Genomic DNA, 144,179 nt, shown 5'->3' on the forward strand with positions numbered 1-144,179 from the left:
CTCCTTATGTGGCTCGGCATCAAATTTTGTTTGCTAATTGCTCCTGTGAAGTGGCCTTGGGATGTTTTATTACGTTAAAGGCACTATATATATGCAAATTGTTGTTGTAATAAAGTAAATTACATGTAACATACGGCAGAGAAATAGGCCATTCGGCCCAACCAGTCTGTGCTGCCGTTTATGCTTACTGTTATGCCGTTGATCCTTACCAACAGATCCATCACAGACCCAATCCACGTCCGGACCGGGGTCAAGCAGGGCTGCATCATCGCCCCAATCCTCTTCTCAATCTTTCTCGCCGCCATGCTCCACCTCACTGTCGACAAGCTCCCCGCTGGAGTGGAACTAAACTACAGAACCAGTGGGAACCTGTTCAACCATCGTCGTCTCCAGGCCAGGTCCAAGACCACCCCAACCTCTGTCGTCGAGCTACAGTACGCGGACAACGCCTGCGTCTGCGCACACACAGAGGCTAAACTCCAGGACATAGTCGACGTATTTACTGAGGCATATGAAAGCATGGGCCTTACGCTAAACATAAGTAAGACAAAGGTCCTCCACCAGCCTGTCCTCACCGCACAACACTGTCCCCCAGTCATCAAAATCCACGGCGCTGCCCTGGACAACGTGGTCCACTTCCCTTATCTCGGGAGCCTCCTATCAACAAGAACAGGCATTGACGACGAGATCCAACACTGCCTCCAGTGCGCCAGTGCAGCCTTCGGCCGCCTGAGGAAAAGAGTGTTTGAAGACCAGGCCCTCAAAACTGTCACCAAGCTCATGGCCTACAGGGTAGTAGTGATACCCATATGTATGGCTCAGAAACATGGCCCATGTACGGTAGACACCTCAAGTCGCTGGAGATATACCACCAACGATGTCTCCACAAGATCCTACAAATCCCCTTGGAGGACAGACACACCAACGTTAGCGTCCTCAACCAGGCCAACATCCGCAGCATTGAAGCACTGACCACACTTGATCAGCTCCGCTGGGCAGGCCACATAGTTCGCATGTCAGACACGGGACTCCCAAAGCAAATGCTCTACTTGGAACTCCTTCATGGCAAACGAGCCAAAGGTGGGCAGCGGAAACGTTACAAGGACACCCTCAAAGCCTCCCTGATAAAGTGCAACATCCCCACTGACACCTGGGAGTCCCTGGCCAAAGACCATCCTAAGTGGAGGAAGTGCATCCGGGAGGGCGCTGAGCACCTCGAGTCTCGCCGTCGAGAGCATGCACAAATCAAGCGCAGACAGCGGAAAGCGCGTGCGGCAAACCAGTCCCACCCACCCCTTCCCTCAACGACTATCTGTCCCACCTGTGACAGGGACTGTGGTTCTCGTATTGGATTGTTCAGCCACCTAAGAACTCATGCTAAGAGTGGAAGCAAGTCTTCCTCGATTCTGAGGGACTGCCTATGATGATGATGATTATGCTCCACTCGAGCCTCCTCCCGTCTTTCCTCATCTAAATCTATCCACATAACCCTCTATTCCCTTCTCCCTCCTATGCTTGTCTAGCCTCCCCTTAAATACATCGATACTATTCGCTTCAACCACTCCCTGTGGTAGTGAGTTCCACATTCTTACCACTCTCTGGGTAAAGAAGTTTCTTCTGAATTCCCTATTGGATTTCTTGGTGATGATCTTATATTGATGGCCTCTAGTTATGCTCTTCCTCACAAGTGGAAACATTCTTACTGTATCCACTCTATCAAAACCTTTCATCATTTTATAGACCTCTATTCGGTCACCCCTCAGCCTTCTTTTTTCAAGAGAAAAGAGATCCAGTCTGTTCATCCTTTCCTGATATGTAAACCCTCGCATTTCTGGAATCATCCTTGTAAATCGTCTCTGCACCCTCTCCAGTGCCTCTATATCCTTTTTATAATATGGCGACCAGAACTGTTTGCAGTACTCCAAGTTTGGTCTAACCAAGGTTCGATACAGGTTTAGCATAAGTTCACTCGTTTTCAATTCTATGGAGTCAAAATTCGGTTGCTAACGCCTGCTGATAACGCCAGTGTTGGGTGTTAACTGGGAGTTGGGCAGTTGAGACCTGACGCAAAATTCTGTGGTCATTTCTTAAGAACGTTACACCCTGCCGGCTAACGCCATGGAACTCATGACATCAGTATGTGTGAAACGCCTCCTTGGCGCGCCTGTCGTGATATTTAGTTTGTAGGGCTGACGTATCGGCAGGTGATGGTTAAACAGCGGAACTCGGGCGGAATGGGCCAGAGAACAAGGTAAGTTTTATTCTTTATTTATTTCTTCATATTTCCATTAGTTCTAACAATGGGGAAGTTTGTTTGTGTGTGTGGGTCAGAGAAGTTTGAGTTTTTTTTCTTCCCGTTTCCCAGCTAGCACAGTGGCCGCCTCCCGTCAGGAAATTCAGTCCCCGCCCCCCAGGATTAGCGCTGCTCTCTCATCTTTGGCCGTAAAAACTGAACTTGGCCGTTGGAGCCTGCACCTAACGCCTGGCGGTAAAATCAGCACTCGGGCGGTGACACCGCCTCAGAAATGGCAGCACCGAATCTCGACCCCCATACCTCTAGAAATAAACCCTAGTGCTCGGTTTGCTTTTCAGCCGTAGTGAGGGAGGGCATGTTGGAAGCTTTACCCGTGTTTCAGTGGATGTGTGTGGTTGAAATACCTTGGTGATCCGCACTAGCGAGCTCCTTCTTCCCTGCACTTCGGCAACTTTGAGAAGATTGAGCCGTCTGCTGAAGTGGTTGCCACGTAAGTCACACACTCGATGTAATTAGAGCCTGTTTCCTGCAATACATCACTGCCAGGCAATTAGCCTTATAAGCACACTGAGCGGAGGTGTGGTCTCGGTGGCTGGGGTTCCAGCACATCTGGAGGGACAGGTGCAAGGCACAAACGTCTGGCCAAAGGCAGCGTGCATCATTACCTCCAACCGCAATAACACTGGCTTTGTGCATCTGCAGCAAAATAGTTCCGCTTAGAACATCATTATGGACATTTCATTAGTTATTTTAAATATCTTATCAGGCGGCAATGTCACCATCTCGTTTCCAGCTAAAATCAGCCTGCATCATCGCACCGTTTAAAGATATCTCAGTGTGCTGTACATCAGTGCTGCGCGGCACAGTGTGAATTGGCCAACCCGATGCTCTCTTTTCTTTTCCTCTTTAATTTTCTATTCTTCCCTCCCCTCCTCGCCACTCGTTTCCATTGCCCTCCCCTCTCTTCCCCTCTCCTCCCTTCCCTTCTCCTCCCCTTCCCTTCCCCTCCCCTCCGTCTCCACTCTCTTTCCTTACCCTCACCCCCCCTGTCTTCCACCACTCACCTCCCCGCATCTCTCCTCCCCTACCCTCCCCTCCCCTCCATTCCACTCCCCTCCCACTCTCCTCTCCCTTTTTCTCTCATCTATGCCGCTCCCCACTTCTCCCCCTCCTCTCCACTCTCCTCCTGTCCACTCCCCCTCCCTCCCTTCTCTCGCCTCCCTTCTCTTCCTCTCCCCTCCCCTCCTGTCAGCTCCATTCCCCTCTCCTCCACTCCCATTCCCTCCCTTTCCCTCCCCTCCACTCCCCTCTCTTGTCCCCGCCCCTCCTCATTCTTCCCCTCCCCTGCCCACCCCTTTCATCTCTTTCCTTCCCCTCCCTTCTCCTCCCCTCCCCTTCCATCTCTTCGCCTCCCCTCTTCTCCCTTCTCCTCCCTCCCCTCCCTCCCCTGTCATTCCCTCCCCACCCCCTCCCTCCTCATCCCTTCCCTTCCTCAAAAGGGATTTGGATAAAAACTGCAGGGATACGGGGAAAGAGCGTGGGGAGTGGGACCGACTGCATTCCTCTTCGAATGAGCTGGCACAGGCTCGATGGGCTGAACGGCCTCCTTCTGTGCTGTTCTATTCAGTGAATCTGTGAGCGATTAACGTTTTTATTCAGAACCCAGAAGCTGAGTTCTGATTGAAGGTTGCTACTGGAATACATTAAGCTCATTTCAGATAAGGTAATGGGACCTAATCTTTGTATCTCTACCTGTCTGTGTTGGATGCGCGCAGGTTATAAAAATAGAAGGGAAAAAGACCCGCTTTTCTAATAGCTGCTCCGTGCCCCGAGATCGCTAATGCATTAGTGACTCGATCCACAGCGCAAAAATTAAACACTTGCTAAAAGCTCACGCGGTAGTAACTAACAACACAAGAGCCTGAAGCAGAGAAACCACAGTTCTGTAGAAGGATCATTGACCTGAATCGCTAACCCTACCTTCCTATGCTGACGCTACCTAAACTACTAAATGCTCAGTCGTTCTAGCATTTTTTACTTTTTGTTCCTGATTTCCCGCATCCGTGGTGTTCTTCTTGTAGTGGTAGCCTGAAGTTATAAGGCTGGTAACACAAGGCAAATCAACAATAATACAAGGCAAAGACTGCTTAGTGTGTTGGTGAGAGATCCTTCATTCATCGCCAATGTACCAAGTTTATATATAGCATATATATAATATATAGTGACTGATGGTCTAGCAGGCCGGTGCCATTGGAGGGAACAGCGTGCGGTGGCCCGGCCCTGCAATCGAAGCGGTCCCGGCCTGCAAGACCATCAGCAGGCCGGGGCCATTACAGGGAGCAGTGTACGGCGGCATACCACTGCAGGGAGCAGTGCGTGCTGCTGCAGGAGGGCGACGGGCTGCGAAGCCAGGTCGCTGATTGCAGTGCGGGCAGGTACAGCAGGAGGGGCGAAAGAGCGGCAAGAGTCCCAGCTCTAGGCCTGGAAGGCCCGGCTACGGACTGCTGCGCCTCATCATCGGCGGAAGCTGTCTCTGATGGCTCAGGTGCGGACCACGTAAGGTGCATGGTTGGAGAGTCAGTGGTAGGAGCTGGAATGCTGTCATCCTGAGGAAGGACAGCACTTTCCATTTCCTGGGAGCCACTGACACTCTGACGGGGCTGGGCCTCAGCATCAGGAGCACGATGTGCCTCCACAATTTGCTGGCCAGCTTCGGCACCATCTCTTCCCCGTTGGACAGTGGGGAAGACAGAGAGGATGGTGGCAGTCATCGACTGCACGGCATCACCAAGCTGGAGCATAGCTTGTGCCTGCGATGCGATCGATGCTGCGACGTGATCAATGGCACGCGCCACGCACTCTGGAACCCCACTGTCGCTGCCTGCCTCTGTGGGTGGGCAGGGATCACCTTGCTGGAGTCCTGAGGTGCACGGGCAATGTGTGAGGCGGCCTCCGAAACACTCACAGCAAGCTTGTCGATGCTCTCGGGATCCTACCCAATGCACCCATGAGCTCGCGATGCACTGCCGCGTTCTCCTTGGACATTGCCACCAAGTCCAAGTCCACGTCTGCCTGTTCTTCAGTGAGACCGCTGTGCCGACTCACCCTCCGGGGAGCTGGCTTCCGAACTTCTCCTCCCGCTCGGTGTTGCTGTAGGTCACTGGGGCCAGGAGCCTCAGAGTCCTAATGCTGACAGATTAGGAAAAGGGGAGGTGCAACGAGACCTGGGTGTCATGGTACATCAGTCATTGAAGGTTGGCATGCAGGTACAGCAGGAGGTTAAGAAAGCAAATGGCATGTTGGCCTTCATAGCGAGGGGATTTGAGTACAGGGGCAGGGAGGTGTTGCTACAGTTGTACAGGGCCTTGGTGAGGCCACACCTGGAGTATTGTGTACAGTTTTGTCTCCTAACTTGAGGAAGGACATTCTTGCTATTGAGGGAGTGCAGCGAAGGTTCACCAGACTGATTCCCGGGATGGCGGGACTGACATATCAAGAAAGACTGGATCAACTGGGCTTGAGAGGGGATCTCATAGAAATGTTTAAACTTCTGACGGGTTTCGACAGGTTAGATGCAGGAAGAATGTTCCCAATGTTGGGGAAGTCCAGAACCAGGGGTCAGAGTCTAAGGATAAGGGGAAAGCCATTTAGGACCGAGATGAGGAGAAACTTCTTCACCCAGAGAGTGGTGAACCTGTGGAATTCTCTACCACAGAAAGTTGTTGAGGCCAATTCACTAAATATATTCAAAAAGGAGTTAGATATAGTCCTTACTACTATGGGGATCAAGGGGTATGGCGAGAAAGCAGGAATGGGGTACTGAAGTTGCATGTTCAGCCATGAACTCATTGAATGGCGGTGCAGTCTCAAAGGGCCAAATGGCCTACTCCTGCACCTATTTTCTATGTTTCAATGTTTCTATGTTGTGTCAGCAGACAGTGCGACAGCCGGGCTGTGAGCTCCAGGCAACACACTTTCATCGCCTCCCTCATCGTCTCCCTATGGCCAGATGTAGATGGCTCCCGAGAAGTCTGGCATGCTTGTGGCTAGTCATCTGCAAGCAGAAAAAACAGGCGTGTGGTTAGTAGCAGGTGAGTGGTCAGGTTGACAGCAGGAAGGTGACGTTGGTTGTGTACATGTAAAGGGGCTAGGCCACTTCATATCAGCTGTCAATGAAGTCACATCAGTTGCATGCTCCATTTACATTCCCTCATTACCCGAAGGGGGCTCGGAATTGCCCCCGGCCACTGTCCGAACTGGGATGTCCATGAGGGCCGAAGACGCGCTGTTCCACATCAGTGAGCTCCAACAACTCCGGTTGTCCGCCTCCAGCATGGCAGGCCTACATAAATGTGAAAGGTACTCACCTTGACGACCCTCGTGAGGTTGTTGAACTTCTTGCGGCGTTGTGTGCCAGTTTTGGCCACCGTGTCTGCTGCCGACACCTCCTGTGCGATCTCCTGCCACATTCTCATCGAAATGACGGGCAAGGGCCTCCCTCTCCCAACCGGACTGAGGCCTGAGCAGCCGCTGCAGGGAATCGTCTGGCATGCTGCCTGCCCTCTTGCTGCGCCATCTCTCCTGCTGTGTCTGAAGTGGGCCGGCTCATCTGCGCACGCGCGCAGGAAACCGCCGCGCCCGGGAAAATTCAAACGCGTCTGCGCAGGCGCAAAATGGCGACCACTTTTAACGCCGCGATTTTCGGCTGGGGCGTACAAACTTCCTTGTGTAGCGCCTGATTAGCCCGGTAATGGAACCTCATTTTTTGGTGAAATTTGCAGACGGGGGCGCAAACCTTTCCCAGGAGGTATCAGGACCGCCCCGCCGCCATTACCGCCCCGAAATCTCAAAAGCCGAAAGTCCAGCCCTTTGTCTGGTAACAGCCCCCAAAAGACCAGAATTATTTAGTTCAATTTCCGAACTTGCCATGTGAACTCACGAGCTTCGGCTCACGAGTCCAGTAGGCTACCCTACTCAGTTCTACGAGCTTTTTTTTGTGTGCAGGCACCAGAAAAAAATAAAATCAGAAAATGATGCAGCACAGAAGGAGGCCATTCGGCCCATCGTGCCTGTGCCGGCTCTTTGAAAGAGCTATCCCATTAGTCCCACTCCCCTGCTTTCCCCAAAGCCTTGAAATTGTTTCCCCTTCAAGTATTTACTCAATTCCCTTTTGAAAGTTATTATTGAATCTGCTTCCACCGCCCTTTCAGGCAGTGTATTCCAGATCATAACATCGTTGCGTAAGAAAATGCTTCCTCATGTCACATCTGGTTCTTTTGCCAATCACCTTAAATTTGTGTCCTCTGGTTACCGAGCCTTCTGCCACTGGAAATGGTTTCTCCTTCTTTACTCCATCAAAAAGATTTTGAACACCCCTATCAAATCTCCCCTTAACCTTCTCTGCTCGCAGGAGCACAAACCCAGCTTCTCCAGTCTCTCCACATAACGGAAGGCCCTCATCCCTGGGACCATTCTAGTAAATCTCTTCTGCACCCTCTCCAAGGCCACGACGTAGTTTCTAAAGTGTGGCTCATAGAATGGTTGCAGCACGGAAGGAGGCCATTCAGCCCGTCGAGCCCACGCAAACTCTCAACTGGTCCCACTCCCCTGCCCTTTCCCCGTAGCCCTGCAAATTCTTTTCCTTCAGATACTTATCCAATTCATGGGAGACCTGATTGAGCTGTATAAATAATGATGAGGGGCCTGGATAGAGTGGATAGGAATGACCTGTTTCCCTTGGCGGAGGGGTCAACAACCAGGGGGCATAGATTTAAAGTAATTGGGGGGAAGGTTTAGAGGAGCTATGAGGGGAAATTTCCTCGCTCAGTGGGTGCTGGGGGTCTGGAACTCACTGCCTGAAAGGATGGTAGAGGCAGAAACCCTCACCACATTTTAAAAATATTTCACATAAGAACATAAGAAATAGGAGCAGGAGTAGGCCATACGGCCCCTCGAGCCTGCTCCGCCATTTAATACGATCATGGCTGATCTGATCATGCACTCAGATCCACTTCCCTGCCCGCTCCCCATAACCCCTTATTCCCTTTATCATTTAAGACTTGGATGAGCACTTAAAGTGCGTAACCTACAGGGCTACGGACCAAAAGCTGGAAAGTGGGATTAGGCTGGATAGCTCTTGGTCGGTCGGCACGGACACGATGGGCCGAAATGGCCTCCTTCTGTGCTGTAAATTTCTATGATTCTATGAACTCCCTTTTGAAAGATAAAATTGAGTCTGCCTCCACCCCCCTTTCAGGCCGTGCATTCCAGATCCTCACCACTCGCTGAGTAAAAAGGTTTTTTCTTACATCGCCTTCGGTTCTTTTGCTAATCATCTTAAATCTGTGTCCTCTGTTCTGCCAGCCTCTCGACTGTTCTGCCAGTGGGAACAGTTTCTCTCGATCTACTCTGTACAGACCCCTCATGATTTTGAACATCTCCATCAAATCTCCTCTCAACCTTCTCTGCTCCAAGGAGAACAAGCCCAGCTGCTCCAGTCTATCCACGTCACTGAAGTCCCTCATCCATGGAACTATTCTCGTAAATATTTTCTGCAGCTTCTATAAGGCCTTCACAGTGCGGTGCCCAGAATTGGACCCAATACTCCAGTTGAGACTGAACCCATGTTTTATACAGCTTCATCATCATTTCCACACTTTTGTACTCTGTATAGGGCAAGATTTTCCATTATTTTTGCATGCATAATGCCCACTTAACATCCATTTAAACGCTGAAATGAGGTGTAACGCCCTGATATCTCCCATTTAGCCACAAAATGGAAACTGACCCCCATTTTTCGGACACTTATCGGTGAGCATTACTTTCGGCATGTACGTAACGCCGGGAAAAAAATAATACCGCCCGCCCACTTTTTTGGGCGGAATCATCAGAATGGGCGAAACCAACGCCCATAATATAGCTCAGCGTTACTTTCGGCACATAATTAACGCGGAGATTCAGTAATACCGACCGCCCACTTTTTTTTGTCGTAAAGATCACATTTGCCAAAACTAGCGCCCAGTATATCGCCCAGGGTCACTTTCAGCTCCTCGCACACATCTCACCCACAATATCGCTCGCCGAAAACACCACTCTGAAAAAGTTGAACTGCTCTGAACTAATCACAGCGGTGTGGATGCCATTTTGCAAATTGCACGTCGCTTCATTGAAAAGGCTGCTTTAACTTTCGGGGGAGTTTGGATTGACTCTGGAGTTCTTCTCAGGTGAAGTGACCATCTCAACAGACATCTTTTCATACTGTGGACGATTGGGTTTTACTGCAGATATCTTTTAGTGTGGAAATTTATTGCTTGTGAACAATCTGCATTATACTTTTATTGGAATGGGGCCAGCCATTTTTCAGCCTGTATCAATTATTACACAGATGCTGCAGAGTGCAAATGGCACAATGTCGAAGACGTGCCAGACTGAGGAGGAGGTCCATACACTCCCTGCACTTACAGGGATAAGCGGTCTTACCTCAACTTATCTGAGAACCCCTGCCTTCGGAGACTGCGCTTCCACAAAGTGGTTATCAATGAAATATGCCAGCTCATCAGGGCAGATCTGCAGCCTGCCAGCACCTTCAGGACATCACTTTCCGTCGAGGTCAAGGTTGCCGCGGCACTGTCGTTCTACGCATCTGGTTCCCTTCAGACCTCAGCAGTCGACATTTCCCCTCTGTCTCAGCATGCCACACATTGCTGCATTAGACAGGCCACCGAGGCCCTGTACACCCGTAGGATGGACTTTATCAGCTTCCCTATGACCATGGAGGCTCAGACTGACAGGCTGGAGCATTCTACCGCATTGCTAAGTTCCCCAAGGTGCAGGGAGCAATACAGTGCACTCACATAGCCATGAGGACACCTTCTCAGGACCCGGAGCTTTTTCGCAACAGAAAAGGATTTCACTCCCTGAAGGTCCAACTAGTTCTCGACCATAACCAGGTAATTATGGCAGTGAGTGCCAAATGTCCGGGCAGCTTCGATGAGGCTAACATCCTGTGTGAGAGCGCTGTCTCTGACATGTTTAACAGACAGCCACAAGGGCAATGCTGGATGCTTGGTGACAAACGATATGGCCTAGCCACCTGGTTGATAACCCCCTGTGTGACACCCACACCGAGGCCGAGAAGCGATACAATGAAAGCCATAGAGTCACACGCAGTGGTCCAGAAAACCATCAGTGTGCTTAAGCAGCGCTTTAGATGCTTGGAGCACTCAGGAGAGGAGCTACAATACAACCCTGATCAGGTAGCTCAATTTGTGGTCGTGTGCTCCATGCTGCACAACCTGGCTATCAGGAGGGGATAAGAATTGCCAGGAGGGACTGATGGTCCACCTCAGGAGAGAGAGGAAGAGGAGGACAAGGGGCTGGACACTGACCTCGGGCCAGACAATCAGGCTGACTATGTAACCATGTCCACTCCCACCTCCAGACTGCAGGAAAGGGCCCGTGGTGGCTACATAGCTGCAAGACTCTTACGTCAGCAGCTCATAAATGAGCGATTTGCCTGAAAGAACATTGCTGTTATTGACAAAGCTGACACACTGCTGTGTGTGTGCAGCTCAGACATCAATGGTGGGCATCAGCTTGGTGCCAGTTAAAGTTTAAGTTGATTCAAGTTAAGTGTAATTATACCCTTTCATGTTAAGGAATCACCAGTGTGTAATGGTCCAGCTATCTGAGACAATGCGCAACAAGGTTATGTTGAATAAAAAACATTTAATACAACCATTGGTCTGAAATCATAAGTATCACGGGCAAAAACACTCCTTCCCCACCCACACCCCACATTTTCGAACATTGACATCAATCAAATTGTCAAGATGTCCATCAACACAGAACACAAATGCAAACCAACAGGATGGCCCCCTCCCCCCATACCTTACAACAAATTGCATACACCGAGATGGAGTTATAACAAAGCCACCACCTGCGGACATACACCCCACTTTCCTTACCCCACCTCCCCTTCTTCTCCCCACCTCTACCCATTCCCCTCCTCGCTCCATGCTGCATGGCCGAGGAGCTCCTCAGGCGCTGCCTCATTATTTATAGGACAATTTTAGAAATCATCTATCATATATGATTGTTCAGATATGAGTGGGTGTGGCATCTATTGACTTTACATCATGCAATGGTGTATGCTTTACTCACGTGGCATCACTGCAGGGTCCGCAGCTACCTGCGTGGCCGCCCGGGGGTGGCTTCCCACGAGTGTGAGCACCCGCTCTTCAATGTCAGTGAGGTCGCTGGTGACTAGTGGCTCTCCATCCATTCACCTCTGCTCGGACATATTCCTCGATAGCTTCTTCCATAAAAGGTAACAGGACGACATGACATGAGATCATTGCGTGATATCATTGCTAGGTACTGTCACAGAGACCTATACAACACATAACGACAGATGTAATCATGATTATTATGATGGCTATCATTCTTTATCGAAAGACGTGCACCGTGACCGCAGGCTTTGACTACAACATTCCCGGTAAAAGTGAAAGACCTCACATCTGCTGATAGTCACTCATGACTCTTACAAATCAAATTATATAAATACATAAGTACATGTAAATAAATGTAATACTTACTCTTGCGGCTCCCACAAGTGCGTTCCATCGTTTGCGGCATTGGTTGCCCTCACGCATCTCGTTGGTCGCCGACAAGACCACCTCTGCTATCTCGGCCCATATCTTCTGGTAGGCCTTTGGGGTGGGCTTCCCACGCCCTCCCTGTATCAAATCACCCCAGCGTGACTCGACCTCCTGAAGGAGGGAGGCATTAGCCTCGTCCGAGAACCTCCTCGCTCCAATGTGCTCCTCTCCCACCTCACTGCGGCGTGCTGTGCTGCCTCCTCCTCTTCCTCCATTATAAGCTCCAAGTTTGGGCAAATATCTGGCTGGTAACAGCTAAGTTTTTTGGCACAATTTGCTATAAAGCTCGAAACTCTCCATCTTTCCTCCCAAAGCAGCCGCACCACACCCACACATGCCTTCACTCCCTCTCAGCTCCCTCTCTCTCTGTCTCCTCTTATGCGCATGTAATGATGACCCTTAACCTCCTGAATCGCGGGAATCGACCGTTGTCATGCTGTTGCTAAAGATGGAGACACTTTACGGCAGAAGGTCAGAAAGATTTAACGCTAACGCCCATTTCAGATCGCTCGCGGTAACGCCCAATTTTTAAAATGGAGACTAGGGGCTTTGAAAATGGGCGACAAGCCAACGATCTGAAAACCCATTTTACCACCCACGCCGGAAATAACGCCCATTTTTGGGCGATCTGCACAAAAGTGTAAAATCTAGCCCATAGCCTCTATTTATAAAGCTTTTTTAACTGCTTTCTCAACCTGCCCTGCCATCTTCAATGATTTGTGCATACATACCCGCTGTGAGGAGCTCACAATTGGACACGACACTCCAGCTGAGGCCAAAACAGCACAGAAGGATCTTTGGTACTTCAAATAATCCAAAATATTAAATCGCATTTGTCAACTGCATTTTCAAATTAATAATAATTATCCTTTGGCATTTGAGTTAACAATCGGATTTCCCAATCAAACAACAATTAAATTAGGTAAACATCCTGCTGTGACCATGATCTCTTATTAACTGAAAATCGAATGATTAAATTAATCCAAGTGGATTATTTGTGCTCTTTGAATAAGTCTGATGTATCATTCGTTTTCCTTTAGTTAATCAAATGATAGATAAAATACTTGGGAACTTGAAATAATTGTTTTATAGTGCATGGAAGGATATTTTTAAAGGGCAAGAGTGCCTGAGCGATAACTCGATGGGCTTAAACGTCAAGGATATTTTTCCTTTCTGCCTTAGGCAAGACATTAATCTTCATTTTCAAACCCTCCCTCCCTACCCCTCCACTTTGATGGCTCATCATATGGGGACTTAAAGTAAGATCTCACACCTTATTCGTCACGGAACAGTACAACAGCATTTCGATGTCCATAATCCGGCTTCTGTCTGACTGATAACAGATGGATAGCACTCGCGCCTCTGAGTCAGAACGCTGTGCGTTCAAATCCCACTCCAGGGACTCGAGCACAAAATCTAGGTTAACATTCAAAATACATCACTGGCACAATATGCCAAAGTGCTTCCTTCTGTGCTGAGAATTCTATGATGCTAAGCTTCTCAATGACTGGAGAGACACCATAATGTCAGCTGTGGCTCAGTTGTTGACTCTCTTGCCTCTGAGTCAGAAGGTTGTGGGTTCAAGTCCCACTCCTCAGACTTGAGCACATAAATCTAGGTTGACACTGCCAGTGCAGTGCTGAGGGAGTGAGTGCTGCACTGTTGGAGGTGCTGTCTTTCAGATGAAACATTAAACTGAGACCCTGTCTGCCCTTCTCAGGTGGATGTGAAATATCTCACAGTCACTATTTCGAAGATGAGCAGGGGACTTCTCCCCAATGTCTTAACACAGATAAATGTGAGGTATTACATTTTGGTAGGAAGAATAGGGAGGTCACTTATTACTTGGAGGGTGAGTGTCTAGGTGGGGTAGAGGAACAGAGGGATCTCAGAGTACAAATACATAAATCACTAAAAGTTGTGACACAGGTTAACAAGGCCATAAAAACAGCACACCAAGCACAAGGGTTTATTTCTAGAGGTATAGAATCAAAAAGTAGGGAAGTTATGCTAAACCAGGTTAAATCACACTTAGAGTACCCTCCCGTATGGCTCAGAGACATGGACCATGTACAGTAGGCACCTCAAGTTACTGGAGATATACCACCAACGATGTCTCCGCAAGATCCTACAAATCCCCTGGGAGGACAGACGTACCAACATTAGCGTCCTCGACCAGGCACTGAAGCACTGACCACACTTGATCAGCTCCGCTGGGCAGACCACATTGTTCGCATGTCAGACACGAGCCTCCCAAAGCAAGCGCTCTAATCGGAATTCCTTCATGGCAAATGAGCCAAAGGTGGGCAGAGGAAACGTTACAAGGACACCATCATTCCAGATCACAACAACTCGCTGCGTAAAATAATGATTCCTCATGTCGCCTCTGGTTCTTTTGCCAAACACCGTAAATTTGTGTCCTCTGGTTACCGACCCTGCTGCCACTGGAAAGGTTTCTCCTTATTTACTCCATCAAAACGATTTTGAACACCTCCATCAAATCTCCCCGTAACCTTCTCTGCTCGAAGGAGAACAACCCCAGCTTCTCCAGTCTATCCACATAACCGAAGACCTTCATCTGGAAGGAGCTGGGTGTCCTTGTACACGAATCACTGAAAGTTAACATGTAGGTATGGCGAGCAATCAAGGAAGCAAATGGTATGTTGGCCTTTATTACAAGAGGATTTGAGTATGAGTAAAGATGTCTTACAGTAGTTGTATAGAATCCAGGTGAGAGTACTGTGTACAGTTTTGGTTTTCTTACCTAAGGAAGGATATACTTGCCATAGAGGGAGTGCAAAAAAGGTTCACCAGACTGATTCCTGGGATGGGGGGGATTGTCCTATGAGGAGAGACTAAGTAGACTACGCCTATATCAGTGCTCAGGGATCAGTGCTGGGACCCCAACTATTTACAAGCTGTATTAATGATTGGAGGAAGGGACCGAGTGTAACGTAGCCAAGTTTGCTGACGATACAAAGATGGGAGGAAAAGCAATGTGTGAGGAGGACACAAAAAATCTGCAAACGGACATAGACAGGCTAAGTGAGTGGGCAAAAATTTGGCAGATGGAGTATAATGTCGGAAAGTGTGAGGTCATGCACTTTGGCAGAAAAATCAAAGAGCAAGTTATTATTTAAATGAAGATTGCAAAATGCTGCAGTACAGCGGGACCTGGGGGTACTTGTGCATGAAACACAAAAGGATAGTATGCAGGTACAGCAAGTGATCAGGAAGGCCAATGGTATATTGGCATTTATTGCAAAGGAGATGGAGTATAAAAGCAGGGAAGTCTTTCTCCAGCTGTACATGGTATTGGTAAGGCCACACCTGGAATACTGCGTGCAGTTTTGGTTTCCATATTTACGAAAGGATATACTTGCAGAGAAGGTTCACTAGGTTGATTCCGGGGATGAGGGGGTTGACTTATGAGAAAAGGTTGAGTAAGTTGGGCCTCTACTCATTGGAATTCAGAAGAATGAGAGGTGATCTTATCGAAACGTATAAGATTATGAGGCGCTTGATAGGGTGGATGCAGAGAGAACGTTTCCACTGATAGGGGAGACTAGAATAAGAGGGCATAATCTTAGAATAAGGGGCCACCCAGTTAAAACTGAGATGAGGAGAAATTTCTTCTCTAAGGGTTGTGGATCTGTGGAATTCGCTGCCTTAGATAGCTGTGAAAGCTGGGACAGTAAATAAATTTAAGACAGAAATAGACAGTTTCTTAAATGATAAGGGAATAAGGAGTTATGGGGAGCGGGCAGGGAAGTGGACCTGAATCCATGATCAGATCAGCCATGATCTTATTGAATGGCGGAGCAGGCTCGAGGGGCCGTATGGCCTACTCCTGCTCTTATTTCTTATGTTCTTATGTTCTTATATTCTCTAGAGTTTAGAAGAATGAGATGTGATCTCATTGAAACATACAAAATTCTTACAGGGCTTGACAGAGTAGATGCAGGGAGGATGTTTCCCCTGGCTGGGGAGTTTAGAACCAAGGGTCACAGTCTCAGAATAAGAGGTTGGCCATTTAGGACTGAGATAAGGATATATTTCTTCACCCAGAGAATTGTGAATCTTTGGAATTTTCTACCCAGAGTGCTGTGGTAGCTCAGTCGTTGAGTATATTCAAGACAGAGATCGATAGATTTTTGGATATTAAGGGAATCAAGGGATATGGGGATAATGCAGGCAAGTGTTGAGTTAGAAGATCACCCATGATCTCATTGAATGGTGGAACAGGCTCGAGGGGCCTACTCCTGCTCCTATTTCTTATGTCCTTATGTTCTTATCCCTGGTACCATTCTAGTAAATCTCTTCTGCACCCTCTCGAAGGCCTTGAGATACTTCCTAAAATGTGGTGCCCAGAATTGTACACAATACTCCAGCTAGGGCTGAACCAGTACAGAAGGGAGCACTTCCTTTGATGTCAAATCTCCCCTCAACCTTCTCTGCTCTATGGAGAATTATAGACAAATTAACAGGAATAAGGAGTAAAATTTTATACCTGACCGCTATAGCCTCTTGGCAGCACTGACGTATTCCTCAACGAACTGGGACACTGACTTCTGCTTCTTTGCAAAGGTATGGATACACAATTATTAAAAGTCCCACATTCTAATTATTACAGGTCATTTGGGCTGGATTTTTGGCTTTTCTATTTTCGGGGCGATAATGGCGGCGGGGCGGGTAATTTAGCGGCCGGGAATAGTTTGCACCTCAGTCGGTAAGTTTTTGCATCTGGGCCCTGTGTTAGGGGGAGCAGTGCTAAGGGAGGTGTTGTACACCCCTCATGGCGCAAGGAAGGGAAACTCCCCGACTAAAGAGCCGGGCCGGAAATGTTCTGAGAGACGCCTTGGAGAGGGGGGGGCGGTTTCAAAACCACAAAAAACATTCCCAAAACATTGCCCATGTCACCGCAACAAAACACACAAAAAATTAAAACTCGCGCTTACTTTTGCTGTACGTTATCTTCCTCTCCGCCGCCGGGATCGTGGGACAGCTCCGGTTTCCCAGGCGGTCGTTGTGGGCACGCTTTGAGGCGGACGGGTCAGGCAAGACTCAAAGCCTGCACCCGTTGTCACAACCAGGGGTGTCGCACACCCGGGCTCGGCTCTTCCCGGAGGTGCTGCTGAGCGCCACCGTTAAACCTGACCGCAGGATCGCGACGGCGTGTTGGGGACCTCGCCGCCATCTTTTATGCTGCTCCGGTACGAAAGCCAGGGATCAAAGGACCAGAAAGTCAGGAAGGCCGATTGATGATGTTTCCCATTTTTTTTTCTAATTGGCTGGGCATCTTGATTGCTAACTATTTTCTACTAATTACGCAGCGAAAAATACTGCAAGAAAATTAAGGGGCATCATTAGAGACTTATTAGCCTCTTTAATCAAAGTTGATTTTAATATATCTTGAGGCAACAGCAACTCTGGCTTGTACCAAGTACTAAAACACGTTGGAACTGCCCAATCATTTCAGAGCTTATATCTAACTCCTTGACAATTATTTTCCTGCTCAGTAACTTGGTAAGACTGATTGAATGTTGAATCAAATATCTCGTACCATTAAGAGTAGATTTGAAGTGTAATATGGTGGAACCTTCATTATCTTCTGTCACGGATGGGACAATGGAAATAGACTGCTGAAGGAACGGCACCAATGGACGGTGAAAGAACTTGTATTTATATAGCGCCTTTCATGAATGTCCCAGAGCGCTTTTCAGCCAATGACGTACTTTTGAAGCAGATAATTTGCGCACAATAAGCTCCCACAAACAGCACTGTGATAATGACCAGATAATCTGTTTTTAGTGATGTTGGGTTGAGGGTTAAATATTCAGTGTAACTATTTGTACGTGCGCCTGTCAAGCCCCACCCCCTGTCAAGCTCCGCCCCCCCCCCCCCCCCCCCGCACCACTGCCCCGGCTCGAATCATTCCCTCCACGGGGTGCCGAGAAGCAGGACCTGAGGTCCCGATTCTCTTCGCCCACTCAGGCCCCGGCCCCGACTCTCTCCACCTCCCCCCCCATCACCCCCCGCCCAACTCTCTCTCACCCCCGACTCTCCCCCGCTCCGACCACAACCCCGCTTGGGGGGCTGAGAGTGGGAGGCCTGGGGCCGAGAGCAGCCGTGGGTGGCTGAGAGCGGCGGCGAGCAGAAAAACGGTAGGGGCCGAGAGAGAGAGACTAGTGGGGAGAGACACAGGTGGGGGGGGGGGGGGAAGAGACACAGGTGGGGGGGAGAGACACAGGTCGGGGGGGGGGGGGAAGAGACACAGGTGGGGGGAGAGACACAGGTCGGGGGGAGAGACACAGGTGGGGGGAGAGAGTCACAGGTGGGGGGGGAGAGTCACAGGTCGGGGGGAGAGACACAGGTCGGGGGGAGAGACACAGGTGGGGGTGGGGGGAAGAGACACAGGCCGGGGGGAGAGACACAGGTCGGGGGGAGAGACACAGGTGGGGGGGGGGGAAGAGACACAGGTCGGGGGGAGAGACACAGGTCGGGGGGGGGGGGAAGAGACACAGGTCGGGGGGAGAGACACAGGTGGGGGTGGGGGGAAGAGACACAGGTCGGGGGGAGAGACAAAGGTCGGGGGAGAGACACAGGTGGGAGGGAGAGACACAGGTGGGGGTGGGGGGAAGAGACACAGGTCGGGGGGAGAGACACAGGTCGGGGGGAGAGACACAGGTGGGGGTGGGGGGAAGAGACACAGGTCGGGGGGAGAGACACAGGTCGGGGAGAGACACAGGTCGGGGGAGAGACACAGGTGGGAAGGAGAGAGGTCGGGGAGAGACACAGGTCGGGGGGGGAGAGAGACACAGGTCGGGGGAGAGACACAGGTGGGGGTGGGGGGAAGAGACACAGGTCGGGGGGAGAGACACAGGTCGGGAAGAGACACAGGTGGGGGTGGGGGGAAGAGAGACACAGGTCATGGAGAGACACAGGTCGGGAAGAGACACAGGTGGGGGTGGGGGGAAGAGAGACACAGGTCATGGAGAGACACAGGTCGGGAAGAGACACAGGTGGGGGTGGGGGGAAGAGAGACACAGGTCGGGGAGAGAGACAGGTCGGGGAGAGACACAGGTGGGAGGGAGAGAGACACAGGTCGGGGGGAGAGACACAGGTCGGGGGGAGAGAGACAGGTGGGGGGTTAGAGAGTCACAGGTCGGGGGGAGAGACACAGGTGGGGGGGAGAGACACAGGTCGGGGGGAGAGACACAGGTCGGGGGGAGAGACACAGGTCGGGGGAGAGAGACACAGGTCGGGGGGAGAGACACAGGTTGGGGGGAGAGACACAGGTCGGGGAGAGAGACACAGGTCGGGGGGAGAGTCACAGGTCGGGGGGAGAGACACAGGTCGGGGGTAGAGACACAGGTCGGGGGGAGAGACACAGGTCAGGGGGAGAGAGACACAGGTCGGGGGGAGAGACACAGGTCGGGGGGAGAGACACAGGTGGGAGGGAGAGAGACACAGGTCGGGGGGAGAGTCACAGGTCGGGGGAGAGACACAGGTGGGAGGGAGAGAGACACAGGTCGGGGGGAGAGACACAGGTTGGGGGGAGAGAGACAGGTGGGGGGGGGAGAGAGTCACAGGTCGGGGGGAGAGACACAGGTCGGGGGTAGAGAGACAGGTGGGGGGGGGGAGAGAGTCACAGGTCGGGGGGAGAGACACAGGTGGGGGGGGGGAGAGACACAGGTCGGGGGGAGAGACACAGGTCGGGGAAGAGACACAGGTCGGGGGAGAGAGACACAGGTCGGGGGGAGAGACACAGGTCGGGGAGAGAGACACAGGTCGGGGGGAGAGACACAGGTCGGGGAAGAGACACAGGTCGGGGGAGAGAGACACAGGTCGGGGGAAGAGACACAGGTCGGGGGGGAGAGACACAGGTCGGGGGTAGAGAGACAGGTGGGGGGGGGAGAGAGTCACAGGTCGGGGGGAGAGACACAGGTGGGGGGGGGGAGAGACACAGGTCGGGGGGAGAGACACAGGTCGGGGAAGAGACACAGGTCGGGGGAGAGAGACACAGGTCGGGGGGAGAGACACAGGTCGGGGAGAGAGACACAGGTCGGGGGGAGAGTCACAGTTCGGGGGGAGAGACACAGGTCGGGGGGAGAGACACAGGTCGGGGGGAGAGACACAGGTCGGGGGGAGAATCACAGGTCGGGGGTAGAGACACAGGTCGGGGGGAGAGACACAGGTCAGGGGGAGAGAGACACAGGTCGGGGGGAGAGACACAGGTCGGGGGGAGAGACACAGGTCGGGGGGAGAGACACAGGTCGGGGGAAAGTCACAGGTTGGGGGGAGAGACACAGGTGGGAGGGAGAGAGACACAGGTCGGGGGGAGACACACAGGTCGGGGGAGAGACACAGGTGGGAGGGAGAGAGACACAGGTCGGGGGGAGAGACACAGGTCGGGGGAGAGTCACAGGTCGGGAGGAGAGACACAGGTCGGTGGGAGAGACACAGGTCGGGGGGAGAGACACAGGTCAGGGGGAGAGAGACACAGGTCGGGGGGAGAGACACAGGTCGGGGGGAGAGACACAGGTCAGGGGAAAGAGACACAGGTCGGGGGAAAGACACAGGTCGGGGGGAGAGAGACACAGGTCGGGGGGAGAGACACAGGTCGGGGGGAGAGACACAGGTCGGGGGGAGAGACACAGGTCGGGGGAGAGTCACAGGTCGGGAGGAGAGACACAGGTCGGTGGGAGAGACACAGGTCGGGGGGAGAGACACAGGTCGGGGGGAGAGACACAGGTCGGGGGAGAGTCACAGGTTGGGGGGAGAGTCACAGGTCGGGGGGAGAGACAGAGGTCGGGGGGGAGAGACACAGGTCGGGGGGAGAGACACAGGTCGGGGGAGAGTCACAGGTCGGGGGAGAGACACAGGTCGGGGGGAGAGTCACAGGTCGGGGGGAGAGACACAGGTCGGGGGGAGAGATACAGGTCGGGGGAGAGTCACAGGTCGGGGGGAGAGACACAGGTCGGGGGAGAGTCACAGGTCGGGTGGAGAGACACAGGTCGGGGGGAGAGAGACACAGGTCGGGGGGAGAGACACAGGTCGGGGGGAGAGATACAGGTCGGGGGGAGAGACACAGGTCGGGGGGAGAGACACAGATCGGGGGGAGAGTCACAGGTCGGGGGGAGAGACACAGGTCGGGGGGAGAGACACAGGTCGGGGGGAGAGACATGTCATGTATTCAACCAGCATTGTAACCCATGTATAATCTGACCTAAGTTGTACACTGTGAGAACAATGACCACTAGGTGGGAGACACTCCTAACCTGGACCTTCAGGTACAAAAGGGGAAGCTCTACCCACCTTCATCACTTAAGTGCGAAGGAATAAAGGACAGGTCACAGACTGACCTTCTCTCAAGCATGGGCCTCATGTGCATTTGTACTGTATAGTAAGGACGTATCAATGGCGATGAGAAACTGGGATTTAAACCACGCGAGCATGGCCACGAGCAGAACAGACGAGAGGTACTGTGTTAAGGAATGGTTGGGACAGAGATTCAACATTGTTAAAGCAGCACACAGTTCTCCAGGCAGACAAGGGCAATCGGGCATGCCCCAACATGTAGTCAAACCCAGAGGGGGAGCTTGACAGAGACAATGGCAAGCTGAACGGCAATTCACGCCATTGCAAGAGACAATGCGGCCAGTAATGGCGCATTCAAGGACAGTCACAGGGGCAGTCAGGGACGATCGACTGGCAAGGGACCTTTTGTTTCCAACAACAGCTCATGTTGGAGGCGTGGAGGCACACACTCAGCCGGAGTTTGCAGAGATGAGCAAAATACCTGCAGAAATTGCAGAAATGAACGCTGGGGGAAATCGCTGGAAGCTGAAGTTCAGCGAGTTCATGTGGAGCACGTATACAGTTCATACACCAGGACTCCACCGATAATGTTGAAAGTGCTCCTCAATGGCATCCCAGTATCAATGGAGCTAGACACGGGGGCCAGCCAGTCCCTGATGGGTATCAAACATTTCGAAAAGTTGTGGGCGTCCAAGGCCAGGAGGCCAAAATTATCGCCGATTGACGCACAACTACGGACTTACACAAAGCAGATCATTCCGGTGCTAGGCAGCACCACAGTAGTCGTGACCCACAAAGATTCGGAGAACAGGTTGCCACTCTGGGTTGTCCTGGGGGACGGTCCCGCACTACTGGGGAGGAGTTGGCTTGCTGTCATGAACTGGAAATGGGACGATGTCAATGCAATTTCCTCTGTGGAGCGAGTATCATGCTCACAGATTCTGGACAAATTTGACTCATTATTTCAACCCGGCATCGGCACTTTCATGGGGACCAAGGTAGTGATTCTTGTGGTGTACTGGCCCGGATGCCAGGCCAGTACACCACAAGGCCAGAGCGGTGCCGTGCGTGATGCAGGAAAAGATAGAAGGTGAATTGGATCGCCTGCTGAGGGAAGGCATCATCTCGCCAGTCGAATTCAGTGACTGGGCGAGCCCGATTGTGCTGGTGCTCAAGGCGGATGGGTCGGTCAGGATATGTGGCGATTACAAGGCCACCATCAATCGGGTGTCACTCCAAGACCAGTACCCGCTACCGAGAGCAGAGGACCTCTTTGCGACGCGATCCGGTGGCAAACCTTTTTCAAAATTGGACCTGACCTCAGCTTACATGACCCAGGAGCTGGCGAGTGAGTCGAAGAAGCTGACCACCATCACGACACACAAGGGGTTGTTTGAGTATAACAGAAGTCCATTCGGGATTCGCTCGGCCGCCGCGATCTTCCAACGAAATATGGAAAGCCTCCTCAAGTCGATTCCAGGGACGGTGGTTTTACAGGATGACATCCTCATTACGGGTTACAATACTGAAGAACACCTCCACAACCTGCAGGAGGTACTACGCAGACTGGACCGGGTAGGGCTGCGACTGAAAAAGGCGAAGTGCGTCTTCATAGCTCCAGAGGTAGAATTCCTGGGGATGAGGGTAGCAGCAGACGGGATCAGCCCTACTGCGTCCAAGACGGAAGCGATCCAGAGAGCAGCCAGACCCCGTAACACAACGGAGCTGCGTTCGTTCCTGGGGCTCCTGAACTATTTTGGTAACTTTCTTCTCAAATTGAGCACGCTGTTAGAGCCGCTACACGTGCTCCTACGCATAGTTCCGCGAATGGGTCTGGGGAGACAACCAGGAAAAGGCTTTTAATAGAGCACGCAATTTGTTATGTTCCAACACTCTGTTAACACTATACGACCCATGTAAGAAACTTGTGTTAACGTGCGATGCGTCGTTCTATGGGGTCGGGTGTGTGTTGCAGCATGTCAATGTCAAGGGTCAGTTACAGCCGATAGCTTATGCCTCCAGGAGTCTGTCCCAGGCAGAACGGGGTTACGGGATGGTAGAAAAGGAAGCGCTAGAATGTGTATATGCTGTAAAGAAAATGCACCAGTACCTGTTTGGCAGGAAATTTGAGCTGGAGACAGATCATAAACCCCTAACGTCCCTTTTGCCCGACAACAAGGCCATAAGTGCAAACGCATCGGCCCGCATACAGAGGTGGGCACTCACGTTAGCCACCTATGACTATACAATTTGGCACAGACCGGGCACCGAAAACTGCGCCGAAGCACTCAGCAGGTTCCCACTAGCCACCACTGAGGGGGCTACCGAGCATGCTGCTGAGATGGTCATGGCTGTTGAAGCTTTCGGAAGCGAAGGCACACCCGTGACAGCCCGTCAGATTAAAGTCTGGACAAATAGAGACCCGCTATTGTCTCTAGTCAAGAAATGTGTCCTGAATGGGGACTGGGCAGCCACGTATAGGGCATGCCCTGAGAAATTTAAACCATTTCACAGGCGCAGGGATGAACTCTCGATTCAGGCCGATTGCCTACTGTGGGGAAACCGAGTAATCATGGCCCAGATGGGCAGAGAGGTGTTCATCAGAGAACTCCACAATGAGCACCCGGGCATTGTCATGATGAAGGCAATTGCCAGGTCACACGTTTGGTGGCCAGGGATAGACGCAGACCTGGAACTTTGTGTTCGCAGGTGCAACACGTGTGCCCAGCTGGGCCATGCGCCCAGGGAAGCCCCCCTTAGCCCCTGGCCATGGCCCGCCAAGCCTTGGTCATGCATCCATGTGGACTACGCAGGTCCTTTCATGGGGAAAATGTTTTTGGTTGTAGTAGATGCCTACTCCAAATGGATCGAGTGTGACATTTTAAATTCAAGCACATCCTCTGCCACGGTAGAAAGTCTACGGGCAATGTTCGCCGCCCACGGTCTACCGGACGTCTTGGTCAGCGACAATGGCCCGTGCTTCACAAGCACGGAATTCCAGGACTTCATGGCAGGCAATGGAATTAACCATGTCAGAACGACACCGTTCAAGCCGGCCTCAAATGGCCAGGCAGATCGAGCAGTGCGGATAATCAAACAGGGGATGCTCAGAATCCAAGGGGGTTGCCTACAAAGACGCTTATCACGCCTCCTGTTGGCCTATGGATCCCAACTGCACTCGCTCACAGAGGTTCCACCCGCAGAGCTGCTAATGAAAAGGACGCTCAAAACCAGGTTATTCCTTATACACCCCACCATGAAAGAAATTGTCGAGAGCAGGCGCCAGCCACAATGTGACTACCATGACAGGAATGCGAGGGCGCGATGTATTGATGTAAATTATCCTGTTTTTGTCCTCAACTATGCTGCAGGGCCCAAATGGCACTGTATGCCAAAGAGGGAAATAGGATTCTGGTAGTTAAACTTACCAATGGACAAATCTGCCGCAAACACGTGGATCAAACAAAAAGGAGGTTCAGCAACCCCATAGAAGAAGCAGAGGAAGAACACGATGTAGAGTTCACTCCACCACAGGTGACCGAACACAGGAACCAAGTGGAGGAGAGCCCAGACACTGTGGGCAGTCCGGACAGGCCTGAGGCACCGCAAACAGCAGACACTCAGGCCAGCGCCCAACAACCGGAGCCCCAACTCAGTCGCTCTACAAGAGAGCGTAAACCACCAGAGAGACTCAACTTGTGATCCCAATAAGACTTTGGGGGGGAGATAATATCATGTATTCAACCAGCATTGTAACCCATGTATAATCTGACCTAAGTTGTACACTGTGAGAACAATGACCACTAGGTGGGAGACACTCCTAACCTGGACCTTCAGGTACAAAAGGGTAAGCTCCACCCACCTTCATCACTTGGAGTGCTAAGGAATAAATTTATGCATTTATACTGTGTAGTAAGGACGTATCAAGACACAGGTCGGGGGGAGAGAGACACAGGTCGGGGGGAGAGACACAGGTGGGGGGGGGGAGACACAGGTGGGGGGGAGAGACACAGGTCGGGGGGAGAGACACAGGTCGGGGGGAGAGACACAGGTCGGGAGGAGAGACACAGGTCAGGGGGAGAGACACAGGTGGGGGGGAGAGACACAGGTCAGGGGGAGAGACACAGGTTGGGGGGAGAGACACAGGTGGGGAGAGAGACACAGGTGGGGGGGGAGAGACACAGGTCGGGGGGAGAGACACAGGTGGGGGGGAGAGACACAGGTCGGGGGAGAGACACAGGTCAGGGGGAGAGACACAGGTCGGGAGGAGAGACACAGGTCGGTGGGAGAGACACAGGTCGGGAGGAGAGACACAGGTCGGGGGAGAGACACAGGTCGGGGGGAGAGACACAGGTGTGGGGGGGAGAGACACAGGTCGGGGAAGAGACACAGGTCGGGGGAGAGACACAGGTCGGGGGGAGAGACACAGGTGTGGGGGGGAGAGACACAGGTCGGGGAAGAGACACAGGTCGGGGGGAGCGACACAGGTCGGGGGGAGAGACACAGGTGGGGGGGAGAGACACAGGTGGGGGGGAGAGACACGGGTGGGGGTGGAGAGACACGGGTGGGGGGGAGAGACACGGGTGGGTGGGGGAGAGATTCGGGTGGGAGAGGAGAGACACAGGTGGGGGGGGAGAGACACGGGTGGGTGGGGGAGAGATTCGGGTGGGAGGGGAGAGAAACGGGTGGGGGAGAGATTCGGGTAGGAGGGGAGAGACACGGGTGGGAGGGGAGAGACACGGGTGGGGGAGAGATTCGGGTGGGAGGGGAGAGAAACGGGTGGGGGGGGAGAGACACGGGTGGGTGGGGGAGAGATTCGGGTGGGGGGGGAGAGACACAGGTGGGAGGGAGAGACATGGGTTTGGGGGAGAGACACGGGTGGGAGGGGAGAGACATGGGTAGGGGGGGAGAGACACGGGTGGGGCGGGAGAGACACGGGTGGGGGGGAGAAACAAGGATTGGGGGGGCAGAGAGACGGGTGGGGGGGTGAGGCATGATTGGGGGGGAGAGACACGGGTGGGGGTGGATAGACACGTGTGGGGGGGAGAGACACGGGTGGGGGGGAGAGACACGGGTAGTGGGGAGAGACACGGGTGAGGAGTAGAGACACAGGTGCGGGGTTTGGAGACACAGGTGGGGGGGGCGGAGAGAGACATGGGTCGGGGGGGGCGGGATCGGAGTGGAGAACTCAGGGAATATGGATCACGTTCTTCCAACCCCTACAAGGGACATCGTTGGAGTGGATGATATCCAGAAGTCACGACACTGTCACTATTCACTTCATACCCAATGAACCCATTAACAATCCGTACACAATGCCCCATCTATGGTGGGGGAAGGGGGAAGTATGCACTTGCGCTGGGGTAAGGCACTTTGGCTGGGGGAGGCATGCACTTGGACTGGGTTAAGACACTTTGGCTGGGAGAGGGATGCACTTGGACTGGGGTAAGGCACTTTGGCTGGGGGAGGGATGTACTTGGACTGGGTTAAGGCACTTTGGCTGGGAGAGGGATGCACTTGGACTGGGGTAAGGCACTTTGGCTGGGGGAGGGATGTACTTGGACTGGGTTAAGGCACTTTGGCTGGGAGAGGGATGCACTTGGACTGGGGTAAGGCACTTTGGCTGGGGGAGGGATGTACTTGGACTGGGTTAAGGCACTTTGGCTGGGAGAGGGATGCACTTGGACTGGGGTAAGGCACTTTGGCTGGGGGAGGGATGCACTTGCGCTGGGGTAAGGCACTTTGGCTGGGGGAGGGATGTACTTGGACTGGGGTAAGGCACTTTGGCTGGGGGAGGGATGTACTTGGACTGGGTTAAGGCACTTTGGCTGGGAGAGGGATGCACTTGGACTGGGGTAAGGCACTTTGGCTGGGGGAGGGATGCACTTGCGCTGGGGTAAGGCACTTTGGCTGGGGGAGGCATGCACTTGGACTGGGTTAAGGCACTTTGGCTGGGGGAGGCATGCACTTGGACTGGGGTCAGGCACTTTGGCTGGGGGAGGGATGTACTTGGACTAGAGTAAGGCACTTTGGCTGGCCCTTGCTGTCTTCTGGGGAGCTCTGTCCTCTGTCGCTTCAGGAAGTCAAAGTCAAAGATTGAGTTACAATTTGCAAAGTCAGTGAGACCTTGGACTGGGCGGTTCCAGTTACACATTACTGTGAAACTTCAGTGTGTGGCTTATCCTCCAAAGGGACAAATCATACACAAAGGGTGGAGCATAGGCCATTTTTTCAGTACAAATAAGCACATCCATAAATATTAGCTAGGACACCGGGAGAACTCCTCTGCTCCTCTTTACAATAGGATCTTTTACATCCATCTGAGACTTTATTTTAACATCTCATCTGAAAGCCGGCTCCTCCGACCATGCAGCACTCCCTCAGTAGTGCACCAGAAGTACTATGAACCCACAACTTTCTGACTCAGAGGCGAGACTTCTACCCACTGAGCCACAGCTGGCACTAAGGGCGAAGGGAAATAGGCCAGATTCGGAGTGACAGATAGTTTTGTGAGGGGGAGAGTATGGTTATGGGGCTGGAGGAGGTTACAGAGATAATGAGGGGGAAATCATGGAGGCATTTAAACACAAGGATGCAACAGTATGTGTTATATATGCATGTTTGTTTGTTGTGTGATGTCTGTAACACTGAATATACCCTGACACTGTACACACCTTACCTGTACACCAGAGGGTGCTGCTGCTGGAGACCTAAGGGTTACCTGCACACTGCAGGTAACCCAGTATAAAAGGAAGCTCACAGCTTGTTGTCCTCACTCGACGAGCTGCAAATAAAGGACTACAGTCTACACAGTTCAAGTATCATACCCTGCCTCGTGGAGTCATTGCCAAAGGTGCCTACATATACTACAACTGGCGACGAGGATACGAGGTCACGAACTACACGCTCAGCATGTCGAATCTCAGCAACTTCCAGCAATTTACCGATGGGGAAGATCGGGATGCTTTTGTAGAAAGACTGGAACATTTCTTCATAGCCAACGACCTGGACGGGGACACACCGGCTACACGACCGAAGAAACGCAGGGCCATCCTGCTTAGCAGTTGTGGGCCCATCATCCATTGTCTCGCCAGGGACTTGCTAGTCCCAGCGAAGACAACCACCAAGAGCTATGAGGAACTTGTAACACTTATACAGGAGCAACTAAAACCAAAAGAAAGCATCCTCACAGCCAGGCACCGGTTCTACAGTTACCGGCGACCCGAAGGCCAAGAAATTACGAAGTATAATGCACATTTAAGAAGACTAGCTGCACCGTGTGATTTTGGAGACCACCTAAATGAAGCACTAAGGGACATATTTGTCATCGGAATCGGACACAAGGACCTCCTGCACAAATTGCTCTCGGCCGACATCACGGTCACCCTGCAGAAAGCAATTCAAGTGAGCCAGGCCTACATGGTTTCGGCCGGCGACTCCAGGCGAATACTGACCCAGGACTCTTAAACCGGCGAGTGCAGTGCACCGTATGGACACTTGTAAAGGCAGAAATGCTGCCCTGAGTCCAGCAACCCTGAGTCTGCCACATGGGGAAAACCGGATGGCCCTGTGCTGACGCTGTGGAGGAAACCACAGGCCCACCAGTGCCGCTGCAAAGACTACACATGCAAAGGCTGCAAAGAGAAAAGGCATCTTCAAAGAATGTGCAGAAAAAGCTGCACTCACTGCGTCTTTGATGAGTTGGCTGATCACCCGGGCTCTGATGCAGATGAAGGTGAAGCTGCTCAAACCCTGGAAGAAGAGTATGGAATTTATACCTGCTCCACTGAAAGTTCTCCGTGGACGATGGAAGTTGACATCGACAGGGTCCCAGTTTCTATGGAGACCGACATAGGGGCGAGCCAGTCTGTGATGAGCCAAACGACCTTTGAAAAACTTGGGATAAATCCCGCCTATCGACCAAAACTGCATCCTGTCCAAGCGAAGCTGCTCACCTACACCAAAGGTAAAATCCCGGTCGTTGGCAGCGTGGAAGTCCAGGTCTCCCGGGGTGGCTTGTTGAACAAACTCCCCCTGTGGATCGTAGCCGGCGACGGTCCCACGCTGCTGGGAAGGAATTGGATGAACCTGGTCGAAGTGGCGACGGCCTCCGGGCTCCGGCAATCAACATCAAACGTGGATCCACCGCTGCCTCCAGAGATCCCACCGTCCAGCTCGACTGCGCGGTGACGACTCCACAACACCGCGGCGAAATCTCCAGGACCGAAAACTCACCTTCTGGGCCGGGGCAGGACTCCAAGAGGTGAACATCGTCAAAAGAAGTGGATTCCCGACGCCCATGGCCGAACCTGAGGAAGAAAAGACCACCACAGCCTACCTGGAGGAGAGCCAGAAGATGGCGGCCGCACCACGAGGAGAAGAACCTGCAAACAAAATGGCCCTCGGTCAGACCACGAGGGGCAGCGTTCCGTTGGAGGAGCGACACGTGCCATTGCACGGCCAATCGGATTGGAAGGCTCCCTTAAAGGAGACCGGTAATCAAAAAAATTTAAAGGGACAGTTTCAACTAAATGAGGACAAGGACTTTAAAGCTAAAGATGCATGTACGATAATGTAGCCATGAATTGTGATGCTGGTGTAACTAATGTGACTAATGAGATGAATGCTTGTTTAAGTAAGATTAAGAACAAGCTTGTTATGTTTGATGATTATGACAGAGAGTTTGAAATGCCTAATGTAACCATGTCTGGTGAGATCATGACACCCAAAAGTGATGCAAACACTGTAATTTATAATGTAGGCTCGACTATGTGTGATCAGAGCCAAGGTGTCATGTATACAGGTCGGACACTGCTAAAGGACACTGGGTTCTACAGGGACCATGCAAATGCCAGAGGAATCCCCCTGTGGGAGACCCCCAGGTCCAGCTGGCTACCAGACCATGTAGCCTGGACCTTTGGAACTAGTGTGATGCCCCAAGAAGGACACACACACACACACACCCAGTGGGAGCAGACCCACTACAGGGACAGTGGTCAATGGGCAGCACAGCCACCACCACTGGCAACCTGCCCCAGACCAGCCCTACACTCCCTGGCCACCAGGGCCAATACCAGGAGTGAGAGGCCAATACCCTCCAGCTTCCCTGGCAAACCCTGGGATGACCTGACCCTCATCCCAATTGGAGGACAAGGAGCCCACACAGTCCTGTAGCCCTGTCCACCACCCCACAACTACCCACATCACAGAGTATGCATCCTACCCATTGCTGTAGTGGCTACCCCCCTGAGGGATTCCCACATGATCTATGTGTGTGGGGGCGGGGGGGGGGGAACGTATGAGGCCAGCCTCAAGTACAGGGATCACACCTGGTAACCACACAACCCTCACTACACCTGGCACTCACACAACCCTCACCACAACCTCCCATAGCCCACTACTGATCACCTCCCCAGGTCATGACAATAAAGATCTTAAAAATGCTCAGGGGTGGGAGTGTTGTTATATACACATACTTGTTTGTTGTGTAATGTCCCCTTACACTGTACACACCTTACCCGTACACCAGAGGGTGCTGCTGCTGGAGACCTAAGAGTTACCTGCACACTGCAGGTAACCCAGTATAAAAGGAAGCTTACAGCTTGGTGTCCTCACTCGAGGAGTGGCAAATAAAGGACTACAGTTTACACAGTTCAAGTATCATACACTGCCTCATGGAGTCATTGCCAAAGGTGCCTACATACACTACAGTATGGATGAGACTTTCAGCAGCAGATGGGCTGAGACACGAGGGGACAATGATATGGAGGGGGAAGTAGGCAATCTTTATGACGGAGAGGATTATGGGGCCGTAAGCTCAACCAGGGGTCAAATAGGTTAGCAAGGTTGCGAACAGGCGGTTCAGCCTCTGACCAAGGCATGGGGAGGGGGATGGAATGAGTGGCAAGGGAATGGAGTCTGTGGCATAGCCAAGATAATGGACTGAATTTTCGGCTTTGATCGGGGCGGTAATGGCAGCGGGGCGGTAAAGATTGCGCCTCAGCCATCAAAATTGGGCAGCTAGGCCCTGAGTCAGGGGGCACAGCGCTAAGGAACGTGTTAGATAAGAACATAAGAAATAGGAGCTGGAGTAGGCCATACGCCCCTCGAGCCTGCTCCGCCATTCAATAAGATCATGGCTGATCTGATCATGGACTCAGCTCCACTTCCCCGCCTGCTCCCCGTAACTCCTTATCCACTTATCGTTTAAGAAACTGTCTATTTTTATCTTAAATTTATTCAATGTCCCAGCTTCCACAGCTCTCTGAGGCAGCGAATTCCACAGATTTCCAACCCTCTGAGAGAAGAAATTTCTCCTCATCTCTGTTTTAAATGGGCGGCCCCTTATTCTAAGATCATGCCCTCTAGTTCGATTCTCCCTCATCAGTGGAAACATCCTCTCTGCATCCACCCTGTCAAGCTTCCTCATAATCTTATACGTTTCGATAAGATCACCTCTCATTCTTCTGAATTCCAATGAGTAGAGGCCCAACCTACTCAACCTTTCCTCATAAGTCAACCCCCTCATCCCCGGAATCAACCTAGTGAACCTTCTCTGAACTGCCTCCAAAGCAAGTATATCCTTTCGTAAATATGGAAACCAAAACTGCACGCCGTATTCCAGGTGTGGCCTCACCAATACCCTGTATTGCTGTAGCAAGAATTCTCTGCTTTCATACTCCATCCCCTTTGAAATAAAGGCAAAGATTGGCCTTCCTGATCACTTGCTGTACCTGCATACTAACCTTTTGTGTTTCATGCACAAGTACCCCCAGGTCCCGCTGTACTGCAACACTTTGCACTCTTTCTCCATTTAAATAATAACTTGCTCTTTGATTTTTTCTGCCAAAGTGACCTCACACTTTCCGACATTATACTCCATCTGCCAAATTTTTGCCCATTCACTTAGCCTGTTTATGTCCTTTTGCAGATTTTTTGTGTCCTTTTTGTACACCTCTCTTAGGGCGTTAGCATGGGAAACTCCTAAGCTAAAGAGTCAGGCCGGGAGCGCTCCAAGAGACGCCTGGGGGAGAAAAACAACACCCGAAAGAAACCCCACAAAAACATTCCCAAAACATTGCCCGCGCCACTACAACATAAATCGCAAAAAAAAATTCAAAGATAAAACAATCGCACTTACCTTAGGGCAGCATTACTTACCTCTCTGCAGTCGTTACCGGTTCCCCACCTGATTTCCCAGGCGGCCACAACGGGGCTTGCTGCGGGGCGTACGGGTCGGGCAGGAGTCACAAAGCACGCCCGTGTCACTACCAGGAGCGTTGTACACCGTGCCCAGCTCTTCCGAGCGGTGCTGCTCCGCGCTGCCGCTAAACCGGATCCGAGAATCGCTGCGGGGCGCTGGAGGCTGACCGCCCCCCCAGAACACCTCACTGCCGCCATTTTTCCGCCACTCTGGGGCGAAAGACAGAGCGCAAAGGATCGGAAAATCCTCCTCCAACGGCTTTAGTCTTCCCAATATTCAGTCGGAGGAAACTGCTGCTCATCCAACACAGAGGCAGTGGAGGGACGGAGGACGGTGGCCAAGAGGTATCGCTGAGTGATCAGTGTGCACGTGGGAGATGGACCCATGTCTTCGGATGATATCCCAAAGGGCACCACGTAGCTGAAGATGAGGAGGGAAGCCAAGGATACATCCTTGGAGGAGTCCCGAGGTAACGATGCAGAGGGTGAGAAGAAGAGCTATTGCTTGACATGCTCCAGCTGTAGTTGGAGAGGCAAGAGTGTCATCTGACTGAGTTGGCCAATGGAGGAGAGGTGTTGGAGGAAGGTGGTGTGGTCAATCGTGTCAAAGGCATTAGAGAAGTCGAGAACGATGAGGAGGGATAGCGCTCCATAGTCACAGTCACAGAGGGGCTGTGTCAGCACCGTGTTAAGGGCAGAACCTGATCGAAGAGACCCTTACATGGAGCTGCGGGCAAGAGGTTGACGGATTTGGGAGGCGACAATGCCCTTTAAGGACTTTGGTGAGGAAAGGGAGGCTGGAGATGGGGGCGATAGTTTGAAAGGGCAGAGAGGGTTAAGGGTGGTGTTGTTTTCCAGGATAGGGCTGATTTGAATGGGAGGAGGCAGACAATAGCCAAACGGAGAGAACTGTTTACCAATGTCAGCAAGTGCGATAGAGCCGTTCTTCCTGAAACATCTGCGTCCATGCAATCTATCAACAGGGTAATAAAACATGAATTACAGAGCAGATTTTGCAGAATTGCTTTAATCACTGCTCGCCGACAATGCGTGCTCCATTTATCACGGACTGATGGTTTTTGGCTGCTAAACCGGCTTTCCGATCCCAGCCAACAAACTTTCTCTTTAACTCCTGCTAGGTTCCTCTTCCAACCCGCTCCTGGCCGGCCTCCCACCTCCCACCCTCTATAAACATGAGCTAATCCAAAACTCTGATGGCTGTGTCCTAACTCGCACCAAGTTCCGCTCACCCATCACCCCTTGTGCTCGCTAACCTACATTGGCTCCCGGTCTGGCAACACCCCGATTTTAAAATTCTCATCCTTATTTTCAAATCTCTCCATGGCCTTGCCCCCTCCCCTCATCTCTGTAACCTCCTCCACCCCTTCAACCCTCCGAGATATCGGCGCCCCTCCAATTCTGGCCTCTTGCGCATCCCCTATTGTCATCGTTCCACCTTTGGTGGCCGTACCTTCGGTTGCCAAGTTCCTAAGCTCTGGAATTCCCTCCCTAAACCTCTTCACCTCGCTACTTTTCTTTCACCTTCTTTAAGACGCTCCTTAAAAACTATCTCTCTGACCAAGCTTTTGGTCTCCTGTCCGAGTATCTCCTTATATGAATCGCCATCCAATTTTGTTTGATAATGCTCCTGTGAAACACCTTGGGATGTTTTACTATGTTAAAGGTGCAATATAAATGCAATCTAGTCTGACACTTCAGCCTAGATTTTGTGCTCAAGTCTCAGGAGAGGGACTTGAAACTATAATCTTCTGACTCAGTGACACCCACTGAGCACTGGCTGTCACCTCACATGTACAATGTTCATTTAACAAGAGTCAAGTATGTCTGAATTAAATATCATGTGAAGTCAAGAAAGAAATACTTACATTTATATAGCACCTTTCACGACCACTGGACGTCTCAAAGCGCTTTACAGTCAATGAAGTACTTTTTGAAGTGTAGTCACTGTTGTAATGTGGGAAACACGGCAGCCAATCTGCACACAGCAAGCTCCCACAAACTGCAATGTGATAATGACCAGATAATCTGTTCTTGTTATATTGATTGAGGGATAAATATTGGACAGGACACCGGGGAGAACTCCCCTGCTCTTCTTCCAAATAGTATCATGGGATCTTTTACGTCCACTTGAGAGAGCTGACGGGGCCTCAGTTTAACGTCTCATCCAAAAGACGGCACCTCCGACAGTGCAGCACTGCACTGGAGTGCCGGCTGGATTTTTGTGCTCAAGTCTCTGGAGTGGGACTTGATCCCACAACTTTCTGACTCAGAGGCAAGTGTGCCACCCACTGAGCCACAGCTGACACTTTTTGAAGTGTATTCACTGCTGTAATCTTAGAATAAGGGGCCGCCCATTTAAAACTAAGATGAGGAGGAATTTCTTCTCTCAGAGGGTTGTAAATCTGTGGTATTCGCTGCCTCAGAGAGCTGTGGAAACCGGGACTTTGAATAAATTTAAGACAGAGATAGACAGCTTCTTAACCGATAAGGGAATAAGGGGTTACGGGGAGCGGGCAGGAAAGTGGACCTGAGTCTATGATCGGATCAGCCATATTAAATGGCGGAGCAGGCTCGAGGGGCCGTATTAAATGGCGGAGCAGGCTCAAGGGGCCGTATGGCCTACTCCTGCTCCTATTTCTTATGTTCTTATGTTCTTATATTCTTACGTAATGTGGGAAAGGCGGCAGCCCATTTGCGCACAGCAAGCTCCCATGAAAATAACCACCGCGATGAAGGGAGGAACAATCCATCACTTATTGCATGACGAGTATTGTTTTCTTTAAATGTTGCATTTTAGGGGAAGCTAGATAAACACATGAAGGGAAAGGAATAGAAAGGTGTGCTGATAGGGTCAGATGAAGGCGGTTGGGAGGAGGCTCGTGTGGAGCATAAACACCGGTTTTGACCAGTTGGGTCGAATTGCCTGTTTCTGTGCTGTGCTCTTTATCCAATTCTTCAATGGAATTGATCGGCAAATCAAGGGATATAGGGATCGGGCGGGAAAGTGGAGTTGAGGTCGAAGATCAGTCATGATCTTATTGAATGGCGGAGCAGGCTCGAGGGGCCGAATGGCCTACTCCTGCTCCTAATTCTTATGTTCTTATGTAATGCTTTGAACATGCCTTTTGTGGAAGTAACAAAGATGGAAAACCAAGATGGATTGGGAGTATGTTCCAAATATCTCACACTTGACTAACTGAAATGAATTTACACTTGCTAATATCTTTTTTGTAGTTTATGGAAAAGAAACATGACCTGGATTTGTGTATGTAGTTCTATGCAAATGATGGCCATTGCAAAGAAAGAAAGAAAGCCTTGCATTTATATAGCGCCTTAGGATGTCCCGGAGTGCTTCACAGCTTCAAGTACTTTTGGAGTGTAGTCACTGTTGTAATGTCGGAAACGCAGCAGCCAATTTGTGCACAGCAAGCTCCCACAAACAGCAATGTGATAATGACCAGATAATCTGTTTTTGCAATGTTGATTGAGGGATAAATATTGGCCAGGTCACCGGGGATAACTCCCCCACTCATCTTGGAAATAATGCCATGGGATCTTTCACATCCTCCTGAGAGAGCAGACAGGGGCTCAGTTTAACATCTCATCTGAAAGACGGCAGCTCTAACAGTGCAGCACTCCCTCATTACTGCACTGGGAGTGTCAGTCTAGAATTATGTGTTTAAGTCTCAGAGTGGGACTTGAACCCACAACCTTCTGACTCAGAGGCAAGAGTGTTACCCACTGAGTTATGGCTAATCTGACAAATGGGCCAAGGGTGAGACCAAGCTCTGACAAAGCATACAACAGATGTGTGTTGGCAATGAATTGTGAGGTGATTATACATCATGGCCCTCAACTATCTTCTGACATGAATATCTTCATTCTGAACAACAGACTGTGAAAAATATTCACATTGATGCCTGCGGCAGGGAAGATGAACCTTTGCTGGAGAATTAGCATTTCTGGTATTGTTCCAGTGATGGTACTTATTTCTCATGTGGTGACAGAAACGTTGGTCCATGAAACGTACTGTAAATCTCAGTCCCTCCAAGGATGCACTACTTTACAGTTCTGCTGATTGCATAATCACGGCTTTTCGAATACTAACGAAAAATTATCCTTTGTCTGATATCACAATGTAATGCATCATTTTCCAAATTTTTTATTGAGTAATTGCATTTTCAAAGCAAGTAAAGCATTAGTTATACCATGGGGCATGGGAAATCCATTATTGAATGGAAATTAAATCTTATGAGGATATTAATATCCAACCGATTGTCATGTGGGGACTAAAGAATACATGGGTTTTAAGGAACAAAGCTGCCCCTTTTACATAACTCACCCGCCCATCATCTCATGAAATCCCTCAAACCCACCTCTCTCCAAAAAAAACCCCTGCTGTGTGTTAGCGTATTTCCAGCTTGGAACATGTGCTCAAGCCTCTGGATTCAGCTTTCAGCCCATAACCTTGTGACGCAGAGGCGAGAGTGCTGCCCACTGAGCCAAGGCTGACACCTGTGTATTAACGGCTACGTAGAAAGTGTTACGTTTAGAATAACTCCACAAGACTGTACACCTTAAGCTCAAACTGTTGTGACCTTGCTCTCTTTAATGTAACTCCAGAGTGAGGAGACAGCATGGTAGACTGCCTTTTATACTTGTTTGCCCAGGGTGTGCAGGTGACCCCTGGGTCTCCCACAGGTGCGCCCCCTGGTGGCAAGTCTTACACATTGGTAATATTTACATACATAACAGAAAGTGCTTCTGGAGAGTAGTCGCAGATTGAAGTTGGCTTGAGGGAAGCTGGTGCTGCCTTGAATCATCAACTGAAGTGAATGTTGGTCACTAGACATAAAGTGGCCGATGGCTGTTTAAATACTGAGCTTCACACAATGGCTGGGCACTGAAGGGCACTTTGATTCAACACAGTGGGGTAAGCTGGCCGATACAGAAGAACTGATGTCTTCATAGATTTCTGCACAATAACTATTCGCTCCCTTTCATGATGAGCGCATGTTGAGCATGCACAGCCCAATTTGGTTCCTTGCTCCCTTGCCAATGATCTAACACTATCCACATTGAGTTGCAGCTGAAAGAGGAACGGTAGCATAGTGGTAATATTATGATCCAGGAGACGTGAGTTCAAATCGCATCACGGTAGCTCTGGAATTCCAGTTTAGTTAATTGAATCAAAAGCGAGTGCCAGTAATGGTGACCATGAAACTATCGTATTGTCATAAAACCCCATCTGGTTTGCTAATGTCCATTAGGGAAGGAAATCTGCCGTCCTTACCCAGTCTGGCCTATATATGACTCCAGACCCACAGCAACATAAGAAATAGGAGCAGGAGCAAGCCACCCCTCGAGCCTGCTCCGCCATTTAATAAGATCATGGCTGATCTGAATGTGGCTGACCCTTCACTGTCCTCTGAAATGGCTTCGCAAGCTACTCAGTTGTAAAAAAACGCTACGAAATACAATAAGAGGAATAAAACCAGACGGATCGACCTCGGCACCAGCTACGGACACGACAATGGCACACCCAGTCCAGTTGACCCTACAAAGCCCTTCTCACCATTATCTGGGGACTTGTGCCAAAATTGGGAGAGCTGTCCCACAGACTAATCAAGCAACAAGCTGACATAGTCATACTCACAGAATCATACCTTTCAGCCAATGTCCCAGACTCCTCAATCACCATCACTGGATATGTCTTCTCCCACCGGCAGGACAGACGCACCCGAGGTGGAGGCACAGTGGTATACGGGAGGAAGGGAGTGGCCCTGGGAGTCCTCAACATTAACTCTGGACCCCATGAAGTCTCATGGCTTCAGGTCAATCATGGGCAAGGAAACCTCCTGTTGATTATCATAGAATCATAGAAGTTTACAGCATGGAAGGAGGCCATTTCAGCCCAACGTGTCTGCGCCGGCTGACAAAGAGCTATCCAGCCTAATCCCACTTTCCAGCTCTAGGTCCATAGCCCTGTAGGTTACGGCACTTCAACCCTGTAGGTTACAGCCCATCCCTAATTGCCCTTGAGAAGGTGGTGGTGAGCCACCTTCTTGAACCGCTGCAGTCCATGTGGTGAATGAAGGTTCTCCCACTGTGCTGTCAGGGAGATTGTTCCAGGATTTTGATCCAGCAGCGATGAAGGAACGGTGATATATTTCCAAGTCAGGATGGTCTGTGACTTGGAGGGGAATGTGGAGGTGGTGGTGTTCCCATGCGCCTGCTGCCCTTGTCCTTCTAGGGGGTAGAGGTCGTGGGTTTGGGAGGTGCTGCCGAAGAAGCCTTGGCGAGTTGCTGCAGTGCATCTTGTAGATGGTGCACACTGCAGCCACAGTGCACCGGTGGTGGAGGGAGAGAATGTTTAAGGTGGTGGATGGGGTGCCGATCTGTAAAGCACTTTAGGACCTCCTGAAGTTGCGAAAGGCGCTGTATGAATACAAGGTCTTTCTTACTTTCCCTCATATATCGCATTAAGTATATATACCTACGCTGGGAGGAAGGCAATTCATTTAATGGCTCTTTTGTGGTACTTTAAAAGTAACACGGCCAATTAATCCTTCAGATGCTCCAGCCCTTTAGTCCTGTGTTATCTCACACTTAATGCAATTTCGCACAGATCCAAAGGTTGAAACTGTACAGCTTCAGATTTAGTGTTGCACTTCCATCCCACTAATAACCCAGGGAAAAAAAAAACAATCTTTGAGCATTTCATTAAGGATATTATTTGCTGCATAATATTGATAATGCTATTTTGTGTCGGTTAGATTGAGGTAATTATGGTTCGTTACCTGTAATTGGAAATTTGTTTTGTCCGACTAACTTACTCATTCTTTTATGAAGAAGGTTATTGGAGAAGTTGGCGGGCTGTCATTGGTGTAGAAATCTAAATGGTCTACCTTTAACATTTGAAAAAAAATGAATCAGACCACCAATATTTCAAAGGAGTTATTCATCATCTAATTACTCAGTAAGTCATTGAGCCACAAAAAGCAAAATGTTCTCGATTTGCTCTGCAGCCTGTGATGAATTAACGGATCTCTTTGTCGAGGAGTTTGCTACAATTGTCCTCAGTTCCTAGAATAGAAGAATCATAGAAATTTACAACATGGAAGGATGCTAAGAGGCTGCGGGGTGACTTGGACAGGTTAGGTGACTGGGCAAATGCATAGCAGATACAGTATAATGTAGATAAATGTGAGGTTATCCACTTTGGTGGCAAAAACAGGGAGGTAGAATATTATCTGAATGGTGACAAATTAGGAAAAGGGGAGGTGCAACGAGACCTGGGTGTCATGGTACAACATTCATTGAAAGTTGGCATGCAGGTACAGCAGGTGGTGAAGAAGGCAAGTGGCATGTTGGCCTTCATAGCGAGAGGATTTGAGTATAGGAGCAGGGAGGTCTTACTGCAGTTGTACAAGGCCTTGGTGAGGCCACACCTTGAATATTGTGTTCAGTTTTGGTCTCCTAATCTGAGGAAGGATGTTCTTGCTATTGAGGAAGTGCAGCGGAGGTTCACCAGACTGATTCCCGGGATGGCAGGACTGACATATGAGGAGAGATTGGATTGACTAGGCTTATATTCACTGGAATTTAGAAGAATGAGAGGGGATCTCATGGAAACATATAAAATTCTGACAGAATTGAACAGGTTAGATGCAGGAAGAATGTTCCCGATGTTGGGGAAGTCCAGAACCAGGAGTCACAGTCTAAGGATAAGGGGTAAGCCATTTACATAGAAACATAGAAAATAGGTGCAGGAGTCGGCCATTCGAGCCTGCACCGCCATTCAATGAGTTCATGGCTGAACATGCAACCTCAGTACCCCATTCCTACTTTCTCGCCATACCCCTTGATCCCCCTAGTAGTAAGGACTATATCTAACTCCTTTCTGAATATATTTAGTGAATTGGCCTCAACAACTTTCTGTGGTAGAGAATTCCACAGGTTCACCACTTTCTGGGTGAAGAAGTTTCTCCTCATCTCAGTCCTAAATGGCTTACCTTTTATCCTTAGACTGTGACCCCTGGTTCTGGACTTCCCCAACATTGGGAACATTCTTCCTGCATCTAACCTGTCTAAACCCGTCAGAATGTTAAACGTTTCTATGAGATCCCCTCTCATTCTTCTGAACTCCAGTGAATACAAGCCCAGTTGATCCAGTCTTTCTTGATATGTCAGCCCCGCCATCCCGGAAATCAGTCTGGTGAACCTTCGCTGCACTCCCTCAGTAGCAAGAATGTCCTTCCTCAAGTTAGGAGACCAAAACTGTACACAATATTCCAGGTGTAGCCTCACCAAGGTCCTGTACAACTGTAGCAACACCTCCCTGCCCCTGTACTCAAATCCCCTCGCTATGAAGGCCAACATGCCATTTGCTTTCTTAACCGCCTGCTGTACCTGCATGCCAACCTTCAATGACTGATGTACCATGACACCCAGGTCTCGTTGCACCTCCCCTTTTCCTAATCTGTCACCATTCAGATAATAGTCTGTCTCTCTGTTTTTACCACCAAAGTGGATAACCTCACATTTATCCACATTATACTTCATCTGCCATGCATTTGCCCACTCACCTAACCTATCCAAGTCACACTGCAGCCTCATAGCATCCTCCTCGCAGCTCACACTGCCACCCAACTTAGTGTCATCCGCAAATTTGGAGATATTACATTTAATCCCCTCGTCCAAATCATTAATGTACAATGTAAACAGCTGGGGCCCCAGCACAGAACCTTGTGGTACCCCACTAGTCACTGCCTGCCATTCTGAAAAGTACCCATTTACTCCTACTCTTTGCTTCCTGTCTGACAACCAGTTCTCAATCCATGTCAGCACACAACCCCCAATCCCATGTGCTTTAACTTTGCACATTAATCTCTTGTGTGGGACCTTGTCGAAAGCCTTCTGAAAGTCCAAATATACCACATCAACTGGTTCTCCCTTGTCCACTCTACTGGAAACATCCTCAAAAAATTCCAGAAGATTTGTCAAGCATGATTTCCCTTTCACAAATCCATGCTGACTTGGACCTATCATGTCACCTCTTTCCAAATGCGCTGCTATGACATCCTTAATAATTAATTTAGGACCGAGATGAGGAGAAACTTCTTCACTCAGAGAATTGTGAAACTGTGGAATTCTCTACCACAGAAAGTTGTTGAGGCCAGTTCGTTAGATATATTCAAAAGGGAGTTAGATGTGGCCCTTATGGCTAAAGGGATCAAGGGGTATGGAGAGAAAGCAGGAATGGGGTACTGAAGTTGCATGATCAGCCATGATCATATTGAATGCTGGTGCAGGCTCGAAGGGCCGAATGGCCTACTCCTGCTCCTATTTCTTATGTTCTTATATTCTTACGTAATGTGGGAAAGGCGGCAGCCAATTTGCGCACAGCAAGCTCCCATGAAAATAACTGCCCCGATGAAGGGAGGAACAATCCATCACTTATTGCATGACGAGTATTGTTTTCTTTAAATGTTGCATTTTAGGGGAAGCTAGATAAACACATGAAGGGAAAGGAATAGAAAGGTGTGCTGATAGGGTCAGATGAAGGCGGTTGGGAGGAGGCTCGTGTGGAGCATAAACACCGGTTTTGACCAGTTGGGTCGAATTGCCTGTTTCTGTGCTGTGCTCTTTATCCAATTCTTCAATGGAATCGATCGGCAAATCAAGGGATATGGGGATCGGGCGGGAAAGTGGAGTTGAGGTCGAAGATCAGTCATGATCTTATTGAATGGCGGAGCAGGCTCGAGGGGCCGAATGGCCTACTCCTGCTCCTAATTCTTATGTTCTTATGTAATGCTTTGAACATGCCTTTTGTGGAAGTAACAAAGATGGAAAACCAAGACGGATTGGGAGTATGTTCCAAATATCTCACACTTGACTAACTGAAATGAATTTACACTTGCTAATATCTTTTTTGTAGTTTATGGAAAAGAAACATGACCTGGATTTGTGTATGTAGTTCTATGCAAATGATGGCCATTGCAAAGAAAGAAAGAAAGCCTTGCATTTATATAGCGCCTTAGGATGTCCCGGAGTGCTTCACAGCTTCAAGTACTTTTGGAGTGTAGTCACTGTTGTAATGTCGGAAACGCAGCAGCCAATTTGTGCACAGCAAGCTCCCACAAACAGCAATGTGATAATGACCAGATAATCTGTTTTTGCAATGTTGATTGAGGGATAAATATTGGCCAGGTCACCGAGGATAACTCCCCCACTCATCTTGGAAATAATGCCATGGGATCTTTCACATCCTCCTGAGAGAGCAGACAGGGGCTCAGTTTAACATCTCATCTGAAAGACGGCAGCTCTAACAGTGCAGCACTCCCTCATTACTGCACTGGGAGTGTCAGTCTAGAATTATGTGTTTAAGTCTCAGAGTGGGATTTGAACCCACAACCTTCTGACTCAGAGGCAAGAGTGTTACCCACTGAGTTATGGCTAATCTGACAAATGGGCCAAGGGTGAGACCAAGCTCTGACAAAGCATACAACAGATGTGTGTTGGCAATGAATTGTGAGGTGATTATACATCATGGCCCTCAACTATCTTCTGACATGAATATCTTCATTCTGAACAACAGACTGTGAAAAATATTCACATTGATGCCTGCGGCAGGGAAGATGAACCTTTGCTGGAGAATTAGCATTTCTGGTATTGTTCCAGTGATGGTACTTATTTCTCATGTGGTGACAGAAACGTTGGTCCATGAAACGTACTGTAAATCTCAGTCCCTCCAAGGATGCACTACTTTACAGTTCTGCTGATTGCATAATCACGGCTTTTCGAATACTAACGAAAAATTATCCTTTATCTGATATCACAATGTAATGCATCATTTTCCAAATTTTTTACTGAGTAATTGCATTTTCAAAGCAAGTAAGCATTAGTTATACCATGGGGCATGGGGAATCCATTATTGAATGGAAATTAAATCGAATGGCCTACTCCTGCACATATTTCTGTTTCTGTTTTGGCCCATCGTGTCCTCGCTGGCCGATGAAGAGCTATCCAGCCTCGGTCCGTAGCCCTGTAGGTTACGGCTCTTCAAGTGTATGTCCAAGTACTTTATAAATATGGTGAGGGTTTCTACCTCTACCACCCTTTCAGGCAGTGAGTTCAAGACCCCCACCACCCTCTGTGTGAAGATATTTCCCCTCAAATTTCCTCTAAACCTTCCACCAATTATTTTAAATTTATGCCCCCTGGTTATTGACCCCTCTGCTAAGGGAAATAGGTTCATCCTATAAACTCTATCTAGGCCTCTCATAATTTTATACATCTCAATAAGGTCTCTGCCTCAGCCTCCTCTGTTCCAAAGTAAACAAACCCAGCCTATCCAATCTTTCCTCAGAGCTAAAATTCTCCAGTCCAGGCAACATCACCGTAAATCTCCTCCGCAACCTCTCTGGTGCAATCACATCTTTCCTCTGGGTTAAGGGAGGGAAAGGGACCAGGCTTCCTGATCGTACCCTTGCTGTAATGTTTATGTTTGTGGATGTTGGGTTGATCACGGGGTCAGTCTGTGTTGTAATGTCTCCTCATGTTTGAGCAGCCTGCTGGCACTCGCAGTCAAGGCTCAACCATGTGAATAATCATATTTCCCTCACGCCTCAGCAATCAAAACAGGACAGAGTGCTCCACATGCTAACTAACCAAAATTATGCACAGTTGTACAAGGTCTTTTGAGGTCACATCAAGCTTACATGAATTGAATTATTGAATTGAGTGGCATCATCGAATGATACAGCACAGAAGGAGGCCATTCGGCCCATTGAACAAGTGCTGGCTCTCTGAAAGAGCGTTCCAAGTAGTCCGGCACCTCTGCTCTTTCCCCACAGCCCTGAAAATTTTACCTTTTTAAGTATTATCCAATTCCCTCTTCTGAACGTTACTATTGAATTTGCTTCCATCATTCATTCAGGCAGAGCATTGCAGATCATAATAACTCGTTACATAAAAGCAATGTTTCCTCATCTTTCTGCTGGCGTTTTGGCAATTACCTGTGTCCTCTGCATACCGACCCTCCTGCAAGTGAAAATAATTTCTCTCAATTTACTCCATCAAAACCCCTCATAATTTATGTCATGTTTCCCTTTTATTTCTGTACTTCCTGATTTGTATAGTGGCAAGTGACTCACCTCCTGACTCCCCAAAGCCTTTCCACCATCTACAAGGCACAAGTCAGGAGTGTGATGGAATACTCTCCACTTGCCTGGATGAGTGCAGCTCCAACAACACTCAAGAAGCTCGACACCATCCAGAACAAAGCAACGCGTTTGATTGGCCCCCCCCATCCACCGCCTTCAACAGTCACTCCCTCCACCACCGGCGCACCGTGGCTGCAGTGTGCACCAGCTACAAGATACACTGCAGCAACTCGCGAAGGCTTCTTCAGCAGCACCTCCCAAACCCGCGACCTCTACCACCTACAAGGACAAAGGCAGCAGCTGCATGGGAACACCATCACCTCCACGTTCCCCTCCAAGTCGCACACCACCCTGACTCGGAAATATATCGCCGTTCCTTCATCGTCGCTGGGTCAAAATCTTGAAATTCCCCACCAACGATCCCTCTAAATTTTTTTGTGTTTGTGTGTGCACGGCGGCCCACAAATCAACGTAACAATGTGGTCATTATCGCGTCGCTGTCTGTGGGAGCTTGCTGTGCGCAAGTTGTCTGCTGCGCCTCCCACATTGCAACGGCGACTATACTCCAAAAGTACTTCTTTGGCTGTGAAGCGCTTTGAGATTGCCCGGTGGTCGTGAACGGCGCTATATAAATGCAAGTCCTTTCTTTCTTTCTCGTGCGGGACAAGAGCTCCTGTTATATCTGCCTCACCGACGGTGTGAACTTACTTCCAACAGGGTTTAGTTGGGCTGGAGCTGCTTGTGATCTGTCATGCCCTCAAAGTGAAGAAAACCATGCACCCACCCACGGAGGCCGGACGGCCAATCTCACAGTAATCGGTAACGAGGCTAATACCACCAGACAGTCCCCTTGAGCTACGCTGACACTCAAACAGTAAATTCAGTTTAATGTGTTTGCGCTCTGATCGTATTTGCTGCTCAGTAGTGACTCAGTCTTTGGGCCATGGAGTCATAGAATCACAGAATGATGGAGCACAGAGTAAAGTGAATCCAACCAGATGGGGAAAAGAAACCAAGTGGTTTCTTATCGTGTCCATGATGTGTGAGGAAACAGCTTTCAACATGTGTCTTTTCTTTGACAATTTCCACCATTTTCAAGAGGCCCATCGTGCCTGTGCCGGTTAAGAACGTAAGAAATAGGAGCAGGCGTAGGCCATTTGGCTCCTCGGGACTTCCCCGCCATTCAATAAGATCATGGCTAATCAGCGACCTCAACTCTACTTTCCCGCCCAATCTCCATATCCCTTGATTCCCCTAGATTCCGAAAATCTATCTATCTCAGCCTTAAATATATTCAGAGACTCAGCAGCCACGGCCCTCTGGGGCAGAGAAAGGTTCTTTGAAAGAAAGACTTATATTTCTAAAGGACCTTTCACGACCTCACGATGTCCCAAAGCGCTTTACAACCAATGGCGTAATACAGTTTCAGCCAGTGGCTCAGTGGGTAGCAATGAGTCAGGAAGGTTGTGGGTTCAAGTCCCACTCCAGGGACTTGAGCATATCAATCTAGGCTGACACTCCACTCCAGTGCAGTGCTGAGGGAGTGCTGCACTGTCGGACGTGCCGTTCATCAGATGAGGCGTTAAACTGAGGTCCCCTCTGCTCTCTCAGGTAGACGTGAAAGATCCCGCGGCACTGTTTCGAAGAAGAGCAGGGGAGCTGTCCCTGGTGTCCTGGGGCCAATATTTATCCCTCAATCAGCAACACTAAAACAGATTATCTGGTCATTATCACATTGCTGTTTGTGGGAGCTTGCTGTGCACAAATTGGCTGCCGTGTTTCCCACATTACAACAGTGACTACACTCCAAAAGTACTTCATTGACTGTAAAGCGCTTTGAGACGTCCGGTGGTCGTGAAAGGCGCTATATAAATGCAAGTCTTTCTTTTTTTTTTGAATTGTAGTCACTGTTGTAAGGCAGGAAAATTGTAAGAAAACGCAACTGTGCTGGAACAATGGAATATTTGAAAAGGGAGGGACGGCATTTTGTCATGGTCCTCTCCACTGTGAGTGAAAGTTCTTCATATAATATAAACAGCTGCAATGGGTTAAGATTATCTATCGTCGCTGCCCTCTTGTGTGTGTGTGTGTGTATGGTGTGGGGGGTGGGGAGTGTGTGTGTGTGTGTGGGGTGGGGGGTGGGGAGTGTGTGTGTGTGTGTGTGGTGTGGGGAGTGGGGAGTGTGTGTGTGTGTGTGTGGTGTGTGTGTGTGTGTGATTGATGTGGGGGGTGGTGAGTGTGTGTGTGTGTGTGGTGTGTGTGTGTGTGTGTGTGTGGTGTGGGGGGTGGGGAGTGTGTGTGTGTGTGTGTGTGGGGTGGGGGGTGGGGAGTGTGTGTGTGTGTGTGTGTGTGTGGGGTGGGGGGTGGGGAGTGTGTGTGTGTGTGTGTGTGGTGTGGGGAGTGGGGAGCGTGTGGTGTGTGTGTGTGTGTGTGGTGTGGGGGGTGGGGAGTGTGTGTGTGTGGTGTGGGGGGTGGGGAGTGTGTGTGTGTGTGTGTGTGTGTGGTGTGTGTGTGTGTGTGTGGTGTGGGGGGTGGGGAGTGTGTGTGTGTGTGTGGTGTGTGTGTGTGTGTGTGTGTGTGTGTGGTGTGGGGAGTGTGTGTGTGTGTGTGTGTGTGGTGTGGGGAGTGGGGAGTGTGTGTGTGTGTGTGGTGGGGAATGTGTGTGTGTGTGTGTGTGTGGTGTGGAGGGTGGGGAGTGTGTGTGTGTGTGTGTGTGTGTGGTGTGGGGAGTGGGGGGTGGGGAGTGTGTGTGTGTGTGTGTGGTGTGGGGAGTGGGGGGTGGGGAGTGTGTGTGTGTGTGTGTGTGTGGTGTGGGGGGTGGGGAGTGTGTGTGCGTGTGTGTGTGTGTGGTGTGGGGAGTGGGGGGTGGGGAGTGTGTGTGTGTGTGGTGTGGGGAGTGGGGGGTGGGGAGTGTGTGTGTGTGTGTGTGTGTGTGTGTGTGTGGTGTGGGGAGTGGGGGATGGGGAGTGTGTGTGTGTGTGTGGTGGGGGGTGGGGAGTGTGTGTGTGTGTGTGTGTGTGTGGTGTGGGGAGTGGGGAGTGTGTGTGTGTGTGTGTGTGTGGGGTGGGGGGTGGGGAGTGTGTGTGTGTGTGGTGTGGGGGGTGGGGAGTGTGTGTGTGGTGTGTGTGTGTGTGGGGAGTGGGGGGTGGGGAGTGTGTGTGTGTGTGTGGGGTGGGGGGTGTGTGTGTGTGTGGGGTGGGGGGTGGGGAGTGTGTGTGTGTGTGTGTGTGTGTGGGGTGGGGGGTGGGGAGTGTGTGGTGTGGGGGGTGGGGAGGTGTGTGTGTGTGTGTGGGTGTGGGGGGTGGGGAGTGTGTGTGTGTGTGGTGTGGGGGGTGGGGAGTGTGTGGGTGTGGGGGGTGGGGAGTGTGTGGTGTGTGTGGTGTGGGGTGGGGGTGGGAGTGTGTGTGTGTGTGTGTGGTGTGGGGAGTGGGGGGTGGGGAGTGTGTGTGTGTGTGTGATGTGGGGAGTGGGGGGTGGGGAGTGTGTGTGTGTGTGGTGTGGGGGGTGGGGATTGTGTGGTCGTGGGGTGGGGAGTGTGTGTGTGTGTGGGTGTGGGGGGTGGGGAGTGTGTGTGTGTGTGTGTGTGTGTGTGGGGAGTGGGGGGTGGGGAGTGTGTGTGTGTGTGTGTGGTGTGGGGAGTGGGGGGTGGGGAGAGTGTGGGTGGGGGGTGTGTGTGTGTGAGTGTGTGTGTGAGTGTGTGGAGGGGTGGGGAGTAGAGTGTGTGTGGTGGGGGTGGGGAGTGTGTGTGTGTGGTGGAGGGTGGGGAGTGTGTGTGTGTGTGTGTGGTGGGGGGTGGGGAGTGTGTGTGTGTGGTGTGGGGGGTGGGGAGTGTGTGTGTGTATGTGTGTGTGTGGTGGGGGGTGGGGAGTGTGTGTGTGTGTGTGGTGTGGGGGGTGGGGAGTGTGTGTGTGTGTGTGTGGTGGGGGGTGGGGAGTGTGTGTGTGTGTGTGTGGTGTGGGGGGTGGGGAGTGTGTGTGTGTGTGTGGTGTGGGGGGTGGGGAGTGTGTGTGTGTGTGTGTGTGTGTGGTGTGGGGGGTGGGGGGTGTGTGTGTGTGGTGGGGGGGTGGGGAGTGTGTGTGTGTGGTGGAGGGTGGGGAGTGTGTGTGTGTGGTGGAGGGTGGGGAGTGTGTGTGTGTGGTGGGGGGTGGGGAGTGTGTGTGTGTGGTGGGGGGTGGGGAGTGTGTGTGTGTGGTGGAGGGTGGGGAGTGTGTGTGTGTATGTGTGGTGGGGGGTGGGGAGTGTGTGTGTGTGTGCTGTGGGGGGTGGGGAGTGTGTGTGTGTATGTGTGCGTGTGGTGTGGGGGGTGGGGGGTGTGTGTGTGTGTGTGTGTGTGTGTGTGTGGTGGGGGGTGGGGAGTGTGTGTGTGTGTGTGGTGTGGGGGGTGGGGGGTGTGTGCAGGGACTGAAGGGACTGGGCTGTTTTGCTGTGATGTTGCCCGCTGTCAGTCAGTTAGCTCACTGCCACCATCGGAGGCTCACGGGCGAAGAAGGGAGTCTCCCCGGAGGTGCCTGCCAGGGAGGCTGACTCTCTTGGGGGCCGATTGTGATCAACTTACCGCCCACTGCCGCCGGCATTCCTCGGCTCGAGCCGCCCAGTGCCACTTTCATCGTGGCCTGGAGCGGGCGGGAGAGGAGGGCCGCCGGGAAACGCCCGCCGACCTCAGCGGACGGCCGATGCGCGTAAGTAGACTCCCAAGATGCCAGATTGGTGCGGGCGGGAGTTGGTGGCAGGACAACGGTGGACCGCTACGTGGCGACTGCTCTGTCCTCAATGGTAAGCGTCAAGATCCTGTAAAAAAGATAAGTGGAATGTTTTTAAATTATTTCTTTACAGGTTCTTACCTGGATGGGGTCCCCTGAAGGTCCTCGGATGTTTTTTTTTTGTCGGAGATGACTTTTACTTTTAGTTCTTCGACTCTCCGTGGGCCCGACTCCATCCTCGGCGGCACTAGGCCGACAATGAGACCTCCCGCCCAGATTGGCGGCATACGTCGTTGATTTTCCGCCCGCCGACCTTCGAGGGACCTCGGCGATGAAAGCCCCTCCCAAATTACCGTCCGGTACCTCGGCGGCCATCGGCGGCACTTGGGCGGGCAGAGGTCTTGACCAAATCCGGCCCCTTCACCTGAACAAGGAGCGAGCTTCCTCGTCCGGCAAAGAGGAAGGTGATACTTGGCCAATAACAAAAACACCACATGTTGACAGCGGTTTCCTCACACAAGCCCCCATCACGGACACGGTGAGACACAGCTGGCATCATTGCAACAGTGACTACACTCCAAAAATACTTAATTGACTGTAAAGCGCGTTGAGACATCTGGCGGCTGTGGAAGGCGCTATATAAATGCAAGTCTTTCTTTTTTTCCCCGATTTGCTTCTCTTTTGTAGTGTATGTAGGCACCTTTAGTAATGACTCCACAAGGCAGGGTATGATACTTAAACTGTGCAGACCTGCAGTCCTTTATTTGCAGCTCCTGAGTGACGACACTGGGTTACCTGCCGTATGCAGGCAACCCCTAGGTCTCCAGCGGCAGCGCCCTCTGGTGTGCCGGTAAGGTGTGTGCAGTATAAGGGTACATTCAATGTGGCATAACAGTATTACAGACATCACACAGTAAACAGGCATGCACACACAACATCTTTAATTCCTCACCTCTCCTGAGGCTCCCCTGCCCTCACCTGACATTCATTGGAGAACGATGAGGAGTGGGAGTCGCGGACGATCTTATGGCTCTCCCTGACCCAGAAGAAAACAACCATTTGATTCGACCATGGAATCATACAACAACAACAACAACTTTTAGTTATATTGGCCCCAAGTTTCCACACGCGGCAAAAAAAGGTGCCCCTTCCGAGCTGGGCGCCCGTTTTTCGCGCCGAAAACGGCGCCTGAAAAAAACCGCGCTATTCTCGAGCGCTTTGCAGCTCGATGTCTGCTTGGCGCGGCGCCCAGGGGGGCGGAGCCTACCACTCGCGCCGATTTTGTAAGTAGGAGGGGGCGGGTACAATTTAAATGAGTTTTTTTCGTGCCTGCAACCCTGCGCATGCGCGTTGGAGCGTTGGCGCACGCGCAGTCTGAAGGAAACATTGGCACTCGGCCATTTTAAAAAGTGCTGCAGAATAAGTGAAAATTTGTTTATTGAACCCTTGCAAAGGCTTGTATTTTAATTTTCTTGATATTTCTGTGTGTGAGGGTGAGGGAGTGCATTCTGTAATTAAAGATAGACTGTGATAAACGGGACACATGCACTTGTTTGAGACTATTCAAATTCTTTGTAGCTGTTCAATTTTTAAAATTTTTTAATAAAACCACATTGCCCTTCCATGATCAGCACCGAGGCTTCTTGCAGCTTTCTCCCCCTGCCGTCCGTCGGGAACGGCTGCCTCAAGTAGTGAGGCTTCCTGCAGCTTTCTCCCTCCCTCCCACCCTCCCTGCCGTCCGTCGGTCCCGACGGCAAACCGCTGCCTGAAAGGCCTGAAGCACTTTCACACAGGTAGGAACATGGTTTATTTAATCTTTTCTTTGCTTATAAATTTTTATTCAGGTTAGATTTATTTGTATAATATTTGTATAAGTATAACTAAGGATTTATTGTAGAATTTAATGACTTCCCTTCCCCCCCCCCTCCCCCCCGCACCTCGTTCCCGACGCCTAATTTGTAACCTGCGCCTGATTTTTTTAATGTGTAGACAAGGTTTTTTCAAGCCTACAAAAATCTTCACTTGCCCCATTCTAAGTTAGTTTGGAGTACGTTTTCACTGTGGAAACTTTCAAATCAGGCGTCAGTGGCCGGACACGCCCCCTTTTGGAAAAAAACATTCTGTTCAAAAGTGAAACTGTTCTACCTGACTAGAACTGCAGAAAACTTAAATGTGGAGAATTGCGATTTCTAAGATACTCCGTTCTCCACCAGTTGCTCCTAAAAATCAGGAGCAAATCATGTGGAAACTTGGGGCCATAGTGCCTTTAATGTAGTAAAATGTCCCAAGGCAGTTCACAGCAGTGTTATAAGACAAAAACAAATACATTTGACACAGAGCCACATAAGAAGAAATTGGGGCAGAGCTTGGTCATAGCGGTAGGTTTTAAGGAGCGTCTTAAAGGAGGAAAGAGAGGTAGCGGACCTCAGAGGTTTAGGTAGGGAGTTCCAGAGTATAGAAGGAGGCCATTCAGCTCATCGTGCCTGTACCAGCTCTTTAAAAGAGCTATCCAATGAATCACACCCTCCTGCTCTTTCATCCATTGCCCTGTATTTTTTTTCTTTTCAAATACTTACCCAATTCCCTTTTATGAAAGTTACTATTGAATCTGCTGCCACCGCCTTGTCCCGATCACCGTAACTCGATGCGTAAAACAATGCTGCTCTGGGGCTTTGACCAATTATCTTAAATCTGTCTCCAACAAGTAATAAAGATATGTTATGTATCTTGTTGCATGATTAGGGAACATTGCAGGGTCAATTGGTGTTTCTTTTGCTTGACCTGATTACATAGGCTGGTCGAAATAAATAGGTTGAACGTTTGTGAGGGAAACTGGAAGACCTGAGATTTGTTTCAACTCATTAATATTTCTTTGTGCAAAAGCAAATTAAATGAACTTTAGTTACAGTTTGTATAAAAAACACACTTACTGCAGCTGGTATATGCCAACAGTTAATTAACTGGACCATAATTCTGTGATAAGCCAGTTTGTGTCTCTGTTTGTTAAACTTTACAACAGTGACTACACTTCAAAAGTACTAAAAACAGAGAAAGACTCGCATTTCTATGGTGCCTTTCACAATTTCAGGATATTCCAAAGCGCTTTACAGTCAATGAAGTACTTTTGAAATGTAGTCACTGTTGTAAAGTTGGGAAACGCGGCAGCCAATTTGTGCACGGCAAATTCCCACGAACAGCAGTATGATAATGACCAGATAATTATTTTAAATTCATAAATAATGGCCATGGGATCTTTTACCTGAGAGGGCGGACAGGGGCATCAGTTTAATATCTCATCCGAAAGACAGCAGCATCTTGACAGTGCAGCACGCCCTCATGAGTTTAAATCCTTGGAGTGGGACTTAAACCCACAACCATCTGAGTCAGAGGCGAGAGTGCTACCCAGAGCTAAAACCACAATATGTGTTGCCGGTTCTAACTTAGAATATATCATCCTGTCTCTGGATAATGCACCCATTTGGTTCTCCGACTGAAGATTTCACACTTGTATTTATATAGCGTCTCAACACATCCCCAAACACAGCGACTGCTATTAACGCAGGAATTATTATAACAAGTGTAACCAAAGTGGATCTAAACAGGGCTTTCACAAACGAATATTGTTGAGTTGAATCATCCATTCCGCGTCACCAACAGGCAGCAATCCGGAGAGTGACCAGTTCATCGGATTTTCATGGTGTTGGTTGAGGGAGGAATGTTGGCTAGGGCCCCCCCCGACAAGGCGGTGGATTCTGGGTCAATTGAAGCTTTCAAGACTAAGATTGATAGATTTTTCTTGGGCAAGGACATCAAGGGATATGGAGCAAAGGCGGATAAATGGAGTTGAGGTAGAGATCCGCCGTGATCTAACTGAATAGCAGGACAGGCTTGAAGGGCTGAATGGCCTCCTCCTGTCCATATATCAGTGGTGATGATACCGTTGGGTTTAGACAATAGTGCTGTCACATAAGAACATAAAAAACATAGGAAATAGGAGCAGGAGTAGACCATTCGTCCCTTCGATCCTGCACCGCCATTCAATAAGATTATGGCTGATCTTCTACCTCACCTCCACCTTTGCGCCCTATCTCCATGGGCGAGACTTTCCATCAGTTTTGCCTCACTGACGCCCACTTACTGCCAATTTAACCGCTGAGATGAAGTATAATGCCCATTTATCGCCTATTTTCCTTAAAAATGGAAACTAACGTCCAATTATCGGCCACTTATTGCCAGCGTTAGTTACGGCATCAAGTTAACGCCGAGATTTTGATAAAACGCCCGCCCATATTTTATAAAAATTTATGACATCATCAAGCGTGCACTGCCCAGAAGACTGTTTAGAATGGAAACTAACACCCAGAAACCACCCAGAATATCGGCGAGCGTTACTTTCGGTACATCGCCCAAAAGATCGCTCGCCCCAAAAAAAATCGCTGAAAAAAGCTGCACTCACCTGACCTGGACGCTATGTTGTAATTTGGAGGACTTGTCATATAAAAGGCTCCTTCAAGTTCTGGGGAGTTTTGATTTCATCTGTGAGTTATTTTAAGGTGACTTTAAAATCTGAAGAACCATTTAATCATATTATGGTCGATTTGATATTTTTTATCAGTTTTAGGAGGACAATTTATTAATTTTGAAGAATACATATAATATTAATAATAATGGGACCTGTAATTTCTCAGCCTGTATTGATGACTACTCACATGCTGCAGACTAGAAATGGGAGAAGGTATATTAAAGAGCATTATGTTCCCAATCAAAGAGGTGGCAGACTGAGGAGGAGGAGGAGAACTTACACCCGACGCACTTACATGGAGAAGCAGTCTTACCTGAACTTGTCCGAGAACACATTCCTTAGGAGACTGTACTTCCGAAAGGAGGTCATCAGTGAGATATGCCAGCTCGTTCGGGGAGATTTGCAGCCTAACAGCACCATCAGGACGGTTGAGGTCAAGGTTACTGCGGCACTTTCCTTCTCTGCATCGGGCTCCTATCAGGCCTCAGCTGGCGACATTTGCGCTATCTCTCAGCATGCCACACATTGCTGCATTCGACAGGTGACTGAAGCTATTTACCTTCGAAGGATGGACTTTATAAGCTTTCCTATGACCAGGGAGGCACAGCCTGAGAGGGCTTTGGGTTTCTCGTGAATAGCAAACTTCCCCACGGTGCAGGGAGCAATCGACCATACGCAGATCACCATGCGGGCACCTTTACAGGATGCTGAGGTTTTTCACAACTGAAAGGGATTCCACTCACTGAATGTGCAACTTATTGTCGACCAGCAGCAAATAATCATGGCAGTAAATACAAAATTTCCAGGCAGCATCCATGATGCGCACATCTTGCGTGAGAGCACTGTATCTGATCTGTTTAAGAGTCAGCCACAAGGTCACGGTTGGATGCTGGGAGATAAAGGATATGGCCTTACCAGCTGGCTGAGGACTCCCAGACAGAAGCCGAGAAGCGATACAACGAAAGCCACATAGCCACACGCAATATTGTCAAAAAGACAATTGGAGTGCTTAAGCAGTGCTTCAGATGCCTGGACCTCATCAGCTTCATCATAGTAACATCAGAGTGCCTGGGTCACTCAGGAGGCGAATTACAATACCACTCTGAGCTGGTCGCTCAATTCATTGTGGTGTGCTGCGTGCTATATAACTTGGCTACCAGGAGGGGAGAAGAATTGCCAGATGGAACTGCCGGTGCACTTCAGGAGAGAGGAGAGGCGGAAGAGGAAGACGAGGAGGTGGACGATGACCTCGGGGAGGACAATCAGGCTGGTGTTGAAACCATGCCCCCACCCTCCCTCGAGACCACAGGAAAGGGCACGTGATGGTTACGCAGCTGCAAGATTGTTGTGTCCGCAGCTCATAAATGAACGATTTGTGTTACGTTGGTAACGGTTACAGTTACAGTTGATTTACGTTACGTCTAATGTTCAGCTTTCATGGCCTGGCCTCGCCAGTGTTTAACGTTACAACTATCTGAAGGCAATGCACAACACTGTTAACTTAAATAAAACATTTTTAACGTTACTAAAGAAATTCTTTTTATTAACAAAAACAACACAACACAACAGTACCCCCTCCCTTACCCCAAATTTGAAACATTTATACATAACAGTAAATTTTATAAACAACAACGATTTTAATAAACACGCATGCACCCCCCCATCCCCCAACCCAACCGAACAGTGAAAAATTCAACACCAACAACAGCAACAAACAATTTAAACAATTCAAACAACCACCCTAATAACCAACACACCCACCCACCCAACAGGCAACACATTTTTTTAAATTAACAATAGTAGAATAACACTCCCTCCCTCCATCCCTCCATCCCTACCTGCGGCTATGCCCCTCCTTTCCTTCCCCCACCCCCCCCGGGTCTGTACCCCACCTCTTCCCCTCCACCTACTAACTCCAAGTTGCTTTGGTGGGGGGGGGGGTGGCGGGGGTCCGGGGGGCGGGGGTGGGGGCTACGGCAGATCCATTGATTGGGCCGTTGATGGAGAGGACATTTCCAAGGAAACATCCTCCGAGCCAGAAGCAAGAGCTTTCCTCCTGACTCGCATGTGTCTCTAGCAAGGGGTTTGAGACACCTTGGAGTGCAGTGCCGTATTCCGGGACTACCGATAGCCCTTTGATATCCATGTTCCCGGCTATTCTTTCCAGGGCCACCGCTATCCGTGTCATCTTTTCATTGACGATCGCGGACAGAGCGGCAACCTGGCCAATGTTGACGCTCGTCCTGGACAAGTTCACCAGGTCCGCACTAAGATCCGCCGGTCTCGGAGCAGTCCGACTGCGCCGAACCGACCTCCGTGGTGTCGGCGCCGGCATGGAACCGCTCGGGGTGCACTGCGGCAAAGCGCTCGGCCCCGCTACCTCCTCGGCCGAAGAGGACGTGGCCGCAGGAACGCTTGTGGATAGTGCTGCAGGCTCCTCCTCCACCTCTTCGCTGTCCTCAGTAGAGAGGAGGACCTGCAGCAGGACGGGCGAGATACGTGGCTCCTAGCCCCCAGAAACAGTGACCACCGCCGGATCCTGGGGCGCCTGCGGTTCCTGGAAGGCCTGCACTCTCGGCTGAGCTAGAAAACATAACACAGGTAGTTAGAGGGGAAGGGGGTGCTAGGGTCACATGGCAATGCAAACGCTACATCGGCATGTGCACAAGAGCAACACTACTGCTATGAAAATACTGACAGACATCACATTTAATTGACATCATGATAGTACATTAGTTGCACTACAATGATTTTCATGATCCCATCATTAATGACATAACATTACATAACATAACGTTACATACCATCACATAACACCATGGGTGGCTGACCGGTTGTGGACACCCAGCAGTACCAGCGCCCGCTCCTCAAGATCTGTGAGGGCGCAAAGCTCCGCTTGGCCTCCACCCGTGCGCCGCTGCTCGGCCCTGTTCTTCGAAAGTTTCTTCGAGAGCAAAGGTGACAACAGCATGGCATGGCATAAAATCATTGCTAGGTACTTTTACAGTTACAGAAACAACAGATAGCAGATTACTGACAGATATCATATTATTATTATTACACAACACAATATACATGCTAATCCACCGTAAATGTTATACATATCGCATGCATGGTTATATCTACCGTCTGCAAATAACCTGTTTAAGATCGAGGTTTGGATTAAATGATTACCGGACTAACTACAATACATCAGATTCATCATTGCATTCATTACAATTACAATTATATAAATAAATATAAATAAATTTAATACTTACCCTATCTGACCCAACAAGATTATCCCAGCGCTTCCGGCACTGTTTGGGCTCCTTTACCTCGTGGGTATTGGCAGAGATGACCTCTGCAATTTCCATCCATATGCGTCAATAGACCTGATGGCGGGGGGGGGGGGGCGTTTTCCCCGCCCACTCCGGGTCAATTGTGCCCACCGATTCTCTACTTCTGCCACTAAGGCAGCATTGGTCTCTCTGCTAAAGCGCTTTGCGTGCCTACATCCTCCCATTTCCACCCCTTCCGCAACCCCTTCTTCCATCTTCTCGCTCATCCTTCTTTCAGGGAAAGATTCAATTGCAATCGAATCCATATTTTGCAAATTTCACAAGGAGTCACTCCAAGTTTTTCCTTCAATTAGACTTGATTTTGATTATATATAAGATTAGATATAGATAATATAATAATTAATTAACTGAAAATTTATGTAAGATATGTAATATCTATCAATACAACACTCAAATTACCAATCAACTAATCCACAGCAACAGCACAACTCTCCCTCACCAGCTTTCTCCACTCTCTCTCTCTCTTCTCTTACACTTTCACTCTCTTCTGTGCATGTGCAGATGACCCCTAACCTCCTGAAACACTGGAAAAGACCATTGCTATTGACACCGGCCTTGCACGACTGAAAAAACTGCTAACGACAATTTCACATCGCTATGGCTAACGCCAAAATTATAAAATGGAAACTAGCGGGTTTGAAAATGGGCAATCACAAAAACCAGTATCAACGCTAACGCTGGAAATATCGCCCACTTTTGGGCGATCTGGAGACTAATGCAAAGTTTAGCCCCATATCTTGATTCCCCTAGAGTTCAAAAATCTACAGATCTCTGTCTTAAATATACTCAATGACTGAGCCTCCACAGCCCTCTGGGGTAGAGAATTCAAAGATTCACAACCCTCTGAGTGAAAAAATGTCTCCTCATCTCAATCCTAAATGGCCGACCCCTTATCTGGAGACTGTCACCTTTCGTTCTAGACTTCCCAGCCAGGGGAAACATCCTCCCAGTCCCTACCCTGTCAGGCAACCCCTAGGTCTCCAGCGGCAGCACCCTCTGGTGTGCCGGTAAGGTGTGTGCAGTATAAGGATACATTCAATGTGGCATAACAGTATTACAGACATCACACAGTAAACAGGCATGCATACACAACATCTTTAATTCCTCACCTCTCCTGAGGCTCCCCTGCCCTCATCTGACATTCATTGGAGAACGATGAGGAGTGGGAGTCACGGACGATCTTATGGCTCTCCCTGACCCAGAAGAAAAGAACCATTTGATTCGACCATGGAATCATACAACAACAACAACAACATTTAGTTATATTGGCCCCAAGTTTCCACACGCGGCAAAACAGGCGCTCCTCCGAGCTGGGTGCCCGTTTTTCGCGCCGAAAACGGCGCCTGAAAAAAACCGCGCTATTCTCGAGCGCTTTGCAGCTCGATGTCTGCTTGGCGCGGCGCCCAGGGGGCGGAGCCTACCACTTGCGCCGATTTTGTAAGTAGGAGGGGGCGGGTACAATTTAAATGAGTTTTTTTCGAGCCGGCAACCCTGCGCATGCGCGTTGGAGCATTCGCGCACGCGCAATCTGAAGGAAACATTGGCACTCGGCCATTTTAAAAAGTGCTGCAGAAAAAGTGAAAATGTGTTTATTGAACCCTTGCAAAGGCTTGTATTTTAATTTTCTTGATATTTCTGTGTGTGAGGGTGAGGGAGTGCATTCTGTAATTAAAGATAGACTTTGATAAACATGCACTTGTTTGAGACTATTCAAATTCTTTGTAGCTGTTCAATTTAAAAAAATTTTTAATAAAACCACATTGCCCTTCCATGACTACACTTCAAAAGTACTAAAAACAGAGAAAGACTCACATTTCTATAGTGCCTTTCACAATTTCAGAATGTTCCAAAGCACTTTACAGTCAATGAAGTACTTTTGAAATGTAGTCACTGTTGTGAAGTTGGGAAACACGGCAGCCAATTTGTGCACAGCAAATTCCCACTAACAACAGTATGATAATGACCAGATAATTATTTTAAATTCATAAATAATGGCCATGGGATCTTTTACCTGAGAGGGCGGACAGGGGCATCAGTTTAATATCTCATCCGAAAGACAGCAGCACCTTGACAGTGCAGCACGCCCTCATGAGTTTAAATCCTTGGAGTGGGACTTAAACCCACAACCATCTGAGTCAGAGGCGAGAGTGCTACCCAGAGCTAAAACCACAATATGTGTTGCCGGTTCTAACTTAGAATATACCATCCTGTCTCTGGATAATGCACCCATTTGGTTCTCCGACTGAAGATTTCACACTTGTATTTATATAGCGTCTCAACACATCCCCACACACAGCGACTGCTATTAATGCAGGAATTATTATAACAAGTGTAACCAAAGTGGATCTAAACAGGGCTTTCACAAACGAATATTGTTGAGTTGAAGCATCCATTCCGCGTCACCAACAGGCAGCAATCCGGAGAGTGACCAGTTCATCGGATTTTCATGGTGTTGGTTGAGGGAGGAATGTTGGCTAGGGGCTCCCCCACAAGGCGGTGGATTCTGGGTCAATTGAAGCTTTCAAGACTAAGATTGATAGATTTTTCTTGGGCAAGGACATCAAGGGATATGGAGCAAAGGCGGATAGATGGAGTTGAGGTAGAGATCCGCCGTGATCTAACTGAATAGCAGGACAGGCTTGAAGGGCTGAATGGCCTCCTCCTGTCCATATATCAGTGGTGATGATACTGTTGGGTTTAGACAATAGTGCTGTCACATAAGAACATAAAAAACATAGGAAATAGGAGCAGGAGTAGGCCATTCGCCCCTTCGAGCCTGCACCGCCATTCAATAAGATTATGGTTGATCTTCTACCTCACCTCCACCTTTGCGCCCTATCTCCATGGGCTAGACTTTCCATCAGTTTTGCCTCACTGACGCCCACTTACTGCCCATTTAACCGCTGAGATGAAGTATAATGCCCATTTATCGCCTATTTTTTCCTTAAAAATGGAAACTAACGTCCAATTATCGCCCACTTATTGCCAGCGTTAGTTTCGGCATCAAGTTAAAGCCGAGATTTAGTTAAACCGCCCGCCCATATTTTATAAAAAATTATGACATCATCAAGCGTGCACCGCCCAGAAGACTGTTTAGAATGGAAACTAACGCCCAGAAACCACCCAGAATATCGGCGAGCGTTACTTTCGGTACCTCGCCCATATATCGCCCAAAAGATCGCTCGCCCCAAAAAAAAATCGCTGAAAAAAGCTGCACTCACCTGACCTGGACGCTATGTTGTAATTTGGAGGACTTGTCATATAAAAGGCTCCTTCAAGTTCTGGGGAGTTTTGATTTCATCTGTGAGTTATTTTAAGGTGACTTTAAAATCTGAAGAACCATTTAATCATATTATGGTCGATTTGATATTTTTTATGAGTTTTAGGAGGACAATTTATTAATTTTGAAGAATACATATAATATTAATAATAATGGGGCCTGTAATTTCTCAGCCTGTATTGATGACTACTCACATGCTGCAGACTAGAAATGGGAGAAGGTATATTAAAGAGCATTATGTTCCCAATCAAAGAGGTGGCAGACTGAGGAGGAGGAGGAGAACTTACACCCGACGCACTTACATGGAGAAGCAGTCTTACCTGAACTTGTCCGAGAACACATTCCTTAGGAGACTGTACTTCCGAAAGGAGGTCATCAGTGAGATATGCCAGCTCGTTCGGGGAGATTTGCAGCCTAACAGCACCATCAGGACGGTTGAGGTCAAGGTTACTGCGGCACTTTCCTTCTCTGCATCGGGCTCCTATCAGGCCTCAGCTGGCGACATTTGCGCTATCTCTCAGCATGCCACACATTGCTGCATTCGACAGGTGACTGAAGCTATTTACCTTCGAAGGATGGACTTTATAAGCTTTCCTATGACCAGGGAGGCACAGCCTGAGAGGGCTTTGGGTTTCTCGTGAATAGCAAACTTCCCCACGGTGCAGGGAGCAATCGACCATACGCAGATCACCATGCGGGCACCTTTACAGGATGCTGAGGTTTTTCAGAACTGAAAGGGATTCCACTCACTGAATGTGCAACTTGTTGTCGACCAGCAGCAAATAATCATGGCAGTAAATACAAAATTTCCAGGCAGCATCCATGATGCGCACATCTTGCGTGAGAGCACTGTATCTGACCTGTTTAAGAGTCAGCCACAAGGTCACGGTTGGATGCTGGGAGATAAAGGATATGGCCTTACCAGCTGGCTGAGGACTCCCAGACAGAAGCCGAGAAGCGATACAACGAAAGCCACATAGCCACACGCAATATTGTCAAAAAGACAATTGGAGTGCTTAAGCAGTGCTTCAGATGCCTGGACCTCATCAGCTTCATCATAGTAACATCAGAGTGCCTGGATCACTCAGGAGGCGAATTACAATACCACTCTGAGCTGGTCGCTCAATTCATTGTGGTGTGCTGCGTGCTATATAACTTGGCTACCAGGAGGGGAGAAGAATTGCCAGATGGAAGTGCCGGTGCACTTCAGGAGAGAGGAGAGGCGGAAGAGGAAGACGAGGAGGTGGACGATGACCTCGGGGAGGACAATCAGGCTGGTGTTGAAACCATGCCCCCACCCTCCCTCGAGACCACAGGAAAGGGCATGTGATGGTTACGCAGCTGCAAGATTGTTGTGTCCGCAGCTCATAAATGAACGATTTGTGTTACGTTGGTAACGGTTACAGTTACAGTTGATTTACGTTACGTCTAATGTTCAGCTTTCATGGCCTGGCCTCGCCAGTGTTTAACGTTACAACTATCTGAAGGCAATGCACAACACTGTTAACTTAAATAAAACATTTTTAACGTTACTAAAGAAATTCTTTTTATTAACAAAAACAACACAACACAACAGTACCCCCTCCCTTACCCCAAATTTGAAACATTTATACATAACAGTAAATTTTATAAACAACAACGATTTTAATAAACACGCATGCACCCCCCCATCCCCCAACCCAACCGAACAGTGAAAAATTCAACACCAACAACAGCAACAAACAATTTAAACAATTCAAACAACCACCCTAATAACCAACACACCCACCCACCCAACAGGCAACACATGTTTTTAAATTAACAATAGTAGAATAACACTCCCTCCCTCCCTCCCTCCATCCCTACCTGCGGCTATGCCCCTCCTTTCCTTCCCCCACCCCCCCGGGTCTGTACCCCACCTCTTCCCCTCCACCTACTAACTCCAAGTTGCTTTGGTGGGGGGGGGGGTGGCGGGGGTCCGGGGGGCGGGGGTGGGGGCTACGGCAGATCCATTGATTGGGCCGTTGATGGAGAGGACATTTCCAAGGAAACATCCTCCGAGCCAGAAGCAAGAGCTTTCCTCCTGACTCGCATGTGTCTCTAGCAAGGGGTTTGAGACACCTTGGAGTGCAGTGCCGTATTCCGGGACTACCGATAGCCCTTTGATATCCATGTTCCCGGCTATTCTTTCCAGGGCCACCGCTATCCGTGTCATCTTTTCATTGACGATCGCGGACAGAGCGGCAACCTGGCCAATGTTGACGCTCGTCCTGGACAAGTTCACCAGGTCCGCACTAAGATCCGCCGGTCTCGGAGCAGTCCGACTGCGCCGAACCGACCTCCGTGGTGTCGGCGCCGGCATGGAACCGCTCGGGGTGCACTGCGGCAAAGCGCTCGGCCCCGCTACCTCCTCGGCCGAAGAGGACGTGGCCGCAGGAACGCTTGTGGATAGTGCTGCAGGCTCCTCCTCCACCTCTTCGCTGTCCTCAGTAGAGAGGAGGACCTGCAGCAGGACGGGCGAGATACGTGGCTCCTAGCCCCCAGAAACAATGACCACCGCCGGATCCTGGGGCGCCTGCGGTTCCTGGAAGGCCTGCACTCTCGGCTGAGCTAGAAAACATAACACAGGTAGTTAGAGGGGAAGGGGGTGCTAGGGTCACATGGCAATGCAAACGCTACATCGGCATGTGCACAAGAGCAACACTACTGCTATAAAAATACTGATAGACATCACATTTAATTGACATCATGATAGTACATTAGTTGCATTACAATGATTTTCATGATCCCATCATTAATGACATAACATTACATAACATAACGTTACATACCATCACATAACACCATGGGTGGCTGACCGGTTGTGGACACCCAGCAGTACCAGCGCCCGCTCCTCAAGATCTGTGAGGGCGCAAAGCTCCGCTTGGCCTCCACCCGTGCGCCACTGCCTGGCCCTGTTCTTCGAAAGTTTCTTCAAGAGCAAAGGTGACAACAGCATGGCATGGCATAAAATCATTGCTAGGTACTTTTACAGATACAGATACAACAGATAGCAGATTACTGATAGATATCATATTATTATTATTACACAACACATGCTAATCCACCGTAAATGTTAAACATATCGCATGCATGGTTATATCTACCGTCTGCAAATAACCTGTTTAAGATCGAGGCTTGGATTAAATAATTACCGGACTAACTACAATACATCAGATTCATCATTGCATTCATTACAATTACAATTATATAAATAAATATAAATAAATTTAATACTTACCCTACCTGACCCAACAAGATTATCCCAGCGCTTCCGGCACTGGTTGGACTCCTTTACCTCGTGGGTATTGGCAGAGATGACCTCTGCAATTTCCATCCATATGCGTCAATAGACCCGAGGGCGGGGGGGCGGGGGGCCTTTTCCCCGCCCACTCCGGGTCAATTGTGCCCACCGATTCTCTACTTCTGCCACTAAGGCAGCATTGGCCTCTTCGCTAAAGCGCTTTGCGTGCCTACATCCTCCTATTTCCACCCCTTCTGCAACCCCTTCTTCCATCTCCTCGCTCATCCTTCTTTCAGGGAAAGATTCAATTGCAATTGAATCCATATTTTGCAAATTTCACAAGGAGTCGCCCCGAGTTTTTGCTTCAATTAGACTTGATTTTGATTATATATAAGATTAGATATAGATAATATAATAATCAATTAACTGCAAATTTATGTAAGATATGTAATATCTATCAATACAACACTCAAATTGCCAATCAACTAATCCACAGCAACAGCACAACTATCCATCACCAGCTTTCTCCACTCTCTCTCTCTCTTCTCTTTCACTTTTACTCTCTTCTGTGCATGTGCAGATGACCCCTAACCTCCTGAAACACTGGAAAAGACCATTGCTATTGACACCGGCCTAACGACAATTTCACATCGCTGTGGCGAATGCCGAAATTATAAAATGGAAACTAGCGGGTTTGAAAATGGGCAATCACAAAAACCAGTATCAACGCTAACGCTAGAAATATCGCCCACTTTTGGGCGATCTGGAGACTAATGCAAAGTTTAGCCCCATATCTTGATTCCCCTAGAGTTCAAAAATCTATAGATCTCTGTCTTAAATATACTCAATGACTGAGCCTCCACAGCCCTCTGGGGTAGAGAATTCAAAGATTCATAACCCTCTGAGTGAAAAAATGTCTCCTCATCTCAATCCTAAATGGCCGACCCCTTATCTCGAGACTGTCACCTTTCGTTCTAGACTTCCCAGCCAGGGGAAACATCCTCCCAGCCCCTACCCTGTCAAGACCCTTAAGAATTTTAAATGTTTCGGTGAGATCACCTCTCATTCTGAACTCTAGGGAACATAGGCCTAGTCCATTCAATTTCTCCATATAGGACAACCCTTCATCATAGGAATCAGCCTAGTGAACCTTCATAAGAACGTAAGAATTAGGACCAGGAGTAGGCCATACGGCCCCTTGAGCCTGCTCCACCATTCAATCAGATCATGGCTGATCTTCTACCTCAACTCCACTTTCCTGCCTGATCCCCATATCCCTTGATTCCCTTAGTATTCAAAAATCTATCGATCTCTGTCTTGAATATACTCAACGACTGAGCCTCCACAGCCCTCTGGGGTAGAGAATTCCAAAGCTTCACCACTTTCTGAGTGAAGAAATTTCTCCTCATCTCAGTCCTAAATGGCTAACCCCTTATTCTGAGACTGTGACCCCCTAGTTCTAGATTCCCCAGACAGGGAAAACATTCTCCCCACATCTACAGTGTCAAGCCCTGTAAGAATTTTGCATGTTTCAATGTGATCACCTCTCATTCTTATAAACTCTAGAGAATATAGGTCTAGTCCACTCAATCTCTCCTTATAGGACAAACCCCCAACTGAGGAATCAGTCTGGTGAACCTTCGTTGCACTCCCTCTATGGCAAGTACATCCTTCCTTAGGTAAGGAGACCAAAACTGTACACAGTATTCCAGGTGTGGTCTCATCAGGGCCCTATATAATTGCAGTAAGATGTCTTTACTCATACTCAAATCCTCTTGCAATAAAGGCCAACATACTATTTGCTTTCTTAATTGCTTGCTGTACCTGCATGTTAACTTTCAGTGATTCGTGTACAAGGACACCCAGGTCCCTCTGAATACCAACATTTCCCAATCTCCTACCATTTAAAAAATACTCTGCTTTTCTATTTTTCATTGCTCTCACTCTAAGGCAAGTTTATCCTTCCTTAGGTAAGGAGTACTCCAGGTGTGGTCTCTCCAAGGGCCTATATACCCACCATTGGGAATAGACAGTGGTGCTGTCACATAGCAACATGGAAACATAGAAAATAGGTGCAGGAGTAGGCCATTCGGCCCTTCGAGCCTGCACCACCATTCACTAAGATCATGGCTGATCATTCACCTCAGTACCCCTTTCCCGCTTTCTCTCCATACCCCTTGATCCCTTTAGCCATAAGGGCAATATCTAACCCCCTCTTGAATATATCCAATGAACTGGCATCAACAACTCTCTGCAGTAGGGAATCCCACAGGTTAACAACTGAGTGAAGAAGTTTCTCCTCATCTCAGTCCTAAATGGCTTACCCCTTATCCTTAGATTATTTCCCCTGGTTCTGGACTTCCCCAACATCGGGAACATTCTTCCTGCATCTAACCTGTCCAGTCCCGTCAGAATTTTATATGTTTCTATGAGATCCCCTTTCATCCTTCTAAACTCCAGTGAATACAGGCCCAGTCGATCCAGTCTCTCCTCATATGTCAGTCACTATTGGGAGCAGACAGCAGCGCTCATCATCATCATCATCATCATCATCATCATAGGCGGTCCCTCGTATTGTAGCTGCAAGGTACAACGCGAGCTGGTGCAGGAGGGTGATGGCAGCGAAGAGGGCGACTGGATTGGCTGTCATCAAGGTTCCGGTCGCTGATTGGAGCGTGGGCAGGTATAGTAGGAGCACCAAGGTCGGGGTAAAGGAGCGGCGGGTGATCGTGGAGTGCCGCGATCGGGGCCCAGGAGAGTTTGGGGCCAGAAGAGGCGTGGGCCCAGGGGCAGCATGGGCCAGCCCGTGCTGCGATTGTATACAGCAGTGCGAGCCCATTGAGGGCGGGCGTACGAGGGACAGCTTTTTGACTTGTGGAGCTCAACATTCTTTTGTGTGTCTCCAGTTAAAACCAATCGCGTGGAGCCAGATGAAGTCTTGTTTAGCTATGGGGATCGCAGGTCGTCACCCTTGACTTTGAGCAGGGTTAGAGAACACGGTGCACAGAGCTAGCAGGGTCTCCATTTGATCACCAGTCTGCCAGGAATGTTCTACATAGTGAATCAATGCCAGAGATGCTGACAGCAAGATGCTGATCCCTGATCACACACTCCGCGGACAGTGCGCAAGTGAGTGCTACTCTTCCCGGACTTCCAGGACCGTTTTGCCTCATGCCTTTCTGAATTGGTGATGAGTTAGGTGCAAGCAACTAAACATGCATGGCAGGCATCAAGATAAGTAACTGCCATGACTTACCTTTCGCACATCAGCAATATCTTTCTACCAGTAACCGTGAACACCAGAACGAATTGAGAAGAATGAGAGGCGATCTCTTAGAAACATATAAGATTCTGACGGGATTGGACAGGTTAGATGTTGGGGAAGTCCAGAACCAGAGGTCACAGTCTAAGATTAAGGGGTAAGCCATATAGGACTGAGATGAGGAGAAACTTCTTCACTCAGAGAATTGTGAACCTGTGGAATTCTCTACCACAGAAAGTTGTTGGGGCCAGTTCGCTAGATATATTCAAAAGGGAGTTAGATGTGGCCCTTACGGCTAAAGGGATCAAGGGGTATGGAGAGAAAGCAGGAGTGGGGTACTGAGGTTGCATGATCAGCTATGATCATATTGAATGGTGGTGCAGCCTCGAAGAGCCGAATGGCCTACTCCTGCACCTATTTTCTATATTTCTGTGTTTCTATGAATGCGGTCATATCATAAGTGACATGGATGAGACCCATCGTCTGTGGCAGGAATACATCATTCACATCACGATGCGAAACATTCAGAGACTGAGATAACAAAACTAAATTCACCATTACGAATAAGTATAGTCCAATTTTATGCTTTTACAGCCTTTTCATTTCGCTGGAAAATATTACTGGGTTGCAGTAAATGAGTGCAAAGATAGGCCCCTGCTGGTCACTTCATCCATTAACTTTGATCACTTTTCAAGCTCAGTTTGGTTTTGGTCTACAATGACAGTAAGTGCAAAATACAGATATATTTTATCCATTTCTCTCATTAATCTGTTGCCTAAAGCAATAGAATTCCTGCTGAGGATCACAGTGATGCACATACTTTTCTCCCACAGTTGGTTAGCTGTGCATTATAAAGAACGACTTGCAATTATATAGCACCTTTCACGACCTCAGGATGTGCCAAAGCGTTTCACAGCCAATGAAGTACTTTTTTTGGACTGTCGGCAGCCAATTTACGCACAACAAACTCCCACAAACAGCAATGTGATAATGACCAGATAAGGTTTTTAGTGATGTTGGTTGAGGGATAAATATTGGCCCCAGGACACCGGGGATAACTCCTGTGCGCTTCTTCGCAATAGTGCCCTGGGATCTTTTACGTGCAGCTGAGAAAGCAGACGGGGCCTCGGTTTAACATCTCATCCGAAAGGCTAGTTAGTTAGTTTGCATAGCAGATGATTACTCAGGGTGGGGGAGTCAAAGAATAAGTTGTTTTGCTTGAGTGCTTCAATGCAAGTTAGACCAGGAACAACAACAATAATTTATATTGATATGACGCCTTTAACGCAGTAAAACATCCCGAAATGAATCACAGGCGTGTTATCAAACAAAATTTGACTCTGAGCCACGTAAGGAGATAATAGGGCAGATATTAGGGCTTAGCCAACTAGGTTAATTTTAAGGAGCATCTGAAAGGAGGAAAGACCGGCAGAGAGTGGAGAGGTTTTGGGAGGGAATTCCAGAGCCTTAGCAGCTGAAGGCACGGCTGCTAATGGTGGAGCGATTAAAATCGGTGATGCCATAGAGGCCAAAATTGGAGGAGCGCGGAGATCTCGGGGGGGGGGGGGGGGGGGGGGAGGGGAGTGGGGGGGGCGGTGGCGGTTGTGGGACTGGAGGAGATTACAGAGATAGGGAGGGGCCAGGGAGAGATTTGAAAATGAGGATGAGAATTTTAAAAATCCAGGCATTGCTTAACCGGGAACATGGAAAGTTAACAGAGCTGGAAGTTTTAAATGGAACCCATTTAATTGGTTGCTGGAGAGCAAGGGGGGTAGCGAGAATGCAGCTCTTCCTGGCCTGCAATAGAAACATAGAAACATAGAAAATAGGTGCAGGAGTAGGCCATTCGGCCCTTCTAGCCTGCACCGCCATTCAATGAGTTCATGGCTGAACATGCAACTTCAGTACCCCATTCCTGCTTTCTCACCATACCCCTTGATTCCCCTAGTAGTAAGGACTTCATCTAACTCCTTTTTGAATATATTTAGTGGATTGGCCTCAACAACTTTCTGTGGTAGAGAATTCCACAGGTTCACCAATCTCTGGGTGAAGAAATTCCTCCTCATCTCGGTCCTAAATGGCTTCCCCCTTATCCTTAGACTGTGTCCCCTGGTTCTGGACTTCCCCAACATTGGGAACATTCTTCCTGCATCTAACCTGTCTAACCCCGTCAGAATTTTAAACGTTTCTATGAGGTCGCCTCTCATTCTTCTGAACTCCAGTGAATACAAGCCCAGTTGATCCAGTCTTTCTTGATAGGTCAGTCCCGCCATCCCGGGAATCAGTCTGGTGAACCTTTGCTGCACTCCCTCAATAGCAAGAATGTCCTTCCTCAGGTTAGGAGACCAAAACTGTACACAATACTCCAGGTGTGGCCTCACCAAGGCCCTGTACAATTGTAGCAACACCTCCCTGCCCTTGTACTCAAATCCCCTCGCTATGAAGGCCAACATGCCATTTGCTTTCTTAACCGCCTGCTGTACCTGCATGCCAACCTTCAATGACTGATGTACCATGACACCCAGGTCTCTTTGCACCTGCCCTTTTCCTAATCTGTCACCATTCAGATAATAGTCTGTCTCTCTGTTTTTACCATCAAAGTGGATAACCTCACATTTATCCACATTATACTTCATCTGCCATGCATTTGCCCACTCACCTAACCTATCCAAGTCACTCTGCAGCCTCATAGAATCCTCCTTGCAGCTCACACTGCCACCCAACTTAGTGTCATCCGCAAATTTGGAGATACTACATTTAATCCCCTCGTCTAAATCATTAATGTACAGTGTAAACAGCTGGGGCCCCAGCACAGAACCCCACTAGTCACTGCCTGCCATTCTGAAAAGTCCCCATTTACTCCTACTCTTTGCTTCCTGTCTGACAACCAGTTCTCAATCCATGTCAGCACACTACCCCCAATCCCATGTGCTTTAACTTTGCACATTAATCTCTTGTGTGGGACCTTGTCGAAAGCCTTTAGAAAGTCCAAATATACCACATCAACTGGTTCTCCCTTGTCCACTCTACTGGAAACATCCTCAAAAAATTCCAGAAGATTTGTCAAGCATGATTTCCCTTTCACAAATCCATGCTGACTTGGACCTATCATATTACCTCTTTCCAAATGCACTGCGATGACATCCTTAATAATTGATTCCATCATTTTACCCACTACCGATGTCAGGCTGACCGGTCTGTAATTCCCTGTTTTCTCTCTCCCTCCTTTTTTAAAAAGTGGGGTTACATTGGCTACCCTCCACTCCATAGGAACTGATCCAGAGTCAATGGAATGTTGGAAAATGACTGTCAATGCATCCACTATTTCCAAGGCCACCTCCTTAAGTACTCTGGGATGCAGTCCATCAGGCCCTGGGGATTTATCGGCCTTCAATCCCATCAATTTCCCCAACACAATTTCCCGACTAATAAGGATTTCCCTCAGTTCCTCCTCCTTACTAGACCCTCCGACCCCTTTTATATCCGGAAGGTTGTTTGTGTCCTCCTCAGTGAATACCGAACCAAAGTACTTGTTCAATTGGTCCGCCATTTCTTTGTTCCCCGTTATGACTTCCCCTGATTCTGACTGCAGGGGACCTACGTTTGTCTTTACTAACCTTTTTCTCTTCACATATCTATAGAAACTTTTGCAATCCGTCTTAATGTTCCCTGCAAGCTTCTTCTCGTACTCCATTTTCCCTGCCCTAATCAAACCCTTTGTCCTCCTCTGCTGAGTTCTAAATTTCTCCCAGTCCCCGGGTTCTTCTGCTATTTCTGGCCAATTTGTATGCCACTTCCTTGGCTTTAATGCTATCCCTGATTTCCCTTGATAGCCACGGTTGAGCCACCTTCCCTTTTTTATTTTTACGACAGACAGGAATGTACAATTGTTGTAGTTCATCCATGCGGTCTCTAAATGTCTGCCATTGCCCATCCACAGTCAACCCCTTCAGTATCATTCGCCAATCTATCCTAGCCAATTGACGCCTCATACCTTCAAAGTTACCCTTCTTTAAGTTCTGGACCATGGTCTCTGAATTAACTGTTTCATTCTCCATCCTAATGCAGAATTCCACCATATTATGGTCACTCTTCCCCAAGGGGCCTCGCACAACGAGATTGCTAATTAATCCTCTCTCATTACACAACACCCAGTCTAAGATGGCCTCCCCCCTAGTTGGTTCCTCAACATGTTGGTCTAAAAAACCATCCCTTATGCACTCCAGGAAATCCTCCTCTACCGTATTGCTTCCAGTTTGGTTAACCCAATCTATGTGCATATTAAAGTCACCCATTATAACTGCTGCACCTTTATTACACGCACCCCTAATTTCATGTTTGATGCCCTCCCCAACATCACTACTACTGTTTGGAGGTCTGTACACAACTCCCACTAACGTTTTTTGTCCTTTGGTATTCTGCAGCTCTACCCATATAGATTCCACATCATCCAAGCTAATGTCCTTCCGAACTATTGCCGTAATTTGCTCCTTAACCAGCAATGCTACCCCACCTCCTTTTCCTTTTATTCTATCTTTCCTGAATGTTGAATACCCCTGGATGTTGAGTTCCCAGCCCTGATCATCCTGGAGCCACGTCTCCGTAATCCCAATCACATCATATTTGTTAACATCTATTTGCACAGTTAATTCATCCACTTTATTGCGAATACTCCTTGCATTAAGACATAAAGCCTTCAGGCTTGTTCTTTTAACACCCTTTGTCCTTTTAGAATTTTGCTGTACAGTGGCCCTTTTTGTTCTTTGCCTTGGGTTTCTCTGCCCTCCACTTTTCCTCATCTCCTTTCTGTCTTTTGCTTTTGCCTCCTTTTTGTTTCCCTCTGTCTCCCTGCATTGGTTCCCATCCCCCTGCCATATCAGTTTAAATCCTCCCCAACAGCACTAGCAAACACTCCCCCTAGGACATTGGTTCCGATTCTGCCCAGGTGCAGACCGTCCGGTTTGTACTGGTCCCACCTCCCCCAGAACCGGTTCCAATGCCCCAGGAATTTGAATCCCTCCCTGTTGCACCACTGCTCAAGCCACGTATTCATCTGAGCGATCCTGCGATTCCTACTCTGACTATCACGTGGCACTGGTAGCAATCCCGAGATTACTACTTTTGAGGTCCTACTTTTTAATTTAGCTCCTAGCTCCTTAAATTCGTTTCGTAGGACCTCATCCCTCTTTTTACCTATGTCGTTGGTACCAATGTGCACCACGACAACTGGCTGTTCTCCCTCCCTTTTTAGAATGTCCTGCACCCGCTCCGAGACATCCTTGACCCTTGCACCAGGGAGGCAACATACCATCCTGGAGTCTCGGTTGCGGCCGCAGAAACGCCTATCTATTCCCCTCACCATTGAATCCCCAATCACTATTGCTCTCCCACTCTTTTTCCTGCCCTCCTGTGCAGCAGAGCCAGCCACGGTGCCATGAACTTGGCTGCTGCTGCCCTCCCCTGATGAGTCATCCCCCTCAACAGTACCCAAAGCAGTGTATCTGTTTTGCAGGGGGATGACCACAGGGGACTCCTGCACTACCTTCCTTGCACTGCTCTTCCTGTTGGTCTTCCATTCCCTATCTGGCTGTGGACCCTTTCCCTGTGGTACGACCAACTCGCTACACGTGATACTCACGTCATTCTCAGCATCGTGGATGCTCCAGAGTGAATCCACCCTCAGCTCCAACTCCGCAACGCGGTCTGTCAGGAGCTGGAGGCGGATACACTTCCCGCACACGTAATCGTCAGGGACACCGGAAGTGTCCCTGAGTTCCCACATGGTACAGGAGGAGCATAACACCCGACCGAGCTCTCCTGCCATGACTTAACCCTTATATACACTTAAATTGGCAACAACAATGTTAAAAGTTACTGACTGATATAGAAGAGAAAAAAGAAAAACTACTCACCAATTACCAGCCAATCACTTACCCTCTTGGCTGTGACGTCACCTTTTGATTTCTTTCTACTTCTTTTTTGCCTTCTCCCTGTAGCTGCACAAGTCACGCCTTTTATAGGCCTCTCCACGCACCTCCTCGACGCTGCTCCCGACTTCCGCCGACGCTGGGCCCCGGACTCCCTGCTGTGTCTTTTATAGGCCTCACCACGCACCTCCTCGACGCTGCTCCCGACTGCCGCCGACGCTAGCCCCGGACTCCCTGCTGTGTCTTTTATAGGCCTCACCACGCACCTCCTCGACGCTGGGCCCCGGACTCCCTGCTGTGCCTTTTATAGGCCGCTCCACTCACCTCCTCGACGCTGCTCCCGACTGCCGCCGACGCTGGGCCCCTGACTCCCTGCTGTGCCTTTTATAGGCCTCACCACGCACCTCCTCGACGCTGCTCCCGACTGCCGCCGACGCAATGGTTCTAAGAGAAGTGTAGAATGTTTCGGTGCAAGGGGTGTCGCAGTTGTGTGGGGTGAACTGGTTGGGCTGGGTGCTCTTTACCTTTCCGCCATTGTTCATTGTTCATAAGTTTATATGTAACCTTCAGGGCTGCTGACCGAGGGCCGTGTGGTTCTTTGTCGGCTGGTGTGGACACGATGGGCCGAAATGGCCTCTTTCTGCGCTGTAAATTTCTATGTTTCTATGTTTCTTTGTTTCTAATTTTTGAAGACTTACCCTGGTCTCTTCCAGCCAATCGGCACCTCTAGCCGTGCTTCTGCTGCCGGGCACCAAAAGCACGGGACTCCCCCTGATGCCACTAGGCCCACGAATTTTGCAGGCTAAGTAGAGCCCCACCTGCCTTTAGTGAGAGCTCCATCGACGGCCTGATTCGCAGTCATAAATACTATGGCGGACTGGAAGTATAATTTTCAAATGCTATCCCGCTCACACGTACCATACCCGCTGGACGAGGGGGTGGGGGTTGAAATGTCGGCCACTGTCTCTTAAGATATGGAATTTTAACTTTACTAAGCATCTTTTGGAAACCTGTCTACATGGTAGTGTGGCATTTTCCGCAGTCCAGTTGGGATGCTGCTTCCTCAAAGAGGTTGAGGGGGTTGAGTTTGGCTGCATCATCCCTCTCTGTAGCCACACTGACTGCAGTTATAACTAGGTTACTATTGTCCCAATGATCCTCCCGTTTACTCCTGATAATCGACTTTACTATTTTACTCGGAATAAAAATTAGCCGTCCAGCATATGTGTCTGTCCCAGTGTCCTTCAGAGATTCTCAGTGCAGGCTAACTGGCAGATAGCGACATTAAAAGTTGACATCACACACTCTATGAAAAAGAAAGATTTGGCATTGATATAGCGCCTTTCACAACCACTGGACATCTCAAAGCGCTTTACAATCAATGAAGTACTTTTGACGTGTATTCGCTGTTGTAATGTAGGAAAGGCAGCAGCCAACTTGTGCACAGCAAGTTCCCACAAACAGCAATGTGATAATGACCAGATAAACTGTTTTAGTGATGTTGATTGAGGGATAAATATTGGCCAGAACACCGGGGATAACTCCCCTGCTCTTCTTCAAAATCATCCCATGGGATCTTTTGTGTCCACCTGAGAGGGCAGACGGGGCCTCGGTTTAACATCTCATCCGAAAGACGGCACCTCCGACAGTGCAGCACTCCCTCAGTACTGCACTGAAGTGTCAAACCTAGATTTTTGCGCTCAAGTCTCTGGAGTGGGACTTGAACCCACAACCTTCTGAGTATCATGTTTAGAAAATCTAATTTATTGAAAGGGCTGTTGTGGTAAAACAGGTGGCGATGTGATCATCACAAACATAACAGTTAAAACCCAACTTGTACAATTTGAGTGGCATGGATTCAACTGTGATTAACAGGATCTGACAGAATCTTACTCCAGCAGTCACAACAGTGCAACAACAGAGCATACCCTGCCTTCATATCGATCTCAACAGGCTGAACAGACTGAGCGTGAAGCAAGAGAAAATAAACTTTTAATGCGCGGATTGATTAAATGACAAGCATCCCCTGTCACTTTCACTTGCAGTCTGCCTCGGTCTTTTCTGACTTATATACAACTATAGAACTAAATATATTCAAAAAGGAGTTGGATGTAGTCCTTACTACTAGGGGGATCAAGGGGTATAGCGAGAAAGCAGGAATGGGGTACTGAGGTTGCATGTTCATCCATGAACTCATTGAATGGCGGTGCAGGCTCGAAGGGCCGAATGGCCTACTCCTGCACCTATTTTCTATGTTTCTATAGAACAGTACGGCACAGGAGGAGGCTGCTTGGCACATCGAGCCTGCACCTGCTCCTTCGGAGAGCAAACCAGTCAGTCCCACTCCCCCGCTCTTTCCCCATATCCTGCAGTTTGTTCTCCTTCGAGTATTTATCCAATTCCCTGTCATGTATCTCACACTACTGTACATAACTGTATCTTACCATGTTATACATGACTGTAACCAGAGATGACCTGTAACCACTAGCTTACCTTACCACCAGGAGTGCACTTGCAGGAGACACTGGATACCTGTCCCAGGCAGGTATATAAGGACAGGTCTCAGGCAAGTGTGGCATTCGAGAGCTGTGTAATAAAGGAGCAGGTCCTGAGTGACCTTGACTTCAGCATGTGCCTCGTGTGAGTCTGTACTGCAGGGACAGGACTTTACATTCCCTTTTGAAGACTACTATTGAATCTGCCTCCACCACCCTATCAGGCAGTGCCTTCCAAATCCTAACCACTCGCGGCGTAAAGAAGATTTTCCTTCTGTCGCCTCTGGTTCTTTTGCCAATCACCTTAAATCTGTGCCCTCTGGTTATCGACCCTTCAGCTATTGGAAGCAGTTTCTCCTTATTTACTTTTCATCATTTTGATTACCTCTATCAAATCTCCTCTTAGCCTTCTCTGCTCCAAGAAGAACAACCCCAGTTTCTCCAGTCTATCCACATAACTGAAGTCTCTCATCCCCGGAACCATTCTGGTAAATTTCTTCTGCACCCTCTCCAAAGTCTTCATGTCTTTCCTAAAATGTGGTGCCCAGAATTGGACACAATTCTCCAACTGGGACCGAACTAGTGTTTTATGCAGGTTTAGCGTAACTGTCTGGCTTTTGTACTCTATGCCTCTATTTATCGAGCCCAGGACCCCATATGCTTTTTGAACTGCTTTGTTAACCTGTTCTGACACCTTCAAAGATTTGTGCACAAACAACCCCAGGACTCTCTGTTCTTGAACCCCCTTTAAAATGGTATAGCAGCTTTAATGAAGTAACGCTTCAAAGGAGCGTTATCAGACAAAATTTGACACTGAGCCACATAAGGAGATATTAAGGATGGCAAGACTGACATATGAAGAAAGACTGGATCAACTAGGCTTATATTCACTGGAATTTAGAAGAATGAGTGGGGATCTCATAGAAGCATATAACATTCTGATGATATTGGACAGGTTAGATGCAGGAAGAATGTTCCCGATGTTGGGGAAAACCAGAACCAGAATCGGAACCAGAAGCTATTTAGGGGGTGGTGTGTGGGGTCAGGTTCACCTCTGACCTTCTGAGCAGTTCGAATCACTCCCACTCCATGGGTTCTCGACTTTGGATTTATTTGGGAGATGTGACAAAATGCAAGAGACAACTGTTTTGGTGCAAAGATCTTTGATTTTATTACAGACAGCAAAAGGAACAATGTCTAGCTTGAAATGACTGGAATAAAGAACACTTCATCACATATTCAAAGGAGTTATAGAAATAATACACCTCCTACCTCCCAATGCCTAACTCTGACTAGGTCAAACTCCAGGGTAAACAGGGTTTATGCTCACCAATCCTTATTATCCGTTGGTGGCAGTTTGCGATTTCGGGGTTCGCTGGACTCTGTAGGTTTTGCTTGCCATACCCCAAACATCGTAGAGGATTCTGACTGCTTGGTCTTTAGTTGGGTGGTGTCCTCTGATGCGGTAGGGCGTGTATTGAACTTATGGGGTGAGTACCCACTTTCTTCCTTCAGAAATTGGTTTTTAAAGTCTTTTTAGGTAATGTTTCACCTGTTGGTAGCTAGGACCAGATTGTAGAGTGGAAACTTCCGAGTCTTCGGTTTCTTTTTGAGGAGTTTTGATTTTGGAATTGGTCGATCGCGGTGCTTTCGATGTTACCATGTTGGCTGTGGTCAGTTGTTGCCGCGATGGTGATGTCCGATGTTATTGGGGCTGCTTTCTGCTGTGATGATGTTCTTCCTTCTTCCTTCGGTAGTAGGGCAGTGTGGCCCAGGAGTGTCGTCGAGGTTGGAGATGTTGGTGCTCAGAAGAGCTGCATAAACTGTTGCGGTGGTCTTTCTCTGTCCTTCTCCTCTTCGAATAGATGAATGCCTGCTCGCTCTCTTGCTTTCCTTCTTTTCCTTTTTTTCGTTAAAAACCGGACCCCAGTTGTACTTTTGGAGCCATTCTAATCTGCGCGCCAAATCAGCCCTGATTCTTTGTTTTAATTTTGGTGGGTTCAATATCTCTTTGTCGTATTTTGGCGGGCCCGTTAAGGGCAACCTGTCTCGGATGTGCTGATCGTTTTGAATTTGTTTCTCGATTGGGAAGAATTAGCTTTGGTATTTGCAATGTCTGCCTAGACCTGGGTTTCCATGTTGGCTGGATGGGCCATTACCATTATGTATGCGCTGGATGGGTTTCCTGCTCAGAATGATGGCTGGCTATTTCTGGGTTGATTGTTGCTATGTTAATGTCTCCCGAGTAGAAGGGTTTTCGAGTTTACACAATTTCCCAGACGATTTGTTTAGCTTCAATACCCAAACTGGTTTCTTTTTGAAGGATAGTTATCCTTTCGTTTTCAGCCCTTTACACACGGACCCAATCTGCCTTGTAAAATCCCAAATTCGATTAAAGCTCGTAGTTTCTTCTATATGCACTTTAGGATCCCAAACTTTCTGGTTGACAGTTCCAAATTAAATTCCCTTTCCAATGAGTCCAAAACTGGGGTGGGGGGGTTCCCATGAATGTTGCAATCTTACAGTCCCCCCTGTGATACTCTACATACTCGAGTGTCATGCTAGGTGAGGAAAATTCCTGATTCCCGAGAGTCAACATTCCCCTGCATTTACCTGACTGAACTTGAACGTGCATACCCCCTTTGAAATGCAATGCAGTTTACTGGCGAATACCATCATTCCAATTATGTTACAGCTAGAAGGGGTCTGACTCCCCTCCATTACTCCGATTTACAGAAAATAAAGGTACATAGTCAACACATTTTTAAGTAACATTCTTACAACACTCGACCTCTGCGTTTTTACAGCAGGAGAAAATTAAAACAAATCAAACGTGGTAATATGGTGTGGCCCCTCCCTGTGCGATCCCCAAGTTCGGCCAAGGAGCGTACAGCACCCTTTGGTTCCTGACCTGACGGCCTCTGTGTTTTACTTGACAAGTGAGACACCATAAGTAAAGAATAATCGCGAGTTGACAGACAACCAAAACGTGGGAAGGTATTCTGATCCTGGCAGGAACTTCTATATTCCTGAAAATGTCCCACCAAGGCGGAATTGTGATCTCTAGAATCTTTCTCCCTATCTCAATTGTTTTCTGTTCTAGAGTATAAAAATGTTTTTGTGAGATTACTACAGCTTCTAGCAGAGTGGTAAGATGTTCGGGGAGAGGGGGAATTTCATAGCCAAAATCTGCAACGTAATCCTGCAGGTTTGTGATGTTTTCTCTCACAGTGGGGTGAACAGTGGAGGGTTTGGGAATGGGGACAATCCGTTCCTGGGCCACTTGAACTTCTGCCTCGGGTTTAAAGCAAAAACTGCTGTCACTGACCGGACACCAGAAGTGTTGTCATGCTGGTAGTGGGGTGCACTGGTGGTGACACAATATGTCCCACCCCCTATGTATGCTACCTGTGGGGGAACATGGTCTAGTGTCATTACCTCCATGATACAGTTAATAGGCTGTGCGCCAGCAGCTTTAAACCCACACTGTGGTTTAGAATAGGCGTTCAAGTGCTGGGGACACAGTATTATGTGTGCACCCCGGCTCCAGCACCCGGAGAGGTCAGTACCTGTCATAGCATGCTCCCACTTTATGACATAGGTTGGGACCGCTGTGAAACGAACATGTGCACCTCCTTGAATGACTCCAATGTTCTCCACCCTGTATACCTGTGCGGATCGGGATGTTCCACCCATGACCAGCATCCTTAGTACTATCCCCATGTTGGTGTGATTAGAACGCCCGCAGTCTACTGGGACAAGGTAGGCTTCAGAAGCTAGACGGAGCTGGCACGGGCTTAGTGAATTACTGTGTGGGTGGAGGGCTGCGAGGTGCTTGTTGCTGATCCAGGAGGGGACTAAACTTTGTTTTAAATCCTCCAGGTTGTTGCAGCCCTCGCCCAACAACCATGCCCCATACAGTACGCACACCTCATTCTGTGCAGCCTGGTCCGATACATTCCTATCCTCCTGTAGACTGCATTCACTGTCTGTGCATGTTTTTCCAGCTCAGCCACAAGTTCCTTTAAATGGACCGTCAGAGCCTGGTCCTCGTAAAGCTCTGAGCCCACTACTGTGTTTTCCTCTTTTAGGATCTTTCTCAGTTGGTTCTGTAGACCATTTATCTGTGTTTGCAGTTCTATATCGTCGAGACTATTTATCACAGAGGATCCTGTATTATATGCAGTAACAATGTCGTTCAAGGTTCCCCTTCTAGTTCACCCCGTGCCCATGGTGTCCCTAGCGTATAGGGCGTATAGATCTGCTTTGTCTACATTGCCAAAGTCTAACTCGTAAAATTCCGTGAACATTTCTCTGAGTAGGGCCTGGTATAGCTGTTCTGTTTCCTTTGGGCACCATGCAGGTAAGTGCACCTCGGTAAGGTTTAAGATAACTGAAGCTACTGCATCGTGTACCCGCTGGTATAACACCTTTTCGGTCGGTACCAATACTAATCCGTTCCCTGGTCCCTTGGTGCTGGTAGGACACCTCTCTATTATTATTCGCATTGGCGGGGTCGTGGGCAGGGGTTTCTTCATGCGTGCTATAAGTTCGGTGGCGTTAATTGGGAGTGAGGAGTGTGGGACCGCATACCCATGTAGGCTAGAATCCCGCCCCATCCCTTCCCCGTCATTTTGCCATTGTCTGGTGAAGGTGATTGATATGCCTGCGGGACAGATCTCCTCTGACCCCCACATGCAGACGTAAATTCCCTGTTCAGACTCCCACCACTTGTTTAAACACATCTTCATTCCTCCCCGTGTCCCCGTGTCCCCATGATGGTACGGTACGTGTCATTACCGAATCGTTCCCAGTCAGATTACTGGTCACCTGCGTCCTTGCTCAGCTTCCTGAGCCACCACCACCTACCCAGGGGAATCTGCCCTTTACAAGTCAAACACACTCGTTTCCCCTCAGTGACACTGACCCGCGCAGCAACGACCCGTATCCTGGGGCATGGAACGGACGCCTCCCCATAGGTAAACCCTTCCTGGCTGGAGTAGCGGGTGGAATTAGACCCCAGCCACCCCGGCCACCTCCCTTCGTGGGCATGAACGGCGAGCTCTTCCACACCCGGTGTGCCACCCCCTTCAGTCGCGATCGGTGCTCTCTCTCCCGAGCACCCATAGATGAGGGATTCTTCCACGTCTCCTCGGCCGCCGCTGCTCATCCTTATCAGGGCGAGCAGGAACAGGACCTTCTCATGTTGGTCTCCTTCCTGTAGGGGCACATAATAAGCTCCCTGGCTTGACAAAAGGTGATCGAGTTCCAATTTGGACTCATTTCTTCTCGGAAAACACAATAAAGTCTTTAATCAACTGGCTGTCTTTTCACGTTCCCATAGGAACTGATGTCTGTTTCAACTTTTCTCTCATCTTACACTTATCGTTCTTGTGGTGCCTCTTTTACTGCCTACAAGATGGGGCCTTTTCCTTTCCCCAAGAACTATTACCGGTGCTTCCTTTAATAGCTGTACTGGTGGATTCTTCATACTCCCAGATGCTATGCAGTCTGTGCCTCTTCTAATAGCTGTATAGGTAGATTCTTTTCCTACCCCCAATTGGGCTCTTACACGTCCTCCTCCAAATACTACCAGGCCTATGTCACTAATTGGGCTGTTGTCCGGAGCTCCTCCATTATATATTTGTAAAAACGCTTTTATCTCTTTTACTCGTTTCACTAATTCCATACGCGTGGTTTCTTTCGGCCGTGGTGACCCTAACAAAAAAAACTTAATCCTACGCTACGCTCGATTCTTATCATCCTAATTATGTACATCTGCCACCCATCTCTGGGTGGCCAGGTTAACTCCTATTCTTCTCTGGCCTCTGGGTTTCCAGCGGGGCCGGTAGTAGTTCGGCCTGTACCGCAGGGCCCGGAGTACCGCAGGGCCCGGAGGTGGGTCTGAGTCCCACACTATTGGGGGAACGGCCCCTCCGGTGCTACAGCACACCACCCCTTTGAGGATGGTGGCGATGTTCATTTCATTGTCCGAGGGTTCGACATAGTCGAGGGCTGTGGGTTGGGGACTCCCAATTGGTGGCTGGTCCACCATTATCTCTTCCGGGGACTCCCTCGTCGGCCAAGGCTACCTTCTGGGGGTCCCTGTTCGCAGGCTGGTCCCTGATCTTAGATACCCCTTTGCGGCTGGTCCCTCTCCCTTGGCTGAACCACTTAAATTGGGGGGCTGGTGACCATGGTGTCTTAGGTCGTGGTGTGCAGAAAGTCCTCCTCAACTACTGGGGGGTGCGTCCGAGTCCCAAATCATTGGGAGGATAGCTCCTCCAGTAACACTGTCCACCGCCCCCCCTAGGTACGGGCTGTGAGTCTGCCGCATCCTCTGTGGGATTTCCACAGTCAGGGGCTGCTGGCTGAGGGTCCCTGCCTTTAGCACGGTTCACTTTTCTTGGCTGTCCCTTACGCTTGGCTGCTATTCTGGGGTTGAAAAGTTTGCACTGGTTTATGTGGAACCACTTTGTCCGGCGGGGCATCTTTACAGCATAGACCATGGGGCTTGTCTTGTCGACAATGTGGTTCAGCCCCATGTACAGTGCCTCAAAAACCCCTACTCGAGCGTAGTTCCTTACCATGACCTGGTCCCCTACCTCCCATTCGTAGCGTTTGCGGGGCTCTAGCAGCAGTCGGTTGCTCCGATGCTGTTTTCCGATGTTGTTAGTAGCCTGCCAGTGAATCTGTTTAAGATGTTCAAACAGGTTTGTGACAAAACTGTCCCGGTTCACTTCCCTAAGCTGACCTTCCGTGAGTACCGGGGCTAACACATGGGTAGGGGTGCGCATGGCTTTGCTGGTCATGAGCTCGTACGGGGAGTACCCAGTGCTCTTTGACTGGCTGGCCCGGATCCCCATATGGACCAGTGGTAGGACCTCTACCCATCCTTTGGGTGAGTCCCCTGTTTCCTTATGTAACCTTTTTTTAATAGTGCGGTTTAAATGCTCCACAGGCCCGGATGACTGCGGGTTGTGGACGACATGCCATTTCCCTTTGATGCCGAGCACCTTAAGGGTCTCCTGCATCACCTGACCGGTGAAATGACTCCCTTGGACTGACTCCACGTACTGGGGTAGTCCCCATCGGGATAACACCTCCCTGACCAGGATCCTGGCTGTCCCCAATTCAATGGCTGTTTGGCATGGGAAGGCTTCCACCCATTTGGTGAACACATCCACCAATACTAGGCAGTACTTGTAGCCTCCCTGGGCAGTGGGTAGGGGCCGGATATAATCGACCTGGGATCGACTGCCAAGGTCCCTCTACCCTCCTGATATGTCCCATAGACACCTTCCTTTTCTGGGGGTCGGGGTTGTTGGCAGCGCACACCAGACAGCTAGCACAGAACTCGCGGATGTCTTCCCCGAGTCCTGGCCACTACCCTGCCTGTCCCACTCGTTGCCAGTTGGTCTCAGGTCCGGGGTGTTCTGCTCCTGGATCCTTGTGGGCCAGCTGGAGGAATTCTCTCCGGTGTTGTTGTGGTACCACCCATTGCTCCCCCCTGAACAGCATGCCTTCTTTAATGGCAATAGCTGCGGTGCCGTACGGGCCGTCTACCTTCTCCCCTTTAGCTAGCATGTTCAGGACAGTTTTGAGGACGTGTTCTTGGGTCTGAACCATTTTCAGGTCCGGGGGCAATGTTACTCCTGCCCTTCCTGCCGTCCCAATCCTGCCTCTGAATGCTGCGATGGGGCCTGGGACGGATCCCAGAGCTTGCCCGTGTGGGCACCCTGCTTGGCCAACATGTCAACCTGCTGGTTTCCCTCACTACGGGGTTCAGTGGTTGAGTGTGCCTTCACTTTGTGTATATAGATCTTCCCTTCCTCCCCCACGGCTGCCATGATCTTTTCCAGTAGAGGCTTGATTGCCAGGGTTCTCCCGTCAGCAGATGTGTATCCGCGACGGGACCAGATAGCCAGGTACTCCGTACACGAGTTGCACGTGAACATACTGTCTGAGCAAATCGTGTATGGCGTGGTCTGCAGGTCTTTCTTGTGTTGGATAAATGCTGCCTCGCAACCTTTGTCCCAATCCCACTCCACTCACTTGTATAAAAGTCGGAGCAGAGGGGCAATGGTGGCTGCATAATCCTCAATAAAATCTCTGCAGTACCTGGTTAGCCTAGAAAAGATCTTACTCCTGTTACTGTGTTGGGGGGCGGGTAGCTTCTGCACTGCTTCCCTTCTGGTTTTCTCAATGGCTCGTTCCCCAGCGCACAGCCAGTCCCAGGAGCTTTACTTCCTTCTGGCCGATCTGTGCCTTCTTGGGATTCATTTTAAACCCCTCTTCCTTCAGTAGCTCCAGCAGCTCAGCCAGCAGTGGGCTATGCTCCTCCCCCTCATCGGTGAATAGGAGCAGATCATCCACATACCGTACCAACTGCTGGGATCTGCTGAAACTCTTTAAACAGTTGGCCATACATTGATGGAAAATACTGGGGCTGTTATGGAAGCCCTGAGGGAGACAGTTCCAAGTGTATTGCTGACCTTTAAAGGTAAAAGCAAACTTGTACTGGTCTTCTCTTCGTACAGGGAGGACCAAAACCCGTTGGAAATATCCAGCACCGTGAAGGTGGTCGCGGAGGCTGGAATACTTCCAATGAGGTCGGCGATGGCGGCCATGTGGGTGCACAGTTGAGTGGATGTTACGGGTGAGTACTCGATAGTCCATCGTGGCTCCCCAGGAGTTGTCCGGTTTCTTAACCGGCCACAAGGGAGCGTTCACATGGGTAGCTATCGGTCTCAATAACCGCTGTTTAACCAAAGAACCCAAGGCTGTTTCCATGTCTGCCTCCGCCTTCCTGGGGAAGTTGTACTGTTTCTGTGGTCATGTCATGGGGTCCCCATCTATGCTAACCTCGACCCTGTTTATCCTCCCACAGTCGTGTTTGTGAGTGGCAAAAGCTGCAAGATGTGCCCTCACATATTTTTGGTATTCCATCGGAGTGTTACTGACCAGTGATTCAAGGTTGTAACCCTCCTTTGGCTTCATGGTGCACCTGTCCCTTTCCCCTGTTTTTCTGGGATAACCATCACCTCACTCTCCTGTCGTGTACATACTGCCCCCCAAAGACAGTGATTTCTTAAATCCACTAGGATCCCGTGGCCTGGAATGAAGTCAGCTCCCGAGATCCCCCTCCCTTCCTGTTCCCATTTCATCAGGACACAAGTCCTCTTAGTGTGGAGTGTTCCCAAACGAATAGCGAGTGTAACGGAGAATGAGCCTGTCATGTATTCAACCAGCATTGTAACCCATGTATAATCTGACCTAAGTGAGAACAATGACCACTAGATGGTAAACTTGTGGGAGACACTCCTAACCTGGAAAGTGAGGTGATGGTTATCCCAGAAAAACGGGGAAAAGGGTCGGTGTGCACTATGAAGCCAAAGGAGGGTTTCAACCTTGAATCACTGGTCAGTAACACTCCGATGGAATACCCAGAGTATGTGAGGGCACACCTTGCAGCTTTTGCCACTCACAAACACGACTGTGGGAGGATAAACAGGGTCGAGGTTAGCATAGATGGGGACCCCATGACCCGACCGCAGAAACAGTACAACTTCCCCAGGGTAGAAAAGGGGAAACTCCGCCCACCTTCATCACTTGAGTGCTAAGGAATAAAGGACAGGTCACAGACTGACCTTCTCTCAAGCATGGGTCTCGTGTGCATTTATACTGTATAGTGAGGACGTATCAATGGCGATGAGAAACTGGGATTTAAACCACGCGAGCATGGCCACTAGCAGAACAGACGAGAGGTACTTTGTTAAGGAATGGTTGGGACAGAGATTCAACATTGTTAAAGCAGCACACAGTTCTCCAGGCAGACAAAGGCAGTTGGGCATGCCCCAACATGTAGTCGAACCCAGAGGGGGAGTTCGACAGAGACAATGGCAAGCTGAACAGCGATTCACGCCATTGCAAGGGACAATGCGGCCAGTAATGGGGCCATCAACACCTGTTAATGACGCACTCAAGGACAATAACAGGGGCAGTCAGGGATGATCGACTGGCAAGGGACCTTTTGTTTCCAACAATAGCTCATGTTGGAGGCGTGGAGGCACACACTCAGCCAGAGTTTGCAGAGATGAGCAAAATACCTGCAGAAATTGCAGAAATGAACGCTGGGGGGAATCGCTGGAAGCTGAAGTTCAGCGAGTTCATGTGGAGCACGTATACAATTCATACACCAGGACGCCACCGATAATGATGAAAGTGCTTCTCAATGGCATCCCAGTATCAATGGAGCTAGACACGGGGGCCAGCCAGTCCCTGATGGGTATCAAACATTTCGAAAAGTTGTGGGCGTCCAAGGCCAGGAGGCCAAAATTATCGCCGATTGACACACAGCTACGGACATACACAAAGCAGATCATTCCGGTGCTAGGCAGCGCCATGGTAGTCGTGACCCACAAAGATTCGGAGAACAGGTTGCCACTCGGGTTGTCCCGGGGGACGGTCCCACACTACTGGGGAGGAGTTGGCTTGCTGTCATGAACTGGAAATGGGGCGATGTCAATGCAATTTCCTCTGTGGAGCGAGTATCATGCTCACAGATCCTGGACAAATTTGACTCATTATTTCAATCCGGCATTGGCACTTTCATGGGGGCCAAGGTAGTGATTCAAATAAACCCGGACACCAGGCCAGTACACCACAAGACCAGAGTGGTGCCGTACGTGATGTGGGAAAAGATAGAAGGTGAATTGGACTGCCTGCTGAGGGAAGGCATCATCTCGCTAGTCGAATTCAGTGACTGGGCGAGCCTGATTGTGCCGGTGCTCAAGGCGGATGGGTCGGTCAGGATATGTGGTGATTACAAGGCCACTATCAATCGGGTGTCTCTCCAAGATCAGTACCTGCTACCGAGAGTGGAGGACCTCTTTACGACGCTATCCGGTGGCAAACTTTTTTCAAAATTGGACCTGACCTCAGCTTTCATGACCCAGGAGCTGACCACCATCACGACACACAAGGGGTTGTTTGAGTACAACAGATGTCCGTTTGGGATTCGCTCGGCCGCCGCGATCTTCCAATGAAATATGGAAAGCCTCCTCAAGTCGCTTCCAGGGACGGTGGTTTTTCAGGACGACATCCTCATCACGGGTTACGCTACGGAAGAACACCTCCACAACCTGGAGGAGGTGCTACGCAGACTGGACCGGATAGGGCTGCGACTGAAAAAGGCGAAGTGCGTCTTCCTAGCTCCAGAGTAGAATTCCTGGGGATGAGGGGAGCAGCAGATGGTATCAGCCCTACTGCGTCCGAGACGGAAGCGATCCAGAGAGCACCCAGACCCCGTAACACGATGGAGCTGTGTTCGTTCCTGGGGCTCCTGAACTATTTTGGTAACTTTCTTCCTAAATTGAGCACGCTGCTAGAGCCGCTACACGTGCTCCTACGCAAAGGTCGCGAATGGGTCTGGGGGGACAGCCAGGAAAGGGCTTTTAATAGAGCACGCAATTTGTTATGTTCCAACAATCTGTTAACGCTATATGACCCATGTAAGAAACTTGTGTTAACGTGCGATGCGTCGTCCTATGGTGTCGGGTGTAATAGAAACATAGAAACATAGAAAATAGGTGCAGAAGTAGGCCATTTAGCCCTTCGAGCCTGCACCGCCATTCAATGAGTTCATGGCTGAACATGCAACCTCAGTACCCCATTCCTGCTTTCTCGCCATAGCCCTTGATCCCCCTAGTAGTAAGGACTACATCTAACTCCTTTTTGAATATATTTAGTGAATTGGCCTCAACAACTTTCTGTGGTAGAGAATTCCACAGGTTCACCACTCTCTGGGTGAAGAAGTTTCTCCTCATCTCGGTCCTAAATGGCTTACCCCTTATCCTTAGACTGTGACCCCTGGTTCTGGACCTCCTCAACATTGGGAACATTCTTCCTGCATCTAACCTGTCTCAACCCGTCAGAATTTTAAACGTTTCTATGAGATCCCCTCTCATTCTTCTGAACTCCAGTGAATACAAGCCCACAAGCCCAGTTGATCCAGTCTTTCTTGATAGGTCAGTCCCGCCATCCCGGGAATCAGTCTGGTGAACCTTCGCTGCACTCCCTCAATAGCAAGAATGTCCTTCCTCAAGTTAGGAGACCAAAACTGTACACAATACTCCAGGTGTGGCCTCACCAAGGCCCTGTACAACTGTAGCAACACCTCCCTGCCCCTGTACTCAAATCCCCTCGCTATGAAGGCCAACATGCCATTTGCTTTCTTAACCGTCTGCTGTACCTGCATGCCAACCTGCAATGACTGATGTACCATGACACCCAGGTCTCGTTGCACCTCCCCTTTTCCTAATCTGTCACAATACAGATAATAGTCTGTCTCTCTGTTTTTACCACCAAAGTGAATAACCTCACATTTATCCACATTATACTTCACCTGCCATGCATTTGCCCACTCACCTGACCTATCCAAGTCACTCTGCAGCCTCATAGCATCCTCCTCGCAGCTAACACTGCCCCCCAACTTAGTGTCATCTGCAAATTTGTAGATACTACATTTAATCCCCTCGTCCAAATCATTAATGTACAATGTAAACAGCTGGGGCCCCAGCACAGAACCTTGCGGTACCCCACTAGTCACTGCCTGCCATTCTGAAAAGTACCCATTTACTCCTACTCTTTGCTTCCTGTCTGACAACCAGTTCTCAATCCATGTCAGCACACTACCCCCAACTTCATGTGCTTTAACTTTACATATTAATCTCTTATGTGGGACCTTGTCGAAAGCCTTCTGAAAGTCCAAATATACCACATCAACTGGTTCTCCCTTGTCCACTCTACTGGAAACATCCTCAAAAAATTCCAGAAGATTTGTCAAGCATGATTTCCCTTTCACAAATCCATGCTGACTTGGACCTATCATGTCACCTCTTTCCAAATGCGCTGCTATGACATCCTTAATAATTGATTCCATCATTTTACCCACGACCGATGTCAGGCTGACCGGTCTATAATTCCCTGTTTTCTCTCTCCCTCCTTTTTTAAAAAGTGGGGTTACATTGGCTACCCTCCACTTGATAGGAACTGATCCAGAGTTGATGGAATGTTGGAAAATGACTGTCAATGCATCCACTATTTCCAAGGCCACCTCCTTAAGTACTCTGGGATGCAGTCCATCAGGCCCTGGGGATTTATCGGCCTTCAATCCCATCAATTTCCCCAACACAATTTCCCGACTGATAAGGATTTCCCTCAGTTCCTCCTTCTTACTGGACCCTCTGACCCCTTTTATATCCGGAAGTTTGTTTGTGTCCTCCTTAGTGAATACCGAACCAAAGTACTTGTTCAATTGGTCTGCCATTTCTTTGTTCCCCATTATGAGTTCCCCTGATTCTGACTGCAGGGGACCTACGTTTGTCTTTACTAACCTTTTTCTCTTTACATATCTATAGAAACTTTTGCAATCCGTCTTAATGTTCCCTGCAAGCTTCCTCTCGTACTCCATTTTCCCTGCTCTAATCAAACCCTTTGTCCTCCTCTGCTGAGTTCTAAATTTCTCCCAGTCCCCAGGTTCACTGCTATTTCTGGCCAATTTGTATGCCACTTCCTTGGCTTTAATGCTATCCCTCATTTCCCTGATAGCCACGGTTGAGCCACCTTCCCCTTTTTATTTTTATACCAGACAGGGATGTACAATTGTTGTAGTTCATCCATGCGGTCTCTAAATGTCTGCCATTGCCCATCCACTGTCAACCCCTTCAGTATCCTTCGCCAATCTATCCTAGCCAATTCACGCCTCATACCTTCAAAGTTACCCTTCTTTAAGTTCTGGACCATGATCTCTGAATTGCAGCATGACAATGCCAAGGGTCAGTTACAGCCGATAGCTTATGCCTCCAGGAGTCTGTCCCAGGCAGAAAGGGGTCACGGTAGAAAAGGAGGTGCTCGCATGTGTATATGCGGTAAAAAAAATGCACCAGTACCTGTTTGGCAGGAAATTTGAGCTGGAGACAGATCACAAACCACTAACGTCCCTTTTGGCCGACAACAAGGCCATAAATGCAAACGCATCGGCCCGCATACAGAGGTGGGCACTCACGTTAGCCGCCTATGACTATACAATTTTGCACAGACCGGGCACCGAAAACTGCGCCGATGCACTCAGCAGGCTTCCACTAACCACCACTGAGGGGGCTACCGAGCATGCTGCTGAGATGGTCATGGCTGTTGAAGCTTTCGGAAACGAAGGCTCACCCGTGAGAGCCCGTCAGATTAAATTCTGGACAAATAGAGACCCGCTGTTGTCTCTAATCAAGAAATGTGTCCTGAATGGGGACTGGGCAGCCACGTACAGGGCATGCCCTGAGGAATTTAAACCATTTCACAGGCGCAGGGATGAACTCTTGATTCAGGCCGATTGCCTACTGTGGGGAAACCGAGTAATCATGCCCCAGATGGGCAGAGAGGTGTTCATCAGAGAACTCCACAATGAGCACCCGGGCATTGTCATGATGAAGGCAATTGCCAGGTCACACGTTTGGTGGCCAGGGATAGACGCAGATCTGGAACTTTGTGTTCGCAGGTGCAACACATGTGCCCAGCTGGGCAACGCACCCAGGGAAGCCCCCCTTAGCCCCTGGTCCTGGTCCGTCAAGCCTTGGTCACGCATCCATGTGGACTACGCAGGTCCTTTCATGGGAAAAATGTTATTAGTTGTAGTAGACGCCTATTCCAAATGGATCGAGTGTGAAATTTTAAATTCAAGCACATCCTCTGCCACGGTAGAAAGTCTACGGGCAATGTTCGCCGCCCACGGTCTACCAGACGTCTTGGTCAGTGACAATGTCCCGTGCTTTACAATCATTGAATTCCAGGACTTCATGGCAGGCAATGGAATTAACCATGTCAGAACGGCATCGTTCAAGCCGGCCTCAAACGGCCAGACAGAACGAGCAGTGCAGATAATCAAACAGAGGATGCTCAGAATCCAAGGGGTTCCCTACAAAGGCGCTTATCACGCCTGTTGTTGGCCAACAGATCAAAACCACTCTCGCTCACAGGGGTTCCACCCGCAGAGCTGCTAATGAAAAGGACGCTCAAAAGCCGGTTATCCCTTACACACCCCACCATGAAAGAAATTGTCGAGAGCAGGCACCAGTCACAATATGACTACCATGACAGGAATGCGAGGGAGCGATTTATTGATGTAAATGACCCTGTTTTTGTCCTCAACTACGCTGCAGGGCCCAACTAGCTTGCAGGTACTGTGATTGCCAAAGAGGGAAATAGGATTCTGGTAGTTAAACTTACCAATTGACAAATATGCCGCAAACATGTGGATCAAACAAAAAGGAGGATCAGCAACCCCGTAGAAGAAGCAGAGGAAGAACACGACATAGAGTTCACTCCACCAAAGGTGACCGAACACCGGAATCAAAGGGAGGAGAGCCCTGTCACTGTGGGCAGTCTGGATAGGCCTGAGGCACCGCAAACAGCAGACACTCAGGCCAGCGCCCAACAACCGGAGCCACAACTCAGGTGCTCTACAAGAGAGCGTAAACCACCAGAGAGACTCAACCTGTGATCCCAATAAGACTTTGGCGGGGAGGTGATGTCATGTATTCAACCAGCATTGTAACCCATGTATAATCTGACCTAAGTTGTACACTGTGAGAACAATGACCACTATGTGGTGAACTTGTGGGAGACACTCCTAACCTGGACCTTCGGGTAGACCTTCTCTCAAGCATGGGCCTCGTGTGCATTTATACTGTATAGTAAGGACGTATCAGAGCCAGCCTGCTCAGCGTCTGTGAAACCCACCAAGCTGTAGGGGACCCCGCTAGACAGAGGTGAGGCGGCGGGGTTAGCTGCATAGATGAGGGTGCTTGATGCACTGGTATCCCGCAGATAAGTCCCTTTTACCTTTTCCACTTCCATCTGAACAGTCGGTCTCCCCCACGCACCGTACTCGAGGGAACACAGGTGAACAGGCTGCACCTGTTCTAGTCACTGTTTTGGATGGGATGGGGCAGATGGGATTTCGGTACTGGTGGCGGTGGCTACCCTCCCAGGGCCATCTAGCATTGTTCGGAGTGCAGTCATGAATGTGTCAAACGTGTGGGGAGGGACTGGTTTCTCGTTCTCGGTCCTTTGGGCGGGGGCTGGAGAATTCTTCCCTGCGCTACACTTCCATGGATTCCTACAATCCTTTCTCCAGTGCTCACTCTTTCCACACCCGAAGCAGGTACGTTTTGTATCGGAGGGGTTGCCCCTCTCCTGGCGCCATTCCCTCTTATCCTGACTAGGTCTGATCTCGTGGACCCTTCCCTTGGGTGTGTGCTCTTCCGTCCCCTGCCGTTCCGGTAGTCTAGGGTCAGTTGCCTGACCACTCCCTGCTCGGTGGCCTGGGGATCTCTCGGGTAAAACCAGGCCTCAGCCTTTGCTTTGATTCATGGTGAACTGTTTGCCACCAGGTTTCAGAGCCGGCGGGCTCTCTTGTCCCGGGTTAGGCGATCCCGTTCGAGGTACCCACCACCGGCGTTCTGGTACACAGGCCACAGTCTGTCTACGAAAGCCTGCGGGGTTTCCCTTGTGAGCTGCACTGTCTTCTGCACTCTGGAGAAGGGACTCTCATCAGTACAGCCCATGGCTTCTAGAATGTCTTCCTGGACGGCGGCACATGTCCTCTGCCCCCTTTTTGCTCTCGGCAGAGATGGACTGGTACAGCTTGCCGTCCAGTGAGAGGAGAAGCATTTTTGCTATCCCGGCATCATCGCACCTGTTGATATCCCCTGCCTGCTCCACTTCCATAAGTGGACCGAGGGGTCTCCCTTTGGAGTGACCTTTCCCAGGTGACTTAGCTTAGCCCTAAGCTGTTGGGTCGTGTGGGGAACCACAAATTGACTTTCCAGAGGTCCCTGACCCCAGCGCCGTTGGGCGGGTCAAACTTCTGTTGCCGGACGGGGCACATCGGCCCCGGCTCTGGCTCTTCCTGCTCTGGCTCGCCCACCTCTCCCTGCTGCCAAACCGAGCTGAACCTCAGCGCCACAGGTGGTGGTGGTCCGTTATCCCTGTCCGCCCCGCAACCCATCCGCCCCTCCTGCTGTCGAACCGGTATAGTTATCGGCGCCACAGGTGGTGGTTGAACAGTTTCCTCCTTCTCTTCCAGGTTTGCCCGGGCCATACCTGGGTTTATTAGGCATACCATGCCTTTGGCCTTGGACAGAGCAAGGGTTAAACTCTTAATTTGTTACTGGCAGGGACCGTGATCTCCTGACTCAAATCCATTAGTGCTGGCTACTTTATAAGCTGCCTGTACGTCTCTTAACTTCTCCTCCAGCTCTTTTACTTGAAGGGTAAGGCGAGTGTTTTCCTCCCGCAGTATCTTTTCATTATTCTTAGCCTCGGTAATCTGACACTGAAAATAGTCCTGGCTGTTCTTGAACCTCTCCATTAGCTGCGCCTTTCCATGCTTCAGCTTACGGAGTTCTTCCCATAACCTTTCTCCTGCCATAGTCCTTTCATGTAATGTTTCTGCACATTCCCATAGTTCTGCCTGAAGTGACTCGATGTTCTTGTCAAAGAGCTGGACCTGTCGCTGTAGACAGACCAACCAAATTGCCTTTTCTACCGATTCTTTTTGATCCTTGCTTGCTGTCCACTGGGCTGCAGCGTCTCCTGGACGCTCAGCGCGCAACAGACCAAGCACCCATTCTTTAGTGACATTCACTTTCTTGTACACATAGGAGGAAATCCTCTCTTCCATCTTAGCTCTCTCCACCAACACAGCACTCTCTGTACCACATCCTTTATACCAAAGTCCTGCCGCGGTCGCCATTCTGTAAGGGGTGGTGTGTGGGGCCAGGCTCACCTCTGACCTTCTGAGCGGTTCAACTTGCTCCCACTCCCTGGGTTCTAGACTTTGGATTTATTTGGGAGCTGTGACAAAATGCAAGAGACAGCTGTTTTGCTGCAAAGATCTTCAATTTTATTACAGACAAGAAAAGGTACAATGTCAAGCTTGAAATGACTGGAACAAAGAACATTTCACCACACATTCAAAGGAGTTATAGAAATAATACACCTCCCACCTCCCAATGCCTAACTCTGACTAGGTCAAACTCCAGGGCAAACAAGGTTTATGCTCACCAATCCTTATTATCCGTTGGCGGCAGTTTGCGATTTTGGGGTTTGCTGGACTCTGTAGGTTCTGCTTGCCGTACCCCGAATGTCGTAGAGAACTTCTGACTGCGTAGTCTTTAGTTGGGTGGTGTCCGCTGATGCGGTAGGGTGCGTATTGGACTTATGGGGTGAGTACCCACTTTCTTCCTTCAGAAATAGATTTTAAAGTCTTTTTAGGTAATGTTTCACCTGTTGGTAGCTAGGACTAGATTGTAGAGTGGAACTTTCGAATCTTCGGTTTCTTTTTGAGGAGTTTTGGTTTTGGAATTGGTCGATCTTGGTGCTTTCGATGTTACCACGTTGGCTGTGGTCAGTTGTTGCCGCGATGGCGATGTCCAAAGTTACTGGGAGCTGCTTTCTACCGTGATGATGTTCTTCCTTCTTCTTTCGGTAGTAGGGCAGTATGGCCCAGGAGTGTCGTCGAGGTATGGAGATGTTGGTGCTCAGATGAGCTGCATAAACTGTTGCGGTGGTCTTTTTCTGTCCTTTCCCTCTTCGAATAGATGAATGCCTGCTCACTCTCTTGCCTTCCTTCTTTTTCTTTTTATCCATAAAAACCGGACCCCAGTTATATTTTTGGAGCTGTTCTAATCTACGCGCCCAATCAGCCCTGATTCTTTGTTTTAATTTTGGCGGGCTCGATATCTCTTTGTCATATTTTGGTGGGCCCATTAAGGGCAACCTGTCTCGGATGTGCTGATCGTTTTGAATTTATTTCTCGATCGAGAAAAATTGGCTTTACCTGGGTTTCCATGTGGGCTGGATGGGCCATTATCATTATGTATGTGCTGGATGGATTTCCTGCTCAGAGTGATGGCTGGCTATTTCTGGGTTGATTGTTGCTATGTTAATGTCACCTGGGGAGAAGGGTTTTCGAATTTGCACAATTCCCCAGACGATTTGTTTAGCTTCAATACCCCAGACAACTTCAATACCCAAACTAGTTTCTTCTTGAAGGATCGTTATCCTTTAGTTTTTAGCCCTTTTCACATGGACCAATCTGCCTTGTAAAATCCCAAATTCGATTAAAACTCGTAGTTTCTTCCAGGCGCACTTTAGCACCCCAAACTTTCTGGTTGATAGTTCCAAATTAAATTCCCTTTCCAATGAGTCCAAACATTGGGGGCTTTCCCACGAAGTTTGCAACCCTACAATGAGGAGAAACTTTTTGACCCAGAGAATTGTGAACGTGCGGAATTCTCTACCACAGAAAGATGTTGAGTCCAGTTCGTTGGATATATTCAAAATTTAGATGTGGCCCTTATGGCTAAAGGGATCAGCGGGTATGGAGAGAAGGCAGCAGTGGGGTACTGAAGTTGGATGATCAGCCATGATCATATTGAATGGTGGTGCAGGCTTGAAGGACCGAATGGCCTACTCCTGCACCTATTTCCTATGTTTCTATGGGCCCAAGTTTCCACACGATAAAAAACGGGCGCCCCTCTGAGCTGGGCGTTCGTATTTCGCGCCTAAAACGGCGCCTAAAAAAAGACTTGCGATTCTGGAGCGTTCTGCAGCTCCTTGTCTGCCTGGCGCGGCGCCCAGGGGGGCGGAGCCTACACTCGCGCCGATTTTGTAAGTGGGAGGGGGCGGGTACTATTTAAATAGTTTTTTCCTGCCGGCAACGCTGTGCGTGCACGTTGGAGCGTTCGCGCACGCGCAGTGTGAAAAAAACATTGGCACTCGGCCATTTTTGTCGTTCTTTGTAGCTGTTTAATTTTTGAACATTTTTTTAATAAAAGCACATTGCCATCAGCACATCAGCACTTGCAGCCTTCTCAGTGTCTCCTTCCCCCCGCCCCCCGCGGGAAGAACGGGCGCCTCCTCTCCCCCCCGCGGGAAAGAACGGGCGCCTCCCCTCCGCCCCCCCGCAGGAAGAACGGGTGCCTCCTCTCCCCTCCCCCTTCCCGCGGGAAGAACGGGCGCCTCCTACCCCCCCCCCGCGGGAAGAACGGGCGCCTCCCCCACCCCACGCGGGAAAGAACGGGCGCCTCCTCTCCCCTCCCCCGCCCCCGCAGGAAGAACGGGCGCTCACCCACCCCCCGCGGGAAAGAACAGGCGCCTCCTCTCCCCTCCGGGGGGGGCCCCGCCGCGGGAAGAACGGGAGCCTCCCCCCCCGCGGGAAAGAACGGGCACCTCAGGCTGACTGCAGCATTCTCCGTGCCTGAAGCACTTTCACACAGGTAGGAAGATGGTTTATTTAATCTTTTCTTTGTTTATAAATGTTTATTCAGGTTGGATTTATTTGTATAATATTTGTATAAGTATAAATAAGGATTTATTGTAGAATTTAATGACTTCCCTTCCACCCCCCACCTCGTTCTGGACGCCTAATTTGTAACCTGCGCCTGATTTTTTAATGTGTAGAACAGGTTTTTTCAGTTATACAAAAATCTTCACTTGCTCCATTCTACTTTAGTTTGGAGTACGTTTTCACTGTGGAAACTTTGAAACCAGGCGTCAGTGGCCGGACACGCCCCCTTTTGAAGAAAAAATTCTGTTCCAAAGTAGAACTGTTCTACCTGACTAGAACTGCAAAAAAAAAAATGTGGAGAATTGCGATTTCTAAGATAGTCCGTTCTCCACCAGTTGCTCCTAAAAATCAGGCGCAAATCATGTGGAAACTTGGGCCCATAGTTTCAAAGACAGATGACCAAATGTTCGGTCAAAGAGGTGGGTTTTAAGGAGTGTCTTAAAGGAGCAGAGAGCAGCAGAGAGGTGGAGAAGTCTAAGAGTGAATTCCAGAGCTTCGGGCCCAGGCAGCTGAAGGTATGGCCACCATAGTTGGCTTGTCCTGGTGCATCGAATCACCACTGGCTGAAAGCAAAGCTGGAACAATGGAGAAAAAGAAAGACTTGGATTTATAAAGACTTGAATTTATAAAGACTTGCATTTATATAGCACCTTTCACGACCACTTTCAAAACTCTTTACAGCCTTTTGGAGTGTAGTCACTGTTGCAACTTAGGAAACACGGCAGGCAATTTGCACACAGCAAGCTCCCACAAACATCAAGGTGATAATGACCAAATAATATGTTTTTGTTACGTTGATTGAGGGATAAATATTGTCCAGGACACCGGAAATAACTCCACTGCTCTTCTTCGACATAGTGCCATGTGATCTTTTACGTCCACTTGAGAAAGCAGACAGGACCTCGGTTTAACGTCTCATCCGAAAGACGGCACCTCCGACAGTGCTGCACTCCCTCAGCACTTCACTGGAGTGTCAACCTGGATTTTTTGTACTCAGGTCCTGTACCCACTGAGCCACAGCTGACACTGACACTTTGCATGAATGACCCCGCTCTGATTTTAAGGTTATGTCACCTTGCCCTAAGCTCCCCCACTAGCCTAAAAAGTTTCTCTCTGCCTACCCTGCCAATTCCTTTCAGAATCCTAACGACCTCTATCCAGTCATCGCGTAACCTGCTATATTCCAGGGAATACAAGACTAGACCACACGTGAAATGGGCTTGTTTGAAGACACTATAACTCATAGGCATTCCCTCGAAATCGAGGAAGACTTGCTTCCACTCTAAAAGTGAGTTCTCTGGTGACTGATCAGTCGAATACGGAAATTACAGTCTCTGTCACAGGTGGGACAGACAGTGGTTGAGGGAAAGGGTGGGTGGGGAGTCTGGTTTGCTGCACGCTCCTTCCGCTGCCTGCACTTGATTTCTGCATGCTCTCGGCGACGAGACTTGAGGTGCTCAGCGCCCTCCCGGATGCTCTTCCTCCACTTCGGGCGGCTGTAGGGTCTCTTATATTCTTAGGAGTTGACGAGACTCGAGTCTGGTGGTAGTATCCAGGCAAACTTTATTGGCTCAGTTACATTCAGTTACATCTTGCAGTTACTAAGAATAAAGCACGCTCTACTGCGTGTTACAGCTTAAGTTATAGTCATGAACGTGGGGTCTTCCCTTTCCCTGATTGGCCCCCCTGCTGTTACTGGGGTCAGTTTGTCGACTCCGGACTGGCCGCTGGTTATGACCCAGCTGTCCATTGCAGATAGCAATCACCTTGGTCATGGTGCGATTACCACATCATGCCCCTTCCTCCTGCTGTTCACTGCTTCGTAGCATGTTCCTGTTATCTGGTCGGAACAGCACCTAACCTTGTGACTGTGCTTTGGCCCCAACCACGCTGCAACCTTTTCCATTGTTAGTGAGCACAGCACACAGCTACTCTATAATTATAAATTAATCAGGTCCCAGTTAATCAGGTCCCACAGCGGCCTTTGGCCAGGGACTCCCAGGTGTCATTGGGGATGTTGCACTTTATCAAGGAGGCTTTGAGGGTGTCCTTGAAACGTTTCCTCTGCCCACCTAGGGCTTGCTTGCCATGTAGGAGTTCCGAGTAGAGCGCATGCTTTGGGAGTCTTGTGTCGGGCATGCAAACAATGTGGTCCGCCCAGCGGAGCTGGTCGAGAAAACCAGTACGTCCTCATTCATCGATTCACTTTGTTTTCACTCTCCCTCCCCGCATCAAGAGGCGGGAGTGTCGGATTTCCGGTCCACGTTACCAAGGAGCTGGGATTTCATTTGTCCATCATGTAAATTAGGCTCAAGGTCAAAGTTTAGTCTTCGTGAAGACCTTGGGGGTGTCTCGTCTCGCTGTTACCCTAAGCAATTTGGAAGATGTGAAAGGTTTCCATTCCTGACTGCTGGACAAATTGCCCGTTAAAAGCAGATCAGTGTAAAATTATGTTGACCGTGGAAATCAAACCTTCCACTTCAGTTCATCCACAAGAATGTCACTTTATCACCCACCCGTTCCCCAAGATTACATCTATCTGTTGCCCTACACAAAATATGTAAATTTGCTAACTAACTGTTTGTAAGGGGATAAAAATGGTCACTAGAGTGGAGACAGACCGATGGTCACGAAAGGGGATACTGTAGGTAGTGAATTGATCTGACACGTGAAATGGTCCAGATTAAAAGGGCTTACCAGAATTAGGAGGTTCTGAGGAATCAGGAGTTCCTCTGTATTCCGGTAGGGATTGTGATTGACCGATTATATGTAAAACTCGCTTATGTATGTAAAGCACGCTTATACACTCGCTTACACGCTTATACATTGGGTTAAGAAGAGGGAAGCAGCAATGCCTGATGGGTAATGAACCATCCGTTGCATTAACCTTAGTACAGACTAATGGAAGCGCACATATTCAGTACAGAACAAGGGCAGTACAATGTTTGGGGACACAGATTATAGCAGCATGGGAACAGGATGGTATTGACTGGTAGTTTTGACTAGAGTTCTTGGGTGAGGGTTAAGGAGGCACCACCCTGGAAAACAAAGTTAATCAACACGTCATGAGGAACTGAGGCAAAGTTGACACCACTGAATAACACATTCCGCAAGGGTGTCATGTGATGGGAGATGGACAGGTGGGGAAGAGCCACTCAGAGGCAGTCTGATAAGATTCAGCGAATCAATGTAACTTCGCTGATAGGAGTCGGCCAATCGATGGTTTTGTAGGAGGGTCGCAACCTCAGAAAATGTATAACTGTCATTACAAACTGTTGTTCTGGGAAGTGTTCATCGGAACACTTTTCCTGCATGCTTGAATAAAAACCGGTTAACCGAGGTTTCGTCTGAGTGATTCCGTGGTCGCTATATGGACGGGCGGGTGTCGATTTCTTATATCAGAGAGTCCACCTTGAGGAAGAGAAGACTTCTTTTTACCCCAACTCTGTTGTCCACACAGTTGGCCGGGATGAACAGCTAGTTTTTGGTTTCGATTAAAAGTCAGACTGGGCCAGTGGGGAGCACTCTGAGACAGAAGGTTGTGGGTTCCAGCCCCACACCAGAAGCTTGAGCACATAATGCAGGCTGCCTCTCCCAGTGGTGTACTGAGGGAGCGCTGCACTGTCGGAGGTGCCGTCTTTCAGATGGGACATCAAACCGAGGCCCCGTCTGCCCTCTCAGCTGGATGTAAAAGATCTCATGACACTATCTCGAAGAAGAGCAGGGAAGTTAAGCCACAGTATCCTGGCCAATATTTATCTCTCACCAACTAAAAACAGATTATCTGGTCATTGTCACATTGCTGCTTGTGGGAGCTTGTTGTGCACAAATTGGCTGCCGCGTTCCCTACATTACAACAGTGACTACACTCCAAAAGCATTTCATTGGCTGTAAAGCACTTTGGGACATCCTGAGGTCGTGGAAGGCGCTATATAAATGCATGTTCTTTCCTGTTTTTTCAGATGAGTCCTCGATTTAACGTCCCATCCGAAAGCTTGTAAAGGTACGCAGCACTGTGCCGGCACAACCCTTCTATATTAACGACTTGGAAGCAGGGACTGAGTGTAACGTATCCAAGTTTGCTGATGATACAAAGATGGGAGGAAGGGCAATGTGTGAGGAGGACATAAAGAGGCTGCAGGAGAACATAGACAGGCTAAGTGAGTGGGCAAGATTTTGGCAGATGGAGTATAATGTTGTGAGGTCATGCACTTTGGCAGAAAAAAAATCAAAGAGCAAGTTATTATTTAAATGGAGAAAGATTGCAAAGTGCTGCAGTACAGCGGGACCTGGGGGTTACTTGTGCATGAAACACAAAAGGATAGTATTCAGGTACAGCAAGTGATCAGGAAGGCCAAAGGGGATGGAGTATAAAAGCAGGGAAGTCTTGCTACAACTGGTGAGGCCACACCTGGAATACTGCGTGCAGTTTTGATTTCCATATTTACGAATGGATGTACTTGCTGTGGAGGCAGTTCAGAGAAGGTTCACAAGGTTGATTCCAGGGATGAGGGGGTCGACTTATGAGGAAAGGTAGAGTAGGTTGGGCCTTTACTCATTGGAATTCAGAAGAATGAGAGGTGATCTTATCGAAACGTATAAGATTATGAGGGGGCTTGACAAGGTGGATGCAGAGAGGATGTTTCCACTGATGGGGGAGACTAGAACTAGAGGGCATGATCTTAGAATAAGGGGCCGCCCATTTAAAACAGAGATGAGGAGAAATTTCTTCTCTCAGAGATTTGTAGATCTGTGGAATTCACTGCCTCAGAGAGCTGTGGAAGCTGGGACATTGAATAAATTTAAGACAGAAATAGACAGTTTCTTAAACGATAAGGGGATAAGGGATTATGGGGAGCGGGCAGGAAAGTGGAGCTGAATCCATGATTGGATCAGCCATGGTCTTACTGAATGGTGGAGCAGGCTCGAGGGGCCATATAGCCCACTCCTGCTCCTATTTCTTATGTTCTTATGTTCTGCTTTCAAACGTGCGTTCTAAAGAATTCCGCAGACAATAGCAAATTGTTTCTGTTGTTGAACCATTACATTGCCGGTGCAGTGGTGACAGTAATTGGCAGCACTCAAGATCTGTGACCGTATACGGTAACACCGAAATGTAGGAGCTAGCGGAATGAGGTTCAAAGTGTGAGATCTGGACAGAAAAAAAAAAGAAAAGTATGGTGGTTAAAAACGATTTGCTACGTTACTATGGAAACCAGGAAGCGAGGGTCAGATGCAGCTTTAGAAAGTATGGGAGATTATTAATCTTTACAACAGGGGGTCAAACCATGGCTATTGCTTTCATTCTTTCTTACTTCAATAATATAATTATATCTAACGTTTTGCATGAATTTAGCTAAGATATTGCTTATATTTTCATTCTTGTATCTTTTATCGCTTAATAAAAAGATAAACCCTAAATCCTCTCAGGCTGCCTTAGTATTAGAGCCATTAAATAAATCACAAATATATGTTCTCCCCCCCCCGCCTCCCTCCCACGCTTGTACAATTTGTTTTATTTCTTTGAGTCAGGATTTAACTGGTATGAATGTTAAACAGCTCATCCTCATCCTGAGTCTCAATCCATTGCTACGCTGCACTGGAGAAGGTAGGGACAGCAGTCTCGACCAGCCACAGTAATCCTACTCCCTACTCCATCCCAGGTGAAGGGATAACGAGCCTCGACTTTCTTCCGAGGACGCAATTGGCAAATTGCAGCCAAAATACGACCGAAGTTTCCACCCACCGCACCGCTCTCCCCCCCCGGCCATTTGCCATCTGGCTGAGCTGGAATTGCCCCAAATATCCGCCCCAACTCACTGGCGTAAACCCGAGTGCGAAATCTCCCAAGAATCAGTGCAATCAAGCAGCGTAATCAATTGGTGGTTGGAACAGGGCCCTCAAAGGACAAGGGTCGGATGGTGCAGAAGAAGATTCCCCTCCATAGTGAGGCTCTGTGTGTCAGCCGTGGCTCAGTGGGCAGCACTCTCGCCTCTTAAGGTCACAAGGTGTGCGAGTTCAAGTCCCACTTCAGATACTTGAGCACAAAGATCCAGGACGGCACTCCAGTGCTAGTACTGAGGGAGTGCTGCGCTGTCAGAGGTGCCGTCGTTGGCATGAGACATTAAACCGAGGCCCCGTCCACTCTCTCAGGTGGATGTAAAAGATCCCACGACACTGTTTCGAAGAAGAGCAGGGGAGTTATCCCTAGTGTCCTGGCCAATACTTATTCCTCAATCAACATCACTAAAACAGATTATCTGGTCATTGCTGTCTGTGGGAGCTTGCTGTGTGTAAATTGGCTACCAAATTTCTACATTACAACAGTGACTACACTCCAAAAAGTATTTCATTGGGTGTAAAGCATTTGTTATCACGCCTTTCAGTTCATGACATTGTGAAAGGCGTTATATTAATACAAGTCTGTCTTTTGCTGTTACTCTCTGTCCTGCGAACTTGTAAACCTGCACACAGTAATAAGTTTTTTATTTTATGAATTGATGATTTCTGCATCAATATCATCATAGGTAGTGCCTCGAAATCGAGGAAGATTCTAAAAGTGAGTTCTCAGGTGACCGTACAGTCCAATACGGGAATTACAGTCTCTGTCACAGGTGGGACAGACAGTGGTTGAAGGAAAGGGTGGGTGGGGAGTCTGGTTTGCTGCATGCTCCTTCCCATGCCTGCGCTTGCTTTCTGCATGCTCTCGGCGACAAGACTTGAGGTCCTCCCTGGCCAAAGACCGCCCTAATTGGAGGAAGAGCATCCGGCGGGCGCTGAGCACCTCGAGTCTTGTCGCCGTCGGCCAATATTTATCCCTCAATCAACATAACAAAATCGGCGACGATTCTGCAGCAGCAGGACTGGCCTGCAGCTTCAACTAACTGCTGGTCAGCCGATTAATGCTGGATTCGTGTGACCAAGGGTGCCTGTGCACCTGAGATTCTGGGCACGATTTCAACCAACCTTCCCCCATGAAGGAGCGTAAGAGGGGAAAATTCCCCTTTCGATCACAAGGGCATGGCCAGCTTCGTGAGCGGGGACTGGTTCGGGCGAAGGATTCATTGAATGGACTTAACAGGTCGTGGATACCTGCCACTGCTACTTTCTCTACCGTGATTGTTCAAGGGATGGAATCAGGCTGTGGGGCCATTAACCCGCCACCTGCCATTTTAATAATGGCATCGACCCAATGGTAGACAGTGGGGTTCCACGTGACCAGTGCAGTATGCACCTTAATGCAATGGCACAATTGTAATCCCTGCCCTTAAGGGGCCCTCGTTTTAAGATTCAACATTCAGTGGGGCCGTAAATTGCGGCCCCTCCGGGTGCGTACGATGTGCGCATATGCCTGAAGGGTCTCCGCAAGTTCCGGGTTTAGGCTTGCACTGCGCATGTACTTAAACGCGGCACTTGCGATCTGTCAACATTTCTTTTGACAGATCGTACGAATGCAAAAGTAAAGTGTCTCCGTGGGCGTAGAGTTAGGCTATTTGCCCAACTCCTGCCCAGTGAACGGCCTTAAAACTCTTATGCCTCGTAGAAGCAGACGTAAGGCCTGCTTTTAGCAACGTAAGAGTTTTAAAAGATAGAAAACAAACATTTTTTGACCAACTTTTAAATTAAAAGCCATTTAAGATAAGTTTATTTTTAACAGTATTAAAACATATAAAAAAGGTTTTAAAATTTTTTTTTCTAATACTTAATTTAATTCCATTTCTATTCATTTCAAATAAGTGAGGTGTTTTTTTAATATAAAGTGATTTCTTTTTTTTTAGGGTATTCCCACTCATAGTAATGGCAGCTCCGCACAAATGGAGTGCCCATTACAATCAATGAGAAAATACTTCACTTCGATAGGTGGTCCGGCCTTGGAGCGGAGGTGTTCGTTCCTCTGGGACCACCAGGAATTTTCATAATTATTTTTGCGGTTGTAGGCATGCAATTTCTGGGCCATTGAGTACAAAAGCAAAGAAGTTATGATGAACTTGTATGAAACATTGGTTCGGCCTCAACTGGAGTATTGTGTCCAATTTTGAGCACCGCAGTTTAGGAAGGATGTGAAGGCCTTAGCGAGGGCGCAGAAAAGATTTACAAGAATGGCTCCAGGGATGAAGCACTTCAATTACGTGGATAGACTGGAGAAACATAGAAACATAGAAAATAGGTGCAGGAGTAGGCCATTCGGTCCTTCGAGCCTGCACCACCATTCAATGAGTTCATGGCAGAACATGCAACTTCAGTACCCCATTCCTGCTTTCTCGCCATACCCCTTGATCCCCCTAGTAGTAAGGATGACATCTAATTCCTTTTTGAATATATTTAGTGAATTGGCCTCAACAACTTTCTGTGGTAGAGAATTCCACAGGTTCACCACTCTCTGGGTGAAGAAGTTTCTCCTCATCTCGGTCCTAAATGGCTTATCCCTTATCCTTAGACTGTGACCCCTGGTTCTGGACTTACCCAACATTGGGAACATTCTTTCTGCATCTAACCTGTCTAAACCAGTCAGAATTTTAAACGTTTCGATGAGATCCCCTCTCATTCTTCTGAACTCCAGTGAATACAAGCTCAGTTGATCCAGTCTTTCTTGATAGGTCAGTCCCGCCATCCCGGGAATCAGTCTGGTGAACCTTCGCGGCACTCCCTCAATAGCAAGAATGTCCTTCCTCAAGTTAGGAGACCAAAACTGTACACAATACTCCAGGTGTGGCCTCACCAAGGCCCTGTACAACTGTAGTAACACCTCCCTGCCCCTGTACTCAAATCCCCTTGCTATGAAGGCCAACATGCCATTTGCTTTCTTATAAATCGCCTGCTGTATCTGCATACCAACCTTCAATGATTGATGTACCATGACACCCAGGTCTCGTTGCACCTCCCCTTTTCCTAATCTGTCACCATTCAGATAATAGTCTGTCTCTCTGTTTTTACCATCAAAGTGGATAACCTCACATTTATCCACATTATACTTCATCTGCCATGCATTTGCCCACTTACCTAACCTATCCAAGTCACTCTGCAGCCTCATAGCATCCTCCTCGCAGCTCACACTGCCACCCAACTTAGTGTCATTCGCAAATTTGGAGATACCACATTTAATCCCCTCGTCTAAATCATTAATGTACAATGTAAACAGCTGGGGCCCCAGCACAGAACCTTGCGGTACCCCACTAGTCACCGCCTGCCATTCTGAAAAGTCCCCATTTACTCCTACTCTTTGCTTCCTGTCTGCCAACCAGTTCTCAATCCATGTCAGCACACTACCCCCAATCCCATGTGCTTTAACTTTACACATTAATCTCTTGTGTGGGACCTTGTCGAAAGCCTTCTGAAAGTCCAAATATACCACATCAACTGGTTCTCCCTTGTCCACTCTACTGGAAACATCCTCAAAAAATTCCAGAAGATTTGTCAAGCATGATTTCCCTTTCACAAATCCATGCTGACTTGGACCTATCATGTCACCTCTTTCCAAATGCGCTGCTATGACATCCTTAATAATTGATTCCATCATTTTACTCACTACCGATGTCAGGCTGACCGGTCTATAATTCCCTGTTTTCTCTCTCCCTCCTTTTTTTAAAAATGGGGTTACATTGGCTACCCTCCACTCCATAGGAACTGATCCAGAGTCTATGGAATGTTGGAAAATGACTGTCAATACATCCACTATTTCCAAGGCCACCTCCTTGAGTACTCTGGGATGCAGACCATCAGGCCCTGGGGATTTATCGACCTTCAATCCCATCAATTTCCCCAACACAATTTCACGACTAATAAGGACTTCCCTCAGTTCCTCCTTCGTACTAGACCCTCTGACCCCTTTTATATCCGGAAGGTTGTTTGTGTCCTCCTTAGTGAATACCGAACCAAAGTACTTGTTCAATTGGTCTGCCATTTCTTTGTTCCCCGTTATGACTTCCCCTGATTCTGACTGCAGGGGACCTACGTTTATTTTTACTAACCTTTTTCTCTTTACATATCTATAGAAGCTTTTGCAGTCCATTTTAATGTTCCCTGCAAGCTTCCTCTCGTACTCCATTTTCCCTGCCCTAATCAAACCCTTTGTCCTCCTCTGCTGAGTTCTAAATTTATCCCAGTCCCCGGGTTCACTGCAATTTCTGGCCAATTTGTATGCCACTTCCCTGGCTTTAATACTGTCCCTGATTTGCCTTGATAGCCATGGTTGAGCCACCTTCCCTTTTTTATTTTTACACCAGACAGGGATGTACAATTGTTGTAGTTCATCCATGCGGTCTCTAAATGTCTGCCATTGCCCATCCACTGTCACCCCCTTAAGTATCATTCACCAATCTATCCTAGCCAATTCACGCCTCATACCTTCAAAGTTACCCTTCTTTAATTTCTGGACCATGGTCTCTGAATTAACTGTTTCATTCTCCATCCTAATGTAGAATTCCACCATATTATGGTCACTCTTCCCCAAGGGGCCTCGCACAACGAGATTGCTAATTAATCCTCTCTGATTACACAACACCCAGCCTAAGATGGCCTCCCCGCTAGTTGGTTCCTCGACATATTGATCTAGAAAACCATCCCTTATGCACTCCAGGAAATCCTGCTCCACCGTATTGTTTCCAGTTTGGTTAGCCCAATCTATATGCATATTAAAGTCACCCATGATAACTGCTGCACCTTTATTGCATGCACCCCTAATTTCCTGTTTGATGCCCTCCCCAACATCACTACTACTGTTTGGAGGTCTGTACACAACTCCCACTAATGTTTTCTGCCGTTTGGTATTCCGTAGCTCCACCCATACCGATTCCACATCATCCAAGCTAATGTCTTTCCTTACAATTGCATTAATTTCCTCTTTAACCAGCCACGCCACCCCACCTTCTTTTCCTTTCTGTCTATCTTTCCTAAATGTTGAATACCCCTGGATGTTGAATTCCCAGCCTTGGTCACCCTGGGGCCATGTCTCCGTGATGCCAACCACATCGTATCCGTTAACTGCTATCTGCGCAGTTAATTCGTCCACTTTATTCTGAATACTCCTCGCACTGAGGCACAGAGCCCTCAGGCTTGCCTTTTTAATACACTTTGACCCTTTAGAATTTTGCTTAAAGTGGCCCTTTTTGTTTTTTGCCTTGGGTTTCTCTGCCCTCCCCTTTTACTCATCTCCTTTCTATCTTTTGCTTCTGTCTCCATTTTGCTTCCCTCTGTCTCCCTGCATAGGTTCCCATCCCCCTGCCATATTAGTTTAACTCCTCCCCAACAGCACTAGCAAACACTCCCCCTAGGACATTGGTTCCGGTCCTGCCTAGGTGCAGACCGATCGGTTTGTACTGGTCCCACCTCCCCCAGAACCGGTTCCAATGCCCCAGGAATTTGAATCCCTCCCTGCTGCACCACTGCTCAAGCCACGTATTCATCTGCGCTATCCTGCGATTCCTACTCTGACTAGCACGTGGCACTGGTAGCAATCCCGAGATTATTACTTTTGAGGTCCTACTTTTTAATTTAGCTCCTAGCTCCTTAAATTCGTCTCGTAGGACCTCATCCCGTTTTTTACCTATATCGTTGATACCAATGTGCAGCTGGCTATTCACCCTCCCTTTTCAGAATGTCCTGCACCCACTCTGAGACATCCTTGATCCTTGCACCAGGGAGGCAACATACCATCCTGGAGTCTCGGTTGCGGCTGCAGAAACGTCTGTCTATTCCCCTTACAATTGAATCCCCAATCACTATCGCTCTCCCACTCTTTTTCCTGCCCTCCTGTGCAGCAGAGCCAGCCACGGTGCCTTGAACTTGGCTGCTGCTGCCCTCCCCTGATGTTTCACCCACCCCCAACTGTACTCAAAGCGATGTATCTGTTTTGCAGGGGGATGACCGCAGGGGATCCCTGCACTACCTTCCTTGCACTGCTCTTCCTGTTGGTCTTCCATTCCCTATCTGGCTGTGGACCCTTCACCTGCGATAAGACCAACTCGCTACACGTGCTAATCACGTCATTCTCAGCATCGTGGATGCTCCAGAGTGAATCCACCCTCAGCTCCAAATATGCAACATGGTCCGTCAGGAGCTGGAGGCGGATACACTTCCCGCACGCGTAGTCGTCAGGGACACCGGAAGTGTCCCTGAGTTCCCACATGGTACAGGAGGAGCATATCACGTGTCCAAGCTCTCCTGCCATGACTTAACCCTTAGATACACTTAATTTGGCGACAACAATGTTAACAGGCTACTTACTGATATAAAAAAGAAAAAGAAAAGCTACTCACCAATCACCAGCCAATCACTTACCCCTTTGGCTGTGATGTCACCTTTTGATTTCTTTCTACTTCTTTTTTGCTTTTTCTCCCGGCTGGAGCTGCACAAGCTGGGCCTCTCCGACTCACGCTGGCCTTTTGTAGGCCTCACCAACGCCACGAACTCCCGCCTCTGACTGCCGCCGCCTCTCGCTGCCGCTGGGCCTTTATAGGCCTCACCAATGCCACGAACTACCACCTCCGACTGCTGGGGTTGCTCTCCTTACAGCAGGGAAGGTTGACAGGAGATTTGATCGAGGTGTTCAAAATCATGAGGGGTCTGCACAGAGTAGATAGAGAGAAACTGGTGGAAGGGCCGAGAGCCAGAGGACACAGATTGAAGGTGATTGGCAGAAGCTCCAAAGGCAACATGAGGATAAACAATTTTAGGCAGCGATCTGGAATGCACTGCCTGAAATCGTGGAAAGGGCGGGGGAGTGAGACTGGCTGAAGTGCTCTTTCAGAGAGCCAGCACTGGCACAACAGGCAAAATGGCCTCCTTCTGTGCTGTAACCATTCTATGACGCTACGAAAGGAAAATCATGTTTGACCAATCTGTTTCAAGGTTGTAACTAGCAGAATAGTTAAGAGGAAACCAGTCGATGTGGGTATTTAGATTTTCAGAAGGCATTCGATGAGGTGCCACACAAATGTCGTGTAACGTAGCCAAGTTTGCTGATGATACAAAGATGGGAGGAAAAGCAATGTGTGAGGAGGACACAAAAATCTGCTAAAAGGACATAGACAGGCTAAGTGAGTGGGCAAAAATTTGGCAGATGGAGTATAATGTTGGAAAGTGTGAGGTCATGCACTTTGGCAGAAAAAAAATCAAAGAGCAAGTTATTATTTAAATGGAGAAAGATTGCAAAGTGCTGCAGTACAGCGGGACCTAGGGGTACTTGAGCATGAAACACAAAAGGATAGTATGCAGGAACAACAAATGATCAGGAAGGCCAATGGTATCTTGTGCTTTATTGCAAAGGGGATGGAGTATAAAAGCAGGGAAGTCTTGCTACAGCTATATAAGGTATTGGTGAGGCCACACATGGTATACTGCGTGCAGTTTTGGTTTCCATATTTACGAAAGGATATACTTGCTTTGGAGGCAGTTCAGAGAAGGTTCACAAGGTTGATTCCAGAGATGAGGGGGTTGACTTATGAGGAAAGGTTGAGTAGGTTGGGCCTCTACTCATTGGAATTCATAAGAATGAGAGGTGATCTTATCGAAACGTATAAGATTATGAGGGGGCTTGACAAGGTGGATGCAGAGAGGATGTTTCCACTGATGGAGGAGACTAGAACTAGAGGGCATGATCTTAGAATAAGGGGCCGCCCATTTAAAACAGAGATGAAGAGAAATTCCTTCTCTCAGGGGGTTGTAAATCTGTGGAATTCGCTGCCTCAGAGAGCTGTGGAAGCTGGGATATTGAATAAATTTAAGACAATTTCTTAAACGATAAGGAGATAAGGGGTTATGTGAAGCGGGCGGGGAAGTGGAGCTGAGTCCATGATCAGATCAGCCATGATCTTATTGAATGGCGGAGCAGGCTCGAGGGGCCGTATGGCCTACTCCTGTTCCTATTTCTTATGTTCTTATGTTCTTAAAAGGTTATTAAACAAAATTAGGGCTCATGGGGTTGGCGGCAATGTATTAACATGGATTGAGGATTGATTAACGGACAGAAACAGAGAATAGGAATAAACAGTTCATCTTCGGGCTGGCAGGCTGTAACTAGTGGGGTACCACAAGGATCAGTGCTTGGGCCCCAGCTATTCACAATCTATATCGATGATTTGGATGAGTGGACCGAATGTAATATATCCAAGTTTGCTGATGGTACAAAGCTAGGTAGGGATGTAAGTTGTGAGGAGGATGCAAAGAGGCTTCAAGGAGATATGGACAGACTCAGTGAATGGGTAAGAACATGGCAAATGGAATATAATGTGGAGAAATGTGAAGTTATCCACTTTGGGATCGGGGATTGTCGTATGAGGAGAGATTGAATACACTCGGCCTATATTCTCTAGAGTTTAGAAGAATGAGAGGTGATCTCATTGCAACATACAAAATTATTACAGAGTTTGACAGGGTAGATGCAGGGAGGATGTTTCCCCTGGCGGGAGGGTCTAGAACCAGGAGTCACAGTCTCAGAATAAAGGGTCGGCCATTTACTGAGATGAGGAGAAACTTCTTCACTCAGAGGGTGTTGAATCTTTGGAATTCTCTACCCTGGAGGGCTGTGGAGGCTCAGTCTTTGAGCATATTTAAGGCAGGGATCAATAGATTTTTGGATATTAAGGGAATCAAGGGATATGGGGACAGTGCAGGAAAGTGGAGTTGAGATAGAAGATCAGCCATGATCTCATTGAATGGCGGAGCAGGCTCAAGGGGCTGAATGGCCTACTCCTGCTCCTATTTCTTATGCTCTTATAAAGACCAGCATTCCATTCGCCTTTTTGATTATTTTCTCTATCTGTTCATTGCATTTTAATTATCTATGTACCTGGCCCCCAAGTCTCTTTGGACCCCCCACCTGTTTCTAGCTTTTCACCATTTAGAAAGTACTCGACCTTTTTAGGTCCAAAGTGGATGACCTCACATTTGCTTGCATTGAAATCCATTTGCCACAGTTTTGCCTATTCACTCAATCTGCTTCCACCTTTCTTTTCTTAGGTAGTCCCTCGGACTCGAGGATGACTTGCTTCCACACTAAAATGAGATCTCAGGTGACGGATGAGTCCGATGTGGGACCTAGAGTCTCTGTCACAGGTGGGACAGATGGTGGTTGGAGGGACGGGTGGGTGGGGTGCTTGGGTTGTCGTGCACTCCTTCCGCTGTTTACGCTTGTCTTCCACTTGCTCCCAGCGAAGAGACTCGAAGTGTTCGGCGCCTTCCCGGATGCTCTTCCTCCACTTAGGGCGGTCTTGGGCCAGGGATTCCCAGGTGTCGGTGGGAATGTTGCATTTTTTCAAGGAGGCTTTGAAGGTGTCCTTGAAACGTTTCCTCTGCCCACCTGGGGCTCGCTTGCCATGTCGAAGCTCCGAGTAGAGCGCTTGTTTTGGGAGTCTCGTATCGGGCATGCGGACAATGTGGCCCGTCCATCAGAGCTGATCGAGCGTGGTCAGTGCTTCGATGCTGGGGATGTTGGTCTGAGCGAGAACACTGACATTGGTGCGTCTATCCTGCAAATGGATTTGCAGGATCTTGCGGAGGCAACGTTGGTGGTACTTCTCCAGTGCTGTGAGGTGCCTGCTGTACATAGTCCATGTCTCTGAAGCATATAGGAGGGCGGGTATCACTACTGCCCTGTAGACCATGAGCTTTGTGCTGGGTTTGAGGTCCTGGTCTTCAAACACTCTCTTCCTCAGGCGACCAAAGGCTGCACTGGCACACTGAAGGCGGTGTTAGACTTCGCCATCGATGTCTGGCTTGTTGACAGTAGGCTCCCGAAATATGGAAAATGGTCCACATTGTCCGAAGCCTCGTCATGGATCTTGATAACGGGGGGGGGCAGTGCTGTGTGACGGGGACAGGATGGTCTTGCGGATGTTAAGTGTAAGGCCCATGCTCTCGTACGCGGAGGTGTTGATGATGGCTTAGAGTTCGGCCTCCGAGTGTGCGCAGACGCAAGCGTCGTCTACATACTGTAATTCAATGACAGAGTATTGGACGACCTTGGATCTGGACTGGAAGCAACAGAGGTTGAACAATTTCCCGTTTGTTCTGTAGATTAGCTCCACTCCAGCGGGGAGCTTACTGAGGGTGAGATGGAGCATTGCAGCAAGGAATATTGAAAAGAGCGTTGGTGTGATAACACAGCCTTGCTTGACCCTGGTTCGCACATGTCATCACTCCATTGCTCTTCCACCTCCACTGCTTACAATGCTGCCTATCTTTGTGTCATCGGCAAACTTGCATATGTAGCTCTCTATCCTGTCGACTAAGTCGTTCATAAATACGATGAATAGTTGAGGGTCCAACACAGATCCCTCTGGGGTGTTACTCGTCACATCCTGCCAATATGAATACCTGCCCATTTATCCCTACTCTCTGTCTCCTGCTGCTCAGCCAAATTCCTAACCAGGCCAATAATTTGCCTTCAATTCCACGAGCTTCAACTTTTGCGGGTCTCTTATGTGGGTTTTTCTCGAATGCCTTCTGGAAGTCCATATAAATAATATTCTAGACTTTCCCCTGTTCACTACTTTAGTCACTTCTATCACCCTTTGCAGGAAGAAGTTTGAATTCGAAGGTTATTTTTCAACAGTTTATATTCATGAAGTTAACCCTACTTTCCACCTTAACTTTAAAATAATATTTAGGAATTACCTTATCATAGAAAAACATAGATAAATTTCCGATGACACAAAGATAGGCGGCATTGTAGGCAGTGAAGATGAAAGCATAAAATTACAAAGGTTATCGACAGGTTAAGTGAATGGTCAAAACGGTGGCAAATGGATTTCAATGGAAGAAAATGTGAGGTCGTCCACTAGGAATCGGGGAGCATAGTCTAAAAATTAGAGCCAGACCTTTCAGGAGTGAAATTAGGAAACACTTCTACACACAAAGGGTGGTAGAAGTTTGGAACTTGCTTCCACAACGGCAATTAATGCTAGATCAATTGTTAATTTTAAATCTGAGATTGATAACTTTCTGTTAATCAAAGACATTAAGGGATATGGGACAAAGGCGAGTACATGGAGTTAGGTCACAGATCAGCCATGATCTCATTGAATGACAGAACAGGCTTGAGGGGCTGAATGGCCTCCTCCTGTTCCTAACGGGTCAAGTTTCGGCCTGAGTTGCTCCTATTTTTTTGGAGCAACTCGTTTAGAATGGAGTATCTTGGAAATTGCAATTCTCGGCCTTTAGTTTGCTCCACTTCTAGTGAGTTAGAACAGTTTCATTTTAGAACAGATTTTTTTTTCCCCAAAAGGGGGCGTGTCCGGCCACTTACGCCTGTTTTGCAAGTTTAGGCAGCGAAAACTTACTCCAAACGAACTTAGAATGGAGTAAGTGTAGATTTTTGTACACTCAGAAAAACCTTGCCTACACTTAGAAAATCAGGTGTATGGAACGAGAGATTGGGGGGGGGCGATGGAAGGGGGGTTTACAAACATTAAACACTTCACTTTTACAAATAAAGAGCCATCATCAATAATAAAAGATAAATAAATCAATAAATAAACCAATAAATCAATCCAAATAAATTAAAAAATTAAAAATAAAAAAAAAATTAAAAATCACTCAATAAATAAAAAATTATTTCTACTCATGTATTGCAGCACCAGGGAGAAGGGGGGGGGGAGAAGAGAAGAAGATGGGGGGAGAGAGAAGAAGATGGGGGGGAGAAAAGAGGAAGATGGGGGGAGAGAGAAGATGACCAAGAAGAAGCCGGGCCCCGCTGAGCACTTCGGATGGGGCCCGCATGCAGCCAATGCCGGGCTGCCGCCGACACTTCGGGTGGGACCCGCCCCCAGCGAGATGAGGGCGGGCGGGCCCCGCTGCCGAGGTAAGATGTGCAGGCCACTCGGTCGGGGATAGGAGCGACGTCCCTTCGGCCTGGGATAGGGCCGTCGCCCCGGAGACAGGACGTCGGCAGCTACTGCGCATGCGTGCAGCCTCCACTGCGCACGCGCGCAGCTGCCAGCACTGTTTTCGGCGCAGGGCTGTAGCTCCGGCCCCAGCAGCTCCTGCTGCGCAGCACCGAGGTGGAATTGGACCGACAGCTCTCTGAGAATCGCGAGGTAAGTAGTCGGCGCAATTTTTGTTCTAAAAATTAGGCGGGCCTCTCCGATGTACGCTGTTCTAGCGGGCAGCCGAAACTTGACTCCTATGTTCCTATGTTGGGGGTGCGGTAGCCTAGTGGTTATATTACTGGACTAGTAATTCAGAGGCCTAGACTAATAATCTGGAGACAAGGGTTCAAATGCCATCATGGTCGCTGGAGAATTTCAATTCAATTAATCTGGAATGAAAAAGCTATTATCAGTAATGGTGACCATGAAACAGATTGTCGTAAAAACCCATCTGGTTCAATAATGAAGGAAATCTGCTGTCCATACCCAGTTTGGCCTATATGGGACTCCAGATCCACAGCCAATGTGGTTAACGTTTAACTGCCCCTGTGTAATGGCCCAGCGAGACTCTCAGTTGTACCAATCTGCTACGACGAAGTCACTGTGGGAATACTGTCACCACAAGGACTGCAGCGATTCAAGCATAATGACTCAATTACTGCTGGGGCTGTCATCTTTGGTGCTGCGTGTAATGAAGCAATTTAAACACACAGGAGCAGATGATAAGTGCAGCGTGCAGGTGATTGTAAGTCATCTTGCTGTGGCAATTTGAGAAGAAAATCATGTACAGGTTCGTAGATCAGAAAATGGGCTATACAACAAGCTGTGCAATTACCGATGAAGACTTGAATAATGTCCGACCGCTCGTCTTTTGTTCCCTGGATGATAAAATCGCACGCACTTCAGGGCTCTCTGCACTGGCTAACGCGTAGCACTCGCGCCTCTGACTGCGACAATTCTCGGTTCAAGCCCCACTCCAGCCATTTGATCAAAGTGCACAGGATAGTTTGATGTTTCTGGAATATATGTGTATAATTTATAATTATATAATTTCTTACATTACAACAGCGACTACACTTCAGAATTATTTCATTGGCTGTGAAGCATTTTGGGATTTCCCAAGGTCGTGAAAGGTGCTATACAAATGCAAAGCTTTTTCTTTCCTTCTTCCTAATAAGAAATGACTTGCATTTCTCATCGTCATCATCATCATCATAGGCAGTCCCTCGGAATCGAGGAAGACTTGCTTCCATTCCTGAAGTGAGTTCTTTGATGGCTGAACAGTCCGATACGAGAGCCACAGACCCTGTTATAGGTGGGACAGACATTCGTCGAGGGAAGGGGTCAGTGGGGTTGATTTGCCGCGCGCTCCTTCCACTGACTGCGCCTGGCCTCTTCATGCTCCTTGCGTCGAGCCTCAAAGAGCTCAACGCCCTCCCGGATAGATTTTCTCCACCCCGGGCGGTCTGCGGCCAGGGTCTCCCAGGTGTCAGTGGTGATGTCGCACTTTACCAGGGAGGCTTCGTGGGTGTCCTTGTAATGTTTCCGCTGTCCTCCTTTGGCTCGGTTACAACGAAGGAGCCCTGCATAAAGCATTTGCTTAGGGAGCCTCGTATCTAGCATGCGTACTATGTGGCCTGCCCAGCGAAGCTGATCGAGTGTGGTCAGTGCTTCAATACTGGGGATGTTAGCCTGGTCGAGGACACTAATGTTGGTGCGCCTGTCCTCCCAGGGGATTTACAGGATCTTGCGGAGACATCGTTGGTGATATATCTCCAACGACTTGAGGTGCCTTCCGTACATCGTCCATGCCTCAGACCCATACAGGAGGGCGGTTATTACTACAGCTCTGTAGATCATGAGTTTGGTGGTAGATTTGAGGGCCTGGTCTTCAAACACTCTTTCCGCAGGCGGCCGAAGGCTGCGCTGACGCACTGGAGGCGGTGTTGAATCTCCGCATCAATGTCTGTCTTTGTTGATAAGAGGCTCCCGAGATATGGAAAATGGTCCACTTTGTCCAGGGCCGCGTCGTGAATCTTGATGATTGGAGGGCAGTGCTGTGCGGCGGTGCCAGGCTGGTGGAGGACCCTTGTCTTATGGATGTTAAGCGTAAGGTACCTGCTTTCATATGCCAGAGTGAATACATTAACTATATCTTGGAGTTCAGCCTCTGAATGTGCACAGATGCAGGCAGCTCAATTTCTATAGTGCCTTTCACTACCTCAGGACCTGCCAAAGCCCTTTGTCAGTAGTGTCAGCTGGGGCTCACTACTTTCGCCTGAGTCAGATGTTTGTGGGTTCAAGACCCACTCCAGGGACTTGAGCACAACAATCTAGGCTGACACTCCAGTGCAGTGCTGAGGGAGTGCTGCTCTGTCAGAGGTACCGTCTTTCGGATGAGATGAACCAAGGTCCCGCCTGCTCTCTCAGGTGGACGTAAAAAGCCCCATGGCACTATTTCAAAGAAGAGCAGGGAAGTTTTCCCCGGTGTCCTGGGGCCGATATTCATCCCTCAATCAACGTAACAAAAAATGGACAATCTGGTCATTATCACATTGCTGTTTGTGGGAGCTTGCTGTGCTCACATTGGCTGCTGCATTTCCCACATTGCAACAGTGACTGCACTACAACAGTGAAGTCTTGTTACAGCTGTACAGGGTATTGATGATGCCACACCTGGAATACTGCATACAGTTTTGGTTTCCATAATTACGAAAGTATATACTTGCTGTGGAGGCTGTTCAGAGAAGGTTCACTAGGTTGATCCCAGAGATGAGGGTGTTGATTTATGAGGAACGATTGAGTAGGTTGGGCCTCTACTCATTGGAATTCAGAAGAATGAGAGGAGATCTTATTGAAATATATAAGATTATGAGGGGGCTTGACAAGGTGGATGCAGAGAGGATGTTTCCACTGATAGGGGAGACTAGAACTAGAGGGCATGATCTTAGAATAAGGGGCCGCCCATTTAAAATTGAGATGAGGAGAAATTTCTTCTCTCAGAGGGTTGTGAATCTGTGGAATTCGCTGCCTCAGAGAGCTGTGGAAGCTGGGACATTAAATAAATGTAAGACAGAAATAGACAGTTTCTTAAACGATAAGGGGATAAGGGGTTATGGGGAGTGGGCGGGGAAATGGAGCTGAGTCCATGATCAGATCAGCCCCATCATAGACGGTCCCTTGAACGAGGATGACTTGCTTCCACAAGAGTTCACAGATGTTTCAGTGAAGGACCCGATGTTCCAGTCCTGAATTCCAATTGAGGGGGTGGAAGATGCCTGTGCATGGATTTTTTCAACGTGGGGTGGCCGTTGTTAGTGGAACAAGCCCAAGGAAACCTGCAGCATATTGCAGAGGGAAAGCTCTCTTTCTGGGTAACTGATGGAGACCTAGAGCAACGTCCACTTGCCAACTTACTAAGACTCTGTGCCAAGTCAGAAGGTTGGTACAGGTGTACCCGGTGGCACAAGTGTCATTTACAGGAACAAAATGACATCACCCTGTTAGAGATAGTAGGGTATTAACCAATCGTGCCTGAGAAAATTTAGTAGGATACAATGAATACTGGAGATGTAACCCGGATGGATGGGAAAAACGTGTAGCCTCAGGCCGAATTGGGTGTGCTCAAGCTCAGGACATGCTCATTTGCCTCTACAATGTGGTAGAACATGCAGCCTATGCATGCAGGTTTAATTGGGATGGGATAATATGGAACTGCACCATGAAGGTAATTGCGGGACAGCATTTTCCCGTACGATCTGTATAAAGAGGGAAGGGTGAATATTGTGTCAGCACCATACACCGGGAATACCAGTATGGTACCAACCTGACTTGTCCCATCGTGACAGGAACCTTTTGTATTACTCCAGTCCAAACTGTGAGACTTGGGGCATGGGTTTCATTAAGTAATTATTTGCGTAGGCAAGTAAATATCACTGTGAGAAATGAGTTAAAAGTGCAACTGCCAAATGAAAGATATAATGAATTTGGATAGATAATTGGGCCAATTGAGGACCAAGTACAATGGGCATTAAGCGAAATGGGGAACAGAGGGTCACAATGGCTAGACGCTGAGGTAATACTTACGGTACATATGCTCGAGATAGTCCGACAATGAACCACGAGACGATGTGTGGTTTTCATGTTATCTATTGGCTAACAACAACCGACACACACTATCGGTATGCAGCGAGGGTGACAACTGTTAACACATTTGACATATCCAGTATTGACCAAGAAGTTCAAGACTTAGCCCAACGTTTGAGAACCCTTTTACTAAAGGGAAACGATCGGACTTTGCAATTGTCAGAAACAGGGGACAAGGTCGCCAGACAAATGCTGCAAGTGGAGGAAATACGAGAGCCTCAGGCCCAAATTATCAATAAGATAAGTGTGCGACTGATCTAACCCAAGAAACACATAAAGAATTTGTATGTGCAATGTACGGCACATGGTTACCAGGGAACATCCGATACAATGTAAACCAGATGAAACAGGGAAAAATACCCGATTGGATAAGTAATGAGCAAGTTGTCCAAATGGACTAAGGACGGTATTACCCTCTGTGATGTTCGCAAGACAACACAAGTGTTCTTGTACCCAAGTAACTGTATTACCAGAGAAGTGAAATTGATAGGTATGGTCTTAGCTACCCCACAGATAGAGGGCGTGCAGGGTGGACCTCTGTGGACAGTACAGAATATAGGCGAGATACAAGGTCAATCCCGGGTTTTATTTCACAATATGCCCCCCTATGCGGTGAAACTAAATAGCCCATTCCAAGGGTTGCACATCGACGGCTGCACGCAATATTTGGATGTGATAGTGTGCGCACACCCCATAGAAGGAGGGCAGCGTATAGCGTGCGGGTTCACTCAGACGGTTAAGTGCACGTTGGAAATCAGCCCCCTTAGTCAGGGAGGGACTGAGGTGGCAGCCCGGGATGATAGGACGTGCTGCATATCTACCAAGGAAAATGAGTACAAGCATGGTAATGTCAAATGTGCGATCCCGCCACCTAATTTCTGTTTTACGCCCAAAGCTGTGGTCCAGATAGGCCATCAATACCTATTTCCACAAAAGGAGGAATGCATAAAGAACATTACTTTGAACAACCCGGAATGGAATGATAAAATGAAACAATTCGAGATACCCGGTTGACAGAGCATTCCCCGTCTTGAAGAACATTTGACGCAATTGAAAAAGGACACTGAGAAAGTAAAATGACATTATCAGGAGATTTTTAAGGATTTCATACAGCCTTCAAAGATCATCAAAGAAACCCTAAAGGACACTCAGTGGTGGGAGCATGTATGGAATTGGGGAATGAATGTGGATATCCATCCATGGATTCGTATAGCTCCTCACGTACTGGTTGTAGGATGTTTGTTTATCACTGTACTCTGATTCTTGGACCTTGGAACTTATAGTGGGAAAGGACAACACATGGCACAAAATTTTAGGCTTAACCCAGTGTTCATTTTATTACGCAACAAAAAACAACTAAAAACTACAGGACTAGACTGCTGAGAGAAATTGACTTAAGACATACAAGCACCATTCCTGGCTGTAGCTATTGTAAGTTCTTCTGGCTGTTAACTGCAGCTTCTTGCTGTTTTTTTTCCTTCAGTGCTGCATGTTGTTTCTTTTTGTGTATTTCTTCCTGCTTCTGCTTTCTTCCTGTATTCTCTGCTCTCCTTGCTCGTCTGTGTCTGTATATTTATATCCAGGTTTTGTATAAGTTTCCCACTGTATCCCAATTTTATCACATACTGCAAGATTTTAAGATGTTTCACATGTATCCCATTCCGAATTACCCCAATGTTTTTCACCCGGTATACCAGTACCGGACATTGTGACTGATCCAACACTGGTATTCGAAGCACTATCCCCATTATGGATTGTTTACTTTGACCACAGTTGACCGGGACTGGATATGCTTCGGAGGCTGACCGTAGCTGGCACGAATTCAGGAGGTTGTTATAGACACGCCCATGCTTTTAGATACTTGTTGCTGACCTATGACGGTACACGGCCTTGTTTTAAATCCTCTAAATTGCAGCGTCCTTCATTTAACAACCAAGCTCCGTACATGACACACACGTCATTCTGAACAGCTTGATCTGACACGTTTCTACCTTCCTTGATTAAAGCATTGATGGTCTGAGTGTGTTTTTCCACTTCAGCTACCATCTCTTTCAAGTGAATTGTCATTGCCTGGTCCTCCTGTAATCCGTTACCCTCTATGTCGCTACCCTCCTTCAGTATTTTCTTTAACTGGTCCCTTAAGGTAATCACTTGGACTTGCAACTGCGCGTTGTCCACACTATTTACCAGTGATGTCCCAGTATTAAATGCTGTAGCTACATCATTCATTAGCCCTCTTTTCCGTCTCAGTTTCTACGCTTCCCCCGACTCTCATCCCCATAAATCTTTTGATAGAATTGTTTGAACATTTCCTTTAACAATTTTTCCTATAACTTTTCCGTTTCTGGCGAGCACCACCGGGGTAATTGTAACTCTGTTAAATTTAGAATAACCGACGCTACTTCATAATATACAGAATATACAACATTTTCCCTGTTGGGATTAACACCAGCCCATTCTTAGGCCCGGGTTTTAGGACAGGACATGGAATTGCTTGGTTTGGAATCTCCAGCATTTTAGGGAGAGGTTTTAATTTGCTCGCGATCAGCTCGGTTGCATTGACTGTTTTTGGAGGATCTGGGACCACACAGACATTGGGCCTCAAACCCACACAGACAAACAATGTACATGAGGCCTCAAACCCACACAGACAAACAATGTACATGAGGCCTCAAACCCACACAGACAAACAATGTACATGAGGCCTCAAACCCACACAGACAAACAATGTACATGAGGCCTCAAACCCACACAGACAAACAATGTACATGAGGCCTCAAACCCACACAGACAAACAATGTACATGAGGCCTCAAACCCACACAGACAAACAATGTACATGAGGCCTCAAACCCACACAGACAAACAATGTACATGAGGCCTCAAACCCACACAGACAAACAATGTACATGAGGCCTCAAACCCACACAGACAAACAATGTACATGAGGCCTCAAACCCACACAGACAAACAATGTACGTAGAGCCTCAAACCCACACAGACAAACAATGTACGTAGAGCCTCAAACCCACACAGACAAACAATGTACGTGGGGCCTCAAACCCACACAGACAAGACAGACATGAATCCCTTGTTCCTCCTTCCACCACTTTTCCCGACACAATCTTGTATCATTGGCTCCATTCGCTCCTATTAAGACAGAAAAGAAAAATCTTTTGCTCTGTCAGGGCCGACCCTTACAGTAACTTTTCCAGTTAGTCAAATTTTTACATGACACCTTTTTACGATCACTGCTTCCTTTTTCCTTTGTATCCTTAGATCAATTTAGCTAAGTCAAATTTTAATTTCACAAAACCCTATGTCCAGCCTTTGTGATTTAACCATGCTGGATTACACACAGCACTGTCCCATCCAGGTTCAAATTCCGTAATACCTTGAGGTCATTTCCATATGAGAGGAACTCTCTCGGTAATTGGATGCTTGAAAGAAAAGAAAAAGAACATCCATTGTGGCTTTTCTGTCAGCCCAATGGGTTAATTCATCAAACTGATTTTACCTTACTATTACTGAGGGAAAACATCCACACAAATTCCAACTTAATGCTCAGAATAATTATTCAACTCTTGACAAAGTGTTGCTTTCTGCTTGTACAGAGTGTAACCTTTTTTTGCATATTAAGTTCGACAAACACGCATACTAATGCGTGGTACCACGCTTACCAATAGCTTACACATTACAATGGTTCTCTCCTTCATGCATAATAGCAGCACACAGCCTTTTCTCCACTGGTCACAGATTCTGGAATTAGTCGGAACATTTTCATTTTAAAATACCAAATATTTGTGATTGCCTCATGTCTGGAACTAGAGATTTTTCACACAATTTAAACCAACCAAAAATTCAACATGGCCACAGTAAAAATTCACAGGTTAATTAATCTCAGTAACTCCAAATTAATTCAAACCAGTTTCAAACTAACCAGTGCCAGTTGAAAGAAACTATACAGACACATACACTTAAAGACGAGGTAACAACCATCCACATGCTTTTAACTTTACCATTCACACCGAAACATCAGAGATTTTTTAGTCCAGCTTTCCCCCACCCATGCCCATAACCTGCTGTAATGTGGCCACTATAATTTGTACTGGGTTGTCGGCTGCCTTCCTGTGGCTCTGTTTTGCCTCAGCACCCTCGTAACCTGGCTTCCTTCCTTTCGGGAGCCTACAATCCCTGCTCCAGTGTCCCAACCTCCCACAGTTATAACACTCTTGCGATTGATCCGCATTACCTCCCTCTTGTCTCCATTCTTTCTTTTGCCAAACCTCTCCTTTAACTTTATGCACCGTTCCTTTTAGTTTCTCCTCCTCCCCTTGCCCGGACTTAAAAGCTGGAGCACCCCTGCCTCTGTATTCTGGAGATTGTCTGGGTCAAACCATGCTTTGACCTTTGCTCTAAGTGGCAAACTGTTAGCCATTACGGTTCTCAGCCAATGGTTTCTGGGTTCCCATATTAAGTCTGCCCGTACTCTATTCCCTCCACTGGCCCTTAAATAAGTCGACCACAGTCTATCTGCAATGTATTGGGCGATTCGTTTACTTGCTGCCTGGTCTGTTCTACCTGCCACAACGGACTCCCCTGACAGTACCTTAGTGCTGCCATGATTTTCTCCTTTAAACTCTGTGGGGTTCCTCCACCTAACTTGGTGGCTGTCGACAAGCTCTGATAAATCTTCCCCTCCAGCGAGAGCAATGTTAACTTCACTTTCTCCTCCTCGCTGCAGTTATTTATACCCCCTCTCTGCTCTATATTAGCAAAATGAACGGAGGCATCTCCTCCTTGTTTTAACTTTACTACACCTGTCAGCATCTCCTGCAGCTGAAGCGGCGTGTATGGGATCACATAGTTGCTCTGTAATGGTGTTGGACCACCAGTTGGTGGGGGCCGGTCGAATTTCTGCTGTCTCAAAGGACACATCGGGTTCGGGGGTCCCGTCGTCTCAGGAAGCGGCCGATGCTCGCTATACTCGGGGCCCATCGTCTGACTCTTGGCCTCTGGATCCCAACCTTCCTCACCTGTTCCAGGTACCATGAGACAAACCATCCCTTTGGCCCCGTCTAACTCTGCCGTTAGTTGGTGGATCTTTTCCTTACAAGGTCTGTGATCTGCCCTCTCGTAACCCTGTTTCTGCGCTTCCTGACAGGCTATCTTGATTCTCCTGAGCTGTTCCTCTGCCTCTTTGGCTTTTCTAAATGCCTTTCACTTTGTTCAATGTAGGTCTGCTGCTGCTTTTTGCACTCGGTCACCTGGCATTGTAAATACTCTGAGTGATTCTGCGCCATTTCTTCCTTCCTACCCTGGTCCTGCCTTTCTTTCTCAGAACTGGCTACCTCGTCTTTTAACCTTTTATTCTCCTCCTCCAGCTTTTCTGCCTTTTCTCTTAACGGTTGTGCTTGCTTTTGCAGGCACATGATCCAAACCACCTTCTCTTTTGACCCTTTGTGGTTGCTACTGACTGTCCACTCTGCCGCTTTTTCCTGTGGATCCCCCAGAGTGTAGCATTTCCCGTGCCCATGGTTCTGAAATATCCAATTTGTTGCATATATATATATACAGCTACCTTAGCCTCCATGGACTTTCTACGATTGCTCTTAGCTGTGGGTTCTACCGCGTTTTGCTGCGGTGAGTCCATTTCCAGTGCCTCTGACTGAGAAATTCTCCCTGACTACCTTGGTCTCTGGTGAGACCACCTCGCAGTGGCCTGTTACTCAGGCTTCTCTCTTTGGTTACCTTAGTCAACCGGGATTACTCCAGCCTATTCGAGACTGTTCCCTTCCTCTGCTGGCTGCCCTAGCTGCCTCGGAGAAGATAACCTTAGCTGACCTTAGAGCGGGGCAGGGGACACAGGATGGAGAAGAATTAGGTTGGTATTCTTGGGCTGGGTAGCCAAGTACCAAAAGGGGAGACTGAAGTGGGGATTTTGAGCTCTGCTAAAATTATAGGATTAAGAAGGGGTCTCGGGGCTAACGGGCTGCTTGCAGTGAATCAGCACTTAATAGACAGTTGAGAATAACATGTTGACTTTGCAAGAGCTAACCGAGGTAGGAACCACACGGGGCCTAGGAGGGTAGAAAAGCAGAACAAAGGACCAGACATCGGAATGACTCTTTAACAGGATACCATCTGGCCAGGGCAAGGGTCAGGGCAATGATAACAAATTGTGGCCACATCAGTCATGCACGTGCTTATGAAGGCGATACCTCGATGTTATGCGGGCGAGGCAGAAAACAGTGGTGGGTGACGTGGACCAATCAGTCGTTGTGCACGTGGGCTTTAAACTAATACAATTGTGCCAAAGGACCGTGCAAGAGGTTGAGCATGTACGTTTAAGTGTATATGAGGTTGTTTGAAACTAAGTATCGTTGGACAGTGACCTGGCTAGACCCATAGCAGGTCACCTCCCCACCGGTGCAAAATAAAGACTGCTTGAACTTTCGAACCCAGACCTGGTGTTGAGTGTCTATTTCAAATACTCCACTTCAATTGGCATAGTCGGCAAGATCTCAAGCCGGCGGCGGATACCGGCAGATGGAGTGTTTATTTCAAATACTCCATGTCAGTCAGCCTAGATTTTGTGCTCACATCCCTGGAGACGAAGAGACAGAAGTGTAATAGGAGAAAAAACTGAGTCACGGCTGACAACTGTATTCTAAATATTGGTCTGAAGAGGAGCAGTTAATGGATTTAATAGACTGTGAATGGATTAAAAAAAAAATAAGTGAAAATTACTGGGTGATGTACAAAGTCTATCTCAGTCAGGATGTCAAAAGATATTAGCAATGGAAAAAAGATGAGTAAAAACGTAAGTGACCACACAGGACAGAGAAGAATTAGGTTGGTATTCTTGGTAGCCAAGGCAGGAAGAATGTTCCCGATACTGGGGAAGTCCAAAACCAGTGGTCATAGTCTAAGGATAAGGGGTAAGCCACTAGGACCGAGATGACAAGAAACTTCTTCACTCAGAGAGTTGTTAACCTGTGGAATTCTCTACCGCAGAAAGTTGTTGAAGCCAGTTTGTTAGATATATTCAAAAGGGAGTTAGATATGGCCCATATGTCTAAAGAGATCAAGGGGTACGGAGAGAAAGCAGGAAAGGTGTACTGAGGTGAATGATCAGCCATGATCTTGTTGAATGGTGGTGCAGGCTCGAAGGGCCGAATGGCCTACTCCTGCACCTATTTTCTATGTTTCTATGTTTCTATAATAGAACACGGTAGTGCTGGCTGGCCTTGTTAATTACAGACTGGCAATGGAGCAGAATTGCCGTCTCACTTACTTAACAGGGTGAGATCATGATACGCATGTAATGTGCACATTTCATTGAATCATGGAATCTCACGGCATAGGAGGAGGCCATTCGGCCCCTCGTGCCTGTGCCGGCTCTATCCAATTAGTCCCACTCCCCCATATCTTTCCCCGTAGCCCTGCAATTTTTTTCCCTTCAAGTATGTATCTAATTCACTTTCAAAGTTACTATTGAATCTGCTTCCACCGGCCTTTCAGGCAGTGCGTTCCAGATGATAACATCTCGCTGCGTAAAAACATTCTCCCCCCACTGGTTCTTTTGCCAATTATCTTAAATCTGTGACCTCTGGTCACCGACACTCCATGATTTGAACTCCTAAAAGAAAGACCCGCATTTATTTAGCGCCTTTCATGACCACTGGATGTCTCAAAGCACTTTACAGCCAATGAGGTACTTTTGGAGTGTAGTCACTTTTGTCATGGGCCGCCCCGACCTATGTGAGATCACCACCGCAGGTCGGGGCTATAAATAGAGCTGGAGCACGGGGCCCTGGAACATCATGGGCGAAGGTGCGGCGAATGAGGGTACGGGACCCAGAAGAGGCGAGGGCCCAGGGGCAGCACGGGCCTGCCCACACTGTGCACACATGTGTGTGCACTGGATCGGTGCAGACAGCAGGTCTCCAGTCGTCCTGGTTCAACCCTTGCCACTGGATAAAGACCTAGCTCTGTCGAGCCCGTGTGGTGGCTGGTGTGCAACGGTCACATAGAAACATAGAAAATAGGTGCAGGAGCAGGCCATTCAGCCCTTCTAGCCTGCACCGCCATTCAATGAGTTCATGGCTGAACATGAAACTTCAGTACCCCCTTCCTGCTTTCTCGCCATAACCCTTGATCCCCCGAGTAGTAAGGACCTCATCTAACTCCCTTTTGAATATATTTAGTGAATTGGCCTCAACAACTTTCTGTGGTAGAGAATTCCACAGGTTCACCACTCTCTGGGTGAAGAAGTTTCTCCTCATCTCGGTCCTAAATGGCTTACCCCTTATCCTCAGACTGTGACCCCTGGTTCTGGACCTCCCCAACATTGGGAACATTCTTTCTGCATCTAACCTGTCTAAACCCGTCAGAATTTTAAACGTTTCTATGAGGTCCCCTCTCATTCTTCTGAACTCCAGTGAATACAAGCCCAATTGATCCAATCTTTCTTGATAGGTCAGTCCCGCCATCCCGGGAATCAGTCTGGTGAACCTTCGCTGCACTCCCTCAATAGCAAGAATGTCCTTCCTCAAGTTAGGAGACCAAAACTGTACACAATACTCCAGGTGTGGCCTCACCAAGGCCCTGTACAACTGTAGCAACACCTCCCTGCCCCTGTATTCAAATCCCCTCGCTATGAAGGCCAACATGCCATTTGCTTTCTTAACCGCCTGCTGTACCTGCATGCCAACCTTCAATGACTGATGTACCATGACACCCAGGTCTCGTTGCACCTTCCCTTTTCCTAATCTGTCACCATTCAGATAATAGTCTGTCTCTCTGTTTTTACCACCAAAGTGGATAACCTCACATTTATCCACATTATACTTCATCTGCCATGCATTTGCCCACTCACCTAACCTATCCAAGTCACTCTACAGCCTAATAGCATCCTCCTCGCAGCTCACACTGCCACCCAACTTAGTATCATCCGCAAATTTGGAGATACTGCATTTAATCCCCTCGTCTAAATCATTAATGTACAATGTAAACAGCTGGGGCCCCAGCACAGAACCTTGCGGCACTCCACTAGTCACTGCCTGCCATTCTGAAAAGTACCCGTTTACTCCTACTCTTTGCACCGCACATTAAAAAAATCCACGCACAGGCATCTTCCACCTCCTTCAATTGGAGTTCAGGACTGGAACATCGGGTCCTTCATTGAAACATCTGTGAACTCTCGGGGAAGCAAGTCATCCTCGTTCGAGGGACCGCCTATGATGATGTAATGTATGCCTCTATTACACCTCGCCTTAATCTTCCCTGCATGCATATGTACCTAAATAGCAGGATGTACACAAACAATGCCAGGCAGGTAAAGACCCTCAGGTCCATCCAGCCTGTCCCACACAATTGCGATACCTTGTGTATTACAATATATACACGCCACTCCACCCGAAACCATGTGATCGCCCGAGAAAGGCGAAAAACCAGATTCAAAACCCAGGCCAATTTGGGGAAAAATAATCTGGGTAATTCCTCTCCTAGGCGATCGAAACTTGTCCAGCAGATCCGTCTGGCCCTGATTTCCCTGCAGTACCTGCCTACCTTTTGTACGAGGTCATCTCCGCCCCAGCCAGAAAGGAATTCAGGGAGTCTGCATTCACCGCACGAGACGGCAGCCTGTTCCAGAGGCGCACTATTCTCTGGGAAAAGAACCACCTCCTGACATCGAACCTAGATCTGGCCCTGTACAACTTAAATTTGTGACCCCTGGTCCTGCACTGTTGGAGGTGGTATTGGATGAGGTACCGGCCGTTTGTTCAGACGGATGGTAAAGATCCCTTAACACCAGTTGAAGAAGAGCACACAGTTCACCTGGTGTCTTGACCAGCGTTCCTCCCCAACCATTCCCACCAACAGCACCAATAACAAAAAGAACCACATGCGATCCGTAAGGGATTGCTTAACTGCTGTGTTTGCCTAAATTCTAAACTCCAAGTTGTGCAATTGTCAGCTGTGGCTCGGGATCGCATTCTCGCTGAGTCAGAAGGTTGTGGGTTCAAATCCCACGCCGGAGACTTGAGCGACAAAATCTGACACTCCAGATCTGTACTGTCGGAGGTTGCCGTCTTTCAGATGAGGCGTTAAACCGAGGCCCCGTCTGCCCTCTCAGGTGGGCGTAAAAGATCCCATGGCACTATTCCGAAGATGAGTTATCCCCAGTGTCCTGGCCGATAGCTATTCCTCAACTAATATCACCAAAACAGATTATCTGGTCATTATCACATTGCTGTTTGTGGGAGCTTGCTGTGATAACATTTCAAAACCATACTTCATTGGCTGTAAAGTGCTGCGGGACATCCAGAGATTGTGAAAGGCATATATGAATGCAAGGCTTTCATTTTTATTTTTGAAGTAATTCATTTAATGTGTCTGTGGATGTGATAAAAAAAGGACTGGTATTTGACCAGGGTCTTTCACAAACTCAACTTTATAGCCAATAAAGTTTTTTTTTTCAAGTGTAGTCACTGTTATAATGTAGGAAACGAGGCAGCTAATTTGCGCACAGCAAGCTCCCACAAACAGCAACGTGATAATCTGTTTTAGTGATATAAAAACAGAAAATACTGGAAATCTCAGAAGGTCAGGCAGCATCTGTGGAGAGGAAGCAGAGTTTTAGTGATGTTGCTTGAGGGATAAATATTGGCCAGGACACCGGAGAGAAGTCTCCTCTTCTCTTTCGAAATAGTGCCACGGGATCTTACACATCAACCCGAAAGACGGCACCTCCGACAGTGCAGCGCTGCCTCACTGGGATGTCAGCCTGGATTATGTACTTAAGTCTCTGGAGTGGGACTTCTGACTCAGAGGATTGAGCACTACCCACTGAGCTGCGACTGGCACTGTACAAATAAACAGATAAATAAATAAAACGCTGTGGAGGTGCAAGGCTTCAAACCAGTAAACAGAAAAGAAGTAAGGAGTTAATAAATACAAAGCACTCGCTCTTACGAGAAATAATTTGCAATGAAAATTGCTCGGCTTCCAACCATTCATCTCATTATCTCGCACAATCGATGTTCTGGCAGCAGCAGCAGCTGAAGACAGGCAGCCAGCCTGACAGGATACAAGCCTCATTACAACAGCAAGCGACCGAGGCAAGATCCAGGCTCTCTCACCTTTTAATTTAATCACAGCCCCTTGAAGACTCTCTTCATTGCAGCTCGGCGTGTTCCGGCTCCCAGGGACCGCCCCGCTTTAGACGTTAGAATTAGATCGCGTTTGCTCCAGTGCTGCAAATGTTGTTTGCGGCAGCACCACACGATTCACTCTGTTTGCAAATGAATGTGTGCGACAGAAAGACTTGCATTTATATAGCGCCTTTTATGACCTTAGGACGTCCCAAAGAGCTTTACAGCCAATGCAATATTTTAAAATAAAGTGTAGTCTGTCATGTATCTTACATTATTATATATAACTGTATCCTAACATGCTATACATGACTGTAATAAGATATGACCTGTAACCACCAGAATACCTTACCACCAGGGGTGCACTTGCAAGAGACAGGTATATAAGAACAGGTCTCAGGCAAGTGCAGCATTCCAGAGCTGTGAAATAAAGGTGCAGGTCCAGCGTGACCTTGACTTCACTACATGCCTCGTGTGAATCTGTACTGAGGGGACAGGACTTTACAGTGGCGACGAGTTACGGGATTACAGAATCCACAGAATGGCGAACAACGGATCAGATGAAAAGTACAATGCAGGAGACAATTGGGAGGAGTTTATAGAAAGGCTCCAGCAAAGCTTTGTAACCAAAGACTGGTTAGGCGACGATACGGCAGACAAGAGAAGAGCCCATCTCTTGACCAGCTGTAGCTCGAAAACATACGCTTTAATTAAGGATCTGTTGGCACCTGAGAAACCAGCAAGCATGTCATTTGAAGAATTGAGCACACTGGTAAGAGACTACCAGAAGCCAGCGAGCAGCCTACACATGGCCAGACACAGATTCTACAACTACAGACGCTGTGTGGGCCAGAGCATACCCGACTTTGTGGGGGAGGTTGGCTAGTTTATGTGAGTTCTCCGATGAACTGAGAGAAATGCTGAGAGACTTTTTCATTGAAGGAATAGGTCACGCAGGCATATTCCGAAAGCTCAAAGAGACAAAGAACCTGACCTTAGAGGCAGCAGCACTGGTTGCACAGACATTCTTGGTAGGGGAAGAAGAAACGAGGTTGATTTACAATGCAGGTACGACAACTAACGAAATATCGGAACAAGAAGTTCACAGCACTAAACAAGCTGCTACCCCCACACACAGACAAAACTGGGAGAACAGGCTCTCGACAGCAGGCAGAAGCCATCAAGGGCCACCTCATCAACCCACAATGCGAGCAATCAACTACAAACTGAGAGAAGCTCAAGAGAGATCAGCCAGACGCAGCTCATTCTTTGGTAACACTTTGAACAATGGAACAGGTCTGTGCTGGAGGTGTGGGGGTGGGCACTCGTCCAGGGGATGTCGATTTCAGCAGGCTGTTTGCAGAAATTGTGTATATACAGGGCATTTGGCCCGCATGTGCAAAAAAAACGGCAGCTTGGCTGGTATACGAATCGGATGGGTCGGAAAGCGGACCAGAAGAAGGTGGGGACAGTACCCGGGACACCGATGTACAGTGGGTCAACACGATCAATGGCCGCTGCTCCTACAACAGGACGCCTCCTATAATGATGAGGATCCTACTCAATGGGATATCTGTCAACATGGAGCTGGATACGGGAGCGAGTCAATCTCTCATGGGCGCTTAACAATTTGAACAACTGTGGCCGCATAAAAGGGACAGACCAAAACTCACAAGGGTCGACATCAAACTAAGGACCTAGACCAAAGAAATCATACCAGTCCTCGGCAGTGCCCTGCTCTCTGTCACACACAAAGGAACAGTGAACCAACTTCCCCTGTGGATTGTCCCCGGAGACCCCCCAGCACTGCTGGGGAGAAGCTGGCTGGCAAAACTAAACTGGAAATGGGATGATGTCCATGTCATGTCATTAGAGGAACGGACCTCCTGCTCAACAGTTATAAAGTGATTTGAACATCTCTTTCAGCCAGGTGTGGGCACTTTCAAAGGGGCCAAAGTCAAAATCTACATCACACAGGATGCTAGACCGGTCCATCACAAGGCCAGAGCTGTACCCTATGTGATGAGGGAAAAGATTGAACACGAACTAGACAGGCTTCTGCGGGAAGGCATTATATCACCTGTGGAATTTAGTGACTGGGCAAGTCCCATCGTCCCAGTCATGAAGCCTAATGGATTCGTACGAATCTGTGGGGACTACAAATCGACCATAAACAGAGTCTCCCTACAGGACCAGTACCCGCTGCCCAGAGCGGAGGACTTATTTGCCACATTGGCTGGAGGTAAACTTTTCTCAAAATTAGACCTCACATCTGTGTATATGACGCAAGAATTGACCGAGGAACCCAAGCTACTCAGCACCATCAACACACATCGAGGCCTTTTCATGTACAATCGATGCCCATTCGGCATCAGGTCGGCAGCTGCCATATTTCAGCGCAACATGGAGAGTCTGCTCAAGTCCATCCCGGGGACGGTTGTATTTCAAGACGACATACTTATCACGGGCAGGGACACCGACTCCCATCTCCGTAATTTGGAGGAAGTACTAAAGCGGTTGGACCGGGTAGGCCTACGAGTCAAGAAATCCAAGTGCCTGTTTCTCACAACCGAGGTTGAATTTTTGGGCAGAAGGATTGCTGCTGATGGAATCCGCCCAACAGAGTCCAAAACAGAAGCAATTCGCCTGGCACCCAGGCCCCGGAACATCTCAGAACTGCGCGCCTTTCTCGGGCTACTCAATTACTTTGGGAACTTTATGCAGAACTTAAGCACGCTGCTGGAGCCTCTCCACGTGCTACTCAGGAAGGGGTGCGATTGGTTTTGGGGGGTGCCCAGGAACGCGCCTTCAATAAGGTATGCAATCTTCTGTGTTCCAACAGTGTTTTGACTTTCTTTGATCCAGGTAAAAAGCTAGTTCTCACATGCGATGCGTCAGCGTATGGGGTCGGGTGCGTTTTGCAACATGTCAATAGTGCGGGCAAATTACAACCCATAGCTTATGCCTCCAGGTCACTTTCGCGGGCGGAGCGCGGGTACGGAATGGTAGTGAAGGAGATGCTCGCGTGCGTATACGGTGTCAAAAAGATGCACCAATAACTTTTCGGGGCCAGGTTCGCGTTAGAAACCAACCACAAGCCCCTCACATCCCTCCTATCCGAGAGCAAGTCCAACACCTCGGCGCGAATTCAAAGGTGGGCACTCATGCTGGCGTCCTACGACTATACCATAAGGCACAGACCAGGCACAGACAACTGTGCCGACGCGCTCAGCAGTCTACTCCTGGCGACCATGGAAGGGTCTGACGAACAGGACTGTGAGATAGTCATGGCAATCAATGCCTTTGAGTCCACAGGTTCGCCCGTGACGGCTCGCCAAATCAGAGCCTGGACGGCCAGCGACCCCACGTTATCCTTAGTGAAAAGATGTGTCCTAACCGGTGACTGGGCAGAGGCTCGCGATGCCTGCCCCGAGGAATTAAAACCCTTTCACAGGCGCATGCATGAGCTATCACTACAAGCAGACTGCCTGATGTGGGGCAGCCGAGTAGTCATGCCTCTGCGAGGCAGAGAGGCATTTGTCCGGGAGCTCCACCGCGAGCACCCGGGGATCGTTCTCATGAAGGCCATAGCCAGATCCCACGTCTGGTGGCCTGGTATTGACGCGGACTTGGAGCTCTGTGTCCGAAGGTGCACCATTTGTGCCCAACTCAGCAATGCCCCCAGGGAGGCTCCACTGAGCCCCTGGCTTACCAAACCGTGGTCGCAGGTGCACGTAGACTATGCGGGCCCATTCATGGGCAAAATGTTCCTCGTATTTGTAGATGCATTTTCAAAGTGGATCGAATGCATCATTTTAAACTCGAGCACAATCTCCACCACTGTGGAGAGCTTCGCAACCATGTTTGTAATGCACGGAATCCCTGACATATTGGTCAGTGACAATGGTCCGTGCTTCACCAGCGCAGAATTCCAAGACTTTATAATTGACCACGGCATAAATCACATCAAGACGGCACCGTTCAAGCCGGCCTCCAAAGGCCAGGCGGAGAGAGCAGTGCAAATCATTAAACAAGGCATGCTTAAAATCCAAGGTCCCACGCTGCAGGGTTGCCTGTCGCGACTGCTGTTGGCATACAGATCGCGTCCACACTCACTGACTGGGATCCCCCCCGCGCAACTGTTGATGAAAAGGACTTTAAAAACAAGGCTCTCATTAATCCTCACTGACATGCATGAAATCATTGAGGCAAAGCGCCGTAAGCTGACTGAGTACCATGACAGAAATTAGAGGGCGAGATGGAATGAGATAGGGGACAAAGTGTTTGTACTAAACTGTGGCAGGGGTCCCAAATGGCTTGCAGGGACAGTAACGGGCAAGGAAGGAAACAGGCTACTGGTAGTACAAATGGACAATGGCAAAACCTGCCGGAGGCATGTAGACCAAGTCAAAAGCAGATTTACCAACAACACTGCGTACCAGAGGCAGACTACAATGTGGAACTCGCACCACACCTGGTGGACAGACAGAGGGAACAACCTGAGGAAAGGGCAATCCCAACAGACAGCCCAGGCGAGTCAACAACAATCACACCAATCGAAACAGACAGCCCAGGCGAGATACCAGCAACCACACCCAAAGAAAAACAGACACCAAGGCAAACAACTGAACCACAACTCAGACGCTCCACGCGAGAGCGTAGACCACCTGAGAGACTGAACCTATAAAGACAATAAGACCTTGGGGGAGGGTGATGTCATGTATCTTACATTATTATATATAATTGTATCCTAACATGCTATACATGACTGTAATAAGATATGACCTGTAACCACCAGCATACCTTACCACCGGGGGTGCACTTGCAAGAGTCAGGTATATCAGGACAGGTCTCAGGCAAGTGCAGCATTCCAGAGCTGTGAAATAAAGGTGCAGGTCCAGAGTGACCTTGACTTCACTACATGCCTCGTGTGAATCTGTACTGAGGGGACAGGACTTTACATAGTCACTGCTGTCATGTGGGAAACCCGGCAGCCAATTTGCACACAGCAAGCTCCCACAAACAGCAATGTGATAATGACCAGATAATCTGCATTTCGTGATGTTGATTGAGGGATACATATCAGCCACTGCACCGGGGATAACTTTCTTGCTCTCCTTTAAAATATTATCACAGCATTTTTTTCATCTACCTGAGAAAGCAGACAGGGCCTTCGTTTAATGTCTCACCCAAAGGCCAACACCTCCAAGAGTGCAACATTCCCTCAGCACTGCATTTGGAGTGTTAGCCTGGATTTATTGTGCTCAAGCCCCTGGAGTAGGACTTGAACCCAGAACCTTCTGGCTCAAAAGCAAGAGTACTACCCACTGAGCCACAGCTGACAAGCATATGGAATTCTTCATTCAAAGCATTTCTTTGTAACTAATAACAGTGACGTCTGCTGAAGTAAAAAATGGTTTCGCTTACGGTCAAAATCTAAAAGCAAGAAAGACTTGCATTTATATGGCGCATTTCGCGACCCCAGGTCGTCCCAAAATGCTTCACAACCAATGAAGTACTTTTGAAATACCACCAACGATATCTCCGCAAGATCCTGAAAATCCCCTGGGGGGACAGACACACCGACGTCAGTGTCCTCGATCAGGCCCCCAGCATCGAAGCACTGACCACACTCGACCAGCTCCGTTGGGCGGGCCACATTGTCCACATGCCTGACACAAGACTCCCAAAGCAAGCGCTCTACTCGGAACTCCTACACGGCAAGCGAGCCCCAGGTGGGCGGGGGAAACGTTTCAAGGACACCCTCAAAGCCTCCTTGATAAAGTCCCTGATAGACTGTGCTTAGTGGAGGAAGAGCATCTGGGAGGGCGCTGAGCACCTCGAGTCTCGTCGCCAAGAGCATGCAGAAACCAAGCGCAGGCAGCGGAAAGAGTGTGCGGCAAACCAGACTCCCCACCCACCCTTTCCTCCAACCACTGTCTGTCCCACCTGTGACAGAGACTGTAATTCCTGCATTGGACTGTACAGTGACCTGAGAACTCACTTTTAGAGTGTAAGCAAGTCTTCCTCGATTTTGAGGGACTGCCTATGATGATGATGTAGGAAAAATGGCAGCCAATGTGCGAACAGCAAGATCCCACATACGGCGCTAAATGGGCTACATAATCTATTTTCCTGATATTGGCCAAGGGGTATTCATTATATGGAAGGCGTTAATTTTGTAAAGAAGTGATTGAGCTTCCCACTCTTAGGTGACCCTAGTTGGGATATATTTAGAGTTTCTACCTGAATGGATCTACCACAGTAAGTGCCAGCAAATCTCTGAGGAACCATTAAGACACATGCCTACCGGCTGTGAATGTACGGGCTGTTCCCAACAGATAGCTCTTGAAACCTTAGCTACTACCAATAAACACTAAAGGCTACCTGACCGCACATCCTGTCAATGCTGCAGTATAGGTGGTAATTAAGTAGATTGTGGACACATTGGGGGGGAAGTTTAACATGGGTGAGTGGGTGGGGGGAGTTAAATGGGCGAATATTGCAAACGTGTCGGAATGCCGGCTCCAACCTGCGAACTGCCGGCTTTCACTGAGGCTTGACAAGGGGTGGGCAACCAACCATTCCCAGGAGGCCAGTTAGCATCTTAGATACGGTGAGTGTCTCACCTCCTGGCTCCCCAAAGTCTTTCAACCATCTACAAGGCACAAGTCAGGAGTGTGATGGAATACGCTCCACTTGCCTGGATGAGTGCAGCTTCAAACAATACTCAAGAAGCTCGACACCATCCAGGACAAAGCAGCCCGCTTGATTGGCACCCCATCCACCACCTTCAACACTCACTCCCTCCACCACTGGCGCACCGTGGCTGCAGTGTGTACCATCTACAAGAGGCACTGCAGCAACTCACCAAGGCTGCTTCAACAGCACCTCCCAAACCCACGACCTCTACCACCTAGAAGGACAAGACCAGCAGGCGCATGGGAACACCATCACCTCCACGTTCCTCTCCAAGTCATACACCATCCTGACTTGGAAACATATCGCCGTTCCTTCATCGTCGCTGGGTCAAAATCCTGGAACACCCTCCCTAACAGCACTATGAGAGCACCTTCACCACACGGACTGCAGCCTTGTTCCTTGTGTTCGCTCTCCCACCATCTGCAGTCACTCCATCAGCTGCTGTGCCCTTGGCCTCTCCCCTACTATCTCCATCTTGTCAGTTCCTTCACTGCTTTCAAAAGGTTTTTAAAAAGCCATCTCCAACTGTGCTTTCGTGAATCCACGCTCTTTTTCTTTTTCTTCCTCGCTTGATGGTCCTATAAGGTGCATTTAGATGTCTTTTGGCTAAGATCATGCGTAACTGACCTGACAGGGGAGTAACCATGACCCCAAAGTGGTTCTCCTTGGATCAGGAAGGTGGTTCTCCTATGCTTTTTGGAAATAGGAGGTGGGTGGGGTGGATTGACCCATCCACCTCCACGGAGGTGTGTGGGGGGCCTGACCCATCCACCTCCATGGCACGAACCTGGTATTGCAGTACTTCCAGGAACGGTGCAGTGGCTCTAGGCCTTTTGGCTAAGAGCATTGGCGCAGAGTGATCCTTGATGTGTGCAAGGTGACCTCTGGCGTTTGTGATTTGACAAAGAATTGGAAAGATTGGCAACGAAAAATTAAAAAAAAAAAAATACGGACTGCAGCGGTAGTATCTGTTCTTATCAGTTTAATATCCCCTATGGGGACATGATATTGAATTGATTTTTGGACAGGGAGCTGGATCAGGGGCTTGCCCCGTCCACTCCATGCACCGACCTGGTATTGCAATATTTCCAGGAACGGTGCAACTTCGCCTCTCGGCCTTTTGGCCTAAGATCAAACACATTGGCGCAAAGTGACCTTTGGCGTTAGAGTTGATCTGGAAAGAAATTGGATATTTATTTTTAAAAATACGGACTGCAGCGGTTCAAGAAGGCAGCTCACCACCACCTTCTCAAGGGCGATTAGGGATGGGCAATAAATGCCGGCCTTGCCAGCGATGCCCACATCCTGTATTAATACATACAATGTATTAAATATATACATATATATATATATATATATATATGTTAAGTAGGCTGGAAGTGTAAGATTTCTAAATCTCTGGCATTAAATTGACAGCAAGACCACTTCTTTTAAAACAATTTGGAATAAGTTTATTAAACACATACACATCAGTCTGTTAGTATCCTACGGACTCTACTTAATTACAACAGATATAATGATGTTGCAATAAAAACGGAATAAAAAGGAATACTTTACTCCTCTCTGGCAAAGCACATGGACTGCTCCTTTGTCTGTAGGGGAAGGTCCTGTTGTTTTGCCGTGTGCTTAAGAAAAGATACTCAGCAATCTTTGGCTTGAGTTTTTCTACCTCTTAAGGCCATAGTTTCTCAGTAAGCCTCAGGATTAGGACTTGGTTCGAGGGCCGTTCCTGATTGGCTTCTCCGCATTCATGTGTCTGTCTGGAGGACTGGTGCCATTCCTTGATTAGGTTACTGGCTTTCCAATTAACATCCTTTCTAGTTTGGTGAGTTTCAAAGCCATGCTTCCTTTGTAACTTGAGCTTTGCCCAGCCAGGAGACATGAACTTGGGGAAGGTATCCATTTTGTCTCTTCAAACTCGTCTTTTTGTATAATCTACACTTTAAACATTTATATATATGTATTTATATATATAGAATCAATTTTTATCATTACGAAACACTTTTATTCTTACAGACTCCCCGGATTTAAAGTGCTGTGCGGGTTTTACTGTGGCCAGTCGGGTTTCCTGGGCTTCAGTGAGGCATGGCCAGCCTCGGGGAGCACTCCTTGTGGCCCAGGGGGAGCAGGTGTGCTTCGTCCCACCATCCCCTCCGAGCTCGCCCATACAAACACAAACCCCCCCCCCCCGCCCCCCGGGATCGGACCCTCCCCCCGGGATCGGACCCTCCTTGGGATCAGACCCCTCCCCTGCCCACCAGGATCGGACCCTCCCCCCGGGATCGGACCCTCCTTGGGATCAGACCCCTCCCCTGCCCACCAGGATCGGACCCTCCCCCCGGGATCGGACCCTCCTTGGGATCAGACCCCTCCCCTGCCCACCAGGATCGGACCCTACCCCTGGGATCGGACCTCCTTGGGATCGGATCCCACCCTCCCTCACCCACCACCGGGATCAGACCCTCCTTGGGATCGGACCTCAACCCTGCCCACCAGGATCGGACCCCCCCCCCTGGGATCGGACCCTCCTTGGGATCGGACCCCTCCTTACCCCCACCCCCGGGATCGGACCCCCCTTAGGATCGGACCCCCCCTCCGGAATCGGACCCTCCTTGTGATCAGACCCCTCCCCTGCCCACCAGGATCGGACCCTCCCCCTGGGATCGTACCTCCTTGGGATCGGACCCCTCCCTCCCTCACCCACCACCGGGATCGGACCCCTCCTTATCCCCACCCCTGGGATCGGACCCTCCTTAGGATCGGACCCCCCCCTCCGAAATCGGACCCTCCTTAGGATCGGAGTCCTCCACACCCCCTCCCGGGATCGGACCCTCCTTAGGATCGGAGTCCTCCACACCCCCTCCTTAGGATCGGACTCCTCCACACCCCCTCCCGGGATCAGACCCTCCTTAGGTTCGGACCCAACCCCTCACCTCCCCCCCCACCCACGAGATCGGACCCCCCCTGGGATTGGTCCCTCCTTAGGATCGGACCCTTCCCCTGGGTTCGGACCCTCCTTGGGATCGTACCCCTCCCAACCCCCCCTCCGGGTTCGGACCCACCTTGGGATCAGACCCCTCCCCTCCCGCACCGCCCCCCCACCCGTGATCGAACCCCTCCCCTGCCCCCTCCCGGATCGGAACTGCTTGATCCTGGGGCCACCTCCTGGAGAGCTTGCCGCCTGTCTGGAAGCCAAGCCTGCCAGTCAGGCTGATTTGCGGATGGGGAAACTCTCACTGACAGAAGACGCGCACCGTGGAGCTAAATCGCCACAGCTTGCGGGGATACCCAGACTTCCTACCCAGACTGACCCCGCCTCCAGCGAGCCGGGACGTGAAAGGATCCCATTGGATTATAGATCAGCAGGATCGGAACGATCATCAGAGGCTGAGTGTTCATTCGACAACAGCAACTTGTATTTATAACAACAACGTGTATTTATAGAGTGCCTTCAATGCAGTGAAACGTCCCAAGGTGGTTCACACGAGTTATTATGAAATAAAAAATTTACACTGAGCCGCATAAGGAGAAATTAGAGCAGGTGACCTAAAGCTTGGTCAAAGAGACTGGATCAACTGGGCTTGTATTCACTGGAGTTCAGAAGAATGAGAGGGGACCTCATAGAAACATATAAAATTCTGACGGGGTTAGACAGGTTAGATGCAGGAAGAATGTTCCCAATGTTGGGGAAGTCCAGAACCAGAGGTCACAGTCTAAGGATAAGGGGTAAGCCATTTAGGACCGAGATGCGGAGGAACTTCTTCACCCAGAGAGTGGTGAACCTGTGGAATTCTCTACCACAGAAAGTTGTTGAGGCCAATTCACTAAATATATTCAAAAAGGAGTTAGATGAGGTCCTTACTGCTAGGGGGATCAAGGGGTATGGCGAGAAAGCAGGAATGGGGTACTGAAGTTGAATGTTCAGCCATGAACTCATTGAATGGCGGTGCAGGCTAGAAGGGCCGAATGGCCTACTCCTGCACCTATTTTCTATGTTTCTATGTATGTTTCTATATGTTTTAAGGAGCGCCATAATGGAGGAAAGCGAGGTAGAGAGGAGGAGAGGTTTATGCAGGGAGTTTCAGAGTTTGGGGCCTAGGCAACTTGTATTTATATAGCGCCTTTAACATCCCAAAGTGCTTCATGGGAGCGTAATCAGGCAAAATGTGCCACCAATTCACAAAAGGAGGTAATAGAGCAATTCACATCAGGAGGTAATGGAGCAGACGACCAAAATCCTGGGCAAAGAGGCAAGTTTTGAGAAGAATCTTCAAGGAGGAGAGAGAGGTAGCGAGACGGAGAGGTTTAGGGAGGGAATTCCAGAGCTTGGGGCCTTGGCAGCAGAAGGCCCAGCCACCAATGGTGGAGCGATTAAAATTGGCGACACACAAGAGGCCAGGAGCAGAGGTGTGCAGAGACCCTGGATAGTTGCAGACAATGTGCCTTCTCATTTTTTTGTCCCTGTGCGGGTCCTTTAAATTTACTGCGGGGGGGCGCACATACATGGCATCTCCTCCAACGGCAGCAGCTGGTGAGCGGTCTCCATGGGACCTCGCGATTGGTGGGCGGCCGCTTGCCCACGTACCTTAGAGGGAACATTGGTTGCAGGTCTGGTCCCCAGACTTAACCGTTCCAGCACAGCGCCCCGCCTTCAGCTGCCAAGGCCCTAAGCTCTGGAACTTCCTCCCTAAACATCTTCACCTCTCTACCTCTCTCTTTTCTCCTTTGAGACATTCCCTAAAAGCTACCTCTTTGACCAAGCTTTTGGTCAGCTGTTGTAATACAGCTTTAGGTCAGCCGTGGCTCAGTGGGTAGCCCATTTGCCTCTGAGTCAGAAGGGCGTGGGTTCAGGTCCCAGTCCAGGGACCCAAAATTGGCCATCATTTAGTGTCAAATTTTTGGAGGCACAGGTATCAGTGTTTTTTGAAGGTAACTTAATTTTGCAAGTTTCGCCAAAGGGTATAACGCCGTCCTTAACAGGTAACGGCCGATTTTTTTTAGTTAACATTTTTATGATAGTCTCAGAAGAACTTGTGATTTCTATTACGATTTTGTTTCAGATAGACAAAGGCAGGATAGGTGCTGAAACCCTCCCCCTATCCCCATGGTTAAGAGTTTACAAAACAAAGTTAATGAGAAATCCACTGAAGCTTTATTTTTTAATTAATTCTCAGGATATGGGCGACGTTTGCAAGGCCAGCATTTATCGCCCGTCCCAAGTTGCCCTGAGCAGGTGGTGGTGAACTGCCTTCATGAACGACTGCCACATCAGAGGGAAATCAACAACATAGGTATGGGAAAGGAGTCAAATATAAAAAAGAAAGAAAGAATTTCATTTATATAGCACCTATCACGACCGCCAGACGTCTCAAAGCGCTTTGTAGCCAAAGAAGAACGTTTGGAGTGTAGTCACTGTTGTAATGTGGAAAACACGGCAGCCAATTTGCGCACAGCAAGCTCCCACAAATAGCAATGTGACAATGACCAGATAATCTGTTTTTAAGTGATGTTGATCAAGGGATAAATATTGGCCAGGACACCGGGGATAACTCCCCTGCTCTTCTTCGAAATAATGCCAAGCGATCTTTTGCATCCACCTGAGAGAACGGACGGGGCCTCGGTTTAATGTCTCATCTGAAGGATGGCACCTCCGATAGCGCAGCACTCCCTCAGCACTGCAATGGGAGTGTCAGCCTACATATTTGTGCTCAAGTTCCTGGAGTGGGACTTGAACCCACAACCTTCTGACTCAGACTCGAGGGTGCGACCCACTTTAAAAAAATATTAATATTTATTGAACATCGTGATCATTCCATTGTATCACACAAATCCATTCCGCCCCTCTCCAACACATATTAACATCAAAACCTGAAGTTTAATTTGTGTCCTGTTACATATAATCTACTTTACAAATTGATCATAAAATACTATCTTTAAATTCTTTTCTGAATAAAACATCCACAGAGCCTTACAATGATCTTTTAGTTTATATTTAAAATACTCTTTTAGGTTTATTCTCCTCCCCTTAAAAAACAGAGCATTCCTTCTTTGCATCATCACAAATCTAGTCAAACTGAACATTAAATTAATTGCCTAGACTCGGGCAGACTCTCCTGCAATCCCCATCTCAAAACTGAGTCCCAAGGGATTCCCATTCTTGCTCTTCAGTCCTCATCCAGCAAGAAAACCTCACACAACTGTCAAACATAGTACTTAAAATCCTTTAACTGCGGACATAACACCAGCAAATGGAACAGGGTCTCATCCCGCGCCCACACACTGGGCAAGTTGCTGCCTCTGCTCGCCCAACCTTACATAAGGCTATCATGGTATAAAAACGGTTATGAGCCAATTTGAAATTCAATTCTATCCACTCTGGACATTTAAAATTCGCCCACACTCGCTTCCATCTCCTGTTGAAGTCCAGCTGTACGTATATATTCTGCCAAAACTCCTGACCAGCAGGTGTCTTAAATCTCCATTCTCTAAATACCCCATAGAAATCTTGAGTTGTCAACTTGGACCAACTCCTCCCCTTTCTCCAGCAGAAAGCTTGGAAAAGCGGGACGCATTATATCTCCTGGGAGATTTACGTATTTATTTCTTCCATCCAATCCTGTGGCATTGCCCTTGCAATCTTCTCAGACATGACCTTAATTGGTTTTTCCTCTACCTCCTGATTCTCCTCCCAAACCATATCCCTCACTACCGCTTCCGGCAGCCAACCTGGAATTACCTCATATAATACATCTTTCACATATGTAATACCAGCTTGATTAAATAATACCTCTCCTTCAATGGTGATCCACCTGTTCAAAAATAAGGGCTGTCCTAAAAATTCCTCAGCACCGTTGGGCATAAACTGCACACTTTTAAAAAATTGGGCCCAAATATCTACAACCCCCTGAAAAACCTAGGGAGAGGTTTAATCGATTTCAAAACCATATTTTGTATTCTATATAAAATATTCCCTGTCCTCCTATCCCACTTAATTTTTAAAAAATGCTGGAAGTAACTCTTCCAAAAACTTGTATTTGACTTCTGAAGAAATCTCTTCACCCATTTAATTCTAAAGGATTTTTTTTTTCAAATCAAGGGCTGGTTTCCCTTCTCATAAAACCTTTACACAAGCCCCTCGGATAGACTTTTCTGCCCACTCAGGAATATCCTCCACCGTCAATAATTGCCGTGGTTTAGATAGCAGGAGAGCTGACACCATAAGAACATAAGAACATAAGAAATAGGAGCTGGAGTAGGCCACACAACTCCTCGAGCCTGCTCCACCATTCAATACGATCATGGCTGATCCGATCATGGACTCAGCTCCACTAACTCCTTATCCTCTTATCGTTTAAGAAACTGTCGATTTCTGTCTTAAATTTATTCAATGTCCCAGCTTCTACAGCTCTCTGAGGCAGCGAATTCCACAGATTTACAACCCTCTGAGAGAAGAAATTTCTCCTCATCTCAGTTTTAAATGGGCGGCCCCTTATTCTAAGATCGTACCCTCTAGTTCTCGTCTCCCCCATCAGTGGAAACATCCTCTCTGCATCCACCTTGTCAAGCCCCCTCATAATCTTATACGTTTCGATAAGATCACCTCTCATTCTTCTGAATTCCAATGAGTAGAGGCCCAACTTACTCAATCTTTCCTCATAAGTCAACCCCCTCATCCCCGGAATGAACCGAGTGAACCTTCTCTGAACTGCCTCCAAAGCAAATATATCCCTTCGTATATATGGAAACCAAAACTGCACGCAGTATTCCAGGTGTGGCCTCACCAATACCTTATATAGCTGTAGTAAGACTTCCCTGCTTTTATCCCCTTTGCAATAAAGGCCAAGATACCATTGGCCTTCCTGATCACTTGCTGTACCTGCATACTATCCTTTAGTGTTTCATGCACAAGTAACCCCAGGTCCCGCTGTACTGCAGCACTTTGCAATCTTTCTCCATTTAAATAATAACTTGCTCTTTGATTTTTTTCTGCCAACGTGCATGACCTCACACTTTCCAACATTATACTCCATCTGCCAAATTTTTGCCCACTCACTTAGCCTGTCTATGTCCTTTTGCAGATTTGTTGTGTCCTCCTCACACATTGCTTTTCCTCCCATCTTTGTATCGTCAGCAAACCTGGCTTCGTAACATTCAATCCTTCCTTCCAAGTTGTTAATATAGATTGTAAATAGTTGGGGTCCCAGCACTGATCCCTGCGGCAGCCCATTGGTTACTGATTGCCAATCAGAGAACGAACCATTTATCTCGACTCTCTGTTCTCTGTTAGTTAGCCAATCCTCTATCCATGCTGATATATTACCCCCAATCCCATGAACTGTTATCTTGTGCAGTAATCTTTTATATGGCACCTTGTCAAATGCCTTCTGGAAGTCCATACACACCACATCCACTGGTTCACTTTTATCCACCCTGTTCGTTACATCCTCAAAGAACTCCAGCAAACATGACTTCCCTTTCATAAATGCTTT

The 144,179-nt window shown here is 48.6% G+C and overlaps 1 pseudogene; it reads left to right on the forward strand.

Annotated features, from left to right (window-relative positions):
• Window positions 1-136,636: 136,636 nt before the first annotated feature.
• LOC139278912 (U2 spliceosomal RNA) lies at window positions 136,637-136,798 on the forward strand (annotated as a pseudogene).
• The last annotated feature ends 7,381 nt before the right edge of the window (window positions 136,799-144,179 follow it).

This window comes from Pristiophorus japonicus, chromosome 1 (genome assembly GCF_044704955.1).
Source record: "Pristiophorus japonicus isolate sPriJap1 chromosome 1, sPriJap1.hap1, whole genome shotgun sequence".
Lineage (NCBI taxonomy): Eukaryota > Metazoa > Chordata > Chondrichthyes > Pristiophoridae > Pristiophorus > Pristiophorus japonicus.